Consider the following 144179-nt stretch of genomic DNA (forward strand, 5'->3'; position numbering starts at 1 on the left):
AGATCTTCCTCTACCTACATAGGCCATTGTTTCTAACTGTCCTGTGGGCAGTTCTAATTCTTCCTCGTCCTCGATTTGTTCTGGTTCGTCTACTGCTAATCTTTCCTCGTGTATTCGTTCTATTTCTTTGCGGATCTTTCGGCTCATAGCTACTATGCATGATCGTTTATCATGTCTCCCCTCTGATATATTCTTACCCCATGTGATAAGAATCTGCATTTCTTCCGGATTTACCCCTGGTTGATCTTGATTTCTGATCACACAGTTTATGAGGAAACGTAACAGTTCCCCCTGGATTTCCACTTTTTGGTACTCCATGGCTCTGTTAATACTCTCAGGGTCTCGCCCTGACTGAACAAAGTGATATATATTTTCTAAATGTGCAGTCATTCCTGGTAGCTTCCCTAAGTATATTGCAGCTCGTCGGATACGTAATGATGCCAGCATCATTTCGTCCCCTTTTCCGGGCACAGGGTCATATCTACAGTCTATTAGAAGTTCCTTGAGCGTGTTGGGAGTTACTAGTTTGGGCGTACGTTGGTGGGCTAATTCTTGAAAGGAAAGTTTGTTTGTTCTGGGTGGCGTAGAAAAAATGCTTGATGTACCTCCGGTAGCACCACCTGGGGTGCTGGATGTGAAAGGATTCGTTGAACGTGATATAGCAACCATAGGTGTGGATGCGGATGTAGAAACAGATGTGCTTGCCGGAACTTGTGTCGGAGTTTGCTGTTGCAGAGGTACAGACGGAGGAGGGTCTTGGCGTTGAACCCCCTCGGCAGGCGGTCTATGTGGCGCAGCATTAGCATACTCGGGAGCTGCGTCGTCTAAATAAGAGGAAAGAAAAACATCTTCTGCGGATCTGGGATGCCCTTTGGGATGTACTTTTATCGGAAACAATGGGGGTGGCAAGTCTTTTGGTATTTCCGGAGTAGCCTTAGGTAGTCCTTCGGCCAGAAGAGGATACATACCATTCACAAGGGCATTTCTTTGTCTGTCTGTTTGTTCTGACTTTACTCGAGTACCTTCTTCAATTAATACACTTTCTCGAACTTTATTTGAATTCTCCTTACTCTTCTCTTCCTGTCTACGTGCTTTTTCTGTACGTCTATATGATTCTTTACGCCATAATTCAATGGCGTCTTTCTGTGATTGTCTAGCTTTCCTTTTCCACAATTCTTCTTCTACTTTCATAATGCAATCTGCATCCCAGGTCCCAGCTGCGGGCCACCTCTGACTTTCTGGTAATTCCTTGGTGTAGTCTACCCATAGATCAAGAAATAATATGGCGTCTAGGCCATGTTTATGATACATGAAGTACCCTGGAGTGTCCCTAGGAGGAATGGGAACAGCTTCTTCGAGTACCCCTTTTCTGGTTGTGATCTGTCTTAATTTCGAAAAGAGCGGCATATTTGAGAACTGATCTGATACCTAATTTTGAACACGTTTAATACCATAAAACACAATAATAAACAGTCATTCACACCACAATATACAGAACGTATTTAAAACATTTTAACATTTAACATTTAAATAAAATAGACAATGATGGTCATTTAGGGAACTAGTCACTAAGCATAATACTCGATACTAACTAGGTAAATCTGAATTATATACTAGACATACTTGATATACTGCTAAACAGTACAGATACACTGCTGAAACAGTGCAGACCGGATTTGTGTACCCAAACCCGTCTTGACCGGCACAACCTATGTGCACGTCAGAACGCCTCCCCGATAATGGTACTCACCGGGTAGCTCGGAACGGAAGGCCTCGGAACTGAACTGAACTTGAACCGGACTGGACTCGACTCGGAACTTCGGAAACTTCGGAAAAACTGGTGGGCCTCTGTATACCTCGGATCTTGCTCTCTCAGCTAGGCTCTGGTCGGGATACTTCGCACTTCTCACCGCCTCGTCTGGGTGTTGATCGCAGCCTCAGTTACCCCCGCTCGGCAGGAGGGAGATACAGGAAATCCTGTGGGTACGCGTTGTTGTCCGTCCAGCTGTGACAGGAGACCGGGCCTGCAACGCACCGCCGGCGCGTGAGATGAGAAAGTGTCCCTGTTCGGGCGCCATTTATGTGGTAAATAATTTAATTACCGGAACTTAATTTGATGCGGAAAATCTATAACAATAGCTCAGTAAAATAAGAGGCAGAATCCGTGGTATTAGAGGTTCGGAACGGGCTTTATTCCATAATCAATTTAAATCGATGAGCTCCATATTCCATCACCACGAAGGTTCAGGAAGTGAAGACCGTACTTTATTGATAAGTAATCATTTTTATACAATAGGCATTACAGTGAAGCAAATGCAGGAGGCGTAACAATTGATAGTAAAGATAAAACATACATGCGTAGCAAAAGTGGGTGTAACTGGGCGTAACTAAAGAACGTCATCAGGTATGATGTCATAATAGGGTGGTTCCATGAAAGAATTTCGCAATGTCAGCGGAAATACTTGGCAGAAATGCGCGCGCAGCAGCATGACGTGTGATTGACGTGCAACTAGGGGGTGAAGGGGACTTGACATTTAGCTCTACATGTGGCGACAGAAGTCTGGAGGGTCAAGTCAACCTAATCCCAAATCATATCTAACATCCTATGTTTAGAGAACTATGTTATCCAAAAGAGAGGTCTCTTAGAGTAGAATCTTATTCTATACTGACTATACTGACTGTTAATGCGTGTACAAGCGTCTAAGTGTCTACACTAGATGCGAGGGCAGAAATCTTTCATAGTAACAGGGTTTTTGAATTACTTGCATAAAGACAGAGAAGCCGGGCCTTTTGCTCGGTAGCTGGAAGAATGTTTACTTAAACTACTAGACTGGAATGCATTGGGTAGGGAGCGGAGCAGATAATTTCGAAGGTGAAATACAGTTTTTTGGCAGGCAACAGGCTGATGTCAGGCACCGTTAGCTGCGCAGAGAGTAGGACAAAGTTCATGGATACAGATGCGAGCTCAGACTGAAGCTTTCAGAGGCAGAAGGCAGGAAAAGCTTGATGGCAGAATCAGGGCCTACTTGCCTGGACTGTACAATGGCATAAGTGAATCATATAAAGCCGGTGGCCTTTCATACTTAGGAATGGAATATCCAGCCCATTCATGGCGGATCTGAAAGAGGACATGTTGGCGGTGGACGCACATGTGTTTGCGTCTTCATAACTGGAACTGGAGGGAACATACATGTACTTGTGATTTATACATGAAACCGTTGGGGTCCAAGATAGGGGACATAACTGACCAGAAAAATCCATATTTCCACAATGTCTGCGGCAGTGAAGAGTTCCCTCAGTGCCCTCAATTTAGTAGATGTCTGGTGCTATCACTCCCCAGGCCTGCGAGACTACACGTACTACTCACATGCGCATCGCTCTTACTCTCGTATAGACCTGCTGCTGGTCTCGCACTCCCTGCTTAAAGACACCATAACGGCAGCGCACTCCAGCATCTCTATTTCTGACCACGCTCACGTGGAATTGAGTCTCCACGAGCGCTGCACCGGCCCCCCGCGTTCGAGTCGGTGGAGGTTTCCAGACCACGTACTCCGGGACCCAGTAGACAGGGAGGAAGTCCAGGCCGCTATCCTAGCTTACTTTGCGGATAATGACCTGCCAGAGACTCCCCTTCCCCTCCTGTGGGATGCCTTCAAGGCCACCATACGGGGCACTCTCACCGCTATAGCGGCCGCGAGAGCACGGGAGGCTCGTCTATACAAGCACAAGCTCGAAAGGGAGGTCAAGCTGCTAGAAAGAATGGATCATGAACGTCCGTTGATGGCACACAAATGCCGCCTGGCTATCCTTAGAGGCCAGCTCCGAGCGCACAGAACGAATAAGGCGGAACGCGCCTTGTTGGCGCTCAAGCAGCGTTATTATGCGGGCGGGGACAAGGTGGGAGCTGTGCTGGCACGACGCCTGCGTACGCGGGCGGCCAAGGCCCACATCGCGAAGTTGCAGCGGGAGGACGGATCCTGGGCCACCACGGAGTCGGCCAAGCTCCAAATGTTCCACGACTTTTACGCGACTCCATATACCGCTGACACCCCAGCGCCGGATTTGATAGCCTCTACCATAGGGGCCTGTGTCTGGGACTCGTTAGGTGAGCATCAGTCAGGCCTTCTCGAGGCTTCCATCACCTCGGAAGAACTGGCTGGCGCCTTGCGTGATCTTCCGCTGGGTAAAGCGCCAGGTCCGGATGGGTTGCCGGTATCCTTCTATCGCGCCTTCTGGCCACAACTACAACCGTATCTTCTTCGCCTCTTTAACTCGTTCGATGAGAAGACGGGCCCGTCGACGGATATGGCAATGGCCGAAATCGCGCTTATCCCGAAACCTGGGAAAGACCATACTCTCTGTTCCTCCTATCGGCCTATTGCATTGTTAAACACCGACCTCAAGCTGTACACTTAACTGCTGGCTAAACGGCTCAGTGTACACATGCCCAATCTCATCGAGCCGGACCAGGTGGGGTTCATCCAACACCGTCAGGGGGCCGACAATGAACGCCGTATAGCGCACATCGTCGGGAAAGCCAAACATTGGGGGATACTGGCATGCCTGCTCTCACTTGACGCGGAGAAAGCGTTTGACCGGGTGGACTGGCGGTTCCTTCGGGAGGTTCTGCAGAGGGTGGGTCTGGGCCCGAAGATGGTGGCGCGCATCATGGCCCCCTATCTCTCGCCGGTGGCTAGGGTACGAGTAAACGGTCAGCTCACGCAGGCCTTTCCCATCTGTAGGGGTACCCGACAGGGCTGCCCCCTGTCCCCCCTACTGTTCGCCCTGGTGGTGGAGCCCCTGGCCATCATGATACGCCGGTCCCCCGATATCCGTGGTATCTCCCTTCGAGGGATGGAGCATAAGATCGCCCTCTTCGCGGATGACCTGCTTCTCACCCTATCGGACCCGCTGCATTCCCTGCCGGCGGTCCACTTGTTGCTTCAGGAGTATGAACGGGCGTCCGGGCTCAAAATCAATCACTCGAAATCTTGGGCCCTTACCATCATGATCCCAGACGGGGACCTCTTGGCGCTCCGGACCTGCGTTCCCTATCAATGGGCGACCCAGTCGGTGCGCTACCTAGGACTGAACCTGACCCCGGACCTGGCTACTTGGACGCAGGCCAATTGGCAGGAGTATAAATGTTCGGTTCAGACGGACCTGCGTACGTGGAGAGCCCTGCTGCTATCTTGGCTTGGTAGACTCAACACGGTGAAGATGTCCATCCTCCCAAAGATCTTGTATCTCTTCCAAACGCTGCCGACGCCGATCCCAGAAGACCAGATTCAGGGGCTCCAACGCGAACTGGTGGCGTTTATATGGGGTGGGAAGAAACCGCGCTTCTCTAACACGATCTTGATGCTCCCCCGAGACAGGGGTGGCCTCGCGTGCCCGAACCTTCTTGAATATTATTGGGCGTCGCATCTCCGTTACGTCTTGGAATGGGGGGCGTGGGAGAGTGAAAAGGTGTGGTTCCACATGGATCGGGCAGTCACCTGCCGCCCTTTGTGGGATCATGCCTGGCTACCTAGGGAGGCGCGCCATCGTAGCGCTTATCTGGCTGTCCGACAAGTTCCAATACATTCAGCTTCGGCACTGGATTCAGGGCTCCTCCCTGACGCAGGCGGCCACGCGATCCTACACGCCGTTCGAACAGCTAGCGCGTACGTTCGGCACATATAAGGGGTTGATCTCGCGTATCTATCGGGTATTGCAACATGCACAGCGGCCAGTTCCTCATCTATACCAGTTGAAGTGGCAGTCTGTTCCTGGCTCAGGTGCCACCCCCTCTCAATGGGCGAGGCTGTGGAGGGACATCCCTAAAATTCTACGCAGCATCCCTCAGCAGGAGTCAGCCTATAAGATGATGACTCAATGGTAATACACCCCGGTTCGGCTCCAGAAGATGTTCCCTAAGACGTCTCCTCTGTGCTGGCGCTGTACGAAGGCGCCGGGTGATTTCATACACATTTGGTGGACCTGTCCCCTCCTAGCGATCTTTTGGAAAGAGATCCTCAGTCATATCAAACGGGTGTTGGGGTACCCCCTACCTGCGGATCCGCTGGTGGTAGTTCTGGGCTTCCGGCCAGTGGTTGCGAGAGCCATGACGGGGCGTGATCGACATCTTAGCCTCCACATGTTGGGCGCCGCCAAGCAGAGGGTGCACTATACTGGAAAAAGGCTGAGACGCCTTCCATAAACGTTTGGTTTACTCGCTTGTGGCAGGTGGTGGCGATGGAGCTGCTCACAGCCCGTCTTCAATTTCGGGAGACTCAATATAGGAAACTCTGGAAGCCCCTGGTAGATCATCTAGGGAGGTTAGAGCATGCTCGAATGCAGCCACCGCGCCTGCGGGCCTTAAGGTTCTTTGAGGACGCTGTCTGCCCTGCAGATCCAGGAGGCCTTTGGGGGTTGTCAGATGACGGAATAGCAGTGCCGACTGCCGCCCCCCACCCCAATAGAGAGGGGACCCCGAGTCTGCAAAACCGGGATGTTGCGGCCCTTGCCGTTTAGCCTAGTGGTAGCGAGACCGACTCACTCACCATCCGTCCTTCCTCCCCTTTTTCCCCCCCCCTCTCCCCCGCCTAGTCAGTGCCCTTCCTATTCTCCCACTGTTGTTTCACTTTCCCCCTCAGTTAGTTGACCGCCTGGTGGACACTCTTGGCATCAGGAACTGCCCCTAGGGCCCAGTGCCCCACCCTAGTACTGCCGCCTCTGAAATGCCTGGTTGCCGGTTCCACATAGACACGACTCGCCCGTCAGCGGTTAAGCCGCTCCATGCCTTATAGGCACCTGATGTCTTATGCTGTGCATTCATGGACCAACGCTCTTGTCCTTGCAAGCCGGCTGTGTGAGCATGGGCTGCTGGATGTGAGGCGGGAATGGTGGGGCACCCGCCTGGGGTTGGACAGCCTGAGCAAGGCTTTGCTTAAGAGACGGGGGCCTAGGCGCATTTAAGGTAATTGCATGTGAGGCTTAGAGGCCATGAGAGAGTTCCGGATTTCAACATTCTACAGGGAACTACCCATGCTGTACGGGTTGCTACCACTGTCGGGACTTGGCTGGCGGGAGCGGGGGACCTTTTACATGGTGGAACTGCAGTGGTGCTTGTACTGGGGACATGGCATGTATCCTTGATCTTTCGGGCCTTCGCCCTTGGTTGTTTGAAGGTGGCGGCTGCCGGCCCTTGAGGTTGTAGGCGAGCAAGCTGTGTATTGATGCTGGAGTGATCCACTAAACCTAATAAAAAAAAAAAAAAAGTTGTTTACAAAAGGGGGCTGTTAAATCAAGCTGGGTTTCAAAGAGAGAGCAGTACAGAAAGGAATGCCAAGCCTACCTACCCCCACATCCTGTAGCCACAGCCAGATGGCAGGGCCAGGAAAGGCATGTGCGGAAAGGCAGGGGGAGTGCTAATGTAAATGAGCCACACTAGCAGGTGGGTTTAGCCATGTCTTTCTTTCTTTAATTTTAAAGTGCAGTGCTTTGTGGGACAAGAACGTGCTACACTTTGGAGGAAGCAGTCATGCTTTTGGGTGGCAACCTGCACTCCATTGGACAGGGGTGTCCCCCTGCTTGTCGCCACAGATGAATGAATAAATAGGGGAGGACTGCAAAGCAAGAAGAAGGAATGCCCTGCTGGTCTGCACCACACAGGACTGCTCTCTGAAATACTGCTCCTGTTGCACACTTGGACTTACAGACCAGAGAACTTTGCCATGCTTCAACAAGGATTTAGCAGTGGACTTCCTGACAGCAACAGGCTAAACTAGCTTGCCTGCACCATCTTTCTCAAGAAGTCTTCAGCCTGGAGTGTGTCCAGTAGACTTTTAAAGATTTGGCCTGATGCACTGTGGGAACTATAGTCCAAACTTCCAAGGATCATTTCATCTCAGAGCTTCTAGGCCCTTGGGTTTGTATTCTGGACACCGTGGACCCTCAAGAGGAACAGCCAGAAGGAGCTCCAGAAGTTTGGAGAAAATTGAAGGAACTTTTGGAAAAAAATCCATAAGTGGACCAGCACAACATTCACAGTCTAGCCAGCTATCTGCAAAAGTGACCCGGCCTGGATTTCAGGTTCATCTAGGATTTGACCTGACCCTCTCTGAAAATCAATCTGGTGACATTGCATAAAAACTGGCCTGCTGAAATGGACCGCCCGACGTAGAAAGATAATCCTCCAGAAAAGTTTCTAAGTGTGAAGGTAAAATTTTGACCAGGGTCTCCAGCTTAGTGCATCCAACCAGGGCTCCATCCAGGTCGGACTTAAACTTTGACTTTGTCCCGGTCAACCACGACCAGATGTCTCTGGATGGCGCTATATGTTTTTAAGCACTATGAAGTAGTTAATCTTTAAAAATACACTTGTCCAGTTCCTTATGTTGCATTTTGTTTCATTTTGGAGTCATTTTAAAGATCAAACTATTTCCTATTTTCATAAATTGGCATGGAATTTTTATTGTGGGTTGTGTCTTACTTATTTAATGTATTGGTGTTTTAAGGTGCTTTGCATACCTGTCTCCTGAGTTAATCCATTGCGCTAGCAGCCAGCTACCGAGGAATGAGCCAGGGGCTAATGTTTTGAGACCTTGTCTAGAACTTATTTGGAGTGGGTAGCATTGTTGCAAGTGGTAGGTGCATACCTACCTCTGCTAGTTATCCATCCTCCAACATAATTGGTATTCAGCGCTGTGGCTATGTAATTGTGTTTGAATTACACCATAGAGTACAGTAAGTTAAGATCTTTAAGAATCCTCTAAATTGACTTAGAACAAAACTTTAGATTTTTGAATATTTTAAATTTGGTGTTAAACTGATTTTTAATCCATCTTTTTGATTTTTCTAAATTTGTTCTGTTGCTGATTTGCAAAGGTGTGTGACCCAAAGGGATACCATGGTGCTGGATCTGGCTAAACTGAACCAACTCAGAGTGGCTGAGCTTAGAGCTCATTGTAGGTCTAGGGGGCTACCTAATAACAAGATCAAGAAGGCTGAGTTGATGAGGTCCCTTAAGGCCTGGACACAGGCAGCTCAAGAGAAGGCAGGGGAGTGTGACCCCTCCAGCCACCTACAGGAGGCGAATGATGATAACCGTTCCATTTCCTCTAGCATCAGGTTCATACTTCCAGTTAATGGGAAGATGGCAGGTTCCCCTGTGTAGGGCCAAACCATGTCCATTAGAGAGAGGGAGCTTGAGGCTCAGTTAGCTTCCACCGCTTTGGAAGAGAGGAAGTTGGCTTTAGAAGAGAAGAAATCGAAGGAGTCGAAAGCTAAACAAAATGGTTGCAGCAACAATTAAGAAAATGCTGACATGCCCTGGGGTGGTGGGTGTAATTCCAGGCTTCCCAAGGGAATATTTTAAATGTACAGTGAGAGGTGATGTTAACAAATGGCTGACTGCATTTGAGAGTACCCTTGAGATGAGAGAGGTCCACTCTAAGTATTGGGGTTCACTCCTGTGGGAACAGATTCCAGTAGCTGAGCAGAGCTGACCCTGCAGGGGGTGGAGGCAAAATTGTACTCCCTCATGAGGCAATGTTTAGTCAGGAAATTTGGACCGACCCCAGAGCAGTACCAGGGGAAGCTCAGGGACACCCAAAATGTTAACACAGTCCTGGATGGACTTTGCGCACATCTCAGTGAAGGTACTAGAGGGCTAGATTAGTCGTAACCATGTGAGCACTTATGAGGGGCTGTACCATATAATGTTGAAAGATCACATCCTGACTCATTGTGGACAAGGGACGTTATGCAAGTACCTAGTGGCCTCTAGGCTAACTAGCCCTAGATAGCTGGGGGAGCTGGCTAGTGAGTGGTTTTGATCCAGAGTTTTCAAACAGCACCAAGGGGGGTTGAACAGAAGAAATGAGTACAGGTTCTCCTCCAGGGGAAAGAAGTTCAATAACAGAAAGAGTCCTCACAAGATCCACAAAAACCTGTGCAGGGAGGAACCCCGAGTCAAGCACCTTTCAAGAAGTGGGGTTTCCTGGAGATCAGTGTTTTGACTGTTTGCAGTTAGGACACAAGAGAGGAGATGCTATCTGCACAAAGAAGCCCCCGACTGGTAGGCAGTCTCAGCGGATCACTAGCTTAGGTGCGGGGTGGAGATGATCCCCAAGATGAGGAAGGGGTTGACAGAGGCAACATTAGGGTCCTTGGGTGGGGTGAAAATTTCAACCCTGGCCGTCTTGCCTCCCAGCATGGAGAGGTATCGGCAGAGGCCAAAGATAAATGGAACTGAGGTTGAGGTTCTGAGAGACTCAGGAGCCAGTGTGACTATGGTCACAGAGAAACTGGTTTCCCCAGGGCAGATCATGCCTGGTGTGTATCACCAGGTAACTTATGCAGCCAGCAGAGCCAAACTCCATCCCGAGGCAATGGGGAGTTTGGAATGGGGAGTTTGACAGACCCTAAAAGGTAGTTGTGTTTCCTGCACTCCCAGTGGATTGTCTACTGGGAAATGATCTCGAAGCATCTAACTGGTCAGAGGTGGGGAGAATGGTCCATGCATGGATGCTGGATCTATTTGAATAGGTATGTACTGTGAACAGGTCACAGGCTATCCAGAAGGAAAATACTGGACACTTGGACCCTGGAACAATGGGCCAAGCATCCAATGACAAGGGAAAGGGCACCGGGTCTTGTGAGCCGGCCCAAAATACTCCAGAGGAGCAGGAGGAATCCAACCGTGAGGGAGAGGATCTGACCTCTGAGGTAGGAATTTCACCCCTGTAAGATCCGTCCGACTTGGCAGAATTGCAAGGAGCAGGTGGGCCCCCCAGAGTGTAGTTGTGTCAAGGACAGAGAGAGGGTCCCACTCTTGAGGGCCTAAGTCAGACTTTCTGCAGGCAAGGGATGTCATTGGCTTCCACAAATTCTACTGGGAGGATTGTGCTCTCCACTGAGGCTAGGACCTTCAAAGTTGGGGCTACCAGGAGGTTTGTGGTACCCAGATGTACAGAGAATTCCTCCTGCCTTTTAGCCATGACAACCATTCGGCAGGTCATAGGGCCAGAATAAGACTTGGAACCCGTTAGTTAATCATTTCTGTTGGCCCAACATGTTCGCCAAGGTGAAGGAGTTATGCAGCTCCTGTGCAACCTGTCAGGCCAGTGGCAAGGCAGGGGGAAAGGCAAAGGCACCCTTGATACCACAGCCATTGGTTGGGCACCCTCTTTGAATGTGGGATGGACATTGTGGGTTCCCTAGAACCCCTAAGGGCATCAGGAAACAAGTATATCTTGGTGGTAGTTGATCATGCCACCAGGTACCCTCGGAACTGTCACTGAACCTTCAGAGGCTAGGGACTTACTTGGTGTGTTCACCAGAGTGGGTTTCCCAAAGGAAGTTGTTTCAGATAGGGAAACAAACTTCATGTCCATCTATCTAAAAGCGATGTGGGATAAATGTGGTATTACCTACAAGTTCACCACCCCATATCATCCTCGGACTAATGGTCTAGTGGGAAGGTTCAATAAGAACCTGAAGGGCATAATGGGCATGAGTCTATCTGACAAACTCAGGAGGAGATGGGATGTTCTCCTTGCATGCTACTGTTTGCCTACAGGGAGGTCCCACAAAAGGTGTTGGCTTTAGTCCATTTGAGTTGTTGTTTGGGCACCCTGTAAGGGGGCCATTGTGCCTGGTGAGAGAGTATTGGGAAAAGCCTCTCAAAGAAGCCCAGGACAATGTGCTGGTAAATGTGCTAGGCCTTAGATCTCGAATGGCAGAGTACATGTACAAGGCAAGCAGAAAAATGGAGGCCAGCCTGGAGCTAATGCAGCACTGGCATGATCAAAAGGCTACCATGCCTGAGTATACTCCAGGACAATTGGTGTGGATGTTGAAGCTTGTGGCTCCTACGGCCCTCCAGGACAAGTGGACTGGGCCCTATCCAATCCTAGAGAGAAAGGGCAAGGTTACCTACTTGGTACACCCGAACACCCCCAGGAACACTCACAGGGCCCTGCTTGTAAATAGGTTGAAACCCTACCAAGACAGGGCATACATGACCATGTTGATGGTCACAAATGAGGGAGGAGAGGGGGAGACTGAGCCAGTGTCTTGACATCCTCTCCAACCATGTGAAAGGTGCGTCAGTGGAGGGAGTGGTACGCTCCTCTAAATTGACAGAGACTGGAGCAGTATTCTGGTCTGTTTTCGCTGACCCCAGGTATCACCAGCTTGTGTATACACTACATTGACACTAGTGACAGCCTACCTGTCAAGAGTAAGTTGCACAGGTTGTCTGACCAGGTCAGAGCCAGCATCAAAAATGAGGTAGCTGAAATGTTGGAATTGGGGGAAATTGAGCCCTCTGACAGTCCAGGGGACCGTCCAGTGGTGCTGGTACCCAAGTCTTACCCCCAGAGGGGAAAGAAGGAGTTAAGGTCCTGTGTGAACTTCAGCGGAGTGAATGCAGTCACTAAGATTGATGCTCACCCTATACCAAGAGCTGATGAGCTCATTGATAGGTTAGGGGCTACTAAGCAGCTGAGCACATTTGCCTTGACGTCAGGCTACTGGAAGATTGTCCTTTGTGAAGGAGCAAAGGAGAGGTCAGCATTCTCCACACCAGAGGGACTTTACCAGTTTAAAGTAATGTCCTTTGGTTTAAAGAATGCCCCTGCCACCTTCCAAAGGTTAGTAAACAGGGTCCTGTATGGACTGGAGCAGTTCAGTGCAGCGTATCTGGGTGATATAGCTGTGTACAGTTCTACCTGGGTGATCATTTAAGCCACCTGAAGGAAGTGCTTCAGGCCCTGAAGCAGGCACGCCTGACTATTATGGCCAGTAAGTGTCACATAGGGCTGAGTTTAGTTGTATACCTGGGCCACCTTGTTGGTGGAGGCCATATACAACCTCTCCAGGCCCAAATCCAAACCATTGTGGATTGGAAAACTCATACAATATAGACACAGGTCAGGGCATTCCTTGATCTGACAGGGTATTATAGACGTTTTCTTGAAAGCTATGGGATCATTGTTGTTCCCCAAGCCGAACTCACTTCTAAAAAGCAGGCAAATAACTTCATGTGGACCCCAGAGTGCCAGAAGGCTTTTGATACTCTGAAATAAGCTATGTGTTCAGCACCAGTGCTATTGGCCCCTGACTACAAAAAGGAATTTGTAGTTCAGACAGGTGGTTCAGAATAAAGGATTGTGGCAGTGTTGGCTCAAGTATATGAGGAGGGCCTTGATTAGCCAGTTGCTTTCATTAGCAGCCGACTTCTCCCCAGGAAACAAAGGTGGAATGCCATTGAGAGGGAGGCCTTTGATGTTGTTTGGCCCCTGAAAAAGTTGATAGCATACCTGTTATGTACTCACTTCTGTGTTCAAACTGATCACAGACCTTTCAGGTGGCTTCTATAGATGAGGGGTGGGAGGAATCCAAAGCTATGAAGAAGGTCTATTTCTCTACAGGTTGATAAGAGGGTAGCAAGGGTAATATGTCCAATAGTTTGTCCCCCTGTTCATAAATGAGGATAAATCTGTTGTCTCTTGTTCTTGGAAATGGGAAGCCCCTTACCCATTCATTCAGTAGTAGAGGAGGAGGTACCTGGACAAGTACTGGTATTTATAAAAGTTCAATCATATCCCTAAGCAGATAATGACGTCACTCCAGAACTAGCAAGAAATGAGGTTGAAAACTCAATGTTTCTCCAAGTTTTATTTGGAATCTGTTGTGCTTATTACAAGACAATAATTTTCTGAGGCACAGCCAGCACATGTTTCACCCCCTGTGGCTTGTGAGCAGGGGCCTTCTCAAGGCTGAGATAACAGAGAACAGACAACAAACAACAGAAACAAAAATAGAACCAAAACTATGCCCATTTCAGGATTGTCATACGTGTAGCATAGCAAATATCATGAATATTTATTTATTTGTTGATTAATTAAAACCATTACAAAAAAAGGACAAAAATAAATACAAACCAAACACATTACCTAATTGAACATTCCAGGATACAATGCATAAAGTTGACCACAATCAATTAACTTTTTCCAGTTCGGGATAATTCAACATTATTATTTCATTTTTAAAATAGTTTACAGGACGTGGCAGTTTTCAAGGATAAAGTGCACATGTGCCATTCTATAAAAATAATAAACAATATAAATGGAACAGTTATCTAAAAGTAGTATTTTAAAAACAAACAATTAGTACATTATCTAAAGGTAGTACTATAAAAACAAACAATTAAAAAGTGCCATAAGGATAATTCATCATCATCTTAAAAACAGCAGCATCATCATTTACAGCCTTAACAAATTCAACATATACTTTGGGTGTCAACCTTACATAATTTCTTTTCCACTGTAAGTATAAATTTTACAAATTGGTGTATAATATAGACGTTGACACCACTTAGGCAAAATATGAATGCCGATCTACAAGTCCTAAGTCCCATTTCTTTAAAAATAGGTTTTAAAATTATTTTCCGTTCCTTCATCATTTTTGGGCATAGTGTTACAATATGCAGCAAGGTTTCGTCATACTGCCCACACAGCCGACAAATATTTGATGCCCATTTGAACTCCCATTTAGGGGTTCCATCTTTGGTTGGATAAATTCCAAACCTTAATAACATAAATTTCTTCTTAATTAAGGGTTTTTGGTGATGAAAAAGTAAATAAGGTTGGGCCATCATTTTGTCGAAACAATTGGCAATAGACCAAAAGTGTTTTTTTTTCTCAGCTCATATTTATCCGACAATTCTGACAGCAAGGCGACGGTTGAATTAATTATTTTTTCATAATCCATTTTACTCTTTGTTTCGTCTTCCAATTTGGGACATTCGAATTTTAGGAGACACTCAGCTAAATAATCCTGCCAGCTTCTAGAGTATTCACTGGTCGAAATCTTGCTCCAACACATATTGGCCAACGTGCCCTCCTTGGCTCAAGATAATGCCAATAGTGTTTTTACAAATGATGCTTTACGCACCAAGAGCTGTTTCCGTAAGCCAAATTCCAATCTTAAATTGGCACATGAAATCTGACTAGGAATCCTAAAGACTGATTTATATGTCCTTGAAACTATGGCCTCCAATACTTTCACGTCTCTACCCTTAAAAATAATAGATCCATAATCCAGGGAGGGAATAAGTTTTGCTTTCATGACTTTAAGTAGATGGTCATAATTGGGGCATACTAATTTATCTCTTAACTTTCGAAATGCGAAGGCAAGTGAGGAGCCTTTAGCCTCTAAGTTATTGAAGTGCTGTCTAAATGATAGTCGATCATCAAATGTAATTCCCAAATATTTATATGTTTTTACACAGTCCACAGACAAACCATTGATACTCAAGTCCTTTACCCCAAGTTTGCCTTTTCCTAATAACATAATTTTTGTTTTTTTTATATTAATTGTTAATCCATTTTGGGTTACATATATATTAAAAGAATGTATTAATCTTTTTAATCCTATCATAGTTTGGCTAAGTAAAATAGTATCATCAGCATACTGTAAGTATTTAATTTCTTTACCCATTACAGAAGGGGAATGTGAATTTACGTCATTAAAATGGGTTGGGAGATCAGACATAAATAAATTAAAAAGACAAGGAGCGAGCACACATCCTTGTTTTAACCCAAGATTTGTCTCAAGGCGGCGGGTAGTATGTCTACCATTGCCGATTTTGACCTGCACCCAGGTATTTGAGTACAATAATTTAATCATTTTTAAAAGAGTTTCTGATATACCCCAATTCATTAACTTTTTCCAAAGAATATTTCTGGGTACAGAATCAAACGCGGCTTTTAAGTCAATAAAACAAATGTAAATAGCAAATATCAGTTAGAGCAAACAAAAAAACACAGTGTCATGTTAACAAAATTAACAAGAAATGAAGGAAAGCATATGAAAAAGCAAGATAAGAAAAAGATGTGACGATGATGAATGGCATGTAGTGTGGATAGAGGATATAAGGTCCAGGGCAGACAGACATATGTAATATATTGAAATCATATTAGGCAACACACAGATGAAAACAAATAATTAGAAGAATCTTCATTGAATAATATGCATGCAATCGGTTTTTTCAAATCAGTACCGTGGTTATATCATAGGACGTATTCCCACCATTATAACTCAAGTAGGGCATAGTAACATGAGTTCCCAGCAGTGTGCACAGCCACCAGTGACAATATCTGATTCGGGTACAGCAATGAAAGTACATTCATACAGCAGATCATGTATGTTCACAATGTACATATATTCAGTGATGCAGTACAGGTGTCATCAGTCACCAGCAAGTTCGAAGGGGTCCAAAATGAAAATTAGAACAAAAGAAGAGGAAGACATGTATTGACATTAGAGTTTGGAATTTCAATAGGATAAATCAATAGTGTTTCCATTACCGTCGGCACCCTACTACAGTGTATAAGGGACACTGAATATCATGTGAGGGGTATAGGCAGTATATATATTCCTTGCAATGTCATACCGTGTTCCATGTTCATATACATTATGTTATGCAGTCCGGTATGTAGGACATTTAACACTCTGAGGTACATATAAGTCCATAACTGCTAGCAGCACGTGTCTTTATGGGGTTGTGAGCAAAAAGTGAGATCAAGAGGTCCCCTATTTGATATTCGAGTTCAAGGGTTCTTACCGTATGGTCTGGGAGGCTGTGAATCTTAATACGTGTATAGTCGAGCATCTAGTAAGGAGCTGAAAAGAAATCGGAATGCAGAAAAAGCATCCGGGCAAGTTAGAACTGTATATAAAAATTACGCGCCTAAGGTAAAAGGCACTTGTTAGACTTGGGGGTCTCTAGTTGGCACAGGTATGCACTTGTGACAAATAGGGACCCTCGCCTCTAGCCAGGGTAAGGGGGTACACTCCTAAAATAACCCCTGCTCACCCCCTTGGTAGCTTGGCACGAGCAGACAGGCTCCTCTCAGAGGCAGTGTGTAAAGCATTTGTGAACACATACAGTAACCAAGTGACAACGCTACAGATGGACACCACACAGGTTTTATATCAAAAATAAGTATTCTTTATATAGATTTACCACAAGACCATTAAACGACAAAAATACACAATACTGTTACTTTAGATGGTAGAATTTTGCGTAGTTCTTTTTAGTTCTTAAATGCAACACTTTAAGTCAATGTACCTTTGAGATGCGACACGCACGGCAACGAAAGTGTTGCAACGATGTTGATGCGTTGAAGATTTTGGTGCAAAGAAATAAAGACGTGAAGATCTTCCAGATGCAGCACGCTTCTTCGATGTTGTGAGAAGACTCGATTCAATGCTTCAGCTGCAGCACACACTTTATGCGATGCGACGACAGCAGCCTTGGCAGTGACACTCTTCTCCGACGTTGCGAGACGCTTCCACTCGATGCGATGCTGCAGCGGCGACTCCCCTTTACGCGATGCGACGACAACAGCTCCGGCGGCGGCACGCTTCTCCGTGGATGCGAGGCACTTTTCTTGATGCGGTGCAATGCGACAACTACGATGGCTGCGATGGCGACACGCTTCTTCCTGGATGCAAGACTCTTCTCTTGATGCGGTGCAATGCGTCAGCTATGATGGCTGCGATGGCGATACGCTTCTTCGGCGTTGCGAGACACTTCCTCGATGCGACAGCTGCAGCGGCGACACAGTTTACGCGATGCGATGACAACAGCTCCGATGACGGCACGCTTCTCCTTCTCGAGCCGCACTTCCAGCTCCTTGCGACACGCAGTCCCTCAGAAGGCCCAACAACAGCAGCAGCCACTTCCAAAGAACTCTAGGGAGCTAGGGGGTGAAGTCTGTTGTTTCTGAGACTTCAGCAGGAGGCAAGCTCTTTTCCAAGCCCTTGGAGATCCTTCACAAGTTGAGCAAAAGTACACACAAAGTTCCTCTCTCCTCTCTTTGGCAGTAGGCAACCCCTGAAGGCCAATCCCCCAGTTTCAGGGATAGTCTCTCCTCAGTATCTTCTTGGTTCCTCTCCTCAGCAGAGTTTCTTCTTGTTTCCCAAAGTGATCTAAATTCTTGGGATCAGGGTCCCAATACTTATACCCCAAAATCCTTTGTCCTCTGACGGCAGAGGGGCCTTTGCCTTGTTCAAACCGGTTCCAGCAGTCCTGGAGCACTTTGTTAACCTGACTCCTTCTTTCCTTTCAGAGTGCAGGGCAGAGACATCAGACGCACCACAGGAGGTGGAGCCAGCATTGTGGTGGGAAGGCACAGGTCCCAGGTGCAACTCCTCCCACCCATCTAGATGCAGATCTCTCTATTCACCACTGGGACACCTCACCCTGTCTCTTGGAATTCCCCAGCCCTGTTACTCAAACTCCAGACAGGGAATGCACAGCCTAGCAGACACAGGTTTGAATGGCTAGATAAGAAAATGCCTACTTTCTAAAAGTGGCTTTTTCAAACACAGAATGTTAAAACCAACTTCACTATAAGATGTATGTTATCATTCTTAGTTCAGGCATACTAAATTCGAATTTCTACCATGTTCCCTGAGTCAGTTAGGATTACAAAATGTAATAACCAAACCGCCCATTCTGGCCTATGGAGAACAGGTAGCCTTGCAATAGTGAAAAACGAAAATGGCTGTAATTCACTATTAGAACATGCCACACACACCAGGGCATGTCCTACCGTATCCTTACAATGCACCCTGCCCTTGGGCCTACCATAGGGGTGTCTGATATGAAGAAAAGGGAAGGTTTAGGGACTGGCAAGTGGGTGCACTTGCCCAGTCAGCATGACAGTACCAGACTGCATGCAGGCTCTTCAATGGCAGACCTTAGACACACTTTTACAGACTGCTTCTGTGGGTGGCACAACAAGTGCTGCAAGCCCACCAGCAGCACTTGGATTTACAAGCCCTGGGCACTCCTGGTGCACTGTACTAGGGTCTGACAGGTAAACCAAACCAACCAATCATGGAATCACAAATTCATACATTAATTTACAATAGGGAGCACTTGCAATGTGGCACTGGACAGCAGTGGCACAGTGCTCTGAGCAATTAACACCAGCAAAAACACATGAGCCAGGTCTAACAGCACTCAATACTAGATACATATCGTCAAAGGCTCTGTTGTCATACCTAAATTATGACGATGATCATGCCACCAGATCCCATTGGGAAAAACCCAAAGAAAAGGGATAGTATTCCAAAAGGCAATGATCTAAGGGAAAAGTAAAATATCACGACTGTTGTGTACCATCCTCAGTAGAAGTATCAAATCCCTAGGGAGATCATGTTTTACCTATAGTTCCTAAGCGTCCTTGCCTCTTCCATATCTGTCACCCTTAGCAGCGGTTCCTTTTTACCGGACAGGTTTGTAGATCGAGGGTGGAAGTACTGGATCTACTTCCGGATGGAAAAATCAGAGTACGGATGGAACTTACTGAAAGCTTTATGGAGACGCCAACTTAGAATGGTGCCTGTCCTTCTAGGACGAAAGCATTGTCTCAGTGGTGAGACAGTTCGTGAGAACATTTGATAAAGGGGAAAGAAGTAATAAGTAAGTAGTACCCAGATGTTGTTGTTAGATGAAGGGTGTTCCTGTCAAAATATATATGGTATGGGTATAGAAACAACAATCGACTTTAAACATGAAAATTCATTAAGAATAGAAAAGGAAAGTTAGTCAATAATTGAAAAATTTACCAGTAGAAATATGTGTATACATGTCAGGTTGAAGGGGATCATCATCTCCTCAATGTAAGTATCTTTGACGTTTTATTACCAATATACAGGAGATTGTCATCATGGAAAGGTTGTCTAGACCTGTCTGTGATCTACTCACTAGTCTTAGGTTGCACCATGACAATGGGAAATGTTCAGTCATCTCATTAAAAATGTATCTCCCATGAGGGGAGCCTTAGTCCCGGGGTGGTGTGGGTGGATACCATGCAGTCGAGTGGGTGTTATAGACGTAATGCTTAAGTATTAGTCATAACAGGAAAATACACTAAATAATCGGGAGAGAATGAAGATGATCCAGAGTAATAGTCATAACAGAAAAAACAAACTAAAAATGAGTATAGGGTAGTCATAGAAGCCCTATATAGGGTCATCGTTATAATTACCAGTCCAAATAGAAAACCCAATCTTCTAAAATCTGGTGTTGTAAAATAATGGAATAGAATTCCTGTGGAGGTGTGGGGATATAGAATAAAAGTAAGGAGAAGCTGTCACTATTTGGGGTCAGATTGGTCTATTTAGAAAAAAGTCTAAGTGTAAAGGAACCGAAAGAAACATGTATTCTAAGTAGTCTGCTATAGGAAGCGGACTAGTACAGGTGTGTGGAGATACAAGATTAGATCAGTTTGAGAAGTTGGCCTGGCAAAGGTCCAGAGCATCGGTCAGGGATATCTCGTTTGCAATGGCAAGGTTTCCCTATCTTATACTAAAGGAAAGGGAGGGACTAGCTCTATGACCACTCCTATGGGAGGGTCAGGGGAGTGGGTGGTCACACCCACTTCCCTTTGTCCAGTTTCGCGCAAGAGCAGGGGCTGGTAGCCCCTGAACCGGTGTGAGCTGGCATATGCACAACAGAGCCTAATGCTCCTCCAGTGCAGGACTTCAAAGCACTCTTGGAGTGCACCCACCCAGCCCCAATACACTAAATCCTGTCTGGAAGGTGGTTACACCTCCCTGTGACAGGATGCCTATTGTTGGGCCTCCTCCACTGCGAGTTTCAGTCAGCAGCAGGAGGGCAGCCCAGTGTCTGTGCTGGTGGCATCCATTTTGTGATGCTAGGCTCTTTCAGATTTCTACCATGTTTCCACAGTAGGTACATGTCTTCCCCTCTAGAAGGGTGGGATCATACTCCCACACCAGTTACTGGTGTGGGAGTATGATTCCAAGGCGTTTGACACCAAACACAACATGTTTTGATGCAGCCATCCCAAAGTTAGCATTTACCGCTAAGTTATAATGCACTTAAGAGTATATGGTTTAACCGCATCCACAAACAGCCACAGAGAATAGACTCTGAGAGCTGCAGAGGGGCCCTGCTCAGGCAGAGGCACCCCCTCACATGGAAACCAAGGACCCTGCCCTCAGGATTGATAGGGCCTGCCTTAGGGGTGACTGATAGGTTTATGTGTGTGTGTGTAAGGTGAAATATAGGGAACCTATACCTCAGTGAGGAGTGCTAACACTACCTCACCCAGGCTGCAGTAGCAGGCCTGTGATATCAGATTTAGTCTGCTTCCCAGGGGTGGCATAATACATGCTTCAACCCCTGGTAGGTCTGTGAAGTACCTATGCCCTTGGTACCTAAGGTACCATATACTAGGGGCTCATAAGGTACCACAGTATCCAATCACTAGTGCATCTAATATGCACTCCAAGTTGTTTAGAGAGAACGGAGAGGCTGGGGCCCTGATTAGCAGGGACCCAGCCAGACTATAGCCAGAAACCAGTGTAAACATCAGAAAAAAATTGGGGGCAACATAAGTGCAGATCCTACTCTCCTACACAACCCCCGCCAAACGCAGGGACACTAAACTAACCTTGACCCGTTGAGTCTTCATGTTCTAAGTGGAAATACCTTGAGAGTCCATCTGTATTTGCATGTTGGGTCCCAGGTCCATGTTCCACTGTATAGTCCATCCCCTGTAGGGAAATGGACCACCTTAGCAGTTTTTTTTTTTTTTACCTTTCATCTGTTTAAGCCATAGAAGGGGCTTGTGGTCAGTCTGAACTATGAAGTGAGTGTCAAACAAGTATGGCCTCAGCTTCTTCACGGTCCACACCACAGCAAAGGCCTCCCTCTCCATAGCTGACCAACGTTTCTCTCTGGGGCTCAGCCTTCTGCTTATAAAAGCTACTGGCTGGTCTTGACCTTCATCATTCAGTTTAGACAGTACAGCTCCCACACCCAGCTCAGAAGCATCTGTTTGGACAGTGAACTTTTTGGTGTAGTCTGGACTCTGTAAGATGGGGCAGTGCACATGGCCTGCTTCAGGTCTTCAAATGCCTTTTGACAGCTAGCTGTCCACTGAACCTTTTTTGGCATCTTCTTGGAGGTAAGATCATTTAAGGGGGTCACTATAGATCCATATCCCTTAACAAACATCCTGTAGTACCCAGTCAGGTCTAAAAAGGCTCTCACCTGTGTCTGGGTGGTTGGAGCTACCCATTCCATTATGGTCTGGATTTTGCTCTGGAATGGTTGAACCTGGCCTCCACCTACAATGTGGCCCAGGTACACAACCTGACTCTGCCCTATCTGGCAATTAGTGGCCTTGATAGTGAGGCCTGCTTTTTGCAGGGCCTCCAAAACATTTCTGAGGTGGACCAGGTGATCCTACCAGGTGAAACTAAAGACAGCAACATCATCTAGATAAGCTCAGCAATAAGTTTCCATACCTGTCAGAACTTTGTTCACCAACCTCGGAAAAGTGGCAGGTGCATTTTTCAAACCAAAGGGCATCACCACAAAGTGGTAGTGCCCACCAGGGGTTGAGAATGCAGTTTTGGCCTTGGCATCCTCAGCTAACCTGATCTGCCAGTAGCCAGCTGTTAGGTCAAATGTACCCAGATACTTGGCTGAGGCCAAAGTATCAATCAGTTCATCTGCACTGGGAATTGGATAGGCATCAGTCCTGGTGACTGCATTGAGGCCTCTGTAGTCTACACAAAACCTCATTCCTTTCTTACCACCCTGGGTATGAGGTTTGGGCACAAGGACTACTGGACAAGCCCAAGGGCTATCTAAAGGCTCAAACACACCTAGTTCCAACATTTCCTGGACTGCAGTCCTGACACAGTCCCTGACATGGTCAGGCTGCCTGTAGATTTTACTCTTGACAGGCAGACTGTCTCCAGTGTCCACCTCATGGGTGCACCAGGAAGTCTGACTAGGGGTCAGGCTAAACATATGTCTAAACTGTTGCAGAACTTGTCTGCATTCAGTTTGCTGATGATCAGTGAGGCTGCTTGCCAAAGCAACACCATCTACTAACCCATCATCAGGGTTGTGTGAGAGCAGGTCAGGGAGAGGGTCACTCTCCTCCTCCTGTTCCTCATCAGTTGCCATGAGCAAGCCCATGTCAGCCCTGTCAACATATGGTTTCAATCTGTTGACATGGAGCACCCTAAGGGGGCTCCTGGGAGTTCCAAGATCCACCAGATAGGTGACTTCTGCCTTTTTCTCAACAATTGTATGGGGGCCACTCCACTTGTCTTGGAGAGCTGCTGGGGCCACAGGCTCCAACACCCACACTTTCTGTCCTGGCTGATATACAGTCAGCACAGCCTTTTGGTCATGCCAAGTTTTTTGTAGTTCTTGGCTGGCCTCCAGGTTTTTAGTTGCCGCCTTCATATATTCAGCCATCCTGGAGCGGAGACCAAGCACATAGTCCATCACATCCTCTTTGGGAGGTTTGAGAGGTAACTCCCAGCCCTCCTTCACCAAACATAACGGACCTCTTACAGGATGCCCAAACAGAAGTTCAAAAGGGCTGAAGCCAACCCCCTTCTGTGGAACCTCTCTGTATGCAAACAGAAGGCAGGGAAGTAAAAGGTCCAATTTTCGCCTAAGCTTTTCTGGGAGGCCTTTAATCATTCCCTTTAGGGTTTTGTTGAACCTTTCAACTAACCCATTGCATTGTGGGTGATAGGGAGTAGTGAATTTATAATTGACACCATACTCATTCCACATTGCTTTTAGATACCCTGACATGAAGGTGGTACCTCTGTCAGATATAACCTCCTTAGGGAAACCCATTCTGGAGAAAACTCCAATGAGGGCTCTTGCCACCACAGGGGCTGTGGTGGTCCTTAGGGGAATTGCTTCTGGGTACCTGGTGGCATGATCCACTACCACCAGGATAAACCTGTGCCCATGAAGCTGCTGGAGGGTCAAGGGGACCAACAATGTCAATCCCTACCCTTTCAAAGGGTACCCCCACCACAGGTTGTGGTATCAGGGGGGCCTTTGTTGTACCACCTGACTTGACACAGGAGCGACAAAACTCCATGGTGTCCTCTGACATATGTGGCCAATGGAAATGTGGAACAAGCCTATCCCAGGTCTTGTTTTGGCCCAAGTGTCCTGCTAAAGGGATGTCATGTGCTAGGGTCAAGAGGAACCCCCTAAACTTCTGAGGTATTACCAACCTCCTGGTGGCTCCAGGGGTAGGATCTCTAACCTCATAATAAAGGAGTTCCTCATCCCAATAAACCTTATGGGACCCACTAGCACTACCAGCAGCATCAGCAGCCTGCTGTCTGAGGGGTTCAAGAGAGGGGCAGCACTGTTGGTCTTTGCTCAGATCTGCCCTAGCAGGGCCCCCTGCCCCCAAGAATTCACCCTGATCAGGCTCAAGTCCCTCTGGGGCAGTTCCTTCTTCAGGATCTGCTTCTCCTCCCTCAGGAGGGGAATCTGTGATCTGAGGCAGAGAGCAAGGCACTGCCTTAACCCTACTGCTCATCCTCTTGGATAGCATCTGGTCAATAGTTTCAGGATCCAGAGCTGGTTCAGCTTTATGCATTTTGGCCTGTGACCTGTTCACAGCAAATACCTCTGCAGGTATGCCCAACATCTCAGCATGAGTCCATAACTCTACTTGAGACCAGGCTGAAGTCTCTAGATCATTGCCCAATAGACATTCAACAGGGAGGTCTGCACTGACTACTACCTTCTTGAGGCCAGTTACCCCTCCCCAGGAGAAGTTCACAACTGCCAGACTATGGTTGGTCCTGACATTGCTTGCATTGGTAACCTGGTACATTTCACCCAGGATGATCTGCCCAGGGTCCACAAGATCCTCTGCCACCATGGTGACACTAGCCCCTGTGTCCCTGAATGCCAAAGCCTGTTTGCCATTTATTACAGGCTGATGTTTGTATTTGCACAGATTACTGGGGCTCACTAGGAAGGACATATCAATGTCTCCATCGCAAATCAGCAATGCCTGAGTGGGTACTCTGACTAGGCCAAAGTCCACTTCAGAACCCAGGGTCAACCCTACTACACCCATATTCTGATTGCCACCTCCACCAGTAGCTGTACTAGGGGGAACAGTTGCCTTAGGGGCAGGAGTGGTGGTGGTTTGGTATTTGGACTTGCTACAGTCAGAAGTCCACTGCCCTTTCTGTTTACAGAATTTGCACCAGGGCTTCTTTTGGCCTTTCCCTTTGTTGGACTGTGAATCCCCACCAGTTGCAGATTTTTGGGACCCTTGTGAAGACTTCTGGTCTTTTGACTTATCCGCACCTTTCTCAAAGCCTTTAGGATCCTGCTTCGTAGTGTCACCCCCTTGGTTCTGGGTTTTCTGCCTCACCCTGGTTCTGACCCATTTGTCTGCCTTCTTTCCCAATTCTTGGGGAGAGGTCAGATCAGAGTCCACCAAGTATTGATGCAACAACTGGTTTTGGTAATTATTAAGGATCTGTTCTCTCATCATAAGATTATACAATCCCTTAAAATCAGTAACTCTCCTACCAACCAGCCAACCCTCCGGAGCCTTGGTTGCACAATCAACAAAGTCAGTCCAGTCCTGAGTCTGTGCTTTCTGGGTATCCCTGAACTTCAACCTTTACTGTTCAGTGGTTAAGCCAAAACCGTCTATCAGTGCACTCTTCAGGACTTCATAATCATCAGCATCCTCTTCTCTAAAAGTGAGGAGCTTGTCTCTACCTTTATCAGAAAAGGAGAGCAACAAGATTGCTGCCCACTGTTTCTGGAGAACCTGTTGTACTTTACAGGCCCTCTCCATAGCAGTTATCCACTTGTGGATATCATCCCCACTCTGGTAGGGAGGAACAACCTTGGACTGGTTCCTGTGGTCTGGAATGTAATCTCTGACTCTAGGGACACTGTTGCTGCCACCAGGGGTTTCTAAACCCTCTTTTCTAGAAGCTCTCTGGAGCTCAAATGCTTCTTTGTCTAATGCCAACTGCTTGGCCTTAAGGGCAATTCTTGCTTCCTCATACTGTAGCAGTTTGTACATTCCTTCAGAGGAGGTCTCTCTTCTATTAAAGTATGAGTTCCTCTGCTGGACAGATTCCCTGCCAGAGTGATATGAGTGCTCAGATTCCCTAGAAAGGGATCTAGGCCTCTCCTCCACTCTGCCAGTTCTCTTAGGGAGAATTCCTCTGTCCTTTTCAGACCCATGTGGGTCTGGCCCTTCAACTACAGAGTCCAGGTCATCTTGATTTTCATCATCTGACCCAGAGACTATAGCTGACCCACCCTCTGATCCAGATCCATTAGCTCCTAGAGCTAATCTAAGATCATCTGTTGTCAGCAGATCTATCAGGTGTAGTGTGGAGGGACTCTGTCCTAGCTTCAGGTGCCTTGCAACACACATGGCCTTCAAGAAAAAGAAGGTCATGTCCTTATACTGAAGCTGGGTGGACCCACTGGCTCCATACCTTGAGGACATTCTAGTGTTGTGCAGTGTTGTACTACCTACACTAATTTGTGGCCTACTGATCCTAGCTGGAGCTGTAGCAAGGGTGTGCTATCCCTTCACAAACAGCTCTAAGTTCAGTAGAACTTGTTGATACTAAGCTTGACTTTTATATGTACCTTGAGTACCTTTAGTGGTTTTCAATTAGTAATTCAAATAGAGATTTACTGGTAAAACAATGGCAAGCTGGAATCCCACACGCTGCCCACCAATGTGAGAAATTGGCCTGGCATATGCAGGTCACTAGTTAAAGTGGACACCTTGCATCAGTCCAATTCGCTCTTATGGTAGATATGTTTAAGACAACCTTTAAAATAAAGCTATCCTAGTGGTAGCTGTGGAGAGCAGCCTTCAGGCTAAGTCTCAGAGGAATGTAAAGCAGCTTGTTTTACCTTATAATCTCTTGAATTACCGAATGAAAGGACACCACACAGGTATATATATAAAATATATATGTATTTATTTCTAGACACACTCAACTAATCTCTTTATGAGATTAGAAGTCAGGAACATATACATAAATCAATGTTTCACAACAAATTAAGCACTTATATGGCTGGGGCCCTAGGGGCGTACCAGACCATATACTAAAAAAGAGGTTTAGGAATGTTGACTTGAAAGGGGACAAGGCCTAGGGCCTTTAGAATCACTGGGGCCTCACTAATCCACCCAAGGCAAGTAAGTAAAGGACCCACGGGAGACGCGTGCAGTGTGAGAACACAGCCGCGGGTTCCCTATTGATTTCAATGGAGCAAGTCGCGGTTGGATTTTTAAAGTTTTAGGGTACTTCGTAAGAGTCTACAAGCAAGCCACTTACAAGGTAAATACTTCGAGGGCCAACACACACAGGAGCACTGGAATGCACGAGTTACCTCACCCAGGGAAGCCGGGTGCATAGGTTTCTTTTGGTGTCGGATCGTGGCATCGTTTTCAATGGAAGCCGAAGAAGATTTGCTGCTTGTGAAGACTGGAGAAGTGTCCGGTGGAATCCAAGGCTGGATTCAGAAGAAGGAAGACCTGAAAGTAGAAGGGACAGTGTTCATAGTCACTTGCCAGTGACCCGGGGCCAGGAAGATGGATGCCCACGGTAGTCGGGTGATTTCAGGTGATTCATGGGTGTCTTGACTCTTCAGCCACGAGGTCCAGGAGGCATCGATGACAACCAGGAGCTGGATTCGGAATATCCCACAAAGTCTGCAGCCTACTGAAGTGTCGGCAACTGGATTGGAGCCAACAAGCCTTGGCAACAGCAAGTCTCATGAAATGTGAAGAAAGTCAGCGGTGCAGACCAGCAAGGTCTGAGGGACTCATCCAGCAAGGGTAAGTCAGGGCAGGCCTGTAGAAACCAAGGGAGCCCTTTGGTTTGATAAAAAAGTCTTCAGAGGACCCACAAGCCAACTGGCAAGGGATCGCAAAGACACCTTGTGAGGATTCACTTCACCGGAGCCCACGGTCACTTGGGATGAGGTAGGCCTCTGATTTTCAGTGGAAATCCTGCTGGAGGATTGGACCACACGTTGTCCAATGCACAAGTTCATATAATATCGTGAAGGGGTTGCACTCGACAATAGTGCACGGTACCTGGGTATTCCTGTGCCTCATCACTCGTGGGGTCCACTCGCCTCAGGTTTGCTGGGGACTCACAATTGCCATTAAGAAGTCAGGAAATCTACTTCCGGGGCTGCAGGGACTTTGGATTCTGGCAGGAGTGGGAAAGTTTGCGACCGTTGATTCAAAGTTTTGGTGCCTGCCAAGCAGGGGAGTCAATCCTTGACTCCAAGGGAGATTCTTCAGTCTTCCAAAGGTAGTGGAATGTCGAAGGTCCAGGATTCTTCTTGTAGAGTGTCGTCCAGGGATATCTCGTTTGCAATGGCAAGGTCTCCCTATCTTAAACTAAAGGAAAGGGAGGGACTAGCTCTATGACCACTCCTATGGGAGGGTCAGGGAAGTGGGTGGTTACATCCATTTCCCTTTGTCCAGTTTCACACCAGAGCAGGGGCTGGTAGCCCCTAAACCAGTTTGAGCTGGCATATGCACAGAGGAGCCTTCTGCTCCCCCAGTGCAGGACTTCAACGCACTGTAGGAGTGCACCCACCCAGCCCCAATACACTAAATCCTGTCTGGAAGGTGGTTACACCTCCCTGTGACAGGATGCCTATTGTTGGGCCTCCTCCACTGCGAGTTTCAGTCAGCAGCAGGAGGGCAGCCCAGTGCCAGTGCTGGTGGCATCCATTTTGTGATGCCAGGCTCTTTCAGATTTCTACCGTGTTTCCACAGTAGGTACATGTCTTCCCCTCTAGAAGGGTGGGGTCATACTCCCACACCAGTTACTAGTGTGGGGGTATGATTCCAAGGTGTTTGACACCAAAAACAACATGTTTTGATGCAGCCAACCCAAAGCTAGCATTTACCGCTAGGTTATAATGCACTTAAAAGTATATGGTTTAACCGCATCCACAAACAGCCACAGAGAATAGACTCTGAGAGCTGCAGAGGGGCCCTGCTCAGGCAGAGGCACCCCCTCACATGGAAACCAAGCACCCCGCCCTCAGGATTGATATGGCCTGCCTTAGGGGTGACTGATAGGTTTATATGTGTGTGTAAGGTGAGATATAGGGAACCTATACCTCAGTGAGGAGTGCTAACACTACCTCACCCATGCTGCAGTAGCAGGCCTGTGGTGTCAGATTTAGTCTGCTTCCCAGGGGTGGCATAATACATGCTTCAGCCCCTGGTAGGCCTGTGAAGTACCTATGCCCTTGGTACCTAAGGTACCATATACTAGGGGCTCATAAGGTACCATAGTATCCAATCACTAGTGCATCTAATATGGACTCCAAGTTGTTTAGAGAGAACAGAGAGGCTGGGGGCCTGATTAGCAGGGACCCAGCCAGACTATAGCCAGAAACCAGTGTAAACATCAGAAAAAAAGTGGGGGCAACATAAGTGCAGATCCTACTCTCCTAAAATCAGGGCATCTATGGATAGGGCCTGTCAATCCTCTGATTTGGACTCATATTGTTGGAGATCAAAGCTGTAGTCTTATTGTTACTAGAACTTCAGAGAAATAAATGTCCTCTCCAAACATATAGATTAATGTGGTACAGATATACATTATGAAGATCTTATGTCCATCTTAGGATTCAAAGTGTAGTGAACCAACACCCTGTACATAGTCTGATCACAGAAGCAGGGTGTTCTGTGTCCATTTCTTTCTTTGCGGGGGTATTTAAGGACTCATTCATTACAATCTTGTTCTTTATCAAGCCAATATTGGAGTTCTGCATCTTTGTTTAGTCTGCACTCTGTAGCCCTATATAGCAGAATTAGTCCACACTCTCTTCTACCGAGTCTGAGTTCCTGATTTCCTCCTCGTCTGAGTTTATGTATTACTTCAATGCAAAGGAAGGTGAATGTTTTATTATGAGGATGTGTTTCATGGAAATGATCAGTCAAGGGGTGGCCGGAAGTAACTTTATTGATATTTCTGTAATGCTCTTGAATACTACTTCTCAACGGGCGGATTGTGCTCCTGAAGTAAGTGCGATTACAAGGACAAATAATTAGTATACCACAAATATGCTGCAGCAATCATTCCATTCTTTGATTTTAATGGGTGGTCCTGAGTTCAAAGGGATATGTCTTGTGTTGTTTTTGCCCAATTTAAAAATATAACAGTTGTGGCACGTATGAAATCTGGCTGGTCTGCCCAGAACGGTTCTAACAGTTTTTCTCTTGTCAACAAATTCCGATTTGCAAAGAAGTTGTTTCAGATTTGGGGCTCAGCGAAAACTTAGTTCTGGGTACTCTCGTAAGTGTCCATCAATTCCAGGTGTGTATTGAAGTAAGTGCCAATGTCGTTTTAGTATTTTTCTAATGTTGTATTGACCATTATGGTATTATGTAACAAATAAAACTCTGTCCTCTTTTCTGGTAGGTGATGGTTGTTTCTGACACAATGTGGAGGATCGTTCAATCTTGGACATGGTATTCATGGTCACCTGTAGTAGATGGTCTTTGTATCTGCGTTTCTTTAGGCGTGTGATTGCTTCTTGGCTTTATTTAGATCAAAGATCGTTTCTTCACTGCAGTTGCGTTTAATCATCAGGAACGCACCTTTGGGGATGGTAATAATATTGTGTCATTGATGGCAGCTGTCAGCTCTTATTTGGAGTTCACTGCCATCTATTTGCAGAACATTTTACTTGGTAATTAGTCATTATGTACGTATAGTGTGAGATCTAAAAAATGAACCTCTGATTTGGAGAAGGTATTTGTTGTTTTGATCTTCCAGGGGTTCTCATCAAGTTGGTGTGGAAATCTATGTAAAAGATCTTCCTCTTCCTGCCAAATACAGAGAATGTTGTCTTTATAACGAGTCCCATAGCCAAAACTTCTCTTGGTGGCTCATGTAGATGCAAGCATAAGTGGGCGCAAATTTGGCTACCATTGCGGTTCTGCGTACTTGTCGGTGGAACTTCTGGTCAAAGCAGAAAATGTTATTCGTCAGGCACAGTTCAAGCATTTCAAGTAGCATTCTATTTGGTTCCAAAAGGTTTGCTGTTCTGGTCCATAGGGTACGGTTAACGGCTGCTAGGCCATCTTGATGTTCAATAGATGCGTACAGGCTCACCATATCAATGGTCACCAGAACGAAATTGGGTTCCCAGGTTATGTTACCAAGTTTGGTAAGAGTATCCTTGGTGTCTTGAATAAAGGATGGTATATCCTTAATAAACTGTTGGAGTTTCTTGTCTATATATTATCCTAGTCTAGAGCGGGGTGGATTGAATCCTACTATGATGGGTCTTCCTGGGGTTGGGTTGACCCCATTGTGTATTTTAGGCAATAAATAAAATGTTGGCATTGTAGTATATGAGAATCTGCAAGTACGTTTTTTCTTCAATGCTTAGCAGATCTTATGTGTACCATTTATTCAGTTTGGTCTTTATCTTCTGAGTTTCTGTGGTACGATCCTGAATCAATATTTGTTAACATGTATTGTCCAACATTTGTCAATTTGCATCAATTATATAATCGTCGATGTTTAGTACAATTGTATTTCCCCCTGTGTCAGCTTCTTTGATGATTAGCTCCTTATGCTGGTGGAGGTTTTTGATGGCTTGTCTTTCGCCTGAGGTAATATTGTGTGGTAGATATTTCTTCTTTTTTGTGTACCGAAGCTGTTCCTTTTCCAAATCATGTGTAACAGGGAATAGACTTCACAGTGAAACTCAGACCAGGGGCTGCCCATGCAAACGCAGATGGACTTTCCAAATGTTTCCACTTAGCTGATGAAGACTACCAGGTGTAGGTTAGTTACCTATAACCTTTTGTGTGGGGCCTCTGCTAAACAGGACCAGGGCTAGTGCTCTGATGAAAAGGATATGTGGTAAAATTACAACTGGTAATTACAGACCATATTAGTCCCTAGTATATAATAGGGCAAGGGGGATTAAAACTACCTTTAAGTCCCTAGTATATATCAGGGCAGGTGAGTTTAGAGGCTCAGTAGATTTCCTGCATTGGAGTGTGCACTGTGTACCTACTGCCTTCAAAAATAAATTTCATGCAAATTCGACTTTGGTGGTACAGGTACTTCCAAAGGGGTAAACTACCTTATTTGTATATAATATTTAACCCCTAGGTCTCCCTTAGGTTCCCCAGGTGTGGGGTGCCTTGTAACTATAGGCAGGGATATTATAGTAGATGTTTTATAAGCCCGGGTAAGCGACACACTTCCAATTCAGTTTTTCCTCATTGTTGATTATTAGCTCGATAGGCTAACATTGGAGTATTTAATTTAAATGTGACTATTGCTAGAAAGGGTCTAAAATGTCACAAGATTGGTAGTGATAAATCCAACAACTTGCCATCATTAAATTTATCATAAATAGTACAGCAAAGAAGTCATAGATCTTTCTTTTCTGTAATCCAAAATCCTGACTGGTCAGCCATAACAGTCTTTGTAAAGCTGCTTTGATGAGGTAATAAGTGGCCTTAGAGAGCCGAGGCTATCTGATTGAGAGAGCTCTGCAGCAGCAGGGGATGGGTCATAAGAGGTGGCTGTGTAAATCAAGCCTGGCTTCAAAGAGAAAGCAGAAAAGAAAGGAATGCCAGACCTCCCTACTTCTACATCCTGTCAGCCAGTTGGCAGGGCCAGAAAAGGAATTTGCTGAAGGACAGGAGGTGTGCTGATGTAAATGAGCCACATCAACATGTTCTTTTAGCAAGGTCTTACTCTCTTGGGGGCATATTATCAAGGACGGAGTTATAAATTATCGCCACTTTAGCGGCAGAAAACTGCCGCTAAAGCGGCGATAATGGCCTTGATAATATGCCCTTGAGAATTCCCATAGAAGTCCATGTTCCGGTGTGAACATGGGCTTCTATGGGAATTCTCCAGGGCGTATTATCAAGCCGATTATTGCCGCTTTAGTGGCAGTTTTCTGCCGCTAAACCGGCGATAAGTTTAACGCCGTCCTTGATAATATGCCCCCAAGAGATGACTCACCTATCTCAAATTTTAAAGTGCAGTGCTCTGTGGGACAAGAAGATGCCATACTTTGGAGGAAGCTGTCATGCTTTTGGGTGACAACCTGCACCCCATTTGACAGGGGTGCCCCCCACCGCTTGTCTCCACAGATCATTGAATAAATAGGTGAGAGTTGCAGAGTAACTCAGCTCTTAATTTGATCTTTCTGCCTGAAACTACAAGAAGAAGGATTGCTCTGCTGGAACCCTGGTCTGCACCTCACAGGACTGCTCTCTTAAACACTGCTGCTGTTGTACACTTTGAACTACAGCCTTGAGGACGTTGACTTGCTTCAAAAAGGTCAAAGAGTGGACTCCCTGAAAGCAACAGGCTAAAAGAGCTTGTCTAGACCGTTAAGAAGGTGCATTATGGGAACTGTAGTCCAAACTTCCAAGGACCATATCTGAGCATCTAGACCCTTGGGTGTGTGTTCTGGACACTTTGGACCCTCAAGAGGAACTTCTGGAAGAAGTTCCAGACATTTGGAGAAGATTGAAGGAACTTTTGGAAAAAGCTCCATAAGTCAACTGACATACCGTCGAGAGCCAAGCTGGCTACCTTCAACCCAACCCGACTTGGATTTCAGGTTCATCCCACTGAAAGCTCCAGAACTCCAAACTTCCAGGATTTGACCGGGGTCTCTCTGAAAATCAATCCGACGATGTTGCATCGAAATCGGCCTGCTGGAGGGGTCTGCCTAACGTCAAGAGAAAATCCTCCATAAAAGTGTGAAGGTCAAATTTTGACCAGGCCTCGCCATGCTCTTCCTAGGGCAATACGGAGAAGACGTAGTGTATCTGACCAGAGCTCCATCGTGGTTGGCCTCAAATTTTTTGTTAGACCTGGCCCTTTTGACAGGTTTATCCCAATTTTTTTTGCCTTTTCCCTCCTATCTTTCTGACCCTGTTTCAGGTGGCTATAGGATTCTGAGCCCTCTACCACTACTGATCAGTGCCAAAGTGCATATTTTCTCTGTATAAATGGTGACCATATTTGATATACTGGTAAGTCCCTAGCAAAGTGCACAGTGTGTGCCAGGGCCTGTACATCAAATGCTACTAGTGGGCTTGCAGCACTGGTGTGCCACCCACATGAGTAGCCTTGTAAATGTGTCTCAGACCTAGCACTGTAGTGCCCGCAGTTGTAAACTGCCATGATGTCCTGGCAAGTGAACCCACTTGCCAGGCACAAACCTTCCCTTTCCTTACATGTAAGGCACCCCTATGATAGGCCCAAGGTACCCCCATGGGCAGGGTGCAGTGTATGTGAAAGGTGGGACGTGTACTGGTGTGTGTGACATGTCATGATAGTGAAATACTGTGTCATTCGCTTTTCACGATTGAAAGGCTATTTGTCCCATAGGCTTATAATTTGGGTTGCACGGTAACACTTTTACACGTGTAACTTGCAATATGGACAAGACTGGAAAATGGAGTTTAGGCTCTCTAAACTCAGAATTTATTAACACAACTTTTGGTAAAGGTGGTTTTTAAATTCTGTGTTGGAAAATGCCACTTTTAGAAAGTGGGCCTTTTCTTACTTTATCATTCTGTGTGCCTCTGGCTGTTTGTGTATTCAGCATCCGGTGTGTGAGCGACAGGAGTTGAGGCGTGCATTCACTCTAGACAGTGACTGGGGGGGGTTGAGGTGTGCCCTGCCTGGGTGACTCACCACAAGGCTGAATAGACCAGGCCTGCATTTAGAGTAGTGGGAGGAGTTGTGATTACATCAGAATTGGCTGTGTCTCCTTTTGCACAATGCACTCTCCACCCTCTGTAGTCATGCTGCACCACAGAGGACAGGACTGGTTTGGACTGGGTTCAGAGACCCTTGCCACAAAGAGAACAAAGACATTTTGTGGTATAAATATTACATCTAAAACCCCAGGACTTTAGATTACTTCAAGGAACAAGAGGACCCTGCCAAGAAAAAGAGCAGAAGGACTGTGTGAGAAGCTCTGACTTTTCTCTATAAGGGGTGGGTTGACCTGCATTTGCTGCTTCTGGCTGAGAGAGGAAAAGGACTGACTCTTTTTACCCAGCTGTGGTATCCTTATTGGGAAGAATCTCCAAGGGTTTGTGTGTGCTGGCCTCCTTTTGGAAGTCTCAGGGATACAAAATACTTCAGAAAAGGTCATTGTGGGGCCTGAAAGAAACCTTTGTAAGAGGAGCACCACCTTTACTGTGTGAACGGTGGGTTGGCCTGCACTTGCTGTTACTGGCTAGAGCAGGTGAAGGACTGGATTGCTCTTCATATTTGTGGGAGAAAAGTGCGGGGTAAGCCATTTATTGATACTTTTCTCAGAACGCTGTGGTGTGTGGGGTTTTCTAACCCATGCTAAGGAGGTGCTTGAAGCAGTAAATAACACGTGGAGAGTGCTCCTATTTCTTTATGGATCAGTAAGTAGTGCCTGGTAAAATTGGGCAGACTTCCTGGTTGAATTTCCTGGAAACTGCATGTGATGAGTGCTCCAACGTCTTCTCCGTATTGCCCTAGGAAGAGCATGTCGATCGCAGCGACTTTTTCCTTTGTTTCCGTATGAGAGCAGAGGGGAAGAACCAGGCGCCGGCTGCACTGCAGGGAGCCAACTCTTTCAATATAGGAAGCCGGCACTGCAGTGGCAACCAGAACAATGCTACTGCTTGAGGAGAATATGCCCAACCCTGGCCTGCCTGCCCCTGAGTGAGGAAGAAGGGTGGGTTCACCAATACAGCCGCCAGGAGAGACGGCAGCTACAAATCCCCAACAAAGCAGCACCTGAAGGCCCAGAATTGAGGGCTTTTAGGAGTGCGGCCATCACTGTGTGCCCAAGCGGGCAAGGAGTCTGCAAGCAGGCAGCTGAGACCTGAGCCCTACAAGGGCTCAGGACCAGCAAACACCTTCACAACCGGGGCCGGGCTCCCCGACTTCATTCAAGCTGTGCCACAGTCTCATGGGCAACCACGCTGGGCTTGATGCAAAGAGGGGAGGGCCCGGAGAGGCTTCCCCAGTGGTATACCTTAGGGGATTAAGCCCCAGTGAGGGTCCCAGCCTCGCCGCAGGACCACAGGCAGCTTCAATATAATATGTCATTGAAGCCCAGGACGGCTTTTATCTCGGTGGCTGAGCCACGGGTCTGTGGGCAGCTGCATCTCCCTCCAGAGGGGGGAAGGTTGTAGTTCACCACCTCCCCAGAGTTGGCCTGGTAGGCCCAGCAGTTAGTATCTACATACATTTGTATACCAGGTGATTTGGTGTGAGAACCCTAACTTTATAAACTATGTGGATGAAATGATGTGGGCAGTGATGATGGTTTCCTCATCATGTTTAAGACATGTGAAACTGTAAAGTTAGGCCGAATGTGTTCATGACATGTCCAACTGTGACGCTGTGCCTAATGTTTTATGATGTTTCCTGATGACTAGTGCAACTAGGAAGTCTCGCTTTAGTGCACTACACATGATGTGATGACCACTGCCTTATAGCAAAGTGACTATTGATTTATGTAAATGTGATCTATGTGTATTATAAGCCTTCTTGGGACAAATGCCTAGTGGTGAAATGAGTTATGTGAATGTGGTCTAATGCTATGATTACCTACCAGTAATCCCCATTACTCTTAGTTCTACTCGTCCTCGACCCAGTCATCACTAATGAGGTATTCCACTTGACAGGAAACAAAACAGGAAACGCTTTTAGGCTCCACCCACCCTCCTGCCAGGGGCTATAAGTACATAGCCAACAGAAACACATCCTGACATACCAAGCAACAAAGGCCTGAAAAGGGAGGGTGGGTGGTAAATATGACTGGGTCGAGGACGAGTAGGACTAAGAGTAATGGGGATTACCGGTAAGTAATCATAGCATTACCTCTATGTCCCTCATCCTCGACCCAGTAATCACTAATGAGGCATACCAAAGCAACCCCACAAGCAGGTCTTTGGCAAACCACACAGAGAACAGAGACCGAACACTAAAGTGAAGGGCAGCAAGTGAAAAAACTTTATTAAACACACCGAATCAGGGGGGGGGGATAACACTCACAGCACGCAACACACCACAACCAAAATTGTTCCGGTCAGACAGAGCACAATTCAGACGATAGTGCCGCACAAAAGTAGAAGCAGACGCCCAAGTCCCAGCCCCCAGCGGTGCAGGGGCACACACCCTATGACTTCTGGGTTCACCCTGTTCCAGACCTACAGAAACACAGAGTCTTCTAGGTGAAGTCAAAGATTCATTTATTGGCTGCAGACCAATTACAGGTATCCTAGAAGTACAACAGCGTGTATGTTCTCAGGAGACTGCTGAAAATCATAGAAACGGACTTCATCTTAAATACAGTTTTCCCTGCCTCAGGCATACATTCCTAGGTTTATGATACGGCAATAAACAAGTGTACAGTTCAAACGAAAGAGCAGAGTCATGATGACCATCCCACATTCCAGTTCGGCCAGCCCACAATGATTTACACAGCAAGGTTCAGATCCCACATTAGATATCAATAGGCCCCAATAAAACACGGGCAGCTCCTGTTGATAGAAACAAGTCATAAAGCAGGAACAAGCAGGTGCGAAAGTGATTAGCCGGAGGCTTGTGTGTGATGAAAGGACTTTATGGTGCGCTGAGCCCTGATGCTAATCACAGGTGGCCGGAGGAAGGGGAGCTCGTAAAACCGGTTTGACCTGGGGCAGCAGAGCCAAGCTGCCCAGGTCACAGAAGAGTCAAGGAAAGGCACATGCATTGCAAGGCCCGTAGTTGCTTCATTATAGCCTATGTGAGGGCAATGACAAGATGGCCACTGCTTCCAAAATGGAACCCGCGAAGTAACGTAAAACAACGTGTACACAGTGCATTCATAGCTAGAACGATATATAAAGCACTCGTACATACCGCATTAACCATTTGCGGTTTGCTAATACCAGGATAGACAGGGGTGGGGCCCTGTCCCCTACGCGGTCACAGAGATTAAAGTACGACAGACCCTCCTTTTGCCCTTACATAGGCAATCACTATACTCATCTTAATCCGAGTCTAGGTCAATGTTCACAAAGTCATGGAGATGTTGCTGTAGCATCATCCTATTACTTAGCTCATCCCTCGATACAGGTTTCCTTACACATAAGGTAGCACAGAGGCCACATATCGCAGGAGCACACTGTATGCACAGACAGAACAGGAAAAGAATGGCTAAGATCATTCCAATGACCATTAGAACTTTCCAACCCCAGGCAGATATCAGTTCCCAGAACCACCCCACCAGTGACCAGTCTCCCTTATCCACGTGTATGGATTCAGATATTTTATGGAGTTTGGAGATGGCTTGATAGACTGTTGGAGCGATATCTGGTATGAAAATGCAACAACTGGATTGGATAACCTTACATACCCCACCGCAGTCTGCAAGAATAACGTCTAGAACCATGCGGTTCTGCAAAGTCATAAGGCGATCCGCTTGGAGCTCAGCGGTCAGATTACCAAGGGCACCAGCCGTTACATTGACAGTGGATTCAACCACACGAGTCAGTTGTCTCAGGTTCCTACTATTTACCATAGGTCCCCAAAACGGCCGGAAACCCAAGAAGAAGTCTCCTGCTTCCTGACCGGCAGTATCCTCCTTACTAATCACACCTCTCACAACTCTGGTCTTGTGATAATCAGAGGCAGCAGTAAATGTTGACGGTAGCAAGTTCGCAATATAACATGTGCCCGAGAAATCAGGGGGCAACCATGTGTATGCTCGGTCATTGCAGATGAAATATGTACCCTTGGCAGCCAAAAACGCAGGGGAAAACTGTGACGGGAAAGTGTACGTTTCAGTACAGTCACTTCTTCCCAGTTGGGCTCTAGGATTCTGACCATTACCCTGTAAGCAGAACCGACCTATGTGGGGTACAACCCAGATTGGAGATGAGATTTTTCGCTGTCTTTCACCCAGACTAATACTATACCCCGTCGCGTTCCACCCTACATAAGCTCTCAGCTCTTCTTTGGGAATGGATGAGTGTTAGACCTGTCAGCCCTTTGGGTGGTCCCTCCTCATGATTATTTATTTTGTCCCACTTTTGCCTCAAACCCTGTTTGAATTTTTCCTTTTTGGGAACCACCAGACTTTTTCGTGTTGCTGCAGATTCAGGGAGCCATTTTAGCTACCCCTGAAACTTCTGTCTGAGGGCCTGGAGCACAAAATGGTGGCCACCTGTGACATCACCAGCATCCACTGGAACCTACCAGCACCTTCCAGAACATTCCAGAACCCTGTGACAGTTGGAGGCGGTTTAGAATGTTGGGAAGCTAAGAGAGAGAGTTGGCAGTTGGAGCTGGCAGTTGGCACCTGACTGGTGAAGAGTGAGCAGCACAAACTTGAAGGAGGAAGGAGTGAAGCAGCAGGGGTGGAAACTTGTGCCTGGAGTGGGGTCCATAAACCCACCCTTGATACTAGTCCCTACTGACGGAGCCCAGCCTAGAGCCCTGTGTGGGAAGAAGTCAGAAAAACCATCCTGAGGACCTGGACAGCAGGAACAGGCCTTAGAAACAAGAGAACAGCAAGATCCTGACCTGGAAGCTGGTTTCCCTGAAGTCCGACGTCGAGTAGCCTAAGACCTGGAGCCCGAGGTGGAGAAGCGGCGCTGACTGGAAAAGCAGACGTCGTACCCGGAGCCGCCAGAGGTCGAGAGAGGGCGCCGTCAGAGGTCGTGAGGAATACCAGAGGTCGAGGAGGAAGTCACCAGAGGTCGAGTGAGCGGCGTCATCGGAGGAGTAGAGTCCGCCCTCCGGAGTCGTCGGAGACCGAGGTGAAGGGTAACGGAGGTCGGGAGTGAGGATCGCACTCCGGAGTCGTCGGAACCTGTGAGGATCGTGCCGGAGGTCGGGAGTGGAGGTCGCACTCCGGAGTCGCCGGAAACCTGTGAGGAGCACCGGAGGTCGGGAGTGAGGATCGCCCTCCGGAGCCGCCGGAAGTCGACATCGAGGCAAGGCCGGCCGACGTCATCGAAGCCGAGGTCGCCATCGGACCGGAGCCGCCCGAAGTCGACATCAAGTAAGACTGCCCGACGCCATCGAATCGGAGGCCGAGATCGAACCGAGGCCGCTGACATCGAGACCGGAGCCGCCTGCCGGCGTCGTCAAAGAACTGACATTGTGCCGAGGCCGCCGACATCGAGCTGGAACCGCCTCACGGCATCGACCCGACTCCAGCGGCGTCGGAGCATCAGAAAAAGGGCAGTAAGTGGAGTAGAGGGCGCCTAAGGCCCTGTGGAGACCTGAGAGACTGCTCTAAGGGGCTAGGGAGGTGCTGGAACCAACCTGACTGTGCCAGGGGTGAACTGAGACTAATCTAGAGAAATTGTGTGGAGAGAGAGAGCCAGGTCTCTGGTATTTCCCCCTTTATCTACCTCAGTTTAGGCCTCAGCCTTGACCAAGCCAGGGAGTAGACACCCCCAAGCCTTCCACATCCCCACAAGCTGTGCCTGGGCCAAATCAGCCCTTAGGAATTCAAAAGTGATCTGAATCCATGAGTGTCACTGTCAGCTTTTAAGTATTTATTAGGGGCACTGTATTTATTGTATTTAACCTATTTATTGTTCCACTGTATTTATTGGTCCACAGTATTTATTGATGCACAATAGTTATTGGTTACAGTATTTATTGCCTCAGAATATTTAATTGCCTGTCTGTATTGCACTTTTATTTATGCCTTCAGTATTTATGATCACCCCTATTTATTGAATCATTAAGCCAGTATTTATTTGTCCTGCACTTTCTAAAAAGTTTGTATATTGTGATTGTTATTTATTTTCTCCAATCAGCAACTAAGAGAAAAAGCAGATAAAGAAAGTTATTTTCATAATTTTTACGGTGTAGAGTCGTTTTTTGGAACGGATGCACGCATGGGTATTGTTTGGGTATGTTGTATGCTTAGCACGGAGCCTGATTCCTGACCACTCGAGCCAAGCTACCACAGTGTGTCCGGAAGACCACCACCACCCCTTCTAGTGTGGGAGTGGGTTTCCAACATAAATTGGTGTTCAGTGGTGGGATAGAGCTGTGCCTACGCATACTCAACAATAACTGTGGGTAGTCCATAGGCCTACACCGGGAGTTTTCTAAAGAGCGGCCTTCCTAATTGTGGGTTTTTGTTTTTTCCAAATTTACTCTGGTGGTGGGAGGAGGTATTATTAAAGGTACCCCCCTGCATAGTTACTGCACAAAAACCTGTCCTCTAACCTGAGTGGGCAAGATGGAGTTTGTCCTAGAAAATCTAGAAACGTACACTGTGGCCCAACTCAGGGAGTTTTGCCAGCGGGAGGGGGTGTACTGTCCCCCAGGAGCAAAGAAGGGTGCACTCCAAACCAGCTTAAGGGCTTGGGGGGAGGCACGCCGAGAAAGCAAGGCTGAGGAGGAAGACAGGGATGGAGAGCCTGACCCCGAGGGGGCTGAGATGTACCAACCTGAGGTGGGGAACCTGTCAGCAGGGCCCAGAACCATTTCTAGGAAGGGCAGCAGTGCCTCTAGCGGTGGCTTGTCTGAAGTGGAGCTAACAGACCGGAGGGAGAAAAGACAGCTCACATGGGACTTAGCAAGGCTGGAAAAGGAGAAGGAGGAGCAGAGGATGGCCCATGAATTACGACTGAAAGAAATAGATCTTCAGATCTTGAGAATCGGGGCACAACCTGTTCCTAATGGTGGCAGCCAAACCCAAGAGATCACCAGGGAACCTAAACCATACCTGCCAAAGGACATAGTAGCTAGCTATGGAGTGGGCGACGATATCGCCAAGTGGCTAGCGGCCTATGAGGTCTCGTTGAGGGCCCATGGGGTTCCAGAGAAGTACTGGGGAGGGGGATTGTACAAGTACATGCCTCCAGCTGGTAGGGATGCTTTATTGGCCCTCGAGGAGGATGAGCAGACCCACTACCCCACCATGAAACTGGCGCTCTTCAGAAAGTTTGGACTAACACCTGAAAAGTACAGACAGAAGTTCAGGGGTAGTCACAAACTGGGCACGCAGAATTGGGTGGACTTCCTGGACTATGCGAAGAAGGCAATGGAAGGTTGGATTCAGGGCAGTGAAGTGAGGAACTACGAGGGGCTGTTTGACCTAGTACTGAAGGAACACCTGCTCGAGAAATGTTTCCCTGAACTGCGGCAACACCTGGTGGATAGCAAGCTGACCAGTCCCCGGAAGCTTGCTGAGGAGGCGGACATTTGGGCTAGTACCCGGGTGTCCACAAGGGGGACTGGAGGGGATACTCAAAAGGCCGGACAGGGCGCCCCCCAGAAGAAAGAGGGAGGGGAAAAGAAAAAGGAGTTCTCCAAAGGCCCCCAAAATAACTTCCAAGGGAAGGGAACAGGATTCACCCCTAAGGCTAACCCGCCCAGAAACCCTAATCCTGGCCAGAGTCAGCAGCCAAGGGTTGTCCATTGCTACGAGTGCGGTGGCGTTGGACACTATAAAGGAGATCCGAAGTGTCTGAAACGACCACCCCCTCCCATTGGAGGAAAGACCCCCGGAGTAGCTAGTGTAGTGCTCGGGGAGGAGATGCCCTTAACTAAGGGAAGGGAGTGGGCGGGTGTCACTTTAGTGTCCCTGGGAGAACGGGAGATGGTTCCTAAGATCCAGGTGCCCGCAAATACCGCAAAGTATGGGCAGTGGGTCACCATCAACGGCCAAAGAGGGGAGGCTCTGAGAGACACAGGAGCCAGTATGACTATGATGCGTAGCCAACTGGTGTCTCCAGAGCAGGTAATTCCCGATGTACTCCACCCAGCCGCGATGGCTGACGGCAGAACAGGCCACTATCCAGTGGCCGAGGTTCCCTTTGAATGGGGGGGGGTTGCAGGTTCACTTCGAGTTGCCGTAAGCCCTGCCGTGCCAGTCGATTGTCTGCTGGGGAATGACATGGAGCACAACGCTTGGAAGGAGGTGGAATACCGGACTCACACCGAGATGCTGGGTACACCTGACTGGGCCTGTGTTAGCACAAGGTCCGCGACTACCCGAAGAGGGAGTTCATTTCGGCTGGAGCCTGGAACAAAGGCCCAGCCAGCTGCCAGTCAAGGGAAGAACCGAGGACAGGAGGAGCCTGCCTCGGCGTCCCCACCCCGTAGGACGGATAGGCCACCGGAGGTGGTGGACCAGGAGTCTGCGGTGGGGGACGTTACCAACCTGGAGGACCTACCCATCCCGGCCGAGTGGCACGTGGAGGGAGGCCCGTCCAGGGAGGAATTCTGCCAGGGCCAGAGGGAGTGCCCTACCCTTGAGGGGCTGAGGCGACAGGCCGAAGCCCAGGCAGCAGGGAACGTTGAAGGGAACTACAGTGTTTACTGGGAGGACGGCCTCCTCTACAGTGAACCCAAGGCACCCCTACACGGATCGTCACGAGCCTTGGTAGTTCCTCAACGTTATCGAGCCTTCCTTCTGGAGTTGGCTCACGAGATACCATTGGCAGGACACCTGGGGCAAGACAAGACCTTCGCCCGTCTTGTCCCACACTTTTATTGGCCTCAGATGAAAGTGTCGTCCGATACCTACTGCCGGACATGTGTGTCTTGCCAAGCCAGTGGGAAAACAGGGGTGAAGCTGAAAGCTCCCCTGGAACCACTTCCTGTCGTTAGCACCCCCTTTGAAAGGGTGGGCATCGACATTGTGGGTCCATTAGATCCGCCAACTACAGCTGGTCACAGGTTTATCCTGGTTCTGGTGGATCATGCCACACGGTACCCAGAGGCAATACCTCTGAGGACCATAACAGCACCTGTTGTGGCAAGGGCCCTGATGGGAATCTTTACCCGAGTGGGTTTTCCCAAGGAAGTTGTGTCCGACAGGGGGACCAACTTCATGTCAGCGTATATGCGGGCAATGTGGAAGGAGTGTGGAGTGACATACCGGTTCACCACTCCTTACCACCCCCAGACAAATGGTCTGGTGGAAAGGTTTAACTAAACCTTGAAGGGCATGATCAGAAGTCTGCCTGAAAGCCTGCGGAGGAAATGGGACGTCCTCCTACCCTGCTTACTTTTTTCCTACAGGGAAGTGCCACAGAAGGGAGTGGGCTTCAGCCCCTTCGAGCTTCTGTATGGGCACCCTGTACGTGGACCTCTCAACCTGGTGAGAGACGGATGGGAAAGAACTCCCAGAAAGCTTCCCCAGGATGTGGTGAGCTACATGCTGGCCTTCCGGAGCCAAATGGCTAAGTTGTGGAAGCAAGCTTCTGACAACTTGGAAGCCAGCCAAGCAGTGATGAAGGCGTGGTATGACCACAATGCTCACCCGGTGGAGTTGGAGCCTGGCCAGAAGGTGTGGGTGATCGAACCGGGAGAGCTTAGTGCCCTCCAGGATCGCTGGTCAGGACCCTTTGAGGTGTTGGAGAAGAAGGGTAAGGCTACCTACTTGGTGGACCTGAAGACCCCTCGTCAGCCCCTGCGGGTGCTGCATGCCAACCGCCTCAAACCCCACCACGAGAGGCCCGAAGTCATCTTGATGATGGTGACTGACGGAGGAGAGGACGTGGAAAGCGAGCCTCTCCCTGATCTGTTTGCGTCTCAAGAGAAGGATGGGTCGGTGGAGGGAGTGATTCTCTCCCCATCTCTAACTCCTGAACAGCAGGAGGACTGTCGCCAGGTCCTGGGGCAGTACTCCTCGTTGTTCTCCCTTGTCCCGGGTAGGACTCACCTGTGCGTCCATGACGTGGACACAGGAGACAGCCCACCTGTGAAGTCCAAGATCTACCGGATGTCAGACAAGGTGAAGGCCAGCATTCACAGTGAAGTCACTAAGATGCTGGAGCTAGGAGTGATCGAACCTTCTAGCAGCCCCTGGTCCAGTCCGGTGGTGTTAGTACCAAAAGCTGCACCACCGGGTGCCCAACCAGAACTGAGGTTCTGTGTGGACTATCGGGGACTGAATTCAGTGACCAAAACTGATGCTCATCCGATCCCTAGGGCGGATGAATTGATTGACCGGCTGGGAGCTGCCCAATATCTAAGTACCTTTGACCTTACTTCAGGGTACTGGCAGATCTCTTTGACTGATGGAGCAAGGGAAAGGTCAGCCTTCTCCACGCCCAATGGCCACTACCAGTTCTGTGTGATGCCCTTTGGGCTCAAGAACGCACCTGCCACGTTTCAGCGCCTGGTAAACCAGATCCTCACCGGAATGGAGAGTTTCTCTGCTGCTTATCTGGATGACATAGCTGTCTTCAGTAACAGCTGGGAGGATCACTTGCGTCACCTGCAAGCTGTTCTCCAGGCCCTGAGACAAGCTGGATTGACGATCAAGGCCAGCAAGTGCCAGATCGGGCAGGGGTCGGTAGTGTACCTTGGACACTTGGTGGGTAGGGGAGCGGTGCAACCCCTCCAGGCGAAGATCGAGGCCATCATGGCCTGGGAACCCCCCAAGACACAGACTGAGGTCCGAGCATTTTTGGGCCTCACGGGATACTACCGCCGCTTCGTGAAGGGGTACGGTACCATCGTAGTCCCCCTCACGGAGCTCACGTCCAAGAAACAACCTCGACGGGTAGTCTGGACGGAGGCTTGTCAGCAAGCCTTTGAGAGATTGAAGAAAGCCATGTGCGAGGCCCCGGTCTTAAGGGCCCCAGACTTTTCCAAGGAGTTCATTGTCCAGACAGATGCATCAGAACATGGCATTGGGGCAGTGTTATCGCAACTCAACGAAGAGGGTCTGGATCAACCCGTGGTCTTCCTATCCCGGAGACTACTTCCCAGGGAACAGAAGTGGAGTGCAATAGAGCGTGAAGCCTTTGCAGTGGTATGGGCTCTGAAGAAGTTGCGGCCATACCTGTTTGGCTCGCACTTCCTAGTTCAGACCGACCACAGACCCCTTCGTTGGCTGATGCAAATGAAGGGGGAGAATCCCAAGTTGTTGAGGTGGTCTATTTCCCTACAGGGGATGGACTTTCAGGTGGAACATCGGCCTGGAGTGGACCACGCCAATGCAGACGGTCTCTCAAGGTATTTCCGCCTTAGTGATGAGAACTCCCAAGGGGTTGGGTAGCTCTCCCCCACTTTCAGCTGGGGGGGACGCGTGTTAGACCTGTCAGCCCTTTGGGTGGTCCCTCCTCATCATTATTTATTTTGTCCCACTTTTGCCTCAAACCCTGTTTGAATTTTTCCTTTTTGGGAACCACCAGACTTTTTCGTGTTGCTGCAGATTCAGGGAGCCATTTTAGCTACCCCTGAAACTTCTGTCTGAGGGCCTGGAGCACAAAATGGTGGCCACCTGTGACATCACCAGCATCCACTGGAACCTACCAGCACCTTCCAGAACATTCCAGAACCCTGTGACAGTTGGAGGCGGTTTAGAATGTTGGGAAGCTAAGAGAGAGAGTTGGCAGTTGGAGCTGGCAGTTGGCACCTGACTGGTGAAGAGTGAGCAGCACAAACTTGAAGGAGGAAGGAGTGAAGCAGCAGGGGTGGAAACTTGTGCCTGGAGTGGGGTCCATAAACCCACCCTTGATACTAGTCCCTACTGACGGAGCCCAGCCTAGAGCCCTGTGTGGGAAGAAGTCAGAAAAACCATCCTGAGGACCTGGACAGCAGGAACAGGCCTTAGAAACAAGAGAACAGCAAGATCCTGACCTGGAAGCTGGTTTCCCTGAAGTCCGACGTCGAGTAGCCTAAGACCTGGAGCCCGAGGTGGAGAAGCGGCGCTGACTGGAAAAGCAGACGTCGTACCCGGAGCCGCCAGAGGTCGAGAGAGGGCGCCGTCAGAGGTCGTGAGGAATACCAGAGGTCGAGGAGGAAGTCACCAGAGGTCGAGTGAGCGGCGTCATCGGAGGAGTAGAGTCCGCCCTCCGGAGTCGTCGGAGACCGAGGTGAAGGGTAACGGAGGTCGGGAGTGAGGATCGCACTCCGGAGTCGCCGGAACCTGTGAGGATCGTGCCGGAGGTCGGGAGTGGAGGTCGCACTCCGGAGTCGCCGGAAACCTGTGAGGAGCACCGGAGGTCGGGAGTGAGGATCGCCCTCCGGAGCCGCCGGAAGTCGACATCGAGGCAAGGCCGGCCGACGTCATCGAAGCCGAGGTCGCCATCGGACCGGAGCCGCCCGAAGTCGACATCGAGTAAGACTGCCCGACGCCATCGAATCGGAGGCCGAGATCAAACCGAGGCCGCTGACATCGAGACCGGAGCCGCCTGCCGGCGTCGTCAAAGAACTGACATTGTGCCGAGGCCGCCGACATCGAGCTGGAACCGCCTCACGGCATCGACCCGACTCCAGCGGCGTCGGAGCATCAGAAAAAGGGCAGTAAGTGGAGTAGAGGGCGCCTAAGGCCCTGTGGAGACCTGAGAGACTGCTCTAAGGGGCTAGGGAGGTGCTGGAACCAACCTGACTGTGCCAGGGGTGAACTGAGACTAATCTAGAGAAATTGTGTGGAGAGAGAGAGCCAGGTCTCTGGTATTTCCCCCTTTATCTACCTCAGTTTAGGCCTCAGCCTTGACCAAGCCAGGGAGTAGACACCCCCAAGCCTTCCACATCCCCACAAGCTGTGCCTGGGCCAAATCAGCCCTTAGGAATTCAAAAGTGATCTGAATCCATGAGTGTCACTGTCAGCTTTTAAGTATTTATTAGGGGCACTGTATTTATTGTATTTAACCTATTTATTGTTCCACTGTATTTATTGGTCCACAGTATTTATTGATGCACAATAGTTATTGGTTACAGTATTTATTGCCTCAGAATATTTAATTGCCTGTCTGTATTGCACTTTTATTTATGCCTTCAGTATTTATGATCACCCCTATTTATTGAATCATTAAGCCAGTATTTATTTGTCCTGCACTTTCTAAAAAGTTTGTATATTGTGATTGTTATTTATTTTCTCCAATCAGCAACTAAGAGAAAAAGCAGATAAAGAAAGTTATTTTCATAATTTTTACGGTGTAGAGTCGTTTTTTGGAACGGATGCACGCATGGTTATTGTTTGGGTATGTTGTATGCTTAGCACGGAGCCTGATTCCTGACCACTCGAGCCAAGCTACCACAGTGTGTCCGGAAGACCACCACCACCCCTTCTAGTGTGGGAGTGGGTTTCCAACAATGAGTATGCATCAATATCCCTACTCATATCGGCAATTCCTCTCACTAAGGCTTTATTATTTGTACCAGGTCTGATGGAACGCGGTTGTCGCGGGGAGTAGGCATCTAGAGCGTAGAGGAACATGGTCTGGAATGCCCATGACGATCCATTGTAACTAAAGGGCAGCACCAAATAGGGAATACCCTTGTTAATGGTATGTGGCATTAACCCACAGACCCAGCAATTGGTTGTATTCATTACTAGTTGGTGTTGGTGCAAGAGCTGAATAAACAAGTTATTTACAAATTCTGATCGTCTGGTCTGTTCATGTTCAGGTAGAGGGTGAAAAGAGTGAGAGGAGGCAGTAGAAAGAGGTATAGGCTGTACAGTGGGTGCAATGGTCTCCTGGGAGGAGAAAAACACGAATCCTACGATGAACATTATTATACTACACAGTGTAAATAGGCACAAAAATACAAAACATTTACTTTTTACAATTCTACACATCCTTGCTTTAAAGTTCATTTCCTCAACGGGTCTCTCCATCTTAAAAAACTCCATCCTCTAATCGGGCCGCTCGCGGCGGATGAGTTTCTTCTGCTAAGGAGTACGCCTGTCAGTCCAGGGAAACGCCCTAGACCAACCAGAACCGTTGACCTAACGTCTTCGGCCTGTACCCCAGAGTCTTGGCACCGCGACCCTGCGGCTGAACCCGGATGGTGGTTCGAAAAACAAAAATCAAGAAAGTCCTTCAGATGGGAGAGCTAAAATGTCAAAAAGGAAATAGTAAGGAAATCTTTATTTGTCCATAGGCCTTGGTCTCAAATTATAGCGGAGACGGCCAGGTGCTGTTTGGTCTTGGAACAAAAGTTCAGGCTCTGTGGTGTCCAATCGATTTGACAGTGGCACAGCCTCTTGCAGAATATTGTCACTCTCTTGGTCTGAAACTGTGCCTTTTATGCGTGCATCACTGAATGATACAAAACGAGGTACAGTGTCTGTCTCAGAGTCGGCGATACCCTCCTGGACCCACTGGTCGTATGGCAGAGGCAAGGGGACTACCTTGCAGTGGGTGCCATGGATCCAGTGTTTCTTCCCCTTTACTCGCACCGCTGATCTTGTTGATAAAAGGACAAGGTGAGGGCCGATCCAGCGAGGCTCGTCGTTGCTCTTGCGCTGGAAGTTTCTAATCAGCACCCATGAGCCAGGGTTGATAGGGTGTCCAGGAGTTTCAGAAGCTTGAGGAAGAGTATCATGCACCTGTTGGTGTAAAACACGCAGTTTAACAGTCAAATCATACAAGTAATCGAGTAGTACTGGATGCTCGATCTCACTGAATTTCGCCGGTCTTGGCACGCCCCATACATTAGCCGGGCGGCCAAAGACGACCTCATAGGGACTAAGTCCCACTCGTGAGTGTATGGTCATTCTGGTGGACAGGAGTGCTAAAGACAGAGCATCAGGCCATTTAAGACCGGTGCTCGCCTGTGATTGTTATTTATTTTCTCCAATCAGCAACTAAGAGAAAAAGCAGATAAAGAAAGTTATTTTCATAATTTTTACGGTGTAGAGTCGTTTTTTGGAACGGATGCACGCATGGTTATTGTTTGGGTATGTTGTATGCTTAGCACGGAGCCTGATTCCTGACCACTCGAGCCAAGCTACCACAGTGTGTCCGGAAGACCACCACCACCCCTTCTAGTGTGGGAGTGGGTTTCCAACAATGAGTATGCATCAATATCCCTACTCATATCGGCAATTCCTCTCACTAAGGCTTTATTATTTGTACCAGGTCTGATGGAACGCGGTTGTCGCGGGGAGTAGGCATCTAGAGCGTAGAGGAACATGGTCTGGAATGCCCATGACGATCCATTGTAACTAAAGGGCAGCACCAAATAGGGAATACCCTTGTTAATGGTATGTGGCATTAACCCACAGACCCAGCAATTGGTTGTATTCATTACTAGTTGGTGTTGGTGCAAGAGCTGAATAAACAAGTTATTTACAAATTCTGATCGTCTGGTCTGTTCATGTTCAGGTAGAGGGTGAAAAGAGTGAGAGGAGGCAGTAGAAAGAGGTATAGGCTGTACAGTGGGTGCAATGGTCTCCTGGGAGGAGAAAAACACGAATCCTACGATGAACATTATTATACTACACAGTGTAAATAGGCACAAAAATACAAAACATTTACTTTTTACAATTCTACACATCCTTGCTTTAAAGTTCATTTCCTCAACGGGTCTCTCCATCTTAAAAAACTCCATCCTCTAATCGGGCCGCTCGCGGCGGATGAGTTTCTTCTGCTAAGGAGTACGCCTGTCAGTCCAGGGAAACGCCCTAGACCAACCAGAACCGTTGACCTAACGTCTTCGGCCTGTACCCCAGAGTCTTGGCACCGCGACCCTGCGGCTGAACCCGGATGGTGGTTCGAAAAACAAAAATCAAGAAAGTCCTTCAGATGGGAGAGCTAAAATGTCAAAAAGGAAATAGTAAGGAAATCTTTATTTGTCCATAGGCCTTGGTCTCAAATTATAGCGGAGACGGCCAGGTGCTGTTTGGTCTTGGAACAAAAGTTCAGGCTCTGTGGTGTCCAATCGATTTGACAGTGGCACAGCCTCTTGCAGAATATTGTCACTCTCTTGGTCTGAAACTGTGCCTTTTATGCGTGCATCACTGAATGATACAAAACGAGGTACAGTGTCTGTCTCAGAGTCGGCGATACCCTCCTGGACCCACTGGTCGTATGGCAGAGGCAAGGGGACTACCTTGCAGTGGGTGCCATGGATCCAGTGTTTCTTCCCCTTTACTCGCACCGCTGATCTTGTTGATAAAAGGACAAGGTGAGGGCCGATCCAGCGAGGCTCGTCGTTGCTCTTGCGCTGGAAGTTTCTAATCAGCACCCATGAGCCAGGGTTGATAGGGTGTCCAGGAGTTTCAGAAGCTTGAGGAAGAGTATCATGCACCTGTTGGTGTAAAACACGCAGTTTAACAGTCAAATCATACAAGTAATCGAGTAGTACTGGATGCTCGATCTCACTGAATTTCGCCGGTCTTGGCACGCCCCATACATTAGCCGGGCGGCCAAAGACGACCTCATAGGGACTAAGTCCCACTCGTGAGTGTATGGTCATTCTGGTGGACAGGAGTGCTAAAGACAGAGCATCAGGCCATTTAAGACCGGTGCTCGCCTGGATTTTGGCCAGCTTAAGTTTTAGAGCACCGTTGTAGCACTCTACTAATCCAGCTGATTGGGGGTGATTTGCAGCGTGGAACTTTTGCTTTAAACCTAGCCCTTCACACACATTCTTCATCACTTTACCCACAAACTCACTTCCATTATCACACCACACCATTCTTGGCATTCCAAACCTGGGAAAAAACTCCTTCACAAGAGCTTTGGCTGTGGACAGGGCAGTGTTATCTTTCAGAGGATAAGCCTCTATCCACTTCGAGAAAGCACAAACAACCACCAGTACATATTTCAGGTTGTTGCACCTTTCCATGTGAATAAAGTCCAGCTGCAAAACTTCGAATGGACATGATGGGGGTGCAAAGTGACCAGCTGGAGTTGGGGTTCCCCTACCAGGGTTGTATTTCAAGCATACCATGCAATTCTTGACCACATTCTCTGCACACTTGGGAATCCCAGCATTCTGCCATACTGGAGCCAACAACTTGCAAATTCCTTTCGTACTGATATGTGCCATCCCATGTGCCATTGTAACTACTGGAAGCACATATGCATCGGGCAACAACCATCGCCTATGTTCTGTCAGATCAATCCAACAACCATTCTCATCTAACTTACCCACACTTTCTCTCCACTTGCTTAATTCTTTCTCTGTAGCTTCAGCTTGAAGCGACTTCACACTCTCTATTGTGTTTTCACACATCCCAACATCATCAACCCATCTTGCGGGGCCTGCAATATACATTCTAGTCTTTACATTCTGTGCTGTTTCTTTCGCGATCTCATCAGCAAACGCATTCCCACGTCCAACATCATCTGTGATTTTCCTGTGCACACTGCATTTCATAATCGCAACTTGTAATGGTAGGGTCAGTGATTCAAGGAGATCATTCACCAACTTGCCATTCTGAATTTTAGCTCCATGCGACCTCAGGAACCCACGTTCTTTCCACAGTCGTCCAAAATTCTGAGCCACGCCAAAGGCGTACTGGCTATCTGTGTATATATTCACTCTCATTCCTTCAGACAACACGCACGCTCTCGTGAGGGCGATTAATTCTGCTACTTGGGCCGAATTATGTGGCACTCGTGCAGTTTCCACGATCGTGTGTAACGTCGTGATAGCATATGCAGCAGTCGTATCACCATTAGGGAGCTTGAAACACGAACCATCCACCCATAAAGTACCATCACACTCAGTCAGGGGAGTATCTTTTAGATCTACTCTCCCTTTTGTCTCTTCTTCTGTTCTGAACAGACAGTCATGTTGCTCATTCTCATCTAGGTCTGCTGGATTTGGCAATAACGTAGCTGGATTCAGCGTGTTGCATCTCTTTATGTATATGTGATTTGCTAACAGTGTGAGCTCATAGCCTGATAATCGCGCACTAGTCAAGTGTTGTGTCTTGGTTCTGTTTAATAATGTGTCTACAGCATGTGGAACCATAACGATCAATGTGTTGTCCATTACCAGACCAGCAGATTGTCGGATAGACATAGCTGCAGCAGCTGTCGCTCTCAGACAGCTTGGCAATGCCCTCGCTACAGGGTCCAAGGTTGATGAAAAATATGCGCATGGGCGCGGTCTGTCACCAAAAGGCTGTGTTAACACTGATAATGCACAACCATCTTTCTCGTGAACATACAATGTAAAAGGCTTGCTGTAGTCAGGAGTACCCAACACAGGTGCTGAACACAATGCATTGCGCAATTCCACAAAACTTTTCTGGCACTCTTCAGACCATGGGATAGGATTCGGTGTGTCTTTACATGTTAAGGCTAACAAAGGTTTTGCCAACAAGGAAACATTTGGGATCCAGTGCCTACAGTATGAGGTAATGCCCAAGAAAGCACGCACTTCTCTCTGTGTTCTTGGTACACTCAACTGCGCAATGGCTTGAATTCTTTCTGGGGTCAGTTTCCTTCCCTCCTTCGATAAGAGATGACCTAAGTAGGTCACTTCTTGTCGACAATATTGCAGCTTGGAGAGAGACACTTTATGATGGAAAGCAGATAAATGGCGCAACAATGACAATGTGGCTTCTTTGCAGATCTTTTCAGTATCCGCGGCGATTAGTAAATCGTCCACGTACTGAATCAGAATAGCGCCACTAGGTAAAACAAGTGCATCAAGCTGCGCTTTCAAAGCTTGACTGTATATGGATGGACTCTCACAGTAGCCCTGGGGAGCGCGTTTGAAGCGGAAGCTTCGGCCTCCCAGACTAAAGCCAAAAATGTCTCTGCTCTCTTCTGCAATTGGGATGCTAAAGAAAGCATTCTTTAAATCGATCACTGAAAACCATGCAGCAGAGGCTGGAATCATCGTTAACAAGGCAGTTATATCAGGGACAACTGGAAACTGTGGCACAACAATCTTATTAACCTCTCTAAGATCAATCACAAATCTGTAAACAGGTGGCTGTGAAGGGTCCGTTCGTTTTAAAACAGGTAAAATCGGGCTGTTGCAAACGTTGCCTCTTGTCTCTTCAATTACACCCTTATTAATCAAATCGCTGACAATGTCTAACAATGCTTTCTGGCCTTCATTAGAGATCTTGTACTGGGGAATACGTGGCAGTCTGACATTAGCCTTTAAAGTTACCACGTATGGCGGTATCTCCAAGAGGCCCACATCATTGGGACCAGTAGCCCAAATGACATCCGGAAGGGATGACAATTCCGGCGGCATTGTATTTTTAGACAAGTACATCGGGGAAATCACTTTCCTGCCTAATGTAAGTTGTACCCCTGACGGTGAACAATACAGTGTAGCATGTAATCTTTTCAACAAATCTAACCCTAGCAAATTCTCACCACAACCTGTTGTTAGAATCAGGGGTGCTTTCAGCTCGCAAGGTCCAATAGAAAGTGACATGGGACTAGAAATCGGGTTTCTAACTGGGGCGCCAGAAAAACCTACTTTACCCTTTCTACCACCTTTATATCGCCAGACAAAGGTGCGCCAGGGAGTTTTGAATGCATGATTGAACTCTTTGCAGCACCACTGTCTAGCAGAAAGGGCTCCGTTACATTTGCTGTAGTCACCTCAACATACGGTCCGCTCTGATCCACTGGCACTGAAACAACTCCCTCTCTCTGTCTACGGCTGTCCTAGTAATCATTATTTTCTGCATCGCCGTCCTCTGCATAATAATCATTATTGTAATACTGAGCTGTATTACTAGTTGCGTTAGCTTGCTGGTCAAAACTATTGATGGTATTTTGAGGCGGCAGAGGACGCGCGTTCTGGGGAGCATTTCCACGCCCTCTGCCTCTAGGAGCTTGCTGACCACCCCTACCTCTTGTGCCATAAGCATTACCGTTCCGCTGCATTAATTTAGGGCAACTATATTTAAAATGACCTTCCTCTTTGCAGTATGAACATTGGTTGGGACCTACAGGGACACGTGGTTGATAATACCCATTCATTTGCTGATTGTTCTGAAATTGTTGGGGTTGGTGATAGACACCTTGGGGTTGCCTATAATTATTCTGGCCTCCACGTGGCGGATAGGCCTGCTGCAAAAGGACCTTTGTCTTTAGTTCCTTCGTTTTCTTATCTGTTCTATCTTTTTCATCTTTATCTCTGTTCTCGTAATACTGTGCAGTAGCCAGTATTTGCGCTGAAGAGGAAACAGCCCAAGAACTTTCTGAATCTTTTAACTTTTTACACAGGTCAGGAAGTAAATTCTGCACAAATGTATCCACAAATAACCATTGGCCACCCTCAGTACTCATATCTTGCCCACTGTGATCAATAAACGTTTCTTCAAACCTGGTAAAGAAGTCTGACACTGTTTCATCTTTCTTCTGCTTGCATGCAGATAGCTTGTCCCAATTTACGCGCATCGCGGGCATTATTGTCTTCATATACGTGATGATTCTACCAGGGAGTTCTGCTATTAATGGCTCAGGTTTCGCGCCACCAGTTTGTCTAGCGTCAGCGGCAATAATGTCAGCCCATGTAGCATCTAGTTCTGCATCGTGATCTGCATTACGAATTGATCCCCATAGGGGCTGTGAAACAACATTACCAAACAACATGTCTATGTCGGCCAGATTCATAACGCATGACCCTGCCGTCTGTGACAACTCTTTATAATATCCTGCAGGGTTTTTACGGGGATCAGGCAATGTCTGCTTAAGCGCTAACACCTCAGAACGCTTCCATGGAACATGCACCCAAACACGCTGGAAATGCGCTGGCACAGCAGCGATACCGGCACCGGCATCAGCTGCAACTGCTTCCTTCCATACCGGGGGAACTTCTCTCATGGGGTATTGTCGCGCTTTTACCTTTTTCCCCACAAGGACATCTTGTTCAAACAATGACTGTTGACAATCATCATTCCTGAAGGACAATACAACCGCAACTGCTTTATCTACCTCGCGATCCACAATTGTACCAGTTCCAAAATCAAACCTCACTCTACACAACTCCTGCGGGCTCGGGTCTTTACCACTATCCTCCAATTCTTCACAGAGAATTTCGCACATTTTCTCAAACACATATCTCTGTTTTGGGGCATCCCATTGATGGAAAACGTTGACAACTGATTCCACATCATACAGTGAAGGGAAAACAATCCATCTACGCGCCATGCGATCTATTACCTTTTTCTCATCGGGGTTAGGCAATTGACTGCGCAATTGCTTACGCTGTAAACCAGGAGTCGCACCAGATGACTCAAAGAGAGGAGACATTAATGTAGTAACCACATTAGCTAAGCGCTGTCGCGCTGAAGGAGAAGCTGAGGCGAAAACAGGGGGATAAACAGAGGGGAGAAAAGAGGATGCAGAAACAGGTACTGGAGTGGTGCAAGGAAGAGTATCAGGGGAGGCAGTCAATATGCTAGGCAAAGTCGCAGGAAGCGCGGGGGCAATTGGAAACACAACTGGCGGCCCTTGAGAAGGCTGCGCTATAGGGATAGGAGCCGGCTGCAAAGCAACTGGCGGTAGCGGCAAGGCTTGCAGTATATTGACTGGAGGTGGCATATTCACAAGCTGGGCAGGCGCCGTGGCATTTTGAGCATACGGGGGTGGCGAACTCAACAAATGCGACATCAGGGGATATTTCTCCTTTTCTTCTAACTCATTCTGTTTAGAGTGCGGTAAAGCTGGGTAACATTTGTCGATCCCTAACTTACGCTGCCTGTGCAATTGCTCATTCATCTGCTCCTCCTCATTGTCTTTGAATTGTACAGCTGCTTGCATTACTGTCATACCTTTCTCTCTCTTATTCTTTTTCGCTAGCTTAATTTCCTTCTGTTTGGCTTCCTTTCGCCACAAGCGGAAAGAATCAAACATCGCCGGCCGGGCTTTCTTTTTAAACAATTTAATTTCCAAATTATCTAAAATATCGGTATCGAAACTACCATTTTGGGGCCATTTTAAAACACCGTCTTTTCTGGTGTAGTGGATCCACACTTCGTTATATGCAATAGGGCCTACGCCATGTTTTACATAGAGCTCATAAGTTGGAGTTCCAACCGAAGGAACCGGACATGATTCCTCCAGCTGGAAATCTCTTCCACAACCCAAACAAAATATTCTACCAAATATTCTAGAACCAGGCATCTTCGCTCACTAGTCAAGATCTAAACGTCAGAGGATTATCGATTACGATAGTCTCGTGAATACACGAGTCCTCTGGCTTTGGCGTTTGCAAACTCCAAATTTCCAAATCAAAACGATCCCGAGGGATACCAAACAAATGGGAGACGCTCCACTTATACTTAACTGAATATTGCTGATCGATGGCGTCACCAGAAGACTCTCTCGATTGTTTCGCTCTCTCAAAACTCGTCAAGGGTCCAAAACAGGTCGATTAATCAGGGCAGCAGTCCTTTGTAGCCGTCGGGACGCGGAGAACCTCGCAGAAAAGACTTTCGGACCACGTCGACATGCAGGGGTCGATGAAGTGGCGGCCTTCCTCCAGAATTTCCACACGAAGCTCCTCACGAACCTCTGGCTTGGACTGGTACCGCTGAAATCGTCCCGAGTTGGGCGCCAAACTGAAGTACTGGGTATTTTAGACCCAGCGGTGCAGGGGCACACACCCTATGACTTCTGGGTTCACCCTGTTCCAGACCTACAGAAACACAGAGTCTTCTAGGTGAAGTCAAAGATTCATTTATTGGCTGCAGACCAATTACAGGTATCCTAGAAGTACAACAGCGTGTATGTTCTCAGGAGACTGCTGAAAATCATAGAAACGGACTTCATCTTAAATACAGTTTTCCCTGCCTCAGGCATACATTCCTAGGTTTATGATACGTCAATAAACAAGTGTACAGTTCAAACGAAAGAGCAGAGTCATGATGACCATCCCACTTTCCAGTTCGGCCAGCCCACAATGATTTACACAGCAAGGTTCAGATCCCACATTAGATATCAATAGGCCCCAATAAAACACGGGCAGCTCCTGTTGATAGAAACAAGTCATAAAACAGGAACAAGCAGGTGCGAAAGTGATTAGCCGGAAGCTTGTGTGTGATGAAAGGATTTTATGGTGCGCTGAGCCCTGATGCTAATCACAGGTGGCCGGAGGAAGGGGAGCTCGTAAAACCGGTTTGACCTGGGGCAGCAGAGCCAAGCTGCCCAGGTCACAGAAGAGTCAAGGAAAGGCACATGCATTGCAAGGCCCGTAGTTGCTTCATTATAGCCTATGTGAGGGCAATGACAAGATGGCCACTGCTTCCAAAATGGAACCCGCGAAGTAACGTAAAACAACGTGTACACAGTGCATTCATAGCTAGAACGATATATAAAGCACTCGTACATACCGCATTAACCATTTGCGGTTTGCTAATACCAGGATAGACAGGGGTGGGGCCCTGTCCCCTACGCGGTCACAGAGATTAAAGTACGACAGAAACCCCATGAAAAGCAGCCCAGGAAGCAGAAACACCCCTAGTGGAACAAGCCTGAACCCCAGAAGGGCAAGGCGAAGCAGAGCCCTGATATGCCAGAGAAATAACAGCCTTGATCCAGCGACCCAGAGTAAGATGGGAGGCAGCCTTACCTCGACCAGCCAGACCAAAGGGTACAAAGAGAGAGTCGGAAGAACGAATCCCCGCAGCGCGGGCAACATAAATAGACAACGCACGCTTCACATCTAGAGAATGAAGCAACAACTCAGCAGGCGAGGAAGGAGAAGGACAGAAAGAAGGAAGAATCAACTTCTGAGAGCAACGGAAACGAGACCGAATCTTCGGAACAAACCCAGGATCCAAAGGAAGGACCACCGCGTCATCCATGAAACGCAAAAAGGGAGGAGAACAACGCAAGGCAATGAGCTCACCCAACCGTCGAGCAGAAGTAACAGCAACCAGAAAAACCACCTTAAAAGAGAGGAACTTAAGGTCAACAGTCTCCAAGGGTTCAAAAGGAGAGGACTGCAGAGCACCCAGGACTAAAGAAAGATCCCAAGGAGGAACTGGAGAACGAGCAGAAGGAGAGGACAGAGAGAAACTCCGGAACAACCGGGAAACCAACAAGCCATCCGAAGACGGGAGTGAAGCCGGATCCCGGAAAGCCCGAACAGCAGCCCACTGCCCCTTCAGAGTAGACAAGGCATACTTCTTCTGAAACCATCCAGAAATAACTGAAGGATAGAAGCGATAGGGCAAGAGACAGGAGACAGACCAAGCCCCGAACACCAGGAGGAGAAAGAAGCCCAATGTTTAGAGTACGAGGACAAAGTGGAACTCCTACGGGAGCCCTGCATCACAGTGATGAGGTGGTCAGGCAAACCCCGGACCCCAAGAGACATCCGTTCAACCTCCAGGCTGCCAGGGTGAGAGGGACCAGGAGGGATGGAGAGGACGACCTCAGGGGAGATGGGTAGCAGGGAAGAATCCAAGGAGGACCCACCGCCAGGCTCAACAACAACGGGAACCAGAACCTCTGAGGCCAGTGAGGCAAGACAGCCACCACCCGGGCACCCACCCGCTGGACCTTCAGCAAAAAGGCTGGAATCAGGGGGAAGGGGGGAAAGCATACAGTAACCAAGGGGGCCACTGGAGAGGCAATGCCTCCACCCCCCAAGCACCCCACTCCGGAGTCCGAGAACAAAAAAGGGGAGGCTGCGCATCGGTCCTCGAGGCAAACAAGTCCAGCTGGGGAGTCCCGAACCTCCGACAGATCATCCGGAAAATCCCGGGGGAGAGACACAGGGTCAGAGAAGACTGAAACCTGCGACTCAAGGCTTCCGCCACCACATTGTCTACACCCCTGATATGCTGAGCAGATATGGCCAGAAGATAACACTCCGCCCAACCCGCAATTGCACAGGCAACCAGATTTAATGAAGGACTGCGAGGACTGCTCTGGTGGTTGATGTGAGGCACAGTTAATGAGTTGTCGGACCTCACCAGGACATTGCACCCCAGCAGATGATCCTGGAAGAAACGAAGAACACGGTCCACCGCAGAAAGCTCCCTCCAATTGGAGGACCGGCGGAACTCCGACTGGAGCCAATGAGCCTAAACAGCCCACTGACCCAGAGTCGCCCCCCAACCGGACGCACTGGCATCCGTCATCAACACCAATGGAGGCGCAGGCGAATCCACATTCCCTCGGAGAGATTGGAGGAATCCAGCCACCACTGGAGAGCGGACACAACCTCCAGAGACACTGGCACAGAGAGAGCATAGTCCCGAACCGGAAACGGCACCCAACGTTGAAGATGCCACAGCAGAGGCCGAAGATGAACCCTGGCCCAGGGCACCGTGAAGACAGTAGCAGCCATATGACCCTGAACCTCGAGCCACTGAAGGAGGGGAGCCGCAGCCTGGGACAACAACCACCGCAACAGGCACTGAAGTCGCAGAAGCCGGGAATCCGGAAAGAACACCTTGCCCAGGACCGAATCGAAGACGGCCCCTACAAAAGACCTCCGAGTTACAGGAAGTAGCTGGCATTTTGGAAAGTTCACAAGAAACCCATGCTGCTCTAGCATATGGATGGTCAAGGACAGGTGCTGAGAAAGGACCATGGGGGAAGGAGCCTGGAGCAGCCAATCGTCCAGGTAAGGGAACACCGACACACCCAGGAGGTGAAGATGGGCCACCAAGGGAGCCACTACCTTGGTGAACACGCTGGGAGCGGACCGGAGACCAAACGGAAGGACACAGAACTGCCAATGATGACCCTCCAGGCAGAAGTGCAGGAACATCTGATCCTCCAGAGCCACAGGAACATGAAGATTAGCGTCCTGGAGATCCAGCGTAGCAAACACCCAGCCGGCCTGAATCAAAGGTATCACCCGTTGCAAGGTCTCCATCTTGAATGGGATCTTCCGGACAAACAAATTCAGACTCTGGAGATTGATGACAATTCGAAAACTGCCTGTGACCTTCGGAACAAGAAAGACAATCGAATAGGTCCCCAGACCCCACTCCAACCGAGGAACGGGCACAATCGCCTTCTTCAAGAGCAAAGTGCGAACACCGTCCACCAAAGACTGATGTTGAGACTGGTTCAAGGGCGTTGGAGTCTGCACCACGCCCGAGGGAGGAGGAAGGGACAGAAACTCGATCCTATACCCCACGGACCAGCAGAGGCGTAGCTAGAGCTTAAGGCACCTGGGGCAATCCCTCAGATTGCCGCCCCTGGGGGGGGGGGTTCCTGGGGAAAAAGGAGGGCAAGCGCTCGAAAGAGGACCGAGAGACACGTAGTATCGCCGCTAATAGTTCCCTCGATCATGCAACTTACATGCACATACATGACACGGTCCAAGGCTACACAGTTGAATACACCGGTGACTGGCAGTGACTGGCAGTACAAAAGAGAACACACAGACTGCATGATCTATCTGGGGACTCAGAAAAACCGCATGTGACATTCAGAGAGCTGCGTGAACAATTACCTGGTAATCCCCTCAGCACAATGCAAACATGCACATACATGACACTGTTCAGGGATCCATCATCTACAGATGACATTAAATAATCATTAATCATGGTCCCCACCATTAAAGCAGTGCACTTTGTGATCTGCATGGTACATGTTCTTTGCAGCAGGCATATTAACCCTCTGTGCTACCTTTCCAGGAGTCAACCCTTCCACTAGACAAAACTCGGATCTCTCTCTAGGAAGAACATTAATTACCGAAGTTATCATGACATTTTTATTGTTTCTGAAAATTGCTGGAGACCAGGAAGGTGGCAGCAAGTTTTTTTAAAACCATAATATACTTGCAAACACTACGCACCCACCCGAAATAGGTACCCAGTGCGGTCACGCCGTTTGCACCGCAAGGTTCATGTGACCTCAGTGACTGAGTCACAGTGACTGGATCACTGTTGCTCTAGGGTGTGCTGCTTCGGAGGCCTGCCCGCAAGACTGGAGATGAACTTCAGTATGGATTGTGGTGGACAGGCCTTCAAGGTTAACTCAAAATTGACACCACTAGGGTACACCTGCTTGTGCTAAGACATTAAGCCTTCTAAGGTCTAGTGGGGCCTTGTAAGGTCTAGCGTGGGAATATGCTCCCTCAGTAGAGTGGTCTGGTGGACTGGTCATGAAGGCTGAACCCAGTTCCAAATTCGACAGCTCAGGCCATAGTGTCACATCCTCTCCCCCACTGAACACCATACTGCCCCACTGAGAGAAACTCGCACTGCCTTCAGCTACAACCTAATTGTGCCTGCTATAAACACTTGGATGTGGCTCAATTCAAATTATGCACTTGACAAGAGTAATATGCTGCCTAAAAAAAAAAAGTAAAAGCAAACACTCATAGAGAATGCAAGATTAAGTAAAGCATGTGAAATGTAAGCAGAAACAACATGGTTACCTTAACGATCTCTCACTCACTATTCAGAAATCAACGAGTGGTTTTACCTGAAAAGTTAAGGACATGACTAGAGGGCCCTGAAGGGAACCGTTTCAATGTCCATTGCTTATATCCTTAATAAACATAAGCAGTATGGTTTAAAAAGACCACATCCATAAACAGAGCCATGGTACGCATTTTGTTTTCCAATCCACCCATCAACCAGGTATTGCAGTACCTCCAGGAATGGTACACTTTCCCACCTGGGGACAACAGTTCTGTTCAAAGAAAGACGAGAAAACAAAAGTAGCGCTTCACTGGCAAACTCTGTAAAGTGATGCTGATGTATTTGGATGTAAATAAAACCAATCTGGCCACTTTGCAACCCCTCTGTCTTGCTTTTTTTAGTTATGTATTTATTTTTCATATTTAAAACCTTTGGAATAGAAAAATGTCAGAAAAAGGGCATTTCTCGCAAGAGTGTTTTTCTTTTTTGGATCCATTTCACAGGGAAGCAACTAAATGAAAGAAGGAAAGAGAGGTTGTGAACCGTTTCTTCAAGTTACCGTTTTCTGTAAGTGAGGAGCAAGACAGAAAGAGAGGGAATAATAGGAAGAGAGGTGGGGACAGCTGCCAGCACAAAAAAGAAGAGGACATTGCCCGAGTCCTATTCCTTCTCTGCCAGTCCCCGAACGTCCACGAAAGCAAGCCAAGCCTTATCTGAATGCCTTTGTCCGCCCCCAAAATAGAGCCGCCTGGGGCGGACCACCCCCACCGCCCCCCTAGCAACGCCACTGCGAACAAGGACATCCAGCACCCACTGATCGGAGGTCGTCAGATGCCAAGGAGGAAGGAACAACCACAACCTCCCACCAACCTCGGGCGCAACACTAGCGTGACCAACCTCCAGGGCGGCATAGTCAGGAACGCTGCGGCCCCTGTCCAGCATCACGGGGGGCTTCTTCTGGAGCTTCCGGGGGGAAACCTCTACCAGCACCTTTCGGGCCCTTAAAGGGGGACTGCTGAAACCTGGAAGGCTGATGAAAGGTCTTGGCATGAGAGAAAGAAAAATCCTTACGAGAAGGCTGTTGATGGAAGGAAAAAGAATGCTTTCACTCTTTGAACACCTTATGAAGCTTATCCCCAAGAGCGTCCCCAAAGAAACGAGGGGCAGTAAAGGGCAAACGCCAAGCCATGGACCGCTGCGTGGCGTCCGTATTCCAACCCTTCAACAACAAATTCCGACGAGCAGCAATAGAGGAACCACAGGACAAGGCAGAAGCGCACACAGAATCGAAGGCAATGTCCGAGTGGAATTCGGCCTGACGTTCCATGGATTCCAGCAAGTCCGGGCAACTTCCCCCTCCTGCATTGTGGAAAACAAAGTCTTAAAGTCAGTCAACAGTGATTGAGTGACATAAGCCCCATAGACACCAAAACGGATAGCAAGGTGAGAACCAGCATAAGACTTCCTCAACGCAGAATCAATCTTCTTATCCACACCATCACGCAGAATATTATCATCCGCCATAGAAGGACGGCCAACCAAACTTGAGACAATGGAATCCACATGCACCGACTCAGGAAACGATTCCTCCATGTCCTGCAAAGGATACAGTTTGGACATAAAGCGCGGCATCGTAATGTGATCTGGATCCTTCCATTCTTTCAAGAGGACATCCATCACAAAGGGATGGATAGGAAGAGAAGTAGTAACAGGCTTCCGAAATTGCGGCAAAACAGCATCCGAGAAAGTACTGGCCACAGCATCATCAGGAAACCCCATGTTCTCACGTACATGAGAAAGAAGGTCAGGCAACAACTCCCTGGAAACATATTTGCCTTTGAGATCCACCGCCCCCAAGGAAGCGTCATCAGAAGAATCGGATGAAGAATTGTCCGAATAGAGAGCAACACCCCCACCAGAACGACTCCCAGCAGACTTCTTGGAGGACTTCAGATCAGACAAAGTTTCCAAAATCTGGCGTTTTAATCTGCCGTCATCCAACCTGGCCTGCTTCACTGCAGGGGCAGATTCTCCACTGTCAGCAGGGGAAGAGGAAGAGGAAACAGGAGACACATGCTTTCGCTTTTTGTGATGTTTCCCCATCATGAACACCAAAGACAGGACGCAGTGCACACAACCAACATAGGCAGGAACAGACCAGAATGCGACCCCCGCCTAATTTAAACAAAAAACGAGCCGGACACCGCCCTTAATCAACCGGCAAAGGAAAACAGCTCAGCATGAACCAAAAGCGAGGAGGGAGGGGGCGTGGCCAATCCCTAAACTACAAAACACCACCCATCACGGCCGCCGAAGGCCGAAAACTCGTCAAGGCCTCAGCGCAAAAGGTACGGAGCACTACAGAGCAGCAGAGCACCCGGAGCCCACCTGGGCACACCACATCGGCTGTGGCACATAGGGAAGCAGAAAGGAGCACTCAGAACCGAACTCGAGTGCTCCCAAAGAACTGCGGCACACAGAGCGCCCAGATCCCACCTCGGGCGCTCCACAAAGGCCGCGCCAGAGCGTCCCGAAAAACAGCACAGCGGAGCACTCGGGGCCAAACCCGAGTGCACCATAAAAGAATTAGCCACACACAGAGCGCCCAGACCCCACCCCGGGCGCTCCGTAAAGTCCGCGTCTGAGCGGTACAACAAAGAAGCAGACCGGAGTACTCAGAGCACAATCTGAGTGCCCTGAAAATACGCGCTGCACAGGGAGCATTCGGATCCCAACCCGGACACTCCACAGAAATGGACTCCTCAGGCAGCCCAAGGTCGACAGAAAAAAACAACACAAAGCCCCAAACCAGCTGCAGCGGCCGACAGGCAGGACCACAGCGCAAGTGGAGGCACAGCATGGAAGGACTCACCCGACAACAGGACCCCAGGAAACCAGCGCAGCCCAGCAGAACCAGTAACCAGGAACCTGAAGGAGTCTACGAAGCCAAGCAGCCAGACTCAAGTAGCTCCCGCGAAGGTCCATGAGCACCCCAGAGCCCAGCAGAGGAGGAAACTACCGGACAACACGAAGCAGGTAAGTGCCCAGCACCTACCCCAGCGTCCCCGTCAGTTCCACTGACAGGACACAAAACAGGATGTGCTTTCTGTTGGCTATGTACTTATAGCCCCTGGCAGGAGGGTGGGTGGAGCCTAAAAGCATTTCTTGTTTTGTTTCCTGTCAAGTGGAATACCTCATTAGTGATGACTGGGTCGAGGACGAGGGACATAGAGGTAATGTGTTGTTATATATAATACAAGTGATATTTTTATATACCACTGTGTGGAGTCTCTTTTTTTGTGTGGTGTGCCACTGTTGTGTGTGTGTGTTGCGCAAACACTTTACACATTGGCTCTGGTATCAGCCTGACTGCTCTGCCAAGCTACCAAGGGGGTGAGCAGGGGTTATCTTAGGTGTGTAACTCCTTTACCCTGATAAGAGTGGTAGGTTCTGCCTCTTAGGTGTGCACCCTTGCCAACCAGAAACCCCATTTTTAACACTTTGACTTTCTCCTGGTCAAGCGCAACCAGATGTCCCAGGTTGGTGCTATACGTTTTTAGGCACTATAAAGTGGTTAATCTTTAAAAATTCATATCTCCGGTTCCCCCTATTGGATTTTATTTCATTTTGGTGTCATTTAAAGTAGAAAAATATTTCCTAGAATTATAAATTGGTGTGGTATTTTTATTGTGTTTTGTGTATTGTGTCTTACTTAATGAATGTATGGGTGTTTTAGGGCTTTGCTCACCTGTCTTGTGAGCTGTCAGCATGCTCTCAGTGAGCTACCAAGGGTTAAGCATGGGGCTAATGTTTTGAGACCTTGTCTTGGCCTTTTGTGGAGTGGGTGGCCTTGTTGCTAGTGGTAGGTGCACACCTACCCCTACTCCAGCAACTTTCACAAAATATTATTATTTGGAAAAAGCTAACATTAGAAATACCCTTTTACCACAAGAAATTGTTCTCAGAATTCTTATAAATGTATTAATTTTCTAAGTTCACATCACAAAATGTGTTCTTTACTTTTCATAAACTATAGAATCGCTAGTATTATAATGCAAAATTTCAAGTTTGTTTCTAATTTCGACACTTTTCTGCACTGACTTTTTGTAAATGGTGCATTCTAACAGAAAGCATTAGAAACATTAGGCCACAGCATCATGTATGAATAAACGTTAATAAACAACATTTACATAAGAAATGTAGGGGCATATTAGCAACATACGGCGATAAATCCTGCAAAGCGCGCTTAGCACTTTTATATTTATCGCCGTCTATCGCTGGAATTTCTCACCCGGTTAGCACGTTATTAACAATGCGTTACTCCAGGGCGATAATATTCCAGCGATATCCATGGAAATTGGCCAACATCCCTGGAAAACCAGCGATGTTGCACTCAAAATGGCGATAGCCTTGGTGATACGACCCTGTGGTTGTATCACCATAATCCACCTCCCATGTTAGGTATGCCTTAGTCAGGAATTTAACAGACGTTAAATTCCTGCATTAAGGCATAGTTAACGTGATGATTATTATCGCTAAGGCTCTTTGCTGATATCGCGAAGCTGCCTTAGCGATAATTTCCCATGTAGTTTGCCCAGCCACGCCTACTTTGCATCTCATTAGCGATGTTTATCGCTGAGATGCCAGGCGTTGGGAATTCGGCAGCTAACATGCGCTAATGCATGTTAGCACCGCCTTGTTGATAGGGCGTTAAAATTATTGCCGCTTTAGCAGCAAAAAGTGCCGCTAAATCGGCGATAATGCCCTTGATGATATGCCCCTTATTAGTGCAACTCATTTATATGCATTAATATTATTTTGTATGTATGCTTTCTTCATCTCACATTTTATAGCACACTTTTACAGTGCTTCTACTACACATGTCTCAGTTTGATGTGTCACTGTGTCTGTGTGCAAAGTGTACTTTCAGCTTTTCCTCGCTTCAATCAGTAAATGTGTTGTGTATTGTGACTTTTAAAATCTTTGCTTCATCAGGCCCCCCTCTGATGGCAAACCACAACATCACCTTATCTACCACATCAGATCACAGCACAGATTATGGATGTGTTGTCTTTAATCTTTTTCTTCTACTCTCTTTTAAAGTTTTTATTTTATTGTAATATTTACATTTCAAGATCAGCTCTTGTTCTTTTCAGTCCAAGGATTTTTATTCTTTTTGTATCTGCAAAATGTGATTGATAATATCAGTATCATTATGCACAAAGAGATCGCCACTAAAGGTCTCGAGATGGAAATCACCAATCCATTCCCTAAGTTTCCCAACCAGTTGCTAACATTTGACTATCCCTTACCTATGGTTTCCCAGACAGAATCTGCTTTTAAGTCTTTCAACTTCTTATTTAAGTCAGAAATATTTTAAATTAACCCTCTAATCAATCAATCAGGTGACTTGTAAAGCGCGACCACTCACCTGTAAGGGTCTCACGGCATTGGGGGTGAGGGGGGGCTGCTGATCCGCCGAAGGCAATGTGGTTCAGTCAAAGAGCCGGGTCTTAAGGTCCTTCCTGAATTGAGGCAGTGACGGTGATTGCGACGGAGAGTTCCAGGTCTTTGCCGCGAGGTAGGAGAAGGACCTGCCTCCAGCCATGGTTTTGAAACGTGGGATGGTGGCCAGGGCCGGTTGGGCGGAGCGGAGGTCTCTGGTAAGTGCATGGAATTAGAGGCGGTGATTATGGTACACAGGTCCCGCGTCGTGTAGGGCTTTGTGTGAGGAGCTTGAAGGTGATTCTTTTGTTGACTGGGAGTGAGTGGAGGTCTCTCAGGTTGCTGGCAATGTTGCAGTGGTGGAGGGTATTGAGGATGAGCCTGGTGGAGGCGGTTTGCATGTTCTGCAGTTTGTTGAGAAGTTTCTGGGTGATGCCAGAATAGAGTGTGTTGCCGTAGTCAAGTTTCCTGCTGATGAGTGCATGGGTGACTGTCTTTCTGGACTCGGTGGGGATCCACTTGAAGATCTTTCAGAAGATTTTTCAGAGCAGAGTGTGTGGAAGCAGGATGATGAGACGGCATTGATCTGGTGGTTCATGGTGAGCGATGAGTCCAGGTTGATTCCAAGGTTTTGTGCTTTATCTGTGGGTGTGGGGGGATTCAAGATCAAGATCTGTGGGCCACCAGGAGTTTACCAAGGTAGAGGGGGTGTAGCCCAGGAAGGAGGACTTTGGTCTTCTCAGAGTTGAGCTTGAGGCAGCTGTACCTCATCCAGGTAGCAACAGCCTTCTTCCTGTTGTTAAAGTTGTTCTTGGCAACTGTGGGTTCTTTGGTGAGGAAGAGGAACAGCTACACATCATCTGCATAGGAGACGATGTTGAGGCTGTGGTTTCTGATGATTGCTGTGAGTGTGGCCATGTAGATGTTGAAGAGAGCGAGGCCACCGTTCGACCGGTGAGGAAAGAGCGGATCCATTCCAGGGCTTTGTTCCGGATGCTGCATCATGGAGTCTTGTGCATAAAGTGCGGTGAGAGAGGTCCAGGAGGATGAGGGCTGCAGTTTTGTCTCGGTCGAGGAGGGTGGGGACATGGTCTGTGGCAGCAAGGATGGTTGAGTTGGTGCTATGGTTGCTTTGGAAGCCGGACTGGGAGAAGTCCAGTTCACTTCAATGAACTTGGAAAGCTGGACGTTGATGGCCTTCTCGATGACCTTGGCTAAGAAGGGGAGCATTGAGATGGGTCTGAAGTTCTTGACGTCCTTTGTGTAGGCAGAGGGTTTCTTCAGCAAGGGGTTGATCTCTGTGTGTTTCCAGTTTTCCGGGAAGGTGGCAGAGTTGATGGAGCAGTTTATGGTGCATCAGAGTACATGGGCGATGGAGGTGCCAGCTGCTCTGTTGAAGATATGGTGAGGGCAGGGGTCTGAGGGTGCTCCGGAGTGGAGGCTCTTCATGATCTTCAGAGTGTTATCAGTGGTGAGGGGAGTCCAGCTGAGCAACGTCTGCTGGGGTCCATTGTTGTTGGGTGCTGTGGTTGCGGGTGGGGTAAAATGGTCTTGGGTAGCGAGGATGTTGAAGCTGTTGCAGATCTCCTTAATCTTGTGGTTGTTGCAGAGGTCTTGGTAGGGTGGAATGGCTGCTGTCTCTGTGCTAGTTTTGGCAAATTCTTTGACCATATTAAAAAGCTCTTTGCTATTGAGTGCGTTGGCGTTGATCCTTCCTCGTAAGGTCGCTTTCTTTGTTGTTCTGATGAGGTGGTGGTGTGTGGTGACAGCGGTTTTGAAGGCTGAGTGGTCACCCTGGGTCTTGCTGCTCCTCCATCTCTTCTTGTGCCGTCGACAGGTGCACCTGGACTCATAAAGGGCGGGAGAGAGCCAACAGGCTTTTTTGGGGTGTCGCTTGCCTGGGGCTTTTGTGAGGGGATCTAGTGTGTTGGGGCAGTTGGAGATCCATCGGTGGAGGTTGTGTGCTGAGGTATTAGTATCAGTAGATGTCGGTGGAGGGGTTTTGCTGAGGGCGGTGGTGGTGTGCTGTTCTTCTGTGACCTTGTTCCAACTTCTGTGAGGGTAGCAGTGGGTGTGGTGGTATATGGGGGTTTGGTGAAGGAGAAGTCGATGCAGCGGTGGTCGGTCCAAGGGAGCTCAGAGGTGTGGCTGAGAGGTGTGGCTGATGATGATGTTGTCGCTGGGGGGCTGAGTGGGTTGAGGAGGGGGCCTGTTTTTTGGGTCCAACGGTGGCAAGGTTCTCCAGCTGGGAAGCAGTGTCTCATTGTTGAGGTTGTCCAGGTGAAAGTTGAGGTCGCCGAGGAGGATATAGTTTGTGGAAGCAAGAACGTTGGGTGCGATGACGGAGTCGCTGAAAGTTGGACAGGGTGCAGGGGGTGTGTAGATGAGGGTGCCGTGGAGGGTGGTGCTTGGGTTGGTCTGGACCTGGAAGTGGAGGTGCTCCATGTTGGTTGATTGGTCGTCCAAATGGGTGGTGAGGTAGAGGGTGCTTTTGTGTACGATGGCGATGCCTCCACCCATGAAGACTTTCATATCAACTTTGTTGATGAGTATATTCAGGAAAAACTGTGTCAGTCCATTGATTGGTACATCCAAATTAAAGTTTATAGCAACAACACAATTTGTTTTGAGGAGGTTCAGGTGGACTATTGTTAGCACAATGCCTGTGGAACTATCTCTCCTACTTATTGGCAGCCAGATAAGTCTATTCAGGAGATATGTATATTTTAATTGGAACCTTTGCTCTTTTTGATCTCCTCACAGCTATTTGCTCATCATCTATATACTTTGATCTGATTGTTCAGAACTTTCAGAAATAGTTGTTTTTTCTTGTCCTGCTGTTAGGCAGCTTATCAAGATGTCACCTTTTCTGGGGCAATGGTCTCTCAGTACAACTCACTTTCTTACTGCTCTAGGCCATTCATTAGGATCAGTACCTCTCGTAGTCAACTCTCTTGGTTGTAACCCTTCGGTACCTACAGTTGACTCTGTCAGACTCCCCTTAGGCCAAATGAGGGCAGTCACAGCAGCTTGCTGATCCCCAACAGCTTGATTAGCCTGATTCTTCTGTCTCACTGTTAGCACCGGCACACTTGGAGTATGGCTGGTATGCACCCAGTTCGGGAAACCTCTGCACTTCACAGCAATATTGTGGACTAGGATCACCTGGAATGGCCCTCTACAACAAGGTTCCAAACAAGTTTTGCACATGTGTTTATTCACCATTACCCAGTCCCCTGGACTGAAGTCATGACACTGCTCCTGTTGGACCGCATGGGCAACTTCTACAACCTGGTGAGAGACAGAATGCACCACATCAGTGGGGCCATTTCATAAGTCTAAAATCAAATCATCCAATATTTTGAAAAACACATTTCCAGGAACAGCTGGCAGCTTCTTCTCACGCCCCATCATAAATTCGTGAGGCAACAATCCTGTCTTCCTATCTGGATTACTTCTCAAACTCATCAGCCCAAGAGACAATGTATCTGGCCATTTCAGAAACGTAGAAGGGCATTCTTTTGGCAGTCTGGACTTCAATGTGCCATTGATCTAATCTACCCACCCAAAAGCCTCTGGTCGGTAAGTGCAATAGAGCTTCTGCTCAACCGGTAGTGCTGCACATAACGTTTTTTGGGCCTCATTATTAAAATGAGTTCCTTGGTTTGACTCAATAGAAGTCAGAAATATGAAACTCAGAATCAATCCCCTCAACAGTAATTTTGGCACAGTTAAACTGTCATTCCTACGAGTACAATGAGCTTCAACCCATTTTGAGAAAATGCACACAAAGACCAAAACATATCTTGGCTCGTTTCAAAGGAGCATCTCTATAAAGTCCATTTACAATAATTTGAAAGGATCTGCAGATTTACCAATGTGACTCATGACAACTTGTTTTTTACTTCCTGGATGTTGTTGATAACATACGACACAACAAGGTCATAGTGTCTACAATTACTCTAAATCTGGGATTGTACCACACCTTTTAGAAAAGACTCATCATTGCATATCTCCCAACATGTGCAGGAAAATGGTAGTGTCTTGCCATTGATAACACCAGGATGTGAGTCAATATTGGTCTGCCATCAATGTAAACCCACATTTCATCCTCTCATTTGGTGTAACCTGCTCACAACCAACCGTGGTGTTCTGCTTCTATCACCTCATACTGCAGTTTCCTCACCTTCTCCCAGACATCTAAAGCAGACAACAACAAATTATAGTCTGTGGAGGTGGATGTGTCTTTCAATATTTCCTCATTAAAGGTATGTGCATTTAAGGCATAAAACCTTGCCATCTTGTCAGTATTACGGTAACCAACTGTTACATAGTCATTACCTTGGAGATGAGAGACACATTTCACAACAGCAATTTGGGTGGGCAATTGTTGGGACTGCAAAAGGCTTCTCCCTTACTCCCACTCCTAACAGGAGAACTAGGGGATGTCATGAACCCATGCTGTGACCACAATTACCCAAAATCATGTATGACTCCAAAGTCACACTGACTATAGTTATAAACTGTAACTCAGAGCTGTTCTGAAATGGTACATGCTCATGTCAAAGGTATAAGCTCTGCAACCTGTGCAGAAAAAACTCCTTGCAACCATGAAGCCTCCACAACACCTCCAAATGTAAACATTGCATAAGCAGCATTCAGATGTCCTTCATTGTCTCTCAAACATGAACAATCAACAAGCAACCCATGATCAGATTCAGGCAATGGCTCATCATAAATATCAGGACGCAGCTTTTACACAACTCAGTCACATCCAAGCAATCATACTCTACTTCATCCAGCATGTTCTCATTTCTAGGCAATGGCATCAACGTAGCTGGGTTCAATACTGTATACACATCTTAGGAGTCACATTCTCTGCACCCAACAAAATGTGCTCGTACTTAGTCAAATGACTATTGGTCAGATACTGTGTTTGAGTAAAAGTCAGCAGTATCTCCATTGAATGGACAACAAACACTGTCGGTGGATGGCCCATGGCAATATTTGTGTGATCCGCACCCGCAGACTTATCGCGAAGGCCAAGCCCAGGAAAAAAAAAACAGGTGCCCCCTCATCCATTACAAAACAACATATTTTTGAAAAAGAGGAATTTTAGTATTGGGCTCCGCAGCCATCTGAGGAATCCTACCAAAACCATACATTTCTATAAACTAGACAACCAGGGGAGTCCAGGGTGCGTAAATCCCTCAACATTTTCTTACCCAGAATCCCCTGCAAACCTAAAATTTAGCTAGAAACAATCAAAGTTTTCCTCACATTTGTGTGTGGGAAAGTTGTGGAATTACTGGGCCTGCACAAATTTCCTACCACCCAGCGTTCCTCCAGGTCTCCCGTTAAAAATGCAACCTTACTTGTGTGGGTGGGACAAATTCCCAATGACAGGCAAGGACCCTAAACGTATTGTGGAAGCATAAAAATTATCCATCACAAAATTAGCTGGCTTTTCAGGGGGGGTCACCTGCGTTTTTGGTCCCGGGCTCGGCAGCCATCTAGGAAAACCTGCAAAGCCCAGAGATTTTTGAAAACTAGACACCCGGAGGAGTTCAGGGAGGTGTGGCTTGCATGGATCCCCCAACATTTTCTCACTCAGAATCCCATGCAAACTCAGCTAAAACAAATCAGTAAAGTTGTGGGATCACCAGGCCGGCACACATTTCCCACCACACAGCGTTCTCCCAGGTCTCCCAATAAAAATGTTACCTCACTTGTGTGGGTGAGGCAAGGGCCTGTGACAGGGAAAGACCCAAAATGCATTGTGGAGTCATTACAATTATTGAACATGAAACAACATTGGTTTTGCATGGGGGTCACCTGCATTTTTAGTCCCAGACTTGGCGGTCACCTAGGGAAACATACCAAACCCAGAGATTTCTGAGAACTAGACTCCTGATAGAGTCCAGATAGGTGTGGCATGCATGATTCCCCCAAAGCTTTCTTACCCAGACTCTCCTGCAAACCTAACATTTAGCTAAAAATCTAATTTCACTCACATCTCTGTCTAGTATTACCATGCCGGCACATATTTCCTACCACCGAGTGTTCCCCCTCATTTCTCGATAAAAATGGTCCTGATAAAAATGACATTGGTTGAGAAATTAAGACACCCACACATCCAGTCCATGTGACTCAGTGTGTTTGTGAGTGAAGCCAGGCAGGGTGGGAGCAGATGGATCTTTGAACCAGTTACCACTGACAGTCAAGAAATTAAAGGATTTGTTGATAATCATGACATCAATGGTAATGACGGCTTAGTGATGGATTATTGGGTTGAGATGGATAATTCTTAGAAATAGTATCTCTAGTTGGCAGTGGTTTGCACCCTGTCCAAGAAGGGACCCTCACTCTAGTCAGAGTAGGGGAGTCACACAGCTAAGATAACCCCTGCTCACCTCCTTGGTAGGTTGGGAGGAGCAGCCATAATTTTTCCAAAGACAATGTGTAAAGCATTTGTACATACACACAATAGCACAGTGAAAATACTGCAAAAATCCGACATACACAAGTCAAAATATCATCATCAAAGAAGCTTTATTTGACTATGCAAGTCATAAAAGCACATACAGATAAAAACATATAAATTAAAAAGACTCAAAAATACAAGAATTAAGATCTGAGTTAAAATCTAAATTAGTACATATGTGCAAAAAAGCAAACAATGCCATCTTTTCAAAAGTTACATATTAAAACAAGGTTTAAAATAAAGTTGATTGCAATCACGCACTATAGTTGACTTAGGTGAGCCCCACTTGGCCTGGTATGCCCCCATATTCATGTTGGATGTTAGGTGGTTTCATTGTGGGCAATTGCTAGCCCTGATTGATTTGGAGCGAATCTGCCACATCCACCATAAAAACTTAGCCACAGGGATTGCATACCTGGGTGATAAATCGGAGCATAGAATTCGCAAGGCAAAGAGCACATGGGAAAATCATTTTACTTGTTTAGCACAAGCAAGACATTTGTTATCCCCGATGGAAGACCATTTCAATAACAAAGTACCAGATCTAAATTGGAAGAAGAGTTTCCGATCCAAAGGCTTTTTAATTATATCCCAGTAAGGCTCTTGGCTCGGGCATGGTTTGGTTTGGAGAAAGAGCCCCGTGACTGAGGAAGGGTTGTGGCGTCTAAATTCTTCTTATGCATCCATTTACCAATCGGTTTCTTTAAGGATATTTTTTGAAGGGACTGTCGAGGTAGAGGGGAAATCCCACAAGTGTGATAAGCCCATTTTAGAAAACGTATCTCTCAGATCTTGTAACCAGCTGATGTTATGAAATTGATCCAAATTAATGACATCCCCTAGGCCCTCTGTATTTCTTGACAATTCCTGCGTAATCCATAGTCTACGCCAGAATAAAATTGGGCGAAGCCTAGCTAAATCTTTTAAGGCTTTCCTACCCAGATAATTCCTTAAAGGGGGGGTAGTTGTGCTCTGTGGTAGACTGGTGATTGCACGAAGAAATGCATTCTCGGCTGGTGTGAGCTGATTCAGGTTTTCTAGGCCCCACAGCTTAGCCCCGTAAAGGACTAAGCTCACCACTTTACTATCATACATTTGAAGAGCCGGGCTAATAGGCTTCGTCAAGGAGGTTTTAACTTCCTTTCTAAGGGTACCAGCTACCTGCGGGTGCTTTAATGCCATAACTTCAATATGAGGGCTCCACCTCATGTCCTAATGGAGTCTGATGCCCAGATAGACAAAAGCATCCATCTGCTCCAGAGGGAGCCCATCCATCATCATTTTCCCCCTGAATGATCTATGCCGGTTGAATGCCATAAACTTTGTCTTTGCAACATTGATTTTAAGGCCTCTCAAAAGACAAAACTCTTCGTAGCGGTAAAGGGCTCACTGCAAATCACTCGGTGTGTTGGAGATTATCAGCATCAGCATGGCAAACATGAGAATGGGAATTTTTCTTCCAGCTAAAACAGGGGCATCAGTATGAATGGCATCAAGGAAGTTTGCAACACCATTTATAAAAAGAGAGAACCGTGTAGGGGCTAACACACATCCCTGATGAAAGCCCTTGCACACAGGAAAAGGATCTGACTTGTTTCCTGCCAGCCCCACAGTATTTGTGCATAGTTGTTCTCATCTCCATTTAGGGAGAGTAGACCTAAAGGCAACCACATCTCTTTTAGGACCCCCCACAATTTGTTCCTCAAAACCCTGTCAAAGGCGGATTTAAGATCAACAAAAGCAGCATACATGCTGCCCTTGCCGAGGGTGTCTATGCCCCAGTATATAAGATTAAATTGGGACACCTGGTCTATGGTGCTAATGTGGGCCCTGAAGCCTGCCTGAAGAGAGGAGAGAGCAGCATTATCATCAATCCAGTCCTGGACCTTGGTCAAAACAAGCCTAGCCACCACTTTTTGTATACAATCTATAAGGCTTATTGGCCTGGAGTTACCAGGCAAGGATTTGTCTTCCTGTTTATAAATAGGTATTATTTCGCCCCCGCCAAGTATGTGGAATTGGTACTCCTTGGGCTATGGCATTGGTAAATAAAAGTATGCAATTGGACCATTTGGGCTTGTCATACAAAAAAATATCGGTACAAAAGGGGGTGGTGATGGACGGAGCATCAGAACCAATCAAACACTCACACCCAGTCAACAGATCTGGGTTTGATCCATCACCGTTCTTTAGCCCACTCTGCCACCCCAGTTCAGACATGGCCGTATGCAAATCAGTCTGACCCTGTGCCTCGTGGGAACAGTCCAGCCCGAACTGCCAAGCCATGCCCTCCCTGGACCGGAGACAAGCTTCCTAGGACCGGTTTCTGGCATTTCAGCCGTCTTCAGCCAGGCTTGCTTGAATCCAGTGGCAAAGTGAGCAAGGGACTCACGTCTGAACAAACACTGCCAACTTATGGCGAACAAAGCGGTACAAAAGGGGGTGGTGATGGACGGAGCATCATAACCAATCAAACACTCACACCCAGTCAACAGATCTGGGTTTGATCCATCACCGTTCTTTAGCCCACTCTGCCACCCCAGTTCAGACATGGCCGTATGCAAATCAGTCTGACCCTGTGCCTCGTGGGAACAGTCCAGCCCGAACTGCCAAGCCATGCCCTCCCTGGACCGGAAAAAAGCTTCCTAGGACCGGTTTCTGGCATTTCAGCCGTCTTCAGCCAGGCTTGCTTGAATCCAGTGGCAAAGTGAGCAAGGGACTCACGTCTGAGCAAACACTGCCAACTTATGGCGAACAAAGCGGTACAAAAGGGGATGGTGATGGACGGAGCATCATAACCAATCAAACACTCACACCCAGTCAACAGATCTGGGTTTGATCCATCACCGTTCTTTAGCCCACTCTACCACCCCAGTTCAGACATGGCCGTATACAAATCAGTCTGACCCTGTGCCTCGTGGGAACAGTCCAGCCCGAACTGCCAAGCCATGCCTTCCCTGGACCGGAAACAAGCTTCCTAGGACCGGTTTCTGGCATTTTAGCCATCTTCAGCCAGGCTTGCTTGAATCCAGTGGCAAAGTGAGCAAGGGACTCACGTCTGAGCATACCCTGCCAACTTATGGCGAACAAAGTGGTACAAAAGGGGGTGGTGATGGACGGAGCATCAGAACCAATCAAACACTCACACCCAGTCAACAGATCTGGGTTTGATCCATCACCGTTCTTTAGCCCACTCTGCCACCCCAGTTCAGACATGGCTGTATGCAAATCAGTCTGACCCTGTGCCTCGTGGGAACAGTCCAGCCCGAACTGCCAAGCCATGCCTTCCCTGGACCGGAAACTAGCTTCCTAGGACAAAAAAATATCTGCAGGAATGCAATGTAGGCCTGGTGCCCTACCACCAGTTAGGGCCCTAAGTGCGCCACTGACATCTACCTCAACAATTACCCTAAGAGAGGGGAAGGGATGGATCAAGAATGATACCCCATCATCAACTTCTTCCTTGGCGTATTGAGCGGCAAAATCACACATCAGGGTCACACATCAGGGTCAACGTGGCTTTCCGGTGGCTGTGCTACTCCTCCACTGCCCCATTTAACCACATTCCAGAACCATTTGGAGCTTTTACTATCGTTGGCAGATTATAATTCCTGCCATCTGTCCTCATCCCAGGATTTTTTGGCGCTATGAATGAATTTCTTATATGTTGTCCTAGCAGTTCACACCCTGTCCCCACACCCCAACCCTATTGCCTCACCAAGAATTTTAAGAGCACTTCTGCACTCATGATTGTACAATTGATATTTTGCCAGGGTATATTTCGTCCTGGACTTGCTCTGTTTTTGAAAGTGACAATGTATATTTGAAAACAATGAGTTGTGCAGTTCTGTGAATTCTTTAGCCGCTTTAGGGGTAAAATGGCATATCTCCATCAATTTAGTAGTACGTTCAAGCTCGCTACTTATAGAGATTAGTGTTTCTGGACATGTTAGAATTTTGGGGCATTTAACTCGACACATATTGTTAGAGACTAAGAGCTCACTGGCTGTGGATAAAGTAACCGGTGCCACAAGTGTACAAAGATCCTTAAGTCTAAACAGTGAGCAGAGCAGATCATGATCGCTCTCAATGCGTGCGTGTATGGTCATATCCTCAAAGTTATACCATAAATTCAAGCTGACTAAAAGATAGGTGATACGGCTGGAATGTTAACCATTATTAAAGGTATCTGAGCCTTGTCCGTCCAAGATCGATCAGCCATTTGCTGCCCTTAGGCCATTCTCCAGACACAGAGCTGTTAATTGTATTGCAGCCTCAGTCCATCGTTTGATCGGATTAAATTCCAATGATGGGACTCCCCAGTGTTCATCCTCTTCCTTCACTAAGTCATTGTCTTCATTATCAAGTCGCTCAAATGTGGTATTTAGATCACCAACTACTACAATACCAGTTTCCCTAGGGAGGGTATCTAACAGTCCACCCAGGGGATTGTATGACATAATTTCGAAAGACAATAATTCGACCTACAAAAATATCGCAACAAAAATATCGTGGTCAAGAATATCGACATCCTATCTACAACATGGTAAGTACAAAAATATCGATAATTTAATATCGATGTCAAAAATATCGTAATTCAAAAATATCGGTTTTTTTTTAGTTTAAAAATATATGTAAAATAAACCAAATAATACTTATAAATCAAAGAAACATAATTAAATATATTGTATAATATGTAAAATTTATAATAAATATATATAATTAAATGAAACTTTAATTAAACATATATATAATATATAATATATACACTTACTTAATAATTACTTTTAATAATAATTTCTATAACATATAAATTATTAAATATTTATTTAAATTACCAATACATCTATACACATAAAACAATAACATTAATAAATATTAAATAATTACATATAGCAAATAATAATCAATAATTTTAATTTGAATAATTTTTATTATTAATTATATATTACAATAGCTAAAATATTACAAAACATATTTAATATCAGACACAATAAAACTACTAGTCCAACTTCAACAAAAACAACAGTAAGGAAAATGTTGGATAGCGTAGGGGTAAAAATATCTATTCCAACTCCCGAGAGTGCAACAGTAGGGAAAACATTGGATAGCGTAGGAGTAAAAATTACTATTCCAACTCCAAAGAGTGCAACAGTAGGGAAAGTGTTGGATAGCGTAGGGGTAAAAATTACTATTCCAACTCCAGAGAGTGCAATAGTAGGGAAAATGTTGGATAGCGTAATGGTAAAAATTACTATTCCCACTCCAGAGAGTGCAATAGTAGGGAAAGTGTTGGATAGCGTAAGGGTAAAAATTACTATTCCCACTCCAGACAGTGCAACAGTAGGGAAAACGTTGGATAGCGTAGGGGTACAAATAACTATTCCAACTCCAAAGAGTGCAACAGTAGGGAAAACGTTGGATAGCATAGGGGTAAAAATTACTATTCCAACTCCAGAGAGTGCAATAGTAGGGAAAGTGTTGGATAGCGTAAGCGTAAAATTTACTATTCCCACTCCAGAGAGTGCAATAGTAGGGAAAGTGTTGGATAGCGTAAGGGTAACATTTACTATTCCCACTCCAGAGAGTGCAACAGTATAGAAAACGTTGGATAGCGTAGGGGTAAAAATAACTATTCCAACTCCAAAGAGTGCAACAGTAGGGAAAACATTGGATAGCGTAGGGGTAAAAATTACTATTCCAACTCCAGAGAGTGCAATAGTAGGGAAAGTGTTGGATAGCGTAAGGGTCAAATTTACTATTCCCACTCCAGAGAATGCAATAGTAGGGAAAGTGTTGGATAGCGTAAGGGTAAAAATTACTATTCCAACTCCAGAGAGTGCAACAGTAGGGAAAACGTTGGATAGCGTAGGGGTAAAAATTACTATTCCCACTCCAGAGAGTGCAATAGTAGGGAAAGTGTTGGATAGCGTAAGGGTAAAAATTACTATTCCCACTCCAGACAGTGCAACAGTAGAGAAAAGGTTGGATAGCGTAGGGGTAAAAATTACTATTCCAACTCCAAAGAGTGCAACAGTAGGGAAAGCGCTGGATAGCGTAGGGGTAAAAATTACTATTCCAACTCCAGAGAGTGCAACAGTAGGGAAAGCGCTGGATAGCGTAGGGGTAAAAATTACTATTCCCACTCCAGATAGTAAAACAGTTGGGAAAGCACTAGATAGCATAGTGATTCTATTAACATTATAACCAATTTAATAATTTCTTATAAAAAAATTGCATGTTAACAATGTTTTAAAAAAAAAAATATTATTAAATACCAATTATGTAAAATAAATATTTAAATAAATAAATTTTAATTACATCCCACACTATTCCCCCTTTAACACACAACACACTACACATAAAAATTCACATAATTAATTTAATTATGAATTAATCACTTAATAAAATTAAATCACCAATTAATTACTAATTAACAATTAATAATTAACTATAACAATAAAGAAATATTATTAATAAACTAATTATAATTTATATAATTAACAAAATAATAAAGTAATTTTACAATTAATAATTAATTAAAAATTAATTAATCTATTAATCACATTAATTACCAATTATTAATTGATTACAAATTAATTAATCATAAATACCAATGAAACAATACATATTAATTCATTAATTATAATTACATTACTTCCCACCCTATTCCCCTATAAACCCACAACCCACTACACATTAAAATTCACATAATTAATTTAATTATCAATTAATCACTTAATAAAATTAAATCACCAATTAATTACTAATTAACAATTAATTAATTAACAATAAATAAATATTAATAATAAACTAATTATAATGTATATAATTAACCAATTAATAAAATAATTGTACAATTAATAATTAATTAACAATTAATTAATCAATTAATTACCAATTATTAATTAATTACCAATTAATTAATCATAAATACCAATTAAACAATACATATTAATTCATTAATTATAATTAAATTACTTCCCACCCTATTCCCCTATAAACCCACAACCCGCTCTGATACTAAAACGCTAAATTAAATGTAAAATAATTATAAATCTCTAAACATTTATTTTTAAATGTATTAAAATACATTACAATAATCTTTCACATACAAATAAAATACATATTAAATGACATTACACTAAATAAATATCGATATTATTGACATCGAAATTTTTACTTACGATATTACTTACATCGATATTAATTACTTCGATATTATTTACTTCGATATTACTTACCTTGGGATCGATATTCTGTCCATCGATATTCTTGACTTCGATATTCTGTACCTACGATATTAAAAACACGATATTATTGTAGGTCGAAATTTAAAACTCGATATTTTGGCTAACCACCCACCCAGGGCATGAATAGTTGTTGCAATCAAAGGATAGGATCCAGATCTTAAGACCTATATCTTGTTTGACCTACATTGTGAGGCCCCCTGGTAGGCGGCCCCTAACACCCCGGGTAGCTGGAATACAATAATTTAAAAAACCCGGATGAAAATGTGGGTCCGTTGACCAAGTTTCCTGAAAGGCACATATATCATCTTTTTCTATGAATTTATTCCAGTCAGGGACATCACCCCTATTTCTCAACCCCGCAATGTTCCATTATAATATAGAGATGGTGCGTGACATTTGATATGTATTATTAATCCGCAGAACATTGGAGGATACAAGACCAGAATCGTGATTAGACTGTCTCATGACATAATCAGTTAGGTCTGTCCTAATTATAGGATTCCCTCTGGAAAGTGTGGTGAGTGAGTTGTTGGTACATTCTGTCAGAGCTGCCAATGTACAATACCCATTGGCCGGGGAATGCTGTCAATCTATCTCGCTGAGAATAGACGCAGACTGATAGAATGCTGAAGGACTTTTGGAGGTAGATTTGAAGTTTCCTTCAGGGGGGCTATATTTAAAACAAATGGCTGTTACGAAAAGACGTTGTGTCCGTAGATCATAGCTAGGCTTTCCTGTTTTCAGTTTCTATTTTGGGTAAATTCTGGTGGGGTTTTTTCAGTGTTATCAAGTGATTTCAATACTTTAAAAAAAACAGTGGTTATCAGTGGTTTCACATTTTTGCCCCATTAAAAACAACAGAAACTGTGTTTTCCGTTGTTTATGGAACGTTTTTATTATTGCTTGCACTGATAGGGCATGGTGTATAGACAGTATAAGTATAGTGTATATGAGGTCCAAATAGATTTTTGCAAATTAAACATATTGTAGTACACCATACAATACGTCTTCAGTGAGTCTTTGGTCATGTGTGCTCTCTCTTTCCTTCCCATGTGAACTTCTGTGAAAAGGCCCTCTCAAACATTGGCACTTGAGATGGGCAATGCCAAAACAGCCAGTACACAATTTGTTAACTCTGGCCACTGACATAGCTTTCTGTGCCAATCCTGGTTCACTTGAAGATTGCGATTCTCAGGGAAAATTCTGCAACATTTGCGCTGAGCTGGATGCTTATGCCCTCAGAGTTATTGAAGCGGTCAAAAAAGAAGCAGCACTTTTGAAACTAGGAAAGAAGTTCCTGTTTACGGAAGGGATCTAGAACAGAGTACCACAGTGAGGTTTCATTGACTTCAAATGCCATTGGTGAGGAAGGGACATTTCTATGCATCATTGCAAGTCATTTCTCATACATTGTAAAATAAAAGCTCCTGAATTGCACTTCACCATTGCTTTGCTTACCAAGTGGCAAGCACTCTAACATGGAACATGTTGCAGTGCCAACGTCACTAAAGGTGTCGCCCAGCCTACTCTCAAGGAGATGTTTCACATCTACACCAATTAAGCTGAACACTTGGCAGACAAGGGTGTTTTCAGATTCTAGTTTTTTTATTATGTCCACTACAGCACTTATGTTTTCCTGTAAAATTCTAAGAATGCAGTAGAGTGTACTTTTTTTCATATCACTATCAGTATGTGACAAAGATCTTCACATTTCTTGCCTTTGGCATAATCACTCAGTAAAGAATTAATTCTGTAAATGCTTGCCACATGTATAATATGGCATTCACAGCCCCTTGGACTGAGAACCATCAGCTAAGGGACACAGTTGCGAGGACTCCTTCTTTGATGCCACACAAAGCATGAAATTATAAATGTTTGTCTTTTAGTTCCTGTGCATAAGATAACAGTGCACCAGAATGGACTAAAAAGTCAGTAGCATTCGTCATTAACTCTGAAGATTGTAAAGATGCTTTTAGCATACCATCTAATAAGTGGCAAGGATTTCTTACAGGGAAGCACTTTAGCTCAGATATCAATTTTGGCAGGTCATCACACAACTTTTTCATATACGTAGCTGAATCACTGCAAATATAAGAAAATATCACTCCAATCTTTGGTGAACTTGGAAAGAACCGTTTTTGTAGAGCATTCCAATTGACACTGCGTTCCATGTTTTCCAAAAGTCTGGTGTCATGTTTTCACCACTATCCCAGATGCTTGGTGAAAGTGCTCTTCACATATACTTGTCACTATACCTTGGATTGAATGTTTAAAGCCTGAGGTGTTAGAAATTCACCTACTATCAATACTGATTCACTAGAAACTGGGGACTGATGTATTAAGGGTTTTTACCCATTCTCTGTGGGTAAATGAGATGACACATTTTAGGAAAGATTCTTATGAAACCAGCCGTTTTACCTATCAGTGAAAGAAGCAAACGCAGCCAAAATATCAAATATGATTTTGATATTTCTTGATTCTCTACAGTTAAAATAATTAAACAAGACCTAAAACATGCTTCTACGGCCTGAATCATTAGACCAAAGACCACAAAACTGAAAAAACAATAGGAAGAAGAAACAATAATTTAGTGCCATCCCGAAACAACAAAACTCAAGCAAAATAATGTTAGCCCAGACTTTCTTACTGATAGCTTGTATAACAAAGTTACATTGTATTGGCCCCTTCCGGAAGAAAGAAAATGACTTTCACTCTCTTTTTCCTTTCTTTGAATGCCATTTAGTTTGTGGTTGTGCCGGTGTTTTTTCAGTGTCTATATGTTTTCACTGGTGAGGGCTATTTCACTTTCAGTGGGGTTTTATCAGTTATTATAGGTTTAAACCTAAAACCGGACAGCCTAATCATAGCCTACGAGATCTTCAACCAGATCTTGGTGTGTTAGAGTTAAAGCAATGACATCCGTTTCAAACCCCAGTGTGGAATACCATTTAGCCCCAACAATGTTGTCCCTTATTATGGCACGGCATCCCGCACTTGCAGAATCCAATGAATGGATTTGTTTATAAGGGAAACCTCATCCTATGTACTTAATCTTTGCGTGCTCTTGGGTACATTGATCATACATATTGTCCATTTCTGCGCTGAAATGATGCCTCTGCCATGCGGTGAGGGATACCTATCGGCATGCGGAAATGAAATGCTTGTTGGTGGGGCCGTTCATAGTTTTAGAACTAGAGGATTTAGGTGCACCATCCTATTTGGTTTGTCCCCCCCCACCCATTCAAAATGCTGTTGGCTCCTATAGCCCTTCCAGTATTTGTCTTGCTGGCGCTATCACCACCAGTAACATTAGTGATGACCGAGGAACCCACTGTCAGTGGTTGTGTGCAGTGCTGCCCTCCCGAGTCATGTGCCATAGAAAGGGGTTTACATCCTGATTTATCTTTTAGTGTTTGAACTTCGTTATGCACCCTATTGAAGGATTCGTAAAGATGACCCACAGCTACCTTGAGTGCTTTATTTCTTTATTCAGATTGAGTAACTATCTATGGTTTCTCTACAAAGGTCTGTTTTCCCCCTTCTACGGGGGCGGGCTAATCATTAAGTTTGCCTTTCTTTTTAATCGCATTTTAATCTTGGGCCCCTCTTTGATTGACTTGCTTCTGATTTCAATTGGCTTGTCTAAAGTATCTGCCATATCTAAGAGTGGAGGATAGCTATTACTACACTGAAAGATGGGGAGGTCATCTACTGATACTACCCCCTCTGTGGCTATATTTCTGACTACGTTCAGGGTAGAACTATGAGAAGCTTCTTGACTTTTCCCATCATTCCCGCTTTTAGAATGTTGCTTATTGCAGCCATTGAAGATACTGTATGTGGGCTGCGTGCTATGTGCTGGAGTGCAAGGTGTGTTAGATTCGAGGATACCTTCACATTCAGATAAAAGACTGTCAATGCAGTCAAGTACCCCCCGCCCCTTCTTTATATCCCTCAGTACTAATCACGGCCTTTTTACTCTTCTTCACCAGCTTTTGCTTTGTGGCTTGCACACCCTCCTCCTTAGCCTTTCGCTTTCCCATTCTGGGACTATTAAAAGCCACACAGGGATGTTTCAGATGCAAAGTCCAGAATGAATATTGTAATAAAAACAAAATGCCACTGTAGGACGGCAATAAACAGTACCTTGATCTTTAGGGGGGAAATCAATGAATATACGGGCTTGCACAAAAGTGAAACAAAGGTCAGTGTGGTAGCCCAGACAAGCCTCCTCCAGGCTTTGCCAGGTGCAGACGGGCCCGCCCTTGGCCTGGGCATGGCCTGTCAGCGTTTTGAAAGCACCTCAAGGCACTCAGGAATGGCGTCAGTGGCAGCTTTCTGGCCACTTACCATTCTGCGGCTTGTGGCCCCCCCACGCTCCAGTCCCAACTGCTGGACAAATGATGGCTGGGCATCCCACACTGCGGGAGACCCGTCAGTGTTTTGAAAGTACCTCAAGGTGCGCAGGAACGGCGTCGGAGGTGGCTCGCTGGCCGCTTAGGACTCAGGGGCATGTGGTCCCCCCCACGCTCCAGCTCCAACTGCTGGCTGGACATCCCTATCACTTTTAAAATATTAAGCAAGTTTAGCCCATAGAAATCAATTGATGTTTTTCATTAAGCACAATGTGCCATGGATGCGTCATAAATCAAAGATGAAGCAGGAGCAGTGGAGGTGAGGTGAGGCGCCAGAAAAGCAGAGTGATGCATTGGTTTCTCACTGCCAGGGGAGGTGATGAGTCGGTTCCTCACTGTCAAGGGAGTTGATGCGATGCATCGGTTCCTCACTGCAAATGGATGTGATGCATTGTTTTCCGGACACACAGCCTCTGTTCCTGACTGCGATGTGGTATCCATGTAGTATCGGCTTCGAGGGACGTTGTGTTGAAAATCCAGACATGCTGCATTGATGCTACAGCGGCGAAGCAGGTGTTGAGTCAAATGTTCCAGCCACAAAGCACGCACTGCGCTGATTCCACATCCACCAACCAGGTGCTGCATGGAAGTTGGAGCGGGTGTCACGTATGTTGGTGACACTTGGCCTGATTCGCAAAAGTATTCTGAGACAAAATCCTAACTTTATGACTTTCGGTATTCACAAAAGGCATTTAGGAGTAGTAAAGTTAGGATTTTGTCTTAAGTTTGTCTTAAGGTTTGGTCTTAAGACAAAATCCTAACTTAAGTTTAACTTAACTTCTGACGCGCTGCAACGGTGAGCTGGGACCTGCGCTGAAAGCCGTGGTCGATTCACCGATTGGGACCCATGCTTTGCCCCAGGAATCAGCACTGTGTTGATTTTTTACAGTGGTTCATAAAGAAAACAGGCTCTGGGAGTCACTGAGTGGGTTTTCTCCTTAAGATCATCAGATTGTACTTCCATGGGCCCAGGAACAAGTTTTGGCAGCACTTGATAAGTTAGAACTCTCAGCAGAAGAGCCCAGGCACTGATAGGTGAACTCTTTGATGGCCCAAGGACTGCTTAACAGGAGGCAAGCAGGCACAAGCACTTGAAGAACCTTGGAAGCAGGTGGTAGAAAGCAAAGTTCAGCATTTTCTCTTCCAGGACAGAAGCAGCAAACAGTAGACCAGCACAAAAAAGCAACAGGCAGAGTGGCAGTCCGTCCTACTGCATCCAGCTCTTCTTTCTGGCAGAATGTCCTCAGTCCAGAAGTGTTCTGATTTTGGGGTGTCAGAGGTCCAAAACGTATACCTCTTTCTGCCTTTGAAGTAGGCAAACTTCAATGGAAAGTCTTTGTAGTGCACAAGACCCTGCCTTTCCGTGCCCTGGCCCAGACACCATATAGGGGGTTGGAGACAGCTTTGTGTGAGGACAGGCACAGCCATATTCGGGTGTCAGTGACAAGTCCCCCCACCACTCTAGCTCAGGAAGGCCCATCAGCCTGGTGATGTCCCATCAGGGTATGCAAGGCACACCTCAGCTTCCTTTGTGTGACTGTCTAGAGTGAATGCACAAGAACCCAGCTGTCTGCCAACCCAGACATGGATTTACTGACAGGCAGAGACACAGAATGGTTAAGCAAGAAAAGTGGCATTTTCAAACACTCAATTTAAAAACCAACTGCACCAAAAGACGTATTTTTAAATAGTGAGTTCAGTGCCCCCAAACTACAAATCCATATCTGCTTCCAATGCGAAATTATACTTAAAAGATATTTCAAGGCAATCCCCATGTTACCCTGTTACCCTATGGAAGAGACAGTCCTTGCCATTGTAAAAAGCAAAATTAGCAGTATTTCACAATTAGGACATGTAAAAACACACCAGTACATGTCCTACCTCTTAAATGCACTGCACCCTCCCCATGTGTCTTCCTTGCACCTACCTTAGGGATGACTTAAATGTAGTAAAAGGGAAGATTTGGACATGGCAGTTTAAAACTGCACACACAGACACTGCAGTGGCAGGTCTGAGAGATGTTTGCAGGGCTACTCATGTGGGTGGCACAACTAGTGCTGCATGCCCATTAGTAGCATTTGATTTACAGGCCCTGGCACACCTGTTGCATTTTACTTGGGACTTACAAGTAAATAAGATATGCTAATCATGGATAAACCAATCACCAATACAATTTAGACCAAAAGCATATGCAATTTAGCACTGGATAGCAGCAGTAAAGTGCCCAGAGTACTAAAGCCAACAAAAACAGGTCAGAATAAATAGGAGGAGGAAGGCAACATGTTTGAAGATAACCCTGCAAAAAGGGCCATGTCCAGCAATAACCTTGAATGAGTTTGACTGCTGGGAGTCAGTGGTGAGAAAAGGGCATATGTGGTAGTAGACCGAGTCGTTAATAAGGAACAACAGTGGTGCCAGCTTGCGATTGCTAGGCATTGCAGAGAACATGAAATGCGTCAATCCCGGGCAGCACAGTATAAGCTTGTATTACCAGTGTCATTTTTCCGCCTCTGGTTTAAACAAATGGGTTGCTGGAATGTATTAAACTTGATCCTGGCATTGTGGGGTGTGTGGGGAGAAATGTTTTGAAGTTTACTCTGTCATTAGTGCAAGTACCAAACTCTAATACGGACAGCATGACATGAGGAGCTTTGGAATATGCCAGAGGTGGTTTGTTTTTTATCATTTAGTGGGGCAAATTTGAGGGTGTAATGATGCCAGGTGTGTTTGCTCAGCTTTTAGCATACCCTTCATATTATTCTAAATATTTTAGGGCATTTGATTACGTTTTGTATCTTGCAAGCTTTTTCGTACATAGTTCATGGTTTCAGACAAGAGTGACAATGAAAAATACTGTTTAAGTGTGAACTGCATCTAATTGAAAAGTATTGTTTCCTGATTCAACTAATTCACAGGCCACCTAAGTATGAAAAGGTTGCAGGGTGCAAGGAAACAGGACCCCTTCACTTCCATTTATGCACAAGGAAAAAATATCGCTGTTATTGTGCATTCGTGCTTAGTACACTGGCATGCGGAAAAATGTAAGCATGCAATTTGACTCAGCATCAGGAGCAAGGAGTTAGGTAGAAGCTTAAAAACAATTTATAACAATGTGCGTGTTCTTGCTAGTGTAGGAGACCTTATAATATGACAATGATTTGAATGTGCCCCAACCTATGAGAGATATTGCCAGAAAAGTGAAATTAATGAGCTTTCAAGCTTTACAGGAAAGATATATTTGCCCTGAGCACATCAATTTAGATATTTTCAAATTAATAACGAGCTGAACCATTCTAATCCAGAAATGCCCCAGTCAGATGAAGAGGGGTTGCCAACTCTTTTATTAAAATCCAAGGATAACCCTAAAGCCTTGACCTATAGAATTTAAGTGGCAGGTTTAGTGAATAATAAATGCAGAACTGATCCACCTCGAATGCCACAGTGCTCTGAGCTGTCTCATACAGCGTTGAAAACTGAGAGCAAGTAGGAAGAAATATTATTCAGGCAATGTAGTTTAAAGGAATGAAACGATCTCTCTCTCTGTCTGTCTCTCGAAATGTTATTTATGTATGCAATGCAGTTTAAAGGAATGAAACGATCTGTCTCTCTCTCTCTCTCGCTCTCTCCCCGTCTCTCTCTCTCTGTCTGTCTCTCTCTGTCACATGCACACCCACACACACACACTCCATCTTCTCTCTCTGTCTGTCCCTCTATCTCTATCTCTCACACACACACGCACATACTCTCTTTCTCTAAGAAACACAAGACATTTGTGGCTCTAATTCATTTCCTCAGTGTATGAGTGTTGCAAACAGCTTTTAACATCTTTTTATCGAAGCAGAATTATGGAGGTGGTAATGTGTCACCAGAACGTTTATGCCTATTTGTATTGTTACAAATTATTGATATGGTGATGTGTTTTGTTGTTTTTTTATGCTAGTTTTGTGCTCTATTATTGTATTGTGCTGTTGCTGTGTGTTACTCTGGTTTTTGTGTTGCATTCTTCTTTGTCCGCTTTGTCATGGTGCACCATGTTATGCTTTTGTTGTGTTGTTATTTTACTTTGTGTTATCTCCGTGTTCCTTGTTTGCTTTAGAAATGTCAGTAAATGCCACATTTCTAGATTACAACAGTGTTCGTTTACAGTTCCAGTGACAGACAACAATTTCACACTGTCTTGGGCTAGAGCTCTACGGATACTTAAAACACAATTCAGCCCAAGCCCTTCTGTCATAAATTGCACTTCAGTCCTCACTCTATATGATACCGCCCGAGTACTAAACAAAGCAATTTCAAAAATGTAATCATGTTTAAATACAGTTGATGATGATGTTTATTTTGTGTACCCTTCTCTTTGTCTCCCTTTATTACTGTATTTTTTTAAACTTTTCTTACGTACAGCCCTAATCCTTTCCAGCATTATTTATATTCTTATTGTATTCTGTAATTATATTAATATATTTCAATTAAGGGTCCGATTTAGATCTTGGCAGACAGGTTACTCTGTCTCAACAGTGACAGATATCCCTTCTGCTGAAATATAATTCCCATAGGACATAATGGGATTTATATTTCGGCAGATGGGATATCCTCCCCGTTGTGAGGGAGTAAACCATTGGCCGAGATCGAAATCAGGCCCTTAGTGTTCAGTATACTCTGTCATATATACATCACATGCTCATGTCTTATCATATAATTGTTATCACTGAAAACCAGTGATGGATATTGGAAATGAGTAGGTATAGTTAGCATTGCTCTTCCATTGACGACACTTTTTTTTGGTTTGCTAATAACTTTTGTGCTGTTTGACAAATCTTCACAAACGTTTTTTTTTAAAAAATGTCCTCAGCTCCTTCCTGGAACGTTTTGAGGTGATCCTTCAAACTGGGGCTGAGAAAAAAGAGGGGGTCAAAAAAACAAATTTCCCCATGCATTTTCCATAGACTTCTTTAAGCAACACTATCGCAAAAACTGATGAACAGAATTACACCAAATTTGGCAGAAAGCTAGATCCTGGTTCACAGATTGGGCTGTTTGGGATTTGATAGAAATCAATTCAGTAGTTTGTGAGAATGTACGATTAAAATATGTTTGTATATCTGGCCAGTTCGGTCCAAGGTGCTCGCAGGAGTCCTGCTAATGATCATCACTGATGTCATAGAATATAATTTGTTGTATTCGCCTCAACACTAGATCTCTTATTAAAAACGCTTTACCATTTCACGACCTCTTGGAGGAGCATGCAATCGATATAGCCTTCGTCACAGAAACCTGTGCTGACTCCTGCTCTGAACCAGACCTCCTAGGGGCTCTTCCTGAGGGCTTTCAAATGTACAGGAAAGACAGAGTTGGGAAAAGGGGAGGAGGCATAGCACTTATAGCCAGAAATGGTTTTAATATACAGTTTAAACCAATTTTAGAGTGAAGCAGCTCCTTTTAAAATCAGACTTGATAGCCAGAATACCTTCAACAGCATACTTATCTACCATCCACCAACAGCTAAGTTCAACTTTTTAAATTCTATAGGTCAGCTTCTGGAGCTTAAGGCAAAACAATCTTAGGTGATTTTAACTTTCACCGTGAAAACACCGCCGACATAGACACTGAAGCCCTTTTAGACCATATGACCAGTACAGGACTCATTCAGCTGGTCAAGGAGGCCACACACTCAAGCCTGTCATTGCCTGGATGGGATATTCTCTGACCATCCCAGTCTATTGTGTAATAGAGTTCTGCCACTTATTTGGTCTGACCACAAGGCAATAATGCTTGTATTCACCTTGCCACCTAAAAGGCCCTCTAAGGTATCTAAGAGAGCTCTTAGCTTTCGATCTTGGTACAAGGTTGAGGGAGAAGAGCTAAGTAAGACACTCATATGCTCTAGTCAGTCCACCCCTATGGACCTGGATGAGGCAGTGAGGAGTTATCACTCCTGGATTGACCTCGCTGGGCAGCAGTTAGCTCCCCTGAACGTGTGGCGTTCAGTCAGGCAGTCTCCCTCTGAACCATGGTTCAATGAGTAATTAAAGCCACAAAAACTAATTTGTAAATGACTTGAAAGGAAATGGATGCTAGCAAATGATTCCCAAACTATATCAGATCACAGACTGGCCATTCAAACCTATACAAAGCTTATTCTGAAGGCAAAATCAGACTTCATTAAAGTAAAAATAGAAGCAGTCAATGGTTGCACTATAAGGCTATTTACCATGTTTAAAAGACTCTCTAAGCTTCCAGAAATACAAAACCAGGAAAGTAGCCACCAATTCTGTAATAAGTTAGCAGATGCCTTTCAACAAAAAGTTAAACAAGTCTTCGATGCTTTTGTGCCCCAACCAAACCTATCTGCACCCCCGAAAATAACCCGAGCGCTAGCCCAGTTCTTTAGGCTAAAGCAGATAGCTCCTCGACCACCACACTCCCTATTTTTCCGCCAATCACGCTTGACCAGACTACCAAATTAATTTCTTTAGTTAAGTCTGGATCCCCTTTCAACCCATGTCCACCTAAAAGTTTGCATATGGTCCCCGAAACCATTGCATTTGCCCTTTGGCCCATTTTTAACCACATTATTACTACGGGGTATTTTTCCACTGATAAGACAAAAGCCTCCATCTTGCGACTCCTGAAGAAACCAAATTTGGATCCTGAGGACCCTTCCAGTTATAGACCTATTTTTATGCTACCGTTTCCAGCTAAGATCATCGAAAGATTCTCAAATGAGGAATTGTCCTCTTTTCTCGTGGAAGGTGACATCTTGGACCACTCACAATATGGCTTCCGGGCCCATCACAACACTGAGCTGGCGCTAATCACGGCCATGGAGGAACTTAGGCAAACTCTCAAAAGAGGGGGGAGCGCTGCCCTTATCCTTTTAGATCTCTCGGCGGCATTCGGCACGGTCAACCATGACGTGTTAGTTGAGCGCCTTGCCTCGCTGGGAATCAGGGATAAAGCACTCCTCCTACTCAGATCTGTTATGTCTAATAGGACAAAATCAGTGGCACATGATGCATTTGTTTCCCCGGATTTCTCACTTCTCTGTGGAGTCCCACATGGCTCATCATTGAGCCCCACCCTTTTTAACTTGTACGTTACCCCCTTGGCCAAGCTCATAAAAAGCTTCAGTTTTACGCTGGTGTCCTACGCGGATGACACACAGATTATTCTGTCCATCAACAGCCCGTCCATGGATACGGCATCTTGATTTAAAGAATGCATGAGCCACATAGGGAAGTGGATGCAGGTTAACTGTTTAAAACTCAACACATCAAAAACGGAAGTTATGCATTTGGCAATACACCATTTATCTGGTCAGACAGCTGGTGGCCAAACTATATGGGCCCTCCTCCAACACCAGCCAGTAAGGTAAAGAACCTTGGAGTTCTCTTCGACTCCAAGCTCTCCTTTGAATCCCAGATTAGTCATACTACAAGCAACTTGCTTTTTCGTTCTTAAAATCCTAAAAAAAAAAGTATGTTCGTTCATCCCATTCCCCTCTCACTAGCGCGAGCAAGCGCAGCATACATAAACTCCAGATGACTCAGAATGCCACTGCCAGAGTCCTGCTTGCGCTTACCCTCTTTGACTCAGCTTCCAAGGCTCTCGCTGAGCTTCATTGGTTGCCTATCAGCAAACGCATTCAGTTCAAAGCTCTATGTTTTGCATTCAAGGCTACACGCGGCAAGGGACCTTGCCAATTGTTGAAATTCTCCAAACCTTATATCCCGGCCAAATTACTGAGATTGTCAGATAGTGGCAATCTGTCCATCCCCAAGATACATAAAGTAAAATGGGGAGGTAAAAGCTTTGCTTACACCAACGCCAAACTCTGGAACTCCCTGCCAACTCCTCTTTAAAAATTTACCTAATTTATTTCAATTTAGGAAGCGTTTAACAACCTTGCTCTATTAACTTACCCCACAAGTCGACCTCTGTCTGCTTGTTCTATCTAGCGCCTAGATACCTTCAGGTTTGCGGAGATGTTTATAAATGTTTCATTTCATTTCATTGCATTTCATAGAACATGTCATGAGTGATGTAATATGTGAGGGCATGAGATAACAAGGAAAATAGATTAACTGAAAAAAACAAAGGTTGAAAGGACTTTGTAATTAGGTGAACCTTTGTTTTTTTCAGTAAATCCATTATATAGTTATCTCACCTAATTTCTATCAATGACTCATATGTGTCAATGTGTCATATCAAATTCAAGTATTTGTGGATGTACTGAAAGCCATGTGGTATGATTAATGTCTCCATTTGGGTTTTGAAAAATTAGTGATTATGTTTTGTTTTTAATACTGCTTTGAAGTCACACAGTGTGAACGTTATGCAAAAACAGCCTAGGAGCTAGATGTCATCATTCAGAAAATTGTGAAAAAACCTTTTAGTAAGTTTACGTATTGTAAATCCATATGTATGTATTTCCACATACTATGGGATGGTTGACATGTAAACAATCAATACACACAGGAGGGCAGAAGGGAGAATTTAGAGATCAATGTGCACATATACTGTCTAAATCTCAAACACAGAAGGATGCACATGATCTAAGGATACAATTGCCAATCTTACTTAATTCATTGTTAGCTTCTCTGTTTTCATTGGTGAAATCCTATATTCAGAACTACAACCCCTGCCCACCTTCTGCATATGTATTGTACCATATGCAATTTAGCAAATAATACATTCAGAGTTATACTGAGAGCACATGTGGGATTCCATGCAGCCAAACAATAAAAAGGGGGTTGAATTAAGCTGAGCTTTTTGACAAAATAACCAAGATGTAATGTGAAATCTTAGAATCAAATAAGAATGAAAGTGACTCACTATCATATGCAATCTGGCTAGGGATACTGTTTGGGTATCAGGAAAACGGACAAAATACTTACCGGAAGTTTACACTATATACCATTTGTATTACAGCAGTTGGACTTGTCTGTTAATGCTAGTATCCAACCACTCCATGTGCATTGTTGGGCATTTTGGAAACTGTTAATCTACATTACAGGAAAGTAGAAAAACAAACATTATCAATCGGAGGCATGCATGTATATTGGCAATCTGCATTGCAGAAACTGTCAAAGAGCTCTGCTGTCAATTGTGCAAAATGAGGTATATAGGCACTATTATTTGCAGTGTGTTAAATTAAGTATGCTTTTATATGAGCTATTTGTATTCAACTATCAAAAATAACAAACGTTTGGCACTACAAAGTTCACAGTAAATCTGTCAACACGGTCAGTCTAAATATAAGTCGATATCATATTAGGACTGCTTCTTAAGAAGCCAACCACCAACCCTTTGGTGTCATGTATACCATTTACTGCTAAAATCTTCTAATCTGTTGCTACTTCACCGTTCCCCAACTACTCAGAACCGAACAAACCCCTTCAGTGATTTAAAGTCAGGCTTCAGCCCAAATAGGATTACTGAAATACCCCAGGGAACATCAGAAAAGAAGTGCTTCCTGCTTGGTATCAGAATTAGGCCTGGCGAATTTTTAATTATGCTGGAGTAATCAGATGATTTCACTAATAACCCATTACTCTTGTGTGAAGAAATTATCAAAATTATGTAATAACACCAGCTTGAGTAATTTGGGGCAAACATTCCACCATTGGAGCACAGGAACAAAGAACTAAGGGGCCTATTACGATGGCCCTCATAACAGGTAGGAATCTGCCTGATTATTAGTCAGCAGTTCCACCCACCGAATTAGGATTTCACCGCCCTGAGGGTGACTGGAAATATACATTTTTTCATTGCAGCTTGTGCTGTGGCAGGAAAAGAGCCACAGCACAAGCTGCAATAGAAAAATGTATATTTTCTAACATCCATACACCTTGTGTCAGGCTCCATGCGGTGCCTGCCACACGATGCATGGATTTTGGGGGGGTGCCCTCGGGCCTCATAGTAGAGGCAGTGGGAGGGCCAGGGGGCTGCTAGGGGTCCCCAAAATCAGTTTCTGACAGCCTTTCTATAGCGGTCCAACCGCCATCGAAAGGCTGTGAGAAACATGCATCATAATCCCCACAAGCAGTGCCTGAGGAGGCACCGACTCCATTCTAGGGATTACGATCCACCCTACACTCCAATGGGCTCCGTGAGCCCGTCAGAAGTGGAGCGGTTTTCCCCCATGGGTCTCCCTCCGACAACCAGTATCATAATACAGCAGTCGGATGGAAACATCTGATGTCAGGGGGAAAGCCTACACCAAGCTGTTGGACGACTTTCTACCCAACATCATAATCAGGCCCTAACGAGAGAGTAAGCAGCTGCTTACTATTGCCATTCGTGTCCTGTAGCATTTAGTTATTTTTTCCTAGAGCTTAATGTATCCTGGGTCCCATTTTGGGTGAGAGGGTTCATTATGTACTAAGAATATATGACTAAATGCTGGATTACGCTCCTCACACAATTAGGCAAAATTAAAAGTAATTTTGTAGTAGTTACTTGAAATTACGCTAGAGAAAATTATGCCACCTACGCCCACCCCCAATCGGGATTGTGATTCCACCCTGATCCTCCTATGAATGGTGTCTACTTTTAATATAGGATTCTGAAACTTTCTTTGAACTGACCCGCAAGGCTTGTTCAGAATTGTGGGATCTGTTCTCCAGTAGTTCAGATCATTCTGCTAAAGGAGTATTCCGTTAGTAAAACTTAGACAAGTGTTCTCTAAACACTGACTTGAAGAACATCCCAAGGTTCTTTCTTTTCACCAGCTCTATTTAAAACCTAAACAGCAACCCCTAAAACTATCTGGAACAACTATAACAATGGCAATAACATATATAATGACACCTAGATGCACATATAAATTCCGAATGATCTGGAATAACATTGCTCCTTCAACAATTGCCCTCCCAAATGAATAATGGGTTGCCTCACAAATAGCAATTCATGAATAGTTAAAAATTGCAATCCTTACTCTTTGGCGAAAAAGAGCATGGGAACTTTTATTTGGCCTGGCCCCAAGCCATTAGTGTTCCCTACACGCTCAATGCTGGTCAGAAATCCCAAGTGCTATCTTTGATTCAGAATTATCATTTGCAATTGGCGTTGATAACGTGATCAAAAACATGGTCTTCCACCTTTGCTTCCTCTATGGGGTTCACCACTTCTGAAATCTCATTAATAAATCACTATTGTCCCTAGAGTGTCCCTACTTCAGTGTTTTTGGCCTGTTCTGTCTGGAGCTCATGTATTTCCTTGGAGAATGTCTGAATTATGTGGATGCTTTTTAAAAAGTTTCTAAATGATTGTGTCTATGATTCTATTAAGCAGTGTCCAACCTTTATTAGAGGGGGGTGGGAAAGCTCTATTGGCTTTTTTTTTGATGACCAAGACCTATACTGCTCTGGTTCAGGATTTTAAAATTATACCACATTGTTCGAGTGATCATAATCCGCACATAGCCACTCTTATCATAAATACACTGGGGACCACTGACGAACCTGTGATCCAGTATAATCCCAATAAGGGTATCAGGTCGAAATGGACCAGGTAGACCCCCAAAGATTTCAGCAAGAAATCATCTCAGGTAGCAGTAATTTTATAGATGGGTGTTTGTAGCTAGACTCTACACCGTTTGAAATAGTTTGCCCTGGAATCTCCCTGAGACTGGTGAAGAAGATCCCTCAGAAGCGAGTTCTTTTGGTGCGCTGGTTCAATAACAAATGTACTAAAGCGCACAACGAGCTAAAAGGGGCCCTACATCCAATCCACTGTGACAGAGAGCGAGTAAAGACCTTGAGGGGTAAATATAGAATGGTGAATGAACAGCGGAAAACCGAATTGTGGAAGGAGGCATGGGAGGACTTGGCATGTGCAGGATTCCTTAAGGATTCAAAAACAATTTGGGAAATGATAAACCGCCCAATGTTTACAGATGATGTGAGACAAATGGACTGATCCTTGGCGAAGCCTGGGAAGCTCACTTCACCCGTATCTTTAACCCTTCACATAGATTGTTAGATGTGGCAGCACAGGAAACTTCCCATGATCCACCCCAAGTTTTACAGCTAAGTTCGTCCATCTCAGTTCAAGAAGTAGAGGTGACTATCGCACACGGCATTCAACTGAAGGCCCCCAGCCCAGATGGGGTGCCCCTTGATCTGTTTAAGAGAAATCCTAGTTTGTGAGAACCATTATTAACTAACATCTTCAAATCAGCCATTATTGGCCCACTGCCGGGATCATGGAAAGAGGCGACAGTAGTCCCTCTTTTTAAAAAGGGAGACAGGAATGACTCTGCGTGTTACAGACCCATATCATTGATTGATGCAACAGTAAAGGTCCTGGGTAGGGTCCTCCTTGTGTTTTACAAAAGTGGGCATCAATGAAAGGGGTCCTGTCGAACACAAATTACGACTTTAGAAGGGGCATGGGCACAACTGAATAATGCATCAACCTGTCCCTGATTGAAGTGCATGAAGAGCTCAATACATCTGGCCTTCATGGACTTATCTATCGCCTTTAACACTGTCAATCGGGACAAGTTGAGGGCTATGATGGAAGATATGGGTGTTGAAAAAGAATTAATAGTCCTCCTATGTAGGCTTCCATCAAACACATTGGTTACTGTAAGATAAGGCAGCAAGGGGGAAAAACACAATCTATCATCTCTACTGAGGGGGTCCATCAAGGCTGTATTTTAGACCTGTTTTTATTTCCTATTTATTTAAATGGGCTTGAGGGCTTTTTATTAAAAAGGAAGCTTGATTTCCCGAGAATTGGTAGGAAATGTGTCCCTCTGCTCTCATATGCAGATGACACAGTCTTGCTGGCTAGGACAGCTATGGGTCTGCAGAAATCCCTTGAGGCTTTTACGGAATTTATGAAATCCCTTGATTTAAAAGTTAATTTAAAAGCTCAAACATCATGGTATGTGGCCTTGGGTCCACAAAAACAAAAACGTTTGTGATGCAGGGATTGTCTTACCGCTCACAGTGTTGATAAGATCCCCTGGCTCCACTTTTTGAAAGAAAGGTTTAATGAGCTAGACCTAGGTCATTTTTTTGAATACTCTATATTATTTCCCCAAACGCAAAAGATACTATCAAACAGGCTTACTCTAACAGGGGTAATATGCATAATGTCAGTCTTCAGGCCATATGGGAGTTTACCCCCACCATTATGGCATACCACAGTTTTACCTAACTTTCACCACAAACCTCCAGACCAGATTTTATTTCACTAGGTTTTGGGCAGGCACAGTGTACTTTTTGGTAGCTCTCCTTAGTCAAGCAGGATGGTTGGACAAGCTCATGCCATACCCCTGTGACAACTTATCTAAGCAAAGTATGATGCCCTCTGCACTATTTTGTGCACTTTATAAGTCAGTGAGAGCCAGCTTTCTGCTTTCATTATTAAGAAAGCTTCCTCCGTGCACATATAACAATGGCTTTAGCTATCTGCACTCATTGGTTCCTACTGACATTTGTATTGCAGTAGCAAACTTCTTTAGGGTGCCGCTGTAATCAGAAAGCAATATGAGTAAAATCTGCTCTAGATTGCCAGAGAACGACCCAGCTAAACCACGCTGAATTTTTGTTAAGGGGGGAGCAGGCCAGTATGAACCGGTAATGGGTCCACTCACAGCTTAATCATTAATAGCCCCAATTTTTACTTTTTAACGTACCTTGCATTAGGCACTTAACGAGTCCATGGTCACTTATAAATTCCTTTTCAAGGTATACATTTCTGTTTCTTTAAATTATGATGTCCCAACCTACATGTAGGGATAGAGTGGGTGACATGGACTGGCCTAGCCGTTCTGATATATATTGATGGTTTTAAGGTTCTTCCAGATGCACTCTATGCCAGAAATAAATGAGTTACCTGGGCGACATGGCAGACCCTTTATGGGCCCTTTTTTTGGGGCTTTTATTTGAGGTTTTTGTTACCTTGGTCCTGATTGTAATCTTAGGGCCTTATCCTACATTACAAACAAGATGCACTTTATAGATCATGAGATTTACACTGGTATAGAATGTCATTATGTTCTGATGACGTTTTTTATGTATCATAAATTTTATAGTGTGCACTTTTATGGTTCATTGAACCAAAATAAAGTTTATTTGATGATGATGATGAAGTGGATGCTCTTTAGGCAGTTCTTTTTTTTTTTATTTTTTATTTTAATTTTTTTTTATTGATTTTCACAGCAGCAAGTAAAAGTTGATCAGACACATTATTGTCCCTTTAGTTATACGAAAACATAAATACAACATAACAGGAAAATCAATTTAAGTACAAATTATACTTTAGCATTGTAACCAATCATAAATAGGAGCCCAGAGTTTAGAGCCAAAGTTCCTCTTTATTGTCCCCTTTAAACGATAAACAGCATTCTCCAGTTGATACATGTTTAGCAATTTAATTTGCCATTGAGAAAATGAAGGGGGATCTGCATCGAGCCAGTGCGAAGTGACACAGTATCTAAAAATAGACATTGATATGAACAGGAATCCCTCTTCAGCACGTGTGAAAGGCCGAGCTGTATTAAATTGAATGCCAAGTATTACAAGATCAGCAGATAATACTAGGGGAATATTCATTATTTTGTTTAAAAACAATTGAACTTCAGATTTAAATTGGGATAATTTAGGACATAAAAAAAACATGTGAATAGAGTTTGCACCTATACATCCACAGCGATTACATTTATCTCCAGTATTCCCTTTCCATTTTAGTAACTTGGCAGGAGTATAATATAAGTCAAAGGTGCTCATAAAGCTCTGGCTCTTTAGCGATCCATTAATTAATACTTGATTGGACAGTACCAAGGTATCCAATACGTCTATATTTTCAATATCCATCTCTTTTTGCCATTTTGTATTATAAGATACAAGATTATCTTCCAAGCCTTTAATCATTGCTTTATATATCACCCCAATTTTCTTTTGTTTCAAACAACATTCTAATACCTCATGTTTCTTAATTTTGTTAGAGTTCACTAAATTCTTTGAGTTTAGGAAACTACGTATTTGAAGGTATTTGAAAAAATCTGATTTGGGTAAATTATACAAATGTTGAAGATGAGAAAATGTTGCAAATTGTTCATTAGGAAAAAAATCCCCAATTTGACGAATATTACAATTTTTCCAACGCTGCATAACACAATCAGAGAAAATTGGTGGCAACGATGGATTATCAAATAAAGGTGTGTAAAAATTAAAGTTACTATCTAGATGAAGTCTACGTTTGCACATTTTCCATAATTGGAAGACTGTAACCATTACCTTGAACCTTGTTTTCTTATAGTAACTTGGTTCTAGAAAACGGACCAGACATCTTTGTGCTTGACTACCAAGAATCATTGTATAAATTGAGGGATATAAGAAATCATCCAAGATTATCTCCTCAAAAATTAAACTGCTCATTAGTCTAAGTGATATCGCCATATAGTATAAACGAAAATTAGGGATTCCCCAGCCACCTCGAAGCGAGGGTAAAGTACAGCTAAGTAAAGACTTCCTTGCCCTTTTATATCCCCATAGAAATCTAGAAATTATCCTATCTAATTTAATAAAAAAACTGGATGGAAAAAGTAATGGTATAGTCCGGAAAAAATAAAGAAATTTGGGAAGGAAAAGCATCTTAACAACATTAGCACGACCATACAAAGAGAGATGTAGATTATCTAGCCTCTCGAGGGACCTATTCGTAACAGCAAGTACTAGTACTGGATCAAGATTAAGCCCAACAATGTCTTCTACTTTAGGTGACAAAATCACACCCAAATACAAAGCTGTCTTCGATAATAGTAAACCAGTTGGCGCATCAGCGGTAGAGTGAATCATCTGTGTTTTTGAAATATTTAATTTATAACCAGAGTAAGATCCGAATTCACTAGCTATTTCAACAATCTTGGGAAAAGCTCGATTAATGTCTGAGGTCACTATAGCAACATCGTCGGCATATGCCAAGATTTTATACTCAATTTGGTGGATCGTCACCGGGGAAATATTGTCATCACGCAGAATTTTTTGTAAATATGGTTCTATATATAATGCAAATAACAAGGGGGAACATGGGCATCCCTGCCTTGTCCCCCTCGTTATTGTAAATGTTGTTGAAATGTCCGAAGCAATTCGTATGCTCGCCTTAGGGTCAATATATAGGGCTTTCAGAGCTGTTATATATCTGCTTGGAAATCGCTTCCAGGCTAGGACAGACCAGAGAAATCCCCAGTCGACCCTATCGAACGCTTTTTCAGCGTCCAATAGTGCCACACCGACTGGGGATCTCGAGGCCTGAGCCCAGTCTAGAAGGGTAATAATTCTTCTTACATGATCCGTTGTATCTCTATTTTTAATAAAACCATGTTGGGTTTTTACAACTAAATTAGGCATAAAATCTTTCAGTCGGTTTGCTAATATCTTAGAAAAGATCTTGCTGTCGCAGGTTAGTAGAGAAATTGGTCTATACGACCCCAAATCCAGAACGTCTTTACCTTTTTTTTTAAATACAACAATGGTTGCTAGTGACCATGAAGGAGGAGGTCTACCTGCCAAAGCTTCTTGAAAGACTTTTAATAATTCGGGTTTTAAAATGTTACGAAAGGTACGATAGAATTCTAAAGGGATATGATCCGGGCCCATCGCTTTACCGATAGCCAAACCCAATATCGATTCCTCTACCTCTTCCCATGTTATAGGGGCAGATAATGTTTTACCTTGTTCGCTAGTGAGGGAGGAGGGACTATCTAGATTTGAAAAGTAATTAAACACATCATTCCTTATACTAGTACCGTCATTTGATTTATTATATAAGGATTGGTAAAAATCCCGGAATGCCCCTAATATGCCTACAGTAGACTCCTGAATTACACCATCTTGGTCTTTTATTTTGAGAATTTCCGTGATGGCAACTTTTTGTTTCAGCCTTTGAGCTAAGGTCCTTCCCGTCTGCTCACTTAATTCATAGCAGTCTTTTTTAAATAGTTTGTATTTTATCGCTACTTGTTCAGCCAGGAAAGAATAAACAGTCGAACGCTCCACAGCTACAGATTTCTGAGCTTCTTGAATGCAAATACCATTTCTAATACAAGAAGCTAAGTTTACTTCTGCAGAAGTGATTTTATCCAAAGCAACCATAAATTCAGCTTGTTTTTTCTTTAAGCGATGTTGTGAGAAGCTCAGAGTCTCACCTCTAATGACCGTTTGAAGGTATCCCAAACTACCTGTATCGATGCAGATCCATTATTATTAACAAAAAAATCTTTGATAATCCCATCCATATGGGATAGGTAATCCTGATCTAACAATAGATTTCTCTGAAAAGACCATTGTCTCTTATTGTGATGTTCAGAAGAAGGAATTGAGAGCTTTAAAACAATAGGATTATGATCAGAAATCATTTGTGGTAAAACCTCTATGCTTAAGTCATCAAAAACCTTAGGAGAGATAAAGAAATAGTCTAAGCGGACAAATTTACGATGCGGTGCAGAATAATAAGTAAAGCCTGGTTCTGTTGGTCTAAGTTTGTTCCAAACATCAATCAAGCCGTTCCCCAAGACTAAATTCCTAAGGGCCCTATAAGATTGAACCTTCCGTCCTTGATGGCACCTAATATCTCTTATGTTACAGTTTGCTCCAATGTTGATATTAAAGTCACCACATATAATTAAGGGTTGATTCCAATTTGCTAGTTCACAATTAATAAGATTAAAGACTTCTTTATCATCTAGGTTAGGACCATATAATGAACAAACTGTCATTTCTACTTTATCTATAAAAATCTGTGCAATTCCCCATCTGCCCCATTTGTCACCTAGCGTTTTACTACACTTCCCAATCCCTTGTTTTATCAAAATAGCTGTTCCTCTTGTAGTTCCCATTTGTCTAGAACAAACTAAAAGCTCAAGACCTAGTCTTTTTAACAAATCCCTCTTGGCCCAAGAAATGTGTGTCTCTTGAAGACAAAGAACATCAATATTCAGTAGGTGAATCAAATGACGTAAGACCCCGATCTTCCTATAGTCATTCAAGCCGTTAATATTTAACAAGCAAATTTTTAACTTTCTCCCCATATTGTATTCTTAAAAAATATTTATAAATATATTTCTGCTCATGCAATTTATTTTTTTGTACATTTCTGACATCTAGGTCAACCTTTCTTGCTGCTTTACACCCCAAACCCCACCACCGAAGCCCCCCCCACCCCCCGGTACAAGAACTTAGACCCACCCCCCTCCCCCCCCCCACCTTATGAGACCCAGGAACTCTCAGCTCCTGCTAGAAGAGGCACTGCGTTCACCGAGCTCCGCGTCAGTTAAACAAAGGAAAAAAAAAAAACAAAAAAAAAAGAAAGGAAAAAGGAGAAACATCAAAAGTACTGTTCTCTAAGAGAATAATTGATCACATTAAGTCTTCATTAGGTGAAACAAACAAGCACTTATGCTAGAATAAGAGAGCTTTAGATTGGATTAGAGAGTATCTAAATATTCTTTCGCTTTGATCTCTGAAAAAAAAAATTTTGTTTGTCCTTTCCAGACAGTCTTTAGTTTGGCCGGGTTCTGCAGGTAGACAAGGGCTCCCTTTTTCTGGAACTCTGAGATTAACTGCCTTAAATGCCACCGCTGGGTCACAGTCGCCTGACAAAAGTCCGGTCGAACAAAAAAAGAACATCCTTTGGCAGTTACTTTTTTATCTGGTCTAGCTCGAGTTGAAATATCTTCTCTCGCCAGAAAATTATTAAAGCTGACCAGGATTGCACGAGGATACTCAGCTTCACCCTGCCGTGGCTTCCTAATAGAAAAAGGGAAACGATGAGCTCTTTGGATCTCTTTTGACCAGTCCCACTCAGTTAGATCCGGAAAGGCCTCATTTAAAAGTCCAATCACAAACTGTCTAGCGTCGTTTCCCTCTTTCTTTTCTGGAATTCCAAGAAAACGCAGATTATTCCTACGGGCCTGATTTCCAAGATTTGACAGTTTATAGGAAAGTTCATCCTTAAGACATTTAACAAGTTCAAGTTCTTGCTTCTGAGATTTCATCTCTTCTTCTAATACTAAGATACGGGCCTCTGCTTCTGTCACTCTGTCCGCTGTTTCAGAAGAAAGTTTGATTGCACGGCGAACCGTATTTTTTAATTTTATACAGGAAGCCTGAGTGCGCAGGTTTTCTAATTTAGTCTCTGCGCGATGAGCCATCATAGTGTCATAAATGGTTGACAGTGTAATTTCAGGGGGTGTTTCCGTCAAAGAGTTCATATCTGTAGTAGAATCGGACCTCTCTGTGCAAATAGCCCCAGTCTGACCAGTTTCACCGAAAGAAGCAGGAGCAGGAACAGTATTCTCAGCTTTTTTTTTACTATTAGACACGAGATTAAGAGTGCTCCTCTTCTTTCGTTTCTTCAGAGTAGCCATACTATCATTGGGTGAGATTAAGAAAGATTGGCCAGCATCTTCATCTTCATCATCATCTTCTCCTTCACCCGAGGGACTGTTTTCTTCCATGTTCCCCACCCAATCTCTTCTCCCACTTAAACTTTCATCGGATGAATGATCTGAGAGAGAGTAAAAATTTTCCAGTGCCTCTTGAGTCTTGGCGCTTTCCAAAACGTAGTTAGCTTTTGTGGCAGCAAGGGACTCACTGGACGTAATATCCTGCAATACATCCTGCAGTACATCGGCTTGTCTTCCATCTGTCATGAGACTCTGAACGTCCTGGCCCCTAGGATTCAAGCTTATCGCTATTGTGTCCGTAGCATCAGCAGAACTGCCACCTAAAGCAACATTGTCTCCATTCAAAACTTGAGCCTCTGTAGTAGCAATAGTTGAGGATGCTGTAGCAATATGCTTTGGTACTTTTTTATCAAAAAAGCCATGAAATGATAAAGCATTTTGTTTTGAAAAACACTGAGGTACCAATATAGATGTGTTTATACTGGTAAGATCTACCGGAACATTAACCACGTCGTCATTACTGGCCATAAGTTCGTGTGTTTTCATAGGTGAGGGGTCGGTTGCAGCATTTTTAGCTAAGGGCAGTTTCTCATTCACAGACGGTTTTACCTTTACGCTGCGTGTCTGGACTTATGGGAGTTTACCCCCACCATTATGGCATACCACAGTTTTACCTAACTTTCACCACAAACCTCCAGACCAGATTTTATTTCACTAGGTTTTGGGCAGGCACAGTGTACTTTTTGGTAGCTCTCCTTAGTCAAGCAGGATGGTTGGACAAGCTCATGCCATACCCCTGTGACAACTTATCTAAGCAAAGTATGATGCCCTCTGCACTATTTTGTGCACTTTATAAGTCAGTGAGAGCCAGCTTTCTGCTTTCATTATTAACCCCTTCAGCGCTGGGCGAATTCCGCCGCGGTGCTGAAGGGTTCGAGCGCGGGCGGGACCATGACGGAACGGTTCCGTCATGAGCACAGCTCAACCGTGGCTCATGACGGAACCGTTCCGTCATGAGCATGGAAGGGGTTAAGAAAGCTTCCTCCGTGCACATATAACAATGGCTTTAGCTATCTGCACTCATTGGTTCCTACTGACATTTGTATTGCAGTAGCAAACTTCTTTAGGGTGCCGCTGTAATCAGAAAGCAATATGAGTAAAATCTGCTCTAGATTGCCAGAGAACGACCCAGCTAAACCACGCTGAATTTTTGTTAAGGGGGGAGCAGGCCAGTATGAACCGGTAATGGGTCCACTCACAGCTTAATCATTAATAGCCCCAATTTTTACTTTTTAACGTACCTTGCATTAGGCACTTAACGAGTCCATGGTCACTTATAAATTCCTTTTCAAGGTATACATTTCTGTTTCTTTAAATTATGATGTCCCAACCTACATGTAGGGATAGAGTGGGTGACATGGACTGGCCTAGCCGTTCTGATATATATTGATGGTTTTAAGGTTCTTCCAGATGCACTCTATGCCAGAAATAAATGAGTTACCTGGGCGACATGGCAGACCCTTTATGGGCCCTTTTTTTGGGGCTTTTATTTGAGGTTTTTGTTACCTTGGTCCTGATTGTAATCTTAGGGCCTTATCCTACATTACAAACAAGATGCACTTTATAGATCATGAGATTTACACTGGTATAGAATGTCATTATGTTCTGATGACGTTTTTTATGTATCATACATTTTATAGTGTGCACTTTTATGGTTCATTGAACCAAAATAAAGTTTATTTGATGATGATGATGAAGTGGATGCTCTTTAGGCAGTTCAATGCCTTAAAAGCAGCACTGCTCTTCTGTACTCCAGTGCACTGGTTCATCTTAGGGTCTATAGTGTTCCCCTGATATATATTTGCAGATCAAGGCAGTGAAAAAGTAAACACACTGAATATGTTGACAGTACCCCAAAAAATAGAATATCATACATTTTCCCAAACATTTACAGTCGCAGATTTATTTATTTATTGCACAATGCAGCACACAACCGTGTTCATTAAAAATGGCCGGTTGCTGCTGTCATCCAGTCTGCTTGAGAACAATCAGGCTGCTTAGTGCCACACACCACCTTTGCATAAGGCTGCAGGAGTGGAGTGTAATGCCTGGCATAGGATTTGCACTGGAACCATACCCTTCCACTACAAAGTCATAGGCTTAGACAAATTCAAATACATTCCACTTGTTTTATGTGTGCTCTACAGTGCAGCACACATTTGGTAGGAAAAAAAAGTTTATTTAGACAGTTGTCCATAAAACATTCTAAAAACTCTATTCACAATTAAGATCATTAAAAGGGCACCCTCTTAACTACCCATGACCCCCTACCCACTACATTTCATCATTATAATTCTGTTTAACAGACCGTAAAAACCAAGCAATTCCAACTGCCACATCTAAATAGGGCATTTCTGACAATAGCTCCACAGCGTTCCTCCTATGGGGAGCATCATATTTAAAAAACAAAGGTCTTAAAAACTTAATTTGATTTGCATGATAAAAGACGCAGTCCATAAGTATATACAGAAGGGAGCATTTAACTTTCAGGGGGCAGGGGCAGAGACCACTATTATTCTGCACCCTGGTTCTGTGTGTGCGGGATGATTAGATTGGATTACATCCCACCCTAACCCTTAATATTTCATTTCTCAATCCTGGGTCTGGTAACTGCAATAAAAAAGGAAAACAGAATCCTGGCCCAGTGTAGGGATTGAAAAGCTAATGGATGGTTTCTTGCTTAGATACAACAGGTCAATTGATTCAGAAACCAGAGCAACAGATTCTCTTAATGCATGCTTGCCTGGGAAGGGAAACCAAGATGTCATTGTATCACTATCTGAATGGAGATTCCTGAGTGCAGTTAGTCCCGTTCTTACAGCCTTTGCCCACATCCTGTCACTACACAGGGTCTCTTCCCAGCACAATTTGGAGACTTTAACCACCTCATCATCCTCCAAAAGTGTGTTAAAGTATCTTAGAGCCCGAGTAGAAGTTGCCAGGTTCCAAAAGACAAAGTTACACTCTCTCCTTATGGCCTGAACTATAGTGCATTGGGGGAGTGATAAGAGTCTTTTAAGCACTACCCCTTCTAATCTGTCCCATTCATATGTAGGATCAAGGAAAAAAACCTCTCCTCCATACAAACCTAGCAGAGGTATCTTCCTTTCATAAGCCCTTAGTAAAGGAATATGGGAAAGCACCCCAAATCTACTATTAAATCTTGATAGACAACATGCCTGCAATAGGGCCTTCTGCTTGGTGCCGTCCCAGTGCGTACCACAATTTAGATTCCTCCTGAAGGTGAAGCCCAAATATTTACATTGATCGACTTGCTCCACCTCCCACCTATCTAAGTGCCAGGTGAAACTCTGTACTTTTTTTCCAAAGACCCAAATCTTGGCCTTTTCCAAACTAATGTGGAGCTGATTCTGCTTTCTATAGGTTGCCAGAGCATTTAGTTTCCTCTGCAGACCAATAGGGGTATAATCCAGTAATACAAGATCAGACAATGTGCTGGTTCCTGATTTTAGGACTTAAATTGGGAGATGAAGGTGGGCCAAAAATAGGCTAAAAAGCAGGGATGCTAAAATGCACCCCTTGCACAGGCTGTTGTCAGTGGGAGTTCTTCGTTATAATCGACCCAACTTATCTAACTCCACCTGAGCCCAATTGCCATAGTGCAGGGATTGAAGTGCACTGAGGAGGTTTTGCGGGAGGTCCCAAGAAGCAAGTTTTCCCCACATGATATCCCTATCCACCGAATCAAAGGCTGTCCGGAAGTCTACAAAACAACAGCACAGCTTTTAATTTTCCTCCAGGGTCTTTCAAATAATGGCCCATAATGCAAAACAGTGGGCTATAGTGTAGTGACCCTCATAAAAGCCCTCCTGTTCTATTGGAATTCTCTTGGTTTCAATAACCCAGTCCAAGTTTGGTGAAAATAATCTTGGAAAAGATCTTTAGTGAGATATCACGGATGCTAATAAGCCTATAATATATGGGGTCTGTACCACTCCCTTTTTTTAGAATAGGTTTCACTATAGAACCTTTTCAAGAAAAGGGGTAAATGCCGGATGTGGCAATTCAACTAAACATGGAAGAGTAAACCGTGGCCCACCAAACACTATTTGTCTTAATTATTACTGCTTGGATGTTATCGGGGCCAGTGGCTCGGGAGAGCTTTACTCTCTCGATAGAACCCTTTACTTCCTCTATTGAAAACCATGTAACGGGAAGTTTTCACCCAAGAATTTTATGGGGTCTATCAGAGCCGGAGGGTCCTCTGTATAGGACTGTCAAATCAGCAGCCCTCTGAGCTTCCGGAACCGTACAAAGGAGTGTGCCCCTATTGTGACCACTATACTCATTGACCTTTGCCCAAAACTTTTGCTGATACTTGAGAAGGATCATTTCCTGCATCTCATCCCACTTACTATGGTAGAAGACTTTTTTTTCATTTGCACAAGAGATTTATATTGATGTTTAAGTTTAACCAGCTCCTAGGAGGCTAAGAAGCCTGGATGAAGCCTAATGCTCCCAGCTCTCTGTCTCAGCAGTCGGTTCAACTTTTGACAATCAGAGTCAAACCAGCCACAAAGCCCCTTAGGACGGTATTGTTCCGGAACACCCTTCACACATATGTTTACTGTGATGCAACCCAAAACTCGTTGTACAATACCGTTGTACCATACAATAACATCATCAACATAAATGGGGTGAATATCAATCTTCTCTAGTTGAAGGGTGGCTAGCTGTTGGAGATGCATGGGATCCAAACGTGTTGAGAACCTACGCGGATAGGACATTTCTGGAGGCAAAACCTTCTCTGGGGACACTGGCTCACACAGGTCAAGGACTGCTGTAATTGCCCAGTGATCACTGCCCTCATATTTTGCCACCTCAAAACTCTTAAAAAGGTAGAATTTAAAAGACACATGGATATATAATCAATAGAGCCTAAAGAATGGCCCTTGCGGAAAGTTACTGCTGCTGGCAAATCATTTTGAAATTGTACGTTTAAATAAATCAGACCATGACTCACCAGCCATTGACTCAGCACTTTAGCCTCCTTTTTAATGATACCGGGCAGGAACTGCATTGAGGGAATATTATAAGAACCCAAAGCTTCCTCCAGCTGCAGGTCCAGCTGTACAGGGAAGAGATGGGCATTAACAACCTCGGCCATTTTTATCACTGCTTCCGGATATTTTCCTACCAGATGCTGGAAGGGGGATTCAAATAATTTCAACCAGCATTTTATTTGCCAATGGTCTTCTTTATGAACATAGACATTATAAGTAGCAAGCATCTGAGAACATTATTACTCACACCCATTTCAATCACTGAAAACTGCAGACCGCTTGAAACATTTATAACCTCTAATCTCTTGATCACCTTGGATGATATTAGCGTTAAAACACCAGTAGATGCTCTACCCTTACCCCTGGTCTAGCCTTTACTATTCAGTGCCATAAAACCATCTACTGACTGGTCCTCTCTCAACCAGGACTCCTGAAGGAATACCATATGGAAGGGTTTCAAACTTTTTTCCAATTCATCACTATTCCTCAGGCGTTCAAACCCATGGGTATTCCAACTCAAGATTGAGAGGACCCTCATTCTAGGGGGAACTTGGCCTGGTATTTCAGTCTCCATCTTCCAGAAGGTGACGCAAGGGAGAGAACCTAATACACTGAACCCATACAGATTGCTTAGGCTGCAAGAATGGTCTATCAGTTACTATAACCTCTCTTAGATCATTAGGTGGTGGGCTACTTTGCCATGTACCTTTGGGCCTTACAGGCACATTATAGGGTATAGAACACTCTCATTGGGTAGCAGATAAACTGCTGTGCATATTTAAGATAGCAGGTGGAATAGGGCCCTGACTGGAGGGCTAATAGCAGAGGGCTCTTTTTTGAAGGGCATACGGCTTGTAGTCCTGCCTTTGCTAAGTCGTCTTTGCCTTAAGCACTAGGTTCGTGATACAAGGTGAAATAAAAGAGACTCTAGAAACTTCTCTACCTTGTTTGCCAGGTTGAAACCCAACCGAAGTTAGATCCGGGCAGGATATCCCTGAAAGGCAGGGAGTTTGGTGAAATAAATGTCGAAGTTTCTTTGCTTTTTTTCCCCCTGACGAGTAATATCCAACAATAGCTCTGAGCTCACCAATTGTGACCTGAGGGGTGATTCCAAAGCAGAAGGGAGTTCTTTATGGGATTTATTCAAAGACTGAGTCTTAACCACTTTGCAACGGGCTGCTTTTGGGTCTTTATTATAAGAGGTGGGACGGACTACCAGGGATGAAGGAATGGGGTCTGAACTGATTTTAGGGCAACGTTTTACATTTAATTTTGCCTTTTTATTTGAGGGTGCATCTACGGATCTGCCACCCTGGGGCCTCGAGTATTGGCCTTGGGGGCAAACACCATGACTGACTTTCGCTTGTATACTCATGGGTTTCTTTTTACCTATATTCACAAAAAAATACTCTAATGGACCTAGAGAAGGATCCAAAAAAACTGAGGGAAAGAGGAAAGTGAAAGATTCTGAAATAAAGGTTGTGCTTAATCCAACCATGATCGTGGGGGAGATAAGTATTTCTTTAAGTTACCCTCACACACCCTAGTGGTGTCATGCTTCATCATCGGGTCACCCAGACCCCTAGAAGTCCGGGTGGGCTCCACCACAGTGTTGGGAGTGCTTTTAATATGTTAAAGACAGAGGGGGTTAACTAGATAAAATACCTCAGGCAGATCCCCAGTTTCCCTTTATTTTTGGGTCTGTCTGGGTAATTAAAATAGATAAAAGTGGGTCTTAAAGGAGTGTTATGGTCCTAGGACCCTAGTGCCGACATGTTTCAGTCCAAAAAAGGGGCCAAAAAATGGTCCAGGACTTTCTTCAGGGCAAGGATGTAACTCCCCTATGTGAGTGAAATTACTGGGATGGGATGTCCCTATCCTATCAGTATGGTGGGGGCAGAGTAGCTGCTCCACGTGATATTACGTAAGAGTGGGTGTGTGTCAACTGCCAGGCTCCATCTGAAAAGGAAGGTAGAGACAAACAACATATAAAGATATCAGCGGTATGATTTCCGCCGTGTTCATTTCCCCTTTCGCGGTGTAGTGATAACCGCAGGTGGACATGCGTGGGTTCGTGCGCATGCTTCTATTAAGAGGAGTGTCCTCTTTTTGTGCCACTCAAGACCAAGTCACTGTAACATATCATTGTATATGTGACAGGCATTCTGTGGTAGTGGCGATTTAATTTGCATCCTAGCAATATCAGCGTGATGTCTGAACTTGAAAATAACGTGCACCAAGTGTCTCCAGTCTCTAGTGCACACAGAACGTAAATATATTGGTCTCGGTGATGCCAGAAACCTATCTACGAGTTTTTAAAAAACATTTATGATAGATAAATACACAGGCATACAACGCATTCACTCATACTCAGTTTCCAGTTATACATTACCCAATTCGGGGAGGTTGGCTGTATCTCACAGGACCAAAAAGTCAGAACGGGCGGTCCTGGGGGTAACCGTGAAGAGAAGGTGGGTCAACGAGCAGAAGTAGTAGGTCTGCCATTATGTGTAAAGGGGATCCGAATGGGTGGGATCGGTAATGGCGAGTGCTTATCACGCAACGGTGGAGTCAAAAAATTATCCATAATCGTGCTGTTACGGAGTACTTACTTATTTAAGATCGGTCGCCCTGCCTGCTACCTATTTGGTTCTGGTCCTCGGCTTTCGCATGTTCGTGGCATTGGTGTGGCGCTTAAGTATCATAAAAGCGCGCTGAGATATCGGACTAATTGAGACCCAACCCTCCGGTTACAGGAAATGACGTAAGGCGTCACGACGTGCATGACGGAGGTCGGAAGTCGTGTGAAGGGATTTGTAGTTTTTTTAAAAAGGACATTGTAGTTTGATGTCGCGGACTCGTCATGGGTCCACAGAAGTTATAGGAGTTTTAAGTTGATCACAATAAGCGCTCGTGTGTGTGGTAAAAACGGCGATGTTTAAAAACCAAATTTAGGTGAGAGAGGTGTAATCAACCAGGGTCAATTTGTATGCAATCATGGGTAAATATAGATTGCATTCTGTGTCATGGTGCGTAGTACCTATTTTAAACATATCGCTTGATAGAGGTATATAAAATATTATTTTTGGTAGACGGATGACACTACTCAGTCTGCAAAGGAATAGCAGTTAGACTCCTTCAATAAAAAGGGGGATGAAAAAATTGAAGTGGGTGATTCTAGTATATACATATTAGATAGGAATATTCAGTTGTATATGTATACAAGCGATATTGTGGAAACCCGTCTGTCCTAAGTGTAAGGATACCGATGTAGTGATATATAGGACGTGGTGCCACACAGGTAGTTCATCGTTATCAATTGTATATCTCAGTGACGGCATGATAGATCATAAGGATATTCATAGGAGCCCATAGGGTATATACTTCTATCCTCAACTCAAGGCATGGTGTTTAGCATTGGTGAAATGAGGATATCATTTGTTCAGCTGGCTCCATGGTATACAGTCATTGAGTCCCTTTTCATGCGTTTTCAAACGATACACCCAGCGCTGTTCCCTGTCCAGAAGTCTTTTCTGCAGATTTCTGGTACCATTGATCTTCTCAATGATTGTCCATCGTATATCTGTGTCTTTATGTTGTTTTTCCATGAAATGTGCTGTTAGTCTGGTAGCTGTGATCATACGTCTGATCGTGCTTCTATGTTCACTTATCCGTATTTTTATTTTGCGGCTGGTCATGCCTATGTAAGCCAAATCACAGGGGCACTTAATAAGGTAGATAACTGCTTCTGAGTTGCAGTTTGTATGTGATCTTTGTTCCCATGGGGTACGTAGGCCAAGTTCCAGAGTTTTAGTGTGTCTGGTGAATTCACAGGCTACACAAGATCCACACAGGTAATGTCCGGTTACTGGCGGTGTATTCCATAATGTCGTTTGGACGTCGCCCACGGTTCCATATGTGTCTGTGTGGACTAGGGTATCTCTTAGACTGCGTTTTTTTTTAAAAGAGAACATGGGTTTTTCATACGTGAGTTTGTTGGAGATAAGGATGGGCCATTTCTTATTTATTATATTCTTTACATCATTTGAACATGAATTGAATGTGGTAACACAAATCATATTCTGGGGTTGTTGTCTTTCTTGAGTTTCGAGAAGGGCCTCTCTGGGAGTATTTCGTGCTCTTTTCTTGGCTTGTTCAATGATTTTGATTGGGTAACTTCTTTCTTTAAGTTTGTCTGTGAGTATTTCTGCTTCTTTTCTGTAGTCTTGGAGTTCGGAGCAATTTCTACGAATATGTAGGAATTGTCCTACCGGAAGATTCTCCCTAAGAGATCGTGGATGGGCACTGTCGAATATCAACAGGCTATTTCTGTCAGTGGGTTTAGTGTATAGCGAGCTGCTCAGTGTGCCATTTTTTGCAATGATATTGATATCTAAAAATGGAATTGTTTCTCTATCTTTGTTGATAGTAAATCGTAGGTGAGGATTAAGTCCATTAATCCACAGAGTGAAGTTTGAAAGACTCTGAGTGTCGCCTTTCCATACCATGAAGATGTCATCGATGTATCGATACCATTTGTAGATGTTGTCGGTGTATGGGTTTGTATTCCATATATGTAAGTTCTCAAAATGGCTCATGTATAGACATGCTATACTAGGAGCAAAGGTGCTGCCCATAGAAGTACCATGGATTTGCCAATACAGCTGGGTTTCAAATTTGAAGAAGTTTTCCGTCAGTGCCAGTCTTATTAAAGTAATGATCCATTTCTTAGGTGCAGTCCATTGCCAATCCTCATTTTCCAGGAGTTGTTCAATGACTTCGATGCTTTCAGTCTGGGGTATACTAGTATATAGTGCTTCTACATCTAGACATACTAGGAAACAATTCATCGGATCATATTCAATGTCGGTCAAAAGATTAAGGAGATGTTTAGTATCCTGTACGTACAATGTTATTCGTTTGACCAAAGGGCGCAAGAACCAGTCAGTATATTGGGAGAGTGGTTCAAGGATCGATCCGATTCCGGAGACTATGGGTCTGCCTGGAGGGGGTGATTTCCCTTTGTGGATCTTGGGGATGGTATAGAATAGCGGAATTCTAGGTTCCTCTTGATTCAAAAATTTGTGTTCTTTCTTAGTAATCCATTCCTTTCCAAGTGCATCTGATGTTAGTGTCGATATAGTTGCCTTGAGTTTTTGTGTAGGATCTCGAGTAATTTTTCTGTAGAATTTTTTGTCAGCCAGAAGAGTGAGACATGCTGTCTTGTAGGCAGATGAACTTTGAATTACTGTTGCACCCCCTTTGAAAAGGGACTCAATGACTGTATACCATGGAGCCAGCTGAACAAATGATATCCTCGTTTCACCAATGCTAAACACCATGCCTTGAGTTGAGGATAGAAGTATATACCCTATGGGCTCCTATGAATATCCTTATGATCTATCATGCCGTCACTGAGATATACAATTGATAACGATGAACTACCTGTGTGGCACCACGTCCTATATATCACTACATCGGTATCCTTACACTTAGGACAGACGGGTTTCCACAATATCGCTTGTATACATATACAACTGAATATTCCTATCTAATATGTATATACTAGAATCACCCACTTCAATTTTTTCATCCCCCTTTTTATTGAAGGAGTCTAACTGCTATTACTTTGCAGACTGAGTAGTGTCATCCGTCTACCAAAAATAATATTTTATATACCTCTATCAAGCGATATGTTTAAAATAGGTACTACGCACCATGACACAGAATGCAATCTATATTTACCCATGATTGCATACAAATTGACCTTGGTTGATTACACCTCTCTCACCTAAATTTGGTTTTTAAACATCGCCGTTTTTACCACACACACGAGCGCTTATTGTGATCAACTTAAAACTCCTATAACTTCTGTGGACCCATGACGAGTCCGCGACATCAAACTACAATGTCCTTTTAAAAAAACTACAAATCCCTTCACACGACTTCCGACCTCCGTCATGCACGTCGTGACGCCTTATGTCATTTCCTGTAACCGGAGGGTTGCGTCTCAATTAGTCCGATATCTCAGCGCGCTTTTATGATACTTAAGCGCCACACCAATGCCACGAACATGCGAAAGCCGAGGACCAGAACCAAATAGGTAGCAGGCTGGGCGACCGATCTTAAATAAGTAAGTACTCCGTAACAGCACGATTATGGATAATTTTTTGACTCCACCGTTGCGTGATAAGCACTCGCCATTACCGATCCCACCCATTCGGATCCCCTTTACACATAATGGCAGACCTACTACTTCTGCTCGTTGACCCACCTTCTCTTCACGGTTACCCCCAGGACCGCCCGTTCTGACTTTTTGGTCCTGTGAGATACAGCCAACCTCCCCGAATTGGGTAATGTATAACAGGAAACTGAGTATGAGTGAATGCGTTGTATGCCTGTGTATTTATCTATCATAAATGTTTTTTAAAAACTCGTAGATAGGTTTCTGGCATCACCGAGACCAATATATTTACGTTCTGTGTGCACTAGAGACTGGAGACACTTGGTGCACGTTATTTTCAAGTTCAGACATCACGCTGATATCGCTAGGATGCGAATTAAATCGCCACTACCACAGAATGCCTGTCACATATACAATGATATGTTACAGTGAATTGGTCTTGAGTGGCACAAAAAGAGGACACTCCTCTTAATAGAAGCATGCGCACGAACCCACACATGTCCACCTGCGGTTATCACTACACCGCGAAAGGGGAAATGAACACGGCGGAAATCATACCGCTGATATCTTTATATGTTGTTTGTCTCTACCTTCCTTTTCAGATGGAGCCTGGCAGTTGACACACACCCACTCTTACGTAATATCACATGGAGCAGCTACTCTGCCCCCACCATACTGATAGGATAGGGACATCCCATCCCAGTAATTTCACTCACATAGGGGAGTTACATCCTTGCCCTGAAGAAAGTCCTGGACCATTTTTTGGCCCCTTTTTTGGACTGAAACATGTCGGCACTAGGGTCCTAGGACCATAACACTCCTTTAAGACCCACTTTTATCTATTTTAATTACCCAGACAGACCCAAAAATAAAGGGAAACTGGGGATCTGCCTGAGGTATTTTATCTAGTTAACCCCCTCTGTCTTTAACATATTAAAAGCACTCCCAACACTGTGGTCGAGCCCACCCGGACTTCTAGGGGTCTGGGTGACCCGATGATGAAGCATGACACCACTAGGGTGTGTGAGGGTAACTTAAAGAAATACTTATCTCCCCCACGATCATGGTTGGATTAGGCACAACCTTTATTTCAGAATCTTTCACTTTCCTCTTTCCCTCAGTTTTTTTGGATCCTTCTCTAGGTCCATTAGAGTATTTTTTTGTGAATATAGTTACTTGTAGGGAGGATATACTCTACACAATTTTGCCTCTCATCCCCTTTAAGTCATTGGAACTTCCCAGTGCCTTGTTGTGTTATAGATTATTGAGCAGCGCACAGCTGTGGGTTTGAATACCTTTACCTGAGAACTGAACTGTCTCTCATAAGATTAAAAAGAAAATAGCTTAGCACCTTTGTCTCTTTGGCTTCTTGTAACTAATATCGTCACCAGAATATTTATGATTTAAAAAAAGCATACACACACCACATACCTGCCATGGCTGAACAACTAGGGATTGGTTATACAGACGAGATGGCGTCTGCTATCTTAGCAGGACCATCATTGCTTCCAGACACAAATATTGGTCAGAGTCTTTCCCAAGCACAGAATTGGGATGAACTAAAAGAACTCAAGCGCTGCCAGATGAGAACTCTCCTACACGGAGCAATCATGACAGAATATCTCCGTGGGAATATAGCACCAACAGGCTTGTTGGTCTTGAATGCACCCAGGATATTCCTGGATGATCCCGTATTCAAAAAAGAGTGGTCACTCATTGCATGGCGCTGTTCGAGAGATTGGCTTATCCTGATAATTAATACAGCCAAGCGCTTGTCAGATGCCATATTAGTCAAAATCAAAACCAGCGAGGACCACCTCATTACAGAAATTAAGTTATCACTCTATAAAAAGAAACTTGAAGAGGTAAACAAGGAGATCACTGAACACAAGGATTACCTCATGCAAAAAAAGATTTCCAAATTACAGAAAGACCTCAAGAAATTTAGCCATGAGAAAATATACCCTTACATAAAGGACGACTACAAAGGACAGGACAATTCAGACACAGGGTCCTCGCGGAATGACCAATCTGGATCCTCTGATTCCGAACAAGATAGTTGGTCCAGTGATGGCTCATATAAGAATTGGCAAAACAAACCAAGAAGACCTCGACGAGGGGGCTACAATCAGAGATTTGGACACCCACAACTGTACCCATGGTCTGGTCCATTTGGCCCAGTCCCATTTCAAGGACCACCACAATATCCAATGGGACCCTACTTCCAACCTGAATTTAACCAGCATTTTTTAGGCCAGGGCGGAAGGAGGGGGAAACGAGGAAGACGTGGCAACAGAAGACTACAATGGGAGGAAGACAGGCCAGGACCAAATACAAGGAGCAACTCCAGGGACCAACAACAACCGGGGACAAGCACAATGAGGGACTAGTAGTAAACCTAACAGATATAGCCCTCACTACAGATGAGATGTCAGTCTTGGAAAGGGGCCTTGGATTCGTTCCAACTACCCACTTAGACAAATTCCAGCTACGCTGTGAACTTGGGGAATTCTTTAGGAAAATCAGACTCAAGGTTTTCTTCCAAGACAAGGAAGAAGTTATCAGTGATGGAGAGTATACTGACTTAAGACTAAAATCAACCTTCTACCCACCCTCGAACATGATGCCCCCAGAGGTACTAGCTTTCGAAGAAGCAGTTGCTAAAGAAGTAGAAGAACTCCAACCCAGAGTGAATACTTTTAAAAACTTAAGTAACAAAGAACGCACGGCCCTGACAAAATTGAAAAATCGAACAGAAATAATAATCAAACCGGCTGACAAAGGGGGTGCAACAGTAATTCAAAGTTCATCTGCCTACAAGACAGCATGTCTCACTCTTCTGGCTGACAAAAAATTCTACAGAAAAATTACTCGAGATCCCACACAAAAACTCAAGGCAACTATATCGACACTAACATCAGATGCACTTGGAAAGGAATGGATTACTAAGAAAGAACACAAATTTTTGAATCAAGAGGAACCTAGAATTCCGCTATTCTATACCATCCCCAAGATCCACAAAGGGAAATCACCCCCTCCAGGCAGACCCATAGTCTCCGGAATCGGATCGATCCTTGAACCACTCTCCCAATATACTGACTGGTTCTTGCGCCCTTTGGTCAAACGAATAACATCGTACGTACAGGATACTAAACATCTCCTTAATCTTTTGACCGACATTGAATATGATCCGATGAATTGTTTCCTAGTATGTCTAGATGTAGAAGCACTATATACTAGTATACCGCAGACTGAAAGCATCAAAGTCATTGAACAACTCCTGGAAAATGAGGATTGGCAATGGACTGCACCTAAGAAATGGATCATTACTTTAATAAGACTGGCACTGACGGAAAACTTCTTCAAATTTGAAACCCAGCTGTATTGGCAAATCCATGGTACTTCTATGGGCAGCACCTTTGCTCCTAGTATAGCATGTCTATACATGAGCCATTTTGAGAACTTACATATATGGAATACAAACCCATACACCGACAACATCTACAAATGGTATCGATACATCGATGACATCTTCATGGTATGGAAAGGCGACACTCAGAGTCTTTCAAACTTCACTCTGTGGATTAATGGACTTAATCCTCACCTACGATTTACTATCAACAAAGATAGAGAAACAATTCCATTTTTAGATATCAATATCATTGCAAAAAATGGCACACTGAGCAGCTCGCTATACACTAAACCCACTGACAGAAATAGCCTGTTGAGATTCGACAGTGCCCATCCACGATCTCTTAGGGAGAATCTTCCGGTAGGACAATTCCTACGTATTCGTAGAAATTGCTCCGAACTCCAAGACTACAGAAAAGAAGCAGAAATACTCACAGACAAACTTAAAGAAAGAAGTTACCCAATCAAAATCATTGAACAAGCCAAGAAAAGAGCACGAAATACTCCCAAAGAGGCCCTTCTCGAAACTCAAGAAAGACAACAACCCCAGAATATGATTTGTGTCACCACATTCAATTCATCTTCAAATGATGTAAAGAAAATAATAAATAAGAAATGGCCCATCCTTATCTCCAACAAACTCACGTATGAAAAACCCATGTTCTCTTTTAAAAAAAAACGCAGTCTAAGAGATACCCTAGTCCACACAGACACATATGGAACGGTGGGCGACGTCCAAACGACATTATGGAATACACCGCCAGTAACCGGACATTACCCGTGTGGATCTTGTGTAGCCTGTGAATTCACCAGACACACTAAAACTCTGGAACTTGGCCTACGTACCCCATGGGAACAAAGATCACATACAAACTGCAACTCAGAAGCAGTTATCTACCTTATTAAGTGCCCCTGTGATTTGGCTTACATAGGCATGACCAGCCGCAAAATAAAAATACGGATAAGTGAACATAGAAGCACGATCAGACGTATGATCACAGCTACCAGACTAACAGCACATTTCATGGAAAAACAACATAAAGACACAGATATACGATGGACAATCATTGAGAAGATCAATGGTACCAGAAATCTGCAGAAAAGACTTCTGGACAGGGAACAGCGCTGGGTGTATCGTTTGAAAACGCATGAAAAGGGACTCAATGACTGTATACCATGGAGCCAGCTGAACAAATGATATCCTCGTTTCACCAATGCTAAACACCATGCCTTGAGTTGAGGATAGAAGTATATACCCTATGGGCTCCTATGAATATCCTTATGATCTATCATGCCGTCACTGAGATATACAATTGATAACGATGAACTACCTGTGTGGCACCACGTCCTATATATCACTACATCGGTATCCTTACACTTAGGACAGACGGGTTTCCACAATATCGCTTGTATACATATACAACTGAATATTCCTATCTAATATGTATATACTAGAATCACCCACTTCAATTTTTTCATCCCCCTTTTTATTGAAGGAGTCTAACTGCTATTACTTTGCAGACTGAGTAGTGTCATCCGTCTACCAAAAATAATATTTTATATACCTCTATCAAGCGATATGTTTAAAATAGGTACTACGCACCATGAAACAGAATGCAATCTATATTTACCCATGATTGCTTACAAATTGACACTGGTTGATTAAACCTCTCTCACCTAAATTTGGTTTTTAAACATCGCCGTTTTTACCACACACACGAGCGCTTATTGTGATCAACTTAAAACTCCTATAACTTCTGTGGACCCATGACGAGTCCGCGACATCAAACTACAATGTCCTTTTTAAAAAAACTACAAATCCCTTCACACGACTTCCGACCTCCGTCATGCACGTCGTGACGCCTTACGTCATTTCCTGTAACCGGAGGGTTGGGTCTCAATTAGTCCGATATCTCAGCGCGCTTTTATGATACTTAAGCGCCACACCAATGCCACGAACATGCGAAAGCCGAGGACCAGAACCAAATAGGTAGCAGGCAGGGCGACCGATCTTAAATAAGTAAGTACTCCGTAACAGCACGATTATGGATAATTTTTTGACTCCACCGTTGCGTGATAAGCACTCGCCATTACCGATCCCACCCATTCGGATCCCCTTTACACATAATGGCAGACCTACTACTTCTGCTCGTTGACCCACCTTCTCTTCACGGTTACCCCCAGGACCGCCCGTTCTGACTTTTTGGTCCTGTGAGATACAGCCAACCTCCCCGAATTGGGTAATGTGTAACTGGAAACTGAGTATGAGTGAATGCGTTGTATGCCTGTGTATTTATCTATCATAAATGTTTTTTAAAAAGTCGTAGATAGGTTTCTGGCATCACCGAGACCAATATATTTACGTTCTGTGTGCACTAGAGACTGGAGACACTTGGTGCACGTTATTTTCAAGTTCAGACATCACGCTGATATCGCTAGGATGCGAATTAAATCGCCACTACCACAGAATGTCTGTCACATATACAATGATATGTTACAGTGAATTGGTCTTGAGTGGCACAAAAAGAGGACACTCCTCTTAATAGAAGCATGCGCACGAACCCACGCATGTCCACCTGCGGTTATCACTACACCGCGAAAGGGGAAATGAACACGGCGGAAATCATACCGCTGATATCTTTATATGTTGTTTGTCTCTACCTTCCTTTTCAGATGGAGCCTGGCAGTTGACACACACCCACTCTTACGTAATATCACGTGGAGCAGCTACTCTGCCCCCACCATACTGATAGGATAGGGACATCCCATCCCAGTAATTTCACTCACATAGGGGAGTTACATCCTTGCCCTGAAGAAAGTCCTGGACCATTTTTTTTGGCCCCTTTTTTGGACTGAAACATGTCGGCACTAGGGTCCTAGGACCATAACACTCCTTTAAGACCCACTTTTATCTATTTTAATTACCCAGACAGACCCAAAAATAAAGGGAAACTGGGGATCTGCCTGAGGTATTTTATCTAGTTAACCCCCTCTGTCTTTAACATATTAAAAGCACTCCCAACACTGTGGTCGAGCCCACCCGGACTTCTAGGGGTCTGGGTGACCCGATGATGAAGCATGACACCACTAGGGTGTGTGAGGGTAACTTAAAGAAATACTTATCTCCCCCACGATCATGGTTGGATTAGGCACAACCTTTATTTCAGAATCTTTCACTTTCCTCTTTCCCTCAGTTTTTTTGGATCCTTCTCTAGGTCCATTAGAGTATTTTTTTGTGAATATAGTTACTTGTAGGGAGGATATACTCTACACAATTTTGCCTCTCATACCCTTTAAGGCATTGGAACTTCCCAGTGCCTTGTTGTGTTATAGTTTCTTTTTACCTACACATGGGGCATAGGACCCAAACAATCCATCCCGATTCCTTGACCCCAGTGTACGGTTGAACCTTGTGGTATATTTAGGATTTAAACAATGATGCTTTTTCTTCACAAGCATAGGGCATTTAGAAATATAAACGGATCCTTCCAAATTTAAGTGGCATTCAAGTTTCCCTGAAATTACACTATGGGCCCCCCAAGGCTCTGTGACCTTTGCTGCAGAGGGTGGCTAGTTGATAGTGGTTCCGCCCACATTGTTTTTAAAATATTGCAGTTCATGTCGAATGTCATTCAAAAAAATGTATTGATCCACTTGATTTGTCCTTATTGACACCAGCATTTCCTATATCCAATGTAGAGTGGTCTGCATAAGTTGCATTACAGCCATCAACGATAACAAAGTGGTAGACTGAATTGCTATGGACCTTCCCTGGGATCCAAGTGTAGTGTTTGGTTCCCCAACCAGGGGAGCGTTGTATGATGATGGAATAACTCGATTCTGTTAATCTTCTCTGCAAATCCGCTGGGAGAGTCCAAAATCATCAGAACAGGAAGATGATAAAGAGATATCTAACCGGGAAGAAGAGGACAGTCTTGGGCCCCTGCTTGCTATCATACTTATAGCCTGCGAAGGAGACACTGAAAGGTTAGCTATTTGCACTTCATCTAATACTGCACATAATACATCTGGTTCCAAGTCTGACGTACTGGGTTGCTCATGGGGTATCCGGTGACGGTTGGACTCCATTATTAAAATGTTTGAGGACAAAGTTCTTTATTGAGGTAACAAGGGGTGAGCACAGAGCTTCCCCATTTGATAGAGCACTTTGATCAGGTTGATCAGACACTTTCTTCCCTCCTGTTTTCCTTCTTTTACAGACTCTCCCCTGTGATCTACTTTTTGGGGCCCTAAGGAGAGCTCTCTTACAGCGAAGTGCTGGAGGTGATGGGCGGGAGGAGGTATTCATTACTAAACCAGCAGGTGAGGTTAATATCAAAAGAAAAACAAAGTTGAACTTACCTTCTTCTTGGTCACACCCCAACTGCCACCGCAGCCTCCTCACCACAAGTTTAAGGATTTCTTGCACCCCTTCAAAGACAGTTCAAAGGACTGTTTTAGGACTGTTTTAGTGCCCCCTTTTCTGTTCACAAAGGAAGAGGGGTTGTCGCCTTCATCCAAGTATGGAGGTAGGTACTAAGGAATAGATGGTCAGGCCTAGACAGAGAATTTCACCTTTGGTCCCGGGACACTTTGCACTATGTGCCCCCTGGGTTCTAAGAAGTAAGTAGTGCAATTGTTGTCTAGCTAACAACCTAAGGGGAAACCTCATAACCCCATCGCACTACCTCACCCCGAGGGGTAGGCCACTGGAATCTCCTCGAGGATGAGGATGGAAACTGGCCCAGTGTATCCATTCGCAACCACCAAACACCACAACCAAACACCATCAAACACCATCAAGGCAGATGAGAGATCTGCCGGCTTAGAACGCAGTCTCAGAGCCGTACGGATGTGGGACCGCATTGCGGTTAGTTTCAGGACTCAGAGGACATCCACTAAAGCATCCACTGAAGTACCATCAAGGCGGGTGAACCCCCCAGCTGGCTAGCGACCTGTGGCAGCACTGAGAGACACTGAAGCACCGATGTCAGGCAGCCTGGCCTGGAAGCGGCCCGGAAGCGGAAACCGCAACAGGAGCATCACAGGTGCGGTCAGGACGGGCAGAGCAGCAGCGGGCAAGGAGGACAGCACACATTTAATGATTGGGACTTTAGGAGAAATAAAAGATTTAGCCAAAATTGGTGTCTGCTTCAAGGATGCTGAATTTTTCTACATTAACCTAGCCTTGTTATCTTAGCAGAAGATGCTTTGTGTCGAAACTATTGATGTTTGCAATCTGCCCATTTCACATCTAGGTAATTCCCCCTTGACCTAAAGTGGTGCAAAGCGCTATTTGCACTGAGAAAGCGGCAGCTTTCAATCCACAATACCTTTCCTGCTGGAAAGTAAATATTCTTCCAAGACTTTGCACGGCGTTGTGTAGTTTAACACTCGTTCAAAGTCTTAATATACCTGCAACACAATTTTTCCCATGCTTGAAAAATAAAACATAAACTCTCACAAAAAGGAAGCATACGTGTTTTTTTAGGGTGAAAGATGACATGGAACACCCTTATATTTTATGGAGTTGTAAAGCAAGGGATTTCACCACATGGACAAAAGTCTGTCAAGTTGAGAAAGGAAGAGGGAATAAAAAGGGCATTTACACTCTGTATCTGGATTTTCCACTGTGTGGGCAATCTTTAGTAGAAGAAATAGTTTGATTGACAAACAACGTTGAAATTGTGAGTTTACTCAAGTGTATATCTGTCACTTTCCACAATTATATAAAATAAGTCAAACAGAGTTGCATTCTTATCATTTTAAAGTATTCATAATTTGTTGTGAGTCGCTTCATTAGCCTCCACATACCTTGTTCTCCAAGAGGGCCACCAATTCTTTATTGCATTATGAATGTTCCTAGACACATCTAACCTCGTGAACCATTATCAAATGCATTTAAATATGATAAAATGGGAAGCACACTCATGCTGGGATGACACGGCTCATCTACTTTTAAGACCTCTTGGAGATGTTTAAGTCCTTCAATTTCTCTTACAAAGTTTCTGATTCATATTATGCATCATGGGTGACCTTTTATGAGTTTTCTCTAATGTCTTAACTTCATAGAAAATGTACAAAGTTCAAAATTAAAATAGGAAACAAATTAGGTTACCGAGGTGCGTACTTTTAACAACATTTTTCCAACATATTAAAGCTTCAGAGCATGTACTCCAACATCAGTTCTTTGCAAAAAATCTAAAGGTATTTATTGCACACAGGGCCGGACTGGGAACCAAAACCAGCCTTGGCGAAATGCTCAGCCGGCCCCCTGGGGGATCGGGGGTGCGGCCGAGCTGTTTGCCAGGGCCGGTTTTGGCTGATTTTGTTCCAAGTACCAATGTTGCAGCTATACTGCAAAAATGGCCCTGCAACAAAAACAGCCCCCCAGGGGCCCAAAACCAGCCCCCACCCTGGCGGCCCATCGGGGAAATGCCCGGTGTCCGCTATGGCCAGTCCAGCCCTGATCGCACAAAACTCCAAAAGTGCAAAAAGATTAGAAAGGGCGCATAGCAGTGGTTGGGTGACAAACATCCACAAGCCAACGTTTCTCCAGGATCTGTGAGCTTTGTCAAAGTTCAAATCATGGGCTTTGTTTCATAATATCATACCAAACCCATTTAGGTGTCATACACAAATATGCAAATACATTTAAAATCATAGCTATAGAACGCATTTTGAGAAATTGAGTTACTCGCATAACACGAAGTGAAACATAATTACTTACCAGTGTTCTTCATTACTCCCGCCTGCCCCAAGCACTGAGTAACCAAGCATTATTCACATCTGTGTTAGATCGCTCCTCCTCGTGTTCAAGGTAACAAAGCAAAATCATTTCAGAATAAACTGTGTTGTCCGCTCTGTCTGAGGAAACAAGATCACAAGCCTTCACTGAGAGCAGTACTCCTGTTGATGAGGATGGCTCCTGTGAGACTTACAATCATACCATCGCAAGACTGTTTGTAAAGGGCTGCAGCAAGACCTGCTATGGGGATGAAGGCTCAGGATGCAGTCACCAATAGCAACGCCATGAGTAGAAACGTGGTTGGTGCAGCTATGCAGCAGGAGGATCAGTTAGGCCAGATTATTGACCTTCTAAACTCCCTGATCAATCCCATAAAGTCCCAGAATGATTTAAAAGGCCCAAAGGGAACTCCTGGAGCTTCATATGAGTGCCCTACCTCTACATTTTAGGGTGTGTAGGATGCCTTCAGAGCATTTACTGCGGTAGTGTCTGATTTAGCTGCCACTTGCTGTGGTGAAGCACCATCTGCTGTCAGCTCGGTCGCAGAAACCTCTACAGCTGGAAACTTAATAGAAAGCGGACACTACTGACCACAGGGCTACCTATCATCACTTACCCCTGGTAACACTCAGGCTGCTTCAGAGGCCCATAATAGCAGTTTTTATTCTGGCCTGATTGAGGACAACAACAAAGACCTAGTCCTGGGGAAATTTACATTCCATCGGGGTATTTTGCATAATTTCAGGAATATTGTGTTACGCTTGTCACATGAAGTTCCTGAAATTATACTATTATGCCACTTTGTATAATTACACACCATTCACAGAAAACAATGACTGCAAACGAATGGGAACAACAGAACACGAGTGGCTGTTGTGTGTGGTGCCCTTTTTTAAATGCCCACCCCGTGTAGGTATGCGCCGTCCCCCCACCCCTGTAGGTACGCACCGTACCCCCACCCCATGTAGGTACGCGCCACCCCCCCACCCCCGTAGGTACGTGCCGTACGCCCACCCCATGTAGGTACGCGCTGTACCCCCACCCCGTGTAGGTGCGCGCCATCCCCCCACCCCAGTAGGTATGCGCTGGGGGTACGGTGCGTACCTACGGGGGTGGGGGGACGGCACGTACCTACACGGGGGTGTTGGGGTGCGGTGCATACAGGTATGGGGCTGGGCTACGGTGTTGGGGTACGGTGCGTACAGGTACCAGGCTGGGCTACGGTGTTGGAGTATGGTGCGTACAGGTACGGGGATGGGCTACGGTCCTGGGGTACGGGGCGTACAGGTGGGGGGCTGTGCTACGGTGTTGGGGTACAGTGCAGAGGGGGGACCAATCGCAATGGACCGCACACCGCTAGCCCCTCCTCCGGGTCGCCCCTGGGGAAGCTGGTACATGGAGTTCTTGAGTGGTTCACCCCAATGGGTGCAAGTAAGTTCTTGTTGAACTGATTTGTTGAGTGGTTCATCCCAGTGGGTGCAAGTAAGTACTTGTTGAACTAATAATCTCTAGACCCGATACATGTCCCGGGTTTAGGAATATCGCCTGAGACATGGCTCGGGTTTCGGGATAACTTCCCTCCTCAGTAGGATAAATAGTTAGGGGTGGAGAAGAGGGCCGCCAAACAACCGTCAAAGGCCTCGTTGCCCGCACAGGCACGCAGGTGCGTCGTCCAGGAGCTCGTCAGCTCAAAGCTCGAGGGAGCCATATTTGTAGACCAATCGCAATGGACCGCACGCCGCTAGCCCCTCCTCCGGGTCGCCCCTGGGGAAGCTGGTACATGGAGTTCTTGAGTGGTTCACCCCAATGGGTGCAAGTAAGTACTTGTTGAACTGATTTCTTGAGTGGTTCACCCCAGTGGGTGCAAGTAAGTACTTGTTGAACTAATAATCTCTAGACCCGATACATGTCCCGGGTTTAGGAATATCGCCCGAGACATGGCTCGGGTTTCGGGATAACTTCCCTCCTCAGTAGAGAAAATAGTTAGGGGTGGAGAAGAGGGCCGCCAAACAACCGTCAAAGGCCTCGTTGCCCGCACAGGCACGCAGGTGCGTCGTCCAGGAGCTCGTCAGCTCAAAGCTCGAGGGAGCCATATTTGTAGACCAATCGCAATGGACCGCACACCGCTAGCCCCTCCTCCGGGTTCCCTGGGGAAGCTGGTACATGGAGTTCTTGAGTGGTTCACCCCAATGGGTGCAAGTAAGTACTTGTTGAACTGATTTCTTGAGTGGTTCACCCCAGTGGGTGCAAGTAAGTACTTGTTGAACTAATAATCTCTAGACCCGATACATGTCCCGGGTTTAGGAATATCGCCCGAGACATGGCTCGGGTTTCGGGATAACTTCCCTCCTCAGTAGAGAAAATAGTTAGGGGTGGAGAAGAGGGCCGCCAAACAACCGTCAAAGGCCTTGTTGCCCGCACAGGCACGCAGGTGCGTCGTCCAGGAGCTTGTCAGCTCAAAGCTCGAGGGAGCCATATTTGTAGACCAATCGCAATGGACCGCACACCGCTAGCCCCTCCTCCGGGTCGCCCCTGGGGAAGCTGGTACATGGAGTTCTTGAGTGGTTCACCCCAATGGGTGCAAGTAAGTACTTGTTGAACTGATTTCTTGAGTGGTTCACCCCAGTGGGTGCAAGTAAGTACTTGTTGAACTAATAATCTCTAGACCCGATACATGTCCCGGGATTAGGAATATCGCCCGAGACATGGCTCGGGTTTCGGGATAACTTCCCTCCTCAGTAGAGAAAATAGTTAGGGGTGGAGAAGAGGGCCGCCAAACAACCGTCAAAGGCCTCGTTGCCCGCACAGGCACGCAGGTGCGTTGTCCAGGAGCTCGTCAGCTCAAAGCTCGAGGGAGCCATATTTGTAGACCAATCGCAATGGACCGCACACCGCTAGCCCCTCCTCCGGGTCGCCCCTGGGGAAGCTGGTGCATGGAGTTCTTGAGTGGTTCACCCCAATGGGTGCAAGTAAGTACTTGTTGAACTGATTTCTTGAGTGGTTCACCCAAGTGGGTGCAAGTAAGTACTTGTTGAACTAATAATCTCTAGACCCGATACATGTCCCGGGTTTAGGAATATCGCCCGAGACATGGCTCGGGTTTCGGGATAACTTCCCTCCTCAGTAGAGAAAATAGTTAGGGGTAGAGAAGAGGGCCGCCAAACAACCGTCAAAGGCCTCGTTGCCGGCACAGGCACGCAGGTGCGTCGTCCAGGAGCTCGTCAGCTCAAAGCTCGAGGGAGCCATATTTGTAGACCAATCGCAATGGACCGCACACCGCTAGCCCCTCCTCCGGGTCGCCCCTGGGGAAGCTGGTACATGGAGTTCTTGAGTGGTTCACCCCAATGGGTGCAAGTAAGTACTTGTTGAACTGATTTCTTGAGTGGTTCACCCCAGTGGGTGCAAGTAAGTACTTGTTGAACTGATTTCTTGAGTGGTTCACCCCAGTGGGTGCAAGTAAGTACTTGTTGAACTAATAATCTCTAGACCCGATACATGTCCCGGGTTTAGAGGGGGGGTACGGTGCTGACATGTGCGGGGTGAGGGTGGCTGTACGACTCGTATCCGGGCACAAGTTTACCCGTGTACATGTAGGCTACAGCGTTCGCTCCGTACGGGGCCTTTTACATGCGATTGTGTATTCGGACGGGCGGTACGGATCGTACTTGCGCGCTCGGACTTCTGTTTTACGATTTGCACGTAAAAATGTCCAGCTCCCTATCGGACACTTTTCCCGACGCTATTCGGACGTAAAAATTTATGGCTCCCTCTCGGACCATTTTCCCGACGCTATTCGTATGTATTTTTCACGTACGAATCGTACTTCGCAGTTTGTACGGTACTTGTACGATTCGTACGTAATAAAATATGGATACGAGTCGGACGGTAAATTTTTTTAATGGATCGGAATCGGCACCTTAGTCTATGTACAGAATACAAATTTGAAAAAATAGCAACTTTTTAGCTAAAAAATATCAGTATGTTCAACAACATCAAATGTAGTTTGACAACCTTAAAATATAATGTAAAAGAATTCGATGCCCAAACGTCCAACATGGGTGAAGGACACATCAACAATGAGTATGAACACTTGTCTACCAGCAGAGATGGGCCTCATTTAAGTGGATTTTCCCTGGCTTTGTTGGGTTTATCTGATTTGGTAAAAGACAGATACGACTTGGATGACCAGAGTCCTCTGAAAAAAACACAGTCACGAAAGCAAACAGACATCAAATTATCTCAAAATGATAGAAAATAGAGAAAAGCCTTGTGTTTCTGCCCCAAAAGTCCCCAATATCCTCTTATGTCAGTCATTATGGAAACTTACAAAACAAAATGGGTAACCACATAAAAAATATCTAAAACAGTTCATAATTATTCACAGAAGTCCAGTACCATCTTTTTCTTCTTCAAACTGTATTCAAGTTTCCAAATGTTCAAACCTTTTCTATTCTCAATGTCATCATGTAGCTTGTTCAAATAATACATTGATATATCAATAAATGCAACCAACACATGTTTCACAGTCACCTGCTATCTCAAAGCTTACAGGTGACGAATTTCAGTTCCTTTCTGTTTTATCAATATCATCATGTCTTTTCAAGATGTTGCTTTCATATACTATCCATTTCTGTATTGTTAAATTAGTGTCTCTGCTCTTGAATATTAGAATCCGTATTTTCTTTATCAGCAAATAACCTTGCGTATATTTCCCAAGGAAACCACCTTGATACTTTTGGATAACAAGCTATGCTTTAAAACTCATCAAGGTGGTTCCCTTGGGAAATAAAAGCAAGGATGCTTTCAGAATGGAGTGTAAGAAGATTATTTATGAGGTTGCCCATTTGTGTAATTAAGTAAAATGATGTTTGGATGGCACAAATGTCCAGAATAAATTGCTTAAACCATAATGCTTTAAACATAACAACAAAGCTGGTCCTCATCCATGCAAGGACTGTCATCTGTTGTGGTACTCAGGTGCAGCGTAACACTACAGAGTCATGGGTAAATCATGGGTCGATCTTGCCCACATGCTGGTGATATAGAGGTCTGCTATGCAAACCACCTGCACATTGATTGTGTGAAAATGCTTCCTATTGCAGTACACTTGGTCTTGGTCATGAGGTGGCATCAATGCAATGTGGATTCCATCTATGGCACCAAACAAATGTGGCATGCCTCTCACTCCTTAGAACTCAGCCTTGATTTTGTTCAGTGTACATTATTAATTGGAAATTGGAAGTAGTCATTCATATGCCTGAGCCTAACATCTAGGACCTGGTTGAAGACAGCTTAAAAAGTTGGCTGAAACATGGAATTCAAGTCAATAACTAATTATACATGCATACGTTGAAAATATTTATGGAATCTATTGTCCCTCATGTAAGCGTCTGTTGACAGAAAATCTGTCATGTTGTCTTGCCTCCTAACCACTATCTGTAACAGACCTCCTCCACTGCTACTGCTCAATAGCTACTGCTGGAACCCATCATAGATCAAAATATAGGTGACAGAGCCCTCAACTTCAATCCTGAGGAGTTGGACATCCTTGTGGAAAAAGCTCTGATGAACTACAGCCAGTAATACAGATTAGCAAGGAGCCGTGTAAATTACACACATAAATATAATTGAAAGTTATGTATAAATTGTTATTAATAATACAGTGGGTGATTGGACACTCTGACACGAATGCATAAAATGTCACATTCGCTATTCAAACCGTATGACTCTGCTTTAGCACACAAGATAATGGAAGACAAATTAATTGTTGTCCCTTGTGTGTCTAAAAAATTGTTTTTTCATTTTGGTTAGCCTTCAAATATTTAAAACAGAGGTCCTTCTGTGAGCTCCCAGCTTTCACAATTAATAGTCTGTGCCTGACCAAGAACATATGCATAAATAGTTCAGGTGATACTGATCTTTCTTGGACACTAATTTGATATTGGTTTATATTTTTCAAACAGTAGTACATCAGGATAGGGAAAGTAATGTAGGGGCCGATTCACAGAACTAATATGAGACAAAATCCTAAACGTACTACTTTTGGTATTCACAGAATGCATTTAGTAGTAGTAAAATTAAGATTCCTAACTTTACTACTACTAAACTGAGACAAAATCCTAACTTTACAACTTTCGGTTTTCACAAAAGGGATTTAGTAGTAGTAAAGTTAGTTTTCCTAAATTTACTACTACTAAATGCCTTTTGTGAATACTGAAAGTCATAAAATTAGGATTTTGTCTCAGTTTAGTATTAGTAAAGTTAGGAATCCTAACTTTACTTCTACTAAATGCCTTCTGTGAATACCAAAAGTAGTAATTTTAGGATTTTGTCTCAGATTACTTTTATGAATAGGGCCCGTAGTTTTAAACCATTACTGATTGAACAACAGATGTAAAACGAAAAATAGGCCCACAGCTCCTGACCAGCCAGATATGTCTCTAAACACAATTAACTTCTTGGGTCTAACACAGCTTAAAATCAATAGAGCAAAGAAAAAGAAAGAGAAAAGAGTGACAAAAGTGTCTCATTAATGAAGATCTAATAGGGTGAAATCCCTTCTTAGGACGAATGCCCTCACTCACCGAAGGTGACATGCTTCATCATTTCGGCTTTCTCCTCCCAGTGGGAAAACCTAGTCCCACTGAGGGCTACAACCACCTCTCTAAGAGGTGGGAGCTCTGGGATGTTTTGTTGTTAAACCTCAGAGAGGGATGCTAAAATCCCAAAAGCGAGCAGTATAGTGATGCGAGGGTGCAGCGCAACAAGTGAGTGAAAAGTGTGAATCTAAAACTGCCTAGTGCAGATGAAAAGAAAACTTTATTGACTCTTCTATACTGGCAGAGTTAAAACGCAGTGCTATGCAGTGTATATTAAAACTGCTAGAATGAAAAGAAGGCCGACATGTTTCAGCCATTAACCATCTAACAAGTATGTTTGGCTTTCTTCAGGACCAATAAACAAAGCTGCTGCTGTGAAGTGAAAAAAAATATATAAATTTGTGAATCCTTAATACGAAACCAGTAATCCAAGTGCTGGACCTTGTCCAAATTGTAGGACAAGTGGGCCCACCTCAACCTGGTCACAACTCAGGGAAAGAAGCCCCGCTCTCTCCGTCGGTACTCCATTGTAGTACAAAATTGTGACCGTGATTGTGACTGTGCTCTGCTTTTTAATAGCCATCCTAATTTCTTGACCAAATTTCTTTATTTAAATAGTGCTGATAAGTCAGATCCCTCAGCTTTTTATTGTTCACGTAACCAAGAACATTTAAAAAAGAACCTGATCACCAATATTAATGTATTCTTGTGTGATCACTAAGAACTTCGCCATACAAGACTATCAGTATTGGAAACAAATATATAAATGAAAAAAAATGTTTGGGAAAGAACATTTTGGCAAGTACAAGGTACAGAAGCCCTGTTTAAAGCATGTATACTGTCTAAAGAAATAATTTTCCTGAACAAAACTATCCAACAGACAACTTGTATGGGGTTTGGAAGTATAAAAGATTTTAAATCAGCTCCAATGGCAAAGGTCAATTACACAAATTGGCAAATGAAAGAAAACATGACTGAACAATATGATCCAGAATGGAACGTTTAGCTCAATTATGTTATACCCTGAAAGAATAGTCGCATGCCTATTGATGCAGACACATGCATGCACCTACCTCTTTCCAAAACTCCTGGTCCAAAAACTATAACAACATATATTACAGGAAAGCTGTGCCAATGCTGGTTAGCATGTTTTGACTAATGGCTGTGAAGGAGCATTTGTCGAAAATTAGTGAAAATATGGATTTTTAAGATTTTTTCTAGGAGCACACCCACCTAAAATTTAACATTCCATATATGCAGCAGCCTATGCTGTTTATAATGAATGGAAAAGATATTCAGAAAATGAAGCTGCTGAAGGAATTAGACACCTGACAGAGAAATTCTGCAAATTACATTCAGATAAATAAATAATGCTATGCATACATTCTCCAAAACAGTGTATTTCTTAAATAGCACAGTGTCCTCAGCTCTTGACATTATAAAAGGGGACTTAAGGGGGTGATTATGAGCTTGGCAGTCCTCTGTGGTGTGGCGGCTTCTGCCGCACCAGTGGTCCTACTGCCCTAGTCTGAGTTTAGCGGTCGGAATGCAGCAGGCCTTTTGCAACTGCCGTTCCCGGGCGGTGTTGCAGTGGTGTGAGGTAGAAATAAGCTGGAGGTGCTGTTGTGGCACTGCCAAGCATATTACAAGTTTTTTCGCTGCCAGTCTTTTCATGGCAGTGAGCCTGCCATGAAAAGATTGGCGGTCAGGGAACTTAGGGGGCCCCACAAGGCCCCCTGTTGCCTCAGCCATGGGTATACATGCAAGGGGGCACTGTTGTGCCACCCTGTGTGTATGCACCCCATTTTCTGCTCGGCATGGACTGCAGAGTCCATGCTGTGCAGGAACAGGCTTTGGCATTCCCATTGCGGGGCCTTTTTCAAAGGCACTGCCATGGAAACACGAAAGGACATCCCACCAGACAGCGAGAAAAGTCATAATCTGGCGGCCGGCTGGCAGTGAGCTTTGTCGGTGTAGGAATAGGGTGGTGGCACTCCGACAGTCCCTAAGTCTTTTCCAACATGGACAGACTCAAACGTGAAAATTATACCGCTAAAATGGGCATTCTAAATATATGAGATGGGAAAATACCATAGCATCTCTTGGACAAAAGTGCTGTTTTTGATCCTTATAATCTGACTTCACCTCAAAAAACTATGGCTAAAAAAAAACACTTTCTCCTTATTAAGTATAGAACACATGGAGGAAATATATTTTTTTAGCAGAAATCCGTGTGGCTCACAGGTCTCCTGCATGGAGTAATTTTCCTTTAAATTACCACCTTCCAGTTTGGCGAGTGGCAGAAGTAATAGTCCTTGGGCTGGTATGACAAAATGCACATTTCTTTCCTGCAACAGGTGGGAGTTACCCTTCGAGTTCTCATGCCTAGCTCAAGACAATCCTACATTCATAGGCATATGTGCATGCACTAACCCTCTAGGCCATCCACTATTGTGAAAATCTATTATTTTACATAGAATTTGAGCTAGGTCTCAGTTACACATTATCAGCTGCACGTGTTCGATCCATCCTGACTCATCATACACTCTTGAATAATGCTTCATATTTAATGTTAACAACTGATTGCTGCAGAATGGTACAAGGCCAAGCCTATTGGCTAACTGCATCAAAAGTGATAAAATGTTGCGGAATAACCTTTTATCCCCCAACTCACACTGTGCTTGAAAATGTCTCTTTGCCTTGAATAGAAGCAGCAGGCAATATGTGATTTGATAACGTAAGTATGTTTATTGCTATTTTGATGCAAAAAGAGGTCATTTAGTCCTCAGCGGCAGAAAAAAAAACTAGACTTACAGACAGCATTGCCATTAGTTTTCAAATTAATTTGTTGTTTGTAACCTCTTTTCTATACTGAAACACATTCCGAATGTTAATAAAAGGATTGAGACCTTACCTCTAGGGTATTTCAACAGGCCAATTGTTTATTCTTCAAATTCATTCAGCGAAGGATATCTGAGTCCTATTATACCACCTTCTTCAACATTTTCCATTTCAGTCTCCAATAAATTTGCTGTTTTATCCCAACCAGATCTTCTAGATTAACTGAGTAATAATAAAACACACAAGATGATAGACGGAATGTTGCACCTTGGAAAAACATTCACCCCCAGTCACAGATCTGGGTTTAATCCATCATTATTTTGCTCACCACGCCACCCCAGTTCAGATATGGCCATATGCAAATCAGTCTTGACCCTGTGCCTCATGGGAACAGTCCAGCCCTAACTGCCAAGTCATTTCTTCCCTGGACCGGAATCAAGCATCCTAGGACCGGTTTCCGGGTTTCACCCCTCTTCAGGCAGGATAGCTTGACTCCAGTGGCGTAGTGAGCACGGGACCCACGTCTGGGCATACCCTTCCCACATAGGGCGAACAGCAAAACACACAAGATGATGGACGGAATGTTGCACATTGGCAAAACATTCACCCCTAGTCACAGATCTGGGTTTAATCCATCATTATTTTGCTCACCACGCCACCCCAGTTCAGATATGGCCATATGCAAATCAGTCTTGAACCTGTGCCTCATGGGAACAGTCCAGCCCTAAAGCCAAGCCATGTCTTCCCTGGACCGGAATCAAGCATCCTAGGACCGGTTTCCGGGTTTCACCCCTCTTCAGCCAGGAGAGCTTGACTCCAGTGGCGTAGTGAGCACGGGGACTCACGTCTGGGCATACCCTTCCCACATAGGGCGAACAACAAAACACACAAGATGATGGACGGAATGTTGCACATTGGCAAAACATTCACCCCCAGTCACAGATCTGGGTTTAATCCATTGTTATTTTGCTCACCACGCCACCCCAGTTCAGACATGGCCTTTTGCAAATCAGTCTTGACCCTGTGCCTCATGGGGACAGTCCATCCCGAACTGCCAAGCTATGTCTTCCCTGGACCAGAATCAAGCATCCTAGGACCGGTTTCGGGGTTTCACCTCTCTTCATCCAGGATAGCTTGACTCCAGTGGCGTAGTGAGCACGGAACCCACGTCTGAGCATACCCTTCCCACATAGGGCGAACAGCAAAAAGAACTATTGAAGGACAGAATGCAGAACAATGTCATACATTCACCGCAGTACAAAGATCTGGGCCTAAATCCATCGTTTCTTTGCTCACCATGCCATTCCAGTTTGGACGAAGCCATATGCAAATCAGTCTTGACCCTGTGCCTCATGGGAACAGTCCAGCCCGAACTGCCAAGCCATGTCGTCCCTGGACCGGAATCAAGCATCCTAGGACCGGTTCCACCAATAGTTATTTTTGCATTTGACACCCTAAGTGGGATGGGTATGCTCAGACGTGAGTCCCGTGCTCTCCATGCCACTGGAATCAAGCTATCCTGGCTGAAGAGGGGTGAAACCCCGAAACTGGTCCTAGGATGCTTGTTTCCAGGCCAGGGAGGACCTGGCCTGGCCTGTTCCCATTGGGCACTGGGTCAAGACTGATTTGCATATGGCTGGGTCCAAACTGGAATGGCATGGTGAGCAAAAAAACGATAGATTTAGGCCCAGGTCTTTGGACTGGGGTGAATATATGACATTGTTCTGCATTCTGTCCATCAATAGTTCTTTTTGCATTTGTCACCCCGAGTGGGACGGGTATGCTCAGACGTGAGTCCCGTGCTCTCCATGCCACTGGAATCAAGCTATCCTGGCTGAAAAGGGGTGAAACCCCGAAACCGGTCCTAGGATGCTTGTTTCCAGTCCAGGCAGGACCTGGCCTGGCAGTCCGTGCTGGACTCTTCCCATTGGGCACAGGGTCAAGACTGATTTACATATGGCTGGGTCCAAACTGGAATGGCATGGTGAGTAAAAAAACGATGGATTTAGGCCCAGATCTTTGTACTGGGGTGAATGTATGACATTGTTCTGCATTCTGTCCATCAATAGTTCTTTTTGCATTTGTCACCCCGAGTGGGACGGGTATGCTCAGACGTGAGTCCCGTGCTCACCATGCCACTGGAATCAAGCTATCCTGGCTGAAGAGGGGTGAAACCCCGAAACTGGTCCTAGGATGCTTGTTTCCAGGCCAGGGAGGACCTGGCCTGGCAGTTCGGGCTGGACTGTTCCCATTGGGCACAGGGTCAAGACTGATTTGCATATGGCTGGGTCCAAACTGGAATGGCATGGTGAGCAAATAAACAATTGATTTAGGCCCAGATCTTTGTACTGGGGTGAATGCATGACATTGTTCTGCATTCTGTCCATCCATAGTTCTTTTTGCATTTGTCACCCCTAGTGGAACGGGTATGCTCAGACGTGAGTCCCGTGCTCTCCATGCCACTGGAATCAAGCTATCCTGGCTGAAAAAGGTTGAATCCCCGAACCCGGTCCTAGGATGCTTGTGAGCAAAAAAACGATGGTTTTAGGCCCAGATCTTTGTACTGGGGTGAATATATGACATTGTTCTGCATTCTGTCATCAATAGTTCTTTTTGATTGAGTAATAATGCCAGAGAGTAACGAATTATCAGTCTGTATGAGAGAGACATTTACCTAACTTCTTCCCAATCCCATCTTCCACTCCCACAACTTCCAAATTATCTAATTTGAGTACTATCCATACCGCACATTTACCTCTAAATAATTTAGATGCTCAACCAGAAAAAGAATCTATCATGTTTCCCTCTTTGAGCAACTTTAAATCTGACCCCATTGTCTCTAATTGCTCCTCTAGAGAAATTGCTCATGACTGCAGTACAAACATCCCCTTCTTATCTTGGAATGTAGGAGGGCTTCAGTCAATAACAATAGATCCTGCTTGCAATGAATTCATGGATTCATTCCATGTGTGTCTACTGTAGGAAACATGGGCAACGTCCCCAATAAACAGGCCAGGATATGAGACATTGATTCTAGAAGCCTTTTTGTCAAAGGTTAGTAATTCCTCGGGGGTTAATAATATGGTAATAATTTCACTAGTCTGTTCAATCAAAAGACTACATATTCCTTCGCCTGACAATCATGGCCTCAGCATTAAGACACCTAAGGGGCTTTTGTTCAACATTTTTAATCTGTACAACTGCCTGGTTCCTAATAAGAAAAGAGTCTTTAACTCTAAAAATGTTGTACAGATATCTAGCTGAGTCAACAAATTGTCCCATAATACTGCTTGCAGGGGACTTCAATTCTACCAATACATTTTTGACTTGTATGTCCAATTTAACAGAATGGGAGGACAAGAGCTTAAGCATTCCTACTCGATGGGGCGAGTTCCTCAAATCTTGGTCTTCTGCTGATGCTTTACAATTGACCTCTTTAACCTTGTCCTATGGCCTGTGGGTGTGTAATGGAATAGTACACCTTTAGGAGAGACAAATACAAAAGCGGAATTGACTGCTTCTCCATTGACAATAAACTTTGGGCAAATCTGATCAATTTTAAGGTTGTCCCCTGATCAGATAGCGAACATAATGCACTAGATTTACTTTTAAATGTAGATTTTCTACTTAACCTAGGCAAAGCTCTAGGACAGGCCTCTTTGAAGCCTCACATTTCTAAAATTAGTAGAGTTGTCAGATGGACAAATATACAGTCTAGTTTTTCCACCATGACAACAATTTATGACACCTTCCCTGATACTTTTACCCATGTGGGGATCTTAAGTCTGGGACAGAAACACCAATAATGGGACTCCATGACAAATCCCTTACTGCCCTTAGAGGTTTTCTTTATAGATATTAAACATTTAGTTTCAATTGACAAGTCAAAGGGAGCCCCTTGTAACAGCACTGAGGTTCAAAGGATTTAAACTAAACTTATTTGAACCATCAATTCACAATCTTGTGAAGCCATTAGGGTAGCCAGATCTGACTACCAGTGTCTGTTGACTAATGAACAGAAAGATTGGGACAAAAAAGCGGCAGGAGCCCTGCAGCGGCGCCATGTACCGAATGACAGGATGTCAAGGAGAAGAAGGGCCAAGTGGTGGCATTTTCAAGCTGGCGACTTGGTGCTTGTTAAGAACTGCCGTCCGGGAAGGAAGTTTCTGTTGCTGTTTGAGGTTCAGCCTTGGAAAGTGAGTGCTGTGAAGGGAACCATGATTGCTGCCTGGAAACACGAAGAAACAGTCACAAGAAATGTGTCCTTTTTCAATCTGTACTGGCAGCCTGAGCCTGGACCAGGGAGCCTGAGCTGTACATCTCCAGTGGCTGAATTGAGAGGTGATGATGACAATGTGGGACTTCTGCACAGTGGTGTTTGCTCCTCCCCTCTGTCATTGGAGGATTTCAATGGTCACCATAGGCTGATAGATTCTTCTGAGTCCCAAGAGAATAGAAGGAGAAGTCCCATTGGTGCAGACCCTAGTGTGGGGGTCCCTAAACATCAAGATGAGATGAAAGGCGGTGTACTTGATTATAGTCTGCAAGGGATGGGGAGATGTGACCTACATCCGTGACCCGTGATCACGAAGAAGTTGAAGGATTTTGTGCTGGTATAAACATAAAACTCTTTAATGTCAAAATGCACTGTTGTATCTGAGTATGTTTCCCACAGTTATTCAGCATTATGATGACTGAATCATTCGCGGGAGGGTTTTTGTGCATGTTTGCAAATGTTTGGTTTACATGCTGGATACAGCATACCTCGTTTGTTTTGTCTTATTTGCTTTGTATTTTTGGGTAAAGGAGGAATGTTGTGTTGGGGTTGTGGAACATTCCATTTGATAATTAAATTGAGGGGAGACTGTTGAGCAACCCCGTCACACATGAGCTGAATGGTAGTGGCCTTGATGTGTCTGGGGAGGAAATGAAAGGCCCGGGGCCGAGACCTCGTGGTCAGAAAACCACAAAACTTTGTGTCAGTGTACTACATTACATGCGCTGCGTTTGCTGACAGAGCCGTGGGTTCCAACATGACATCTCCCACACTACTGACTGAATTCTCACTACGCTGTCCATGGGCACGCATTTTTTACCCTGGTATTTTGAACTACAGCGCCTGCCTCCCAGAACAAATAAATCCATCTGTGATAGCTCTTCCTGAGCCGAGAGCAGCTGCCGCTACTGTGTGATGATGGCTCCTAAATAAGCATGCACAACTTCCCTACGTATAGAAAGTGTTCTTGGCACCGGAATTTTAAAGCCCTTTGGCGAACTGTTCAGCACGTTGGCTGCATTTTGTGTTTCATGATTCATCATTCAAGTAAATATTTCCATGTTAATTACTTTAATCGTTTTTGGGTGTGACTTTTACTTCCTTGTTTGCTTGTTATTATCAGTATGTGGTACCTTTGCATCTGGTACAAGAATTAAAATTTGGCCCATGTTTTTCCTTTAATTTGTTTGATACTGAGCAGCTGCTGCTCTTGTAGAAACAGCCTATATCACTACAGCCTAAAATGCTTCACAGCTGTGTAAAGCCCCATTTCTGAATAAAAAAGAAACATTTTTACTTCATTCAAATGCCGATTCTTCAAAAAAGATGACACGCAGCCTGATTGAGCATCCAAATGCACACATTTAATTTTAGACTGACTTTTCAAAAGGCAGGCCTGACAATCTTTAATGTTGTTGTTGGTGTGTCTCCCATTCCCATGGCTGTTAACCAATCCCCAAAAAGAAATATTTGAAACGAAGGCTTCTGGCATAGCATTCACAACGGCGAAGAGTTAAAATGCTACAATATGAATATTTTAAGAGCATAATTTATATATTTCCAACAATATATATTAGTCTCAGCGCAGCTTCAGTAGGTGAAAAGACGAATTAAAGAAAAGGGCAGGAATTGTAGGAAAATCATACCTCAACAGGCTCAAACCAAGGTGTTTGCAGAAGGTAGAAATATTCATATTTAAGGTATAAGTCATTGTATATTTGTTAACATTCGGGAAATGATTCACAGATTAGGTCTCTCTGTGGAAGAGATTGAGCACTACCGGCCAACAAGACTGACCAATAAACAGATGGCCCTTGTACGCGGGCAATTTCATTGGTCGACAACATTGACCACCCGGAGACCAGCATCTATGCCATACTTGCCTAGATGTGTGAATCAAAACCAATGAGAAATTAGTTCATTCTTGTTGCCACTAAGAGCAGAAAAGCGCTAATACAAGAATTAGAGTTTCTCTAGTAAATTTAAGAGCTCCCCAAAGTATCTGGAACTCCACATGAAATGATGCTCAAGACACGTGTAGTAGGACGACTATACTTACATGAGGACATATCTTCCATCCTATCAAGGAAAGGCATACATTCTTGAACCCAAATCTAGAAGGTCCATTTATGCACTTGTCCTATCCCTCGAAAATGAGGCTACGCTGTGCGTGCCAACTTCTCAGATAACTATGTGACACATTCAAAGAGCATCCCTAAGGTGCTGATAATAGGAGATCTCATTCAACATGATCAGCAGTTCTTTAGTAGGTTGACTGGCAAGCCTGTCTCAGTCATCCATCCTTGCAAATACCCGTAAACTAAATACCATTAAACTGCTGAACAGAAAGGACAAGAGTGCAGCCAACTTCTGGTTAGGGAACACCAACAGGCAAATCTACCTACAGCTAAGATTAAAATATCCAGCTGCCAATGCAACACACAAAGCAATCCAACTACCAATATTAAGTGTAATAAGGAGACCTCTAGAACACCAACTGTCTCCTGCTATGCTCCAAGGATCTGGAACTCTATTCCAACACACCCAAGCCCTTCAGCACTATCTCCCTTCTGTTTCTAGTAGAAAGTGAGGACAGACTGCTTCAAGAAACACCTCAAATGTAAGTAACTATAGTTGCTTCAAAACACAGAGAGATACAATTTGAAGATAAACCCCGCTATATGCAAGTAAGATGTATGTGCCCCAATATGCATCCCAAATCTCCTCAGTTAGAAGACTTTCTAGGCTTTTCAGCTACATTTGGGCTCTACAAACATTTAAATAAACAAGTCATAAATGGTGAAGCAAATTATTCCATTGCCATCCCAAAATCTCAAATCCAAACAATCCTTTTCATCCATGTGATAATTTAAGGTCCAAAAAGATTCTTGTTTCATTAGGCTAATGACTGTTTTACTTGAATACTGGCCTTCGATTCTTACAGATTAACATGCTTTAAGGTGGGTTAAGGCACAGAACACGTGGATGATGTTTGCTTAAAACCATTCTGGGATTGGTAACTTTCATCTCAGAACTAACGAGAAGCATCACAGACTGGAACTGTACATACACATTCCTTTGAGTCGGTTTCTTGAAAGCATCCTATCCACAGAAGTTGTCGGAATGCTTCAAAGAAAAAAGTTTCCAAACAAAAATTAAAACAGCAACATTAATGAGTGAAAAATATATTGGGTAGAGTTATGGTAGTCATATATGATGATAAGAAAAATAAATCGTTGGAGATGCACGCTTACTTTGAACTGTGGATGACCTCTAGAGTGATGGTGAATGGTGCAAGAGTTGAACATCTGAATCTCAGTGACTAAAGAAGCTACTGTCTAAAGTTAATCTCTGCAATACGTAGAGGCATGGGAAGTTGCTGTATACCTGTCATAATTCTCAAAAGAGTAAACAGCAACACAGGGTCTCCTTAAAGTTACCACGCTGTACTTGTGGTGGTAAACTATAGACATGTGATTACGTAGACAAAGGAATAAATAATAAAAGCTAAATAATGTATTGCAATAAAGACAATAACATTATTGTAATCTAAGGATCAATTTAAAAATATAAGAATGTATTAAATGTAACATGCGTATGACTTAAGAGAAGTGACACAGAGTTAGTAAAAAAACAAGCATTGAAATAAATGTCATCCTCAGCACTCTAACTGACCAGGAAAGGAGCAGAAGAACCTCTTCATCAATTATCAGCTTTCCCAGAAGCACGCCTGTTTATTGCTTACCACACATTGGCATCTGTTAAGTTGACCTTCCTATTTGCAGCATACCTTCAATGCCCTGAATAGTACTTTCAGCCCTTTTCATAGGGCATGCTGTTGCTTTATATTGGGGTTGGAACAGCCGCCGCCCTTGCAGGTAAGAGTGGCGGGGCCGGGTGGAGGGGGATTTCGACAGAAGATGACGTGGGAAAATTAAATAAATAATTCATTTTCCTTCATTATCATCCGTTGAAATCCCCCTGCCCCCCACCCAGCCCCACCATTTTACCTTCATGGCCACAGCTGGATTGGAACTATATTGTTACCAAGACGTACATAACATACTTGGGATAGTGATGAAACAAAAATTG

Source organism: Triturus cristatus, chromosome 8 (assembly GCF_964204655.1).
Source record: "Triturus cristatus chromosome 8, aTriCri1.1, whole genome shotgun sequence".
NCBI classification, from domain to species: domain Eukaryota; kingdom Metazoa; phylum Chordata; class Amphibia; order Caudata; family Salamandridae; genus Triturus; species Triturus cristatus.